Source organism: Onychomys torridus, chromosome 18 (genome assembly GCF_903995425.1).
Source record: "Onychomys torridus chromosome 18, mOncTor1.1, whole genome shotgun sequence".
NCBI classification, from domain to species: Eukaryota; Metazoa; Chordata; class Mammalia; order Rodentia; family Cricetidae; genus Onychomys; species Onychomys torridus.
In genome coordinates this window covers 35,400,458-35,513,928 of record NC_050460.1, presented here as the reverse complement: position 1 = coordinate 35,513,928, position 113,471 = coordinate 35,400,458, and the positions used below count along the sequence as shown (strand labels likewise).

Below are 113,471 nucleotides of genomic sequence, written 5' to 3'. Positions count from 1 at the left end.
GAAACAAGGAGAAATTTTAATCAGCTCCATCCTGTTCCTAAATCTAAATCTTGCTCTACTTTCCTGACGGGATGGCTGTGTCCTCTATGCTATCCACAACTTCGGAGAACTTGATGCCAATTTTTTTGATGCTGTGGATGTCGACCTTGAATTTTTTTCTGGAGCTAGGGACTTGTGATGTGACCTCCTCTCACAGTACTGAGCAGGGCAGGAAGCACACCTGTCACTCAGTCCCAAAGGAAATGGCCACCATTCTATAGGGTACTGTGTTGCTAAGCTGTGACACAGGATGAGTTCACACGAAATGCATTTGTGACTCAAAATATTTTCTGCCAACAATGGATTGCATGCACATTATCCAACCACAAGTCTAGAAACACACACCTGGTTCACGCCTTCAAAGGCTCGTTTCCCGCAAGGACCCAGGAGACCCTGTCTAGTCTGTGCTGTTAGCCTCACCTTTTATGTTTCCCCTCTGTGCTTTAGAGTTGATGAATAAATATGCAGCAAAGATTTCCTTACAGAAAAGCTTTAGATAGTTTCAATCACTCATATCTAATAAAATAAAATCACATTTATCTGATTGCACACACACACGCACACGCACACGCACACGCACACGCACACGCACACACACACACACACACACACACACACACACAGTGCAAAACAGGCATGCCATGGACAGCCCACGGCCACACAGGAGCAGCTGTCCCAGCTGATTCTGCTCAGGCTACTTGGAGACTCTCAGGGCATTGTGTGCCGAGTGCATGCAGAGATCTGGAGTAGCACACTCTCTCTGTGTCCATTCCAGGAACTCAGACCCTGAACCACAGCCACTGCTTCACTCCACTGCCTGTCCAGCTTGCTTGGCAAGGAGAGAATGCAGACTCAGCTTTCTACCAGCCTGATCCATGCAGCAGGTGCCCATCAGCACCTCTTCTGGTGGCTGGAGAGGAGGTTTGGGGCTCCATGGCTATTCTCAGAGCTGGATATGCCTCCCGATGGTTTCTCTCTTGCTAGATCCTTTTCAGTGGAAAATCCCCTCTGGATAATCCTGAGCCGATTGCACATAAACCTGTTGGACTTCTTCACTGGCATGTGATAACATATCTGGGTCCAGAACCTGGAACTGGGTTGAACTGATTTCAAGCCTCTCCACGTGACTGTGGGAAGAACTCGGAGAGCCTTTTTGACTAGATAAGGTAGCGATTCTGGCACTCGGAAGGAAGAGAACTTAATTAAAATTAATTTCAGTGTTTGATCACCCAATGCAAGGTTCACTGCTGCTTGTAGCTCAAAGACACAGGGTCCATTGACATAGCTGGGACTCAGGATAAATATTCCTCTCCGGCTTTTCTTAATCATATTCACGATGTCATCTGCATACACTGGAAACAAATTAATGAATGACTGTCAACGGATACCATTAAAACTTGAGTCATGACAACTTGGTACCTTCAAGAGATGCCTGGTGGGTTTCTTCTAATTGGGGTATTCTTGGGCAAACAGATAAGGAGAAAAGTTCTCTCTGCCCCCTTTTATTGTTGCCACTCTGGACTGTTGAAGATATGCACCACTACCCAGAGACTGCCCCTGTGTCCTGTCTCCCTAAATCACCATCTAAACCACCTGAATCAGATTGGAACATGACAGAGGGATGTGATACATCCCGGGCTACTTGTGGAAGTGTCTTAGGCAGGGAAGGTTAACAGGCCATTTGGGGCCAGGATGCTCCACGGGTGACATGCACCTGACCAACCTATTGCACCCCATGCTGAGAATCTGAGGAGCAGAATTCTAGAAGGTGGGACAGCCTTCTGTTTGAGATGAGAGAGATTATTTCCCACAAAAGAACCAGGGAAAGCCCCTTTGTCCTGGATGGCCTGCCCAGAGCCCACTATTATTTTATTGTTCTCTTGAAAATAGATATTTTTAGAAGACAGAGCATGTCTCTGGAACACACTTTTCTGTATTCTTGCCCAAGATGATCTAAGCTCACAAAACAACAACAACAAAAAAAAACAAACCCGGAAGATCCCAGAGGATGTCTATCACACAGACGGCATAAAAGGAAAAGCTTTGAGCTACAGTGGGTAACTCTTTGTGTTCTACTTGGTAGCTTGGCAGGCAAGACCTACCTCCTCCTGGGGTGACATCCCTTTCAAGCAAACACAGGGTGTATCCATATTTGTTTTCTAGCACTTCGGGGAAAAGATTCAGGGCCAAGTGTTCCTCACTCAGTGACGTGGTGGTTTCACTCTCAGGAGAGCTCCAATTTGCATAGGATATAAAGGCGTCAAACTCCTTCTTGTCTGAGGAAAAAGAACAACACATAGACTATGCCCTTTTTCTTAACTACCATGGTATATCCAGATGCTTGGAGCATACGCTAAATGGATAAGAAATAAAATTTGGGATCCTTACAAAAATGAATTAAAAATAAACCCAGCAGATGCATCCATTTTAAAATCACACCACCGAGTGGTTTTGGTTGTCCATATAAAACCCAATGATTAATTTATGAAGTGCCCCTGTGTCTTCGCTGGGGATAGATCAAACAGCTGGGTCCTCCCATGATTGAATCACGTGTGACAGGGAGGGCACCTTTCTTTACATCTGCAGTGTTTCTGGCTCATTAGTTACACATCAAAGAGGAGTCTGCTCCATTAAAGCATGATAATAACCAGAAAGCAAGTTCTGCTAAGACCAGAACCTTGTATCCATCCGAGAGATGACGGCACACTTAAAACCATGCGCCACAAGCAAGTCAATAATGGGCACATGCACAGTGGCGGTCCTGTAAGATGATAACATACGGGTAGTCCTCATGGCCCAATGCTGCTGTAGCCATCACAACATTACAGTGCGTCCCATTCCTCCCGTGTACAGTGATGCTGGTGTGGGCCACTATGTGCTAAACATACAGAACTATAGCAGTCCAACCATGCCCAGTGCAGCTGATAGCACATAACTGTATGATTGGCCTATATGTTTATTGTACTACACTTGTCATTACTGTAGAATACATGCCCACTTCTAAACAGTGTTTGCTCTAAAACACCACCTGCAGCCTCAGAGATCTGGTATTTATCAAGTCTCTTGATTGGATAATTTTTCTCTTCTGCTTAATTGAATGTCGGCTGTATTGCTCATCATCAACCTAGGAATATTAGGGATATTATCTATACATCTACATAAATAGCATATGTGTGTGTAGTAATAGACTTATATACACACACTCTCCAGAGAGCCCACAGCCTAGTGTGTGGTAGGCTATACCATCTAGATTTATACAAGTATAGTGTATTTTGTTTCTACAAAGAAAAGGAGCCCAGAGGATACATTTGCTGTTAAGTGGCACATGGCAGTACTCGTATCTGTGAGGTCAGTAGAGGTTCCCTGGTAGGCTGTCAAGGGCCACATGAGGTCATGCATAGGCTGTGTGGGAGTCTCTGGCTCTCCCCAGCTCTCCCCTTCTATTGGAGAAGCTAAATTTAAAGAAATTTAGGTCTCGTGAAGATTTCTTGTGCTTCTATGAAGCAGACAAGTTATGAGACATGTTAAAGAACTACCTAGAAAAGACAGAAAACCCCACAAGTTAACTCACAGGCTTTGGGATGGAGTGCCTGGAGTTTGTAATCCAGCCTGTTTCATAACCTCCAGCCACAGTGTTGTTACCGGTAACTAGTGTCTCAGACTGTTTGGCAGTATGAGCCCAATATGGATGCCATGAGAGGCCTTAGAGATTGCCAGTCATAAGGAAAACCAAACATCAAGACAGGGGATACAGATCCAAAGTTCCAGAAGCTGCTCTTTTACTTGATTGACCATATAGGAGGGAGGAGGTAAGTGCTGATGTGTTTAAATGTGTAACATACCATGGCTGTCTCTATTCCATCCAGTCTTGTAAAAATCCCATGTTTTTTTTATAATTCAAAAGATAAACTTATTTAGTGATGAAGTTATGGAATGTGGTGTTAGAGGACCTGCTTATGTCCTCCTAATACTATTTCTTTCTAAATTAAGTGATGGTCACAATAAACTCTTAAGCTTCCATTTTGCGGGCAAACCTCAGTCTGACCAGCAGAGAGCGCTAAATCACTGTGTTTGAAAATCCAATTTGGCAGTGCAAATTATTGTGTAGTTAAAAAATAAAATGACAAAGGACAAATTTGAATATTTCCCGACCAACTGACTCTTCTTCATAAACTCTAGACTCTTAAGGTTAAAAAAAAAAATTAGTGAAAGAAGTATGGAATCACCTGGGAAGATTGGTGAGACATTTGTTCCATTCAAATAAAAAGGCTAATTAAACAAACAAAAATTCTGAAAATACTCTTCTCTTAAGGACTTCAAAGGATGTTACCAATAATCAATCTAAAGAAAGCTGTGAGGTATGCCTTTTTTTCTTCTCCTGTTTTCTCAGATTGGTTCTGGGTGATTCTGTTTTCTGGTGTCTGGGGTTGAACTCGGACCTGACATGTTCTTTACTTCCCTTTCTGGGTGATGGTACTTCCTTCTGTAGAAGCCACCAGCCTCTCTGGGAGAGAGTGTTTTTCTCTGGCACCAGCAGGAGGCGCTTCTGCTCCAAACAGCAGAATCCTTCACTGAAACTGTAAATAAGCTAACCTGAGGTTTTCTGGGGCCAGCAAATGTTAAAGCAGTATTCTAGTCCTGTATGCCACTGATGAGTATTGTGATCATGTCTTGTGGGTAAATTGACAGAAACTTCATCATAATAATGGGACTTGTATTTTGTATGGCTTCGCATTTGTTTGGGACAAATCCCTGGCTTGGCATGTCTTATTTTCACCCAAGTGATGGGATTTCCTGAAGCCAGACTACATAGATTAAAGGCCAAGATACAGGCATTTCTAGTGCTCTGATCTGAAGGTCACACTTCATCCTCCTCTGCCTCAGGGGGCTGTAAGAATGGCAACGGTCAACGGTCAATATACCAGCAAGGAATGAACTCCAGTCCTCAAGGGACATCCGTTGCTGACCAAACTGAGTTTCTATACACTAAGGTGTCATTCTTAATGCATACCATGCCTAATCTCAGTGAGCTCACACACTGTCCCCTGCCTCCCTGCCTGCTGCTGTGACAGTCCTGCTTTATGCATGAGGAACTGTTGTCACTTGCCATATCACCTCAGGTTGGTTAGCAGCGAGAATACTTTCAAGCCCCACAAATCCCACAAAAGTCTTCTACAAGGTTCCTGGTAAGTACAATGAACTAGAGGTGTTTCTTCAGTCTTCTCTGGTGTAAAGCCAGAGCTGGAAGAAGATATCAAATCTGAGAGATAAGAAGCTAAGGCATCAGGGGGTAGGTTCCTCTGACTTCCTCACCTGCTGCTCGGGCCAGCAGGAGGCATGTGAAACCTTACCTAAGACAACTCTAAGACAAGAAAGCCGCTAGGTAGGAAGTCACGTGTATCTTGTCTCATCACTACGTCAGAGAATAGCGTGTTGGGTGATCTTACCCCTCAGCGTCTCGTCCTTGCTCTTGTAGGCTCTGCACAGCAGGACGATTTCAATCCAGTACCAGTAGAGAAAGGCAGCTGCGACCAAAATGCCCACCAGCATCATGGCTGTGCCAAGGAGGATGTATACAAACACCACTAAGGGAAACAGAACTGTGAGCAAGCACATCTGGACCAACATGCCCCATTACATAATAAAATCCCTGCTGCTACCAGCGTTTATCTTGACTCTGAGGTCATCTTAAGTCTGGATGGAACCGTGCACAGTTCACTTTAGAGAGCCAAGGGGCATGGGAAGTTCCCGGTGTGGTAACCTTCAGTACTTAGCCATTTTACTTATTTTTACACCTATGAATGTCTGCACACCTCAGTTGTACCTCTCCCATTGCCTATTATAAATTATCATCTTATATTATGATCCTCACCAAAGTCTAAACATTCCTAGACTGGGAATTCCATCAGCTCCACTCCGCACCCTCTGTGATCCATCTTATAAATAAGGGATCTACAGAGAACAGCCGCTGTTACCATATACAAAATGAGGGTCCAGCATGAACATTGTCACCCTATGGCTTGAAGATGGTTACACTTGTTTGATTGTGCTACAATCACCCACTCAGTGAGGCCTGAATGACTGATGCCAACCTCATCTCTGGACAGCTTGTTAAGGACCAATGTGTCTCTCGGTGGACATTTCTACTAGCGGTTATCATGTTCTCTGGAAGCCAGCAAAGACAAACAACCAAGAGAGCAGTGTCTGAACACCGGTCCTGCCGCAGTGGGTGTGGGTAGGGTGGCGCTGGAGGTTCTTGTAGGTACCAGTGGAGTGAATGAGAGAATTGGGTGCATGAGTGAATGAAGAAGTGAAAGGGGTAAATGAATGGTTGATGGGATGAGTGAGCTGTGTGAGTAAAGAGAGAGTTGCATAAATGGTGTTTTCATGCACAGCTTAGCAGGTAAGAAGCCAAGGTCAAAATCATTCATGGTCATGGTCAAGGCCTTAAATGAATCAGCATAGCAAAGTGCTTCCGTGTCTGGAAAGCGTTCACTGCAAACATTGCCTCTCTTCTTTGGGTAAAACGTCCCCCCCTTTCAGAAAGAACAGCCATCCATCTTTAGGAACAAAGCTCTAGGCTTACCCCCCTCCTTCTTCCTCAGCTGGATGGTCCGTGTTGTGTTCCCGACGGAGTTCTGGGCAAAGCAAATGAACTTTTTGCTAAGATCTCTTTGAGTGACTTCTCTCAGGAAGGCAGTGTGCTGGATGACTCTGTTCTTGTAATTGGATTGAATGCTAGGGAAGGAAGGAAAAAAGGTATCTGCGCTCGGTAACATCAACTGCTGTTCATCCAGCTGTTCTTGCAGACTGACGAAGAGCCAGTGGGGATTTACCAGAAGAAGACAGTGAAGAGCAGAAAGAGACGGGGCAGGCTCTTGTTCCTGATCAAGTGATGGACTCCACAAAGGATTTACACTAAGGTGTAAGTTACCTGTGACCCTCATCTGAACTTTATTCTAAGAACTCCACCTGGGAATGTAGAATACTAAGAATTTAAAAATAACCTCAGTCTGTAAAGTGTTGGCTTCCCAAGCATGAAGTTCAATCCCCAGAACCATGTCAAAAGCTAGGCATGGTAACGTGTATTTATAAAGCCAGCACTGGGAAGGCAGAAATGAGTGGATCTCTGCAGCTCCCTAGCTGGCCAGGCTACCTTAGTCAGCAAAAGTCTCTACCCACACCCACCTCCACTTCTCCCCACCCCTGCTACCACCAGCAAAAAAACAGGGTCCATGGCATGAAGCATGAGATTCACCCATTCCCTCCATACTCAGTTACACACATATGTAAACATACCTGTACACACATATGAACACATGCCTGCACACACACACACAACTAATTCCTCTTGCTGTTTGCTGGCAGGTACTTTGCTGAGCACTGACTATGGATTCTCTAATCTCTTCCTTCCATACCACACACAAACCCCAAGGAGTCAGGATATGAACATCCTAACTTGGTAGTGCCAGAGGCAAGGCTCAGAGAATGGATGAGCAGTACTGGATCACCATGGTGACACCATCCTGTGGATGTCTGGACTCCAGCCTGGCTCCCAGATCTCTGCCAATCTGCCCTGTCCAGAAAATCATGATTCTCCACATTTGTTCAGTTCCTGTTGTCTGAAACTGCATCATCCGTTTGTCACATTAAGGAACTGTGTTCAAATGAGTATTTTAGATTACCCTTCTGTGAGTCTACAGTTAGCCCACAAATGTTTCCTGCCTGTCCCACATTGTCACATGCATGTGGCTTCTACTGCATCTGTCCCTTACAGTGACCTTGCAAAGTGGAGGTATTCAGTCACAGAATGCACACATAGGTAACAAAGCCTCACAGAGGACCAGGGCACCTTGCCACTTTTCCTGGGAAACAGATTGGAACCCACAGGTGTGTGACTTGAGAGCATGTGCCTCTCATGCTTGTCTTGCACAGACTCTGAGCAGAGTCAATCTAAGATCCAGCGGCTTCTTGCTAAATGCCAGTTTCTTTAGTAAAATCTTTCCTTTATTCTTCACCTGTGGTTTTCAAAGTATACATTTGTTCAGTAAAGTGTTTTTAAAAAACTGGAGGGAATGTTCTGCAGATTTTATTTTGCATCCCATGTGGAAATGAGAGAACACATCTTCTAGAGACATGCCTAACTGGTCATGATAGGACCCCAGGTATTTCACTCTAGGACTAGAGACTTGTTTTTCTAGATGTTGGCTGGCTTGTCTCTGAAGGTCTACAACTTTCCTTTCAACTGATCAAGTTCTCTCTCACCTAAAATTCCAGGTTTTGTGTTAGTCACAAACAACAATAACAGAATTCTAATTATCATAAAATGCTGCAACCTGCTGATATTCCGAGATAGATAGCTCCCTTCTAAGACTCCACCTCAGTGTTAGCTGCTTTGCCAATTCTCTTTTGGCAAAATCTGCATTATGGTGCCATTTCCTTAACACACTGGAGGAAGGCACAGTTGACTGTTGGGGAGGGCAGGAACCACCACCTCCCATTTCTTGAATGCGCTACTGCTAGTCAAGATTTCTGAGTGAGTGTATCCATCTACTAGTTGATCTTAGTTTCTTAGTTTTTAAAACAGTAACCTTTCAAACCCCTTTATGAGCTGAGTACATGGGCTAGTGATAGAGTACCTGCTCAGCATACTGGATGTCCCAGCACACAAACACAAGAAAGGAAGAAAGGAAGAAAGGAAGAAAGGAAGAAAGAAAGGAAGAAAGGAAGGAAGGAAGGAAGGAAGGAAGGAAGAAAGAAAGAAAGAAAGAAAGAAAGAAAGAAAGAAAAAAGGAAGGAAGGGAAGGAAGGAAAGAAGGAAGAAGGGAAGAAAGAAAGAGCGAATTAGCTTTGGATGTGGTTGGTTCAGTGGGTAGAGTGCATGAAACTCTGGGCTAGATCCCCAGCACCATATAGAGAAGATGTGGTGGTACATGCCTATAATCCCAGCACTTGAGAAGTTCAAAGTTATCCTTGTCTACATAGAGAGTTTGAGGCCAGTATGAAACACCCAAGACGCTGTCTCAAAAAAATTAAATTAAATTAAAAACACTTTAACATGGTTGAGGATATTTTAAACCATTGTGCAAACATCTTTGTGTGCTTAACACAGGCAAGATGGCTCCAACATCACTGAATGATACGGTCTTAGGGGACCATTATTATATATGGTCCCATCATTGACTAACTGCTATGCACATAGCATATCTCCTCAGAAATGGAGTGCCTGCAGGTTTTAAATTAATATGCTAGATAAGAGATAAGAGATACATAGATGATAGATAGATAGATAGATAGATAGATAGACAGATAGATGATAAATTGATTGATGGATAGGTAGATGATAGAAATAGAGGATAGATACATAGATAAATACATAGATAGATAAAAATAGATAGATAGATAGATAGATAGATAGATAGATAGATAGATAGATAGATAGATAGGCAATATGTATTTTTTATTTTCACCATGACCATTAACTCTATCTGGTCTACCAATTTCTAAAGGTTTGAAAGTATCTAGTGTTAGCATTTAAGTATTACCTGGCCACCCCCTTGGGGGACCTGGCCAATAAACAGACAGTACTTTGGTCTACTCAAGGTCCTGACAACATCACCCTATGTAGCCTATTTGAGCATTAAAGTCTCCTTTAAGAGCAAACCCCTCCATCCCTTCTCTCTCTCTCTCTCTCTCTCTCTCTCTTCCCATGAGGCCACATCTGTACCTCTTCTCCCTTTCCTGTCTCTTCTTCTCTTCCTCTCTATTATTTTTCTTCTTCCTCTTCTCTCTCCCCTTCCAATAAATCCTCTATATGAGCACTGTCTACATGGTATATCTCTCTCCCACACTCTGTGGGGTCCCTTGGCTCCAAGCCACCGAGACCACCACCTGCCATTTTTAAATTATAACATCTAGTTTGGGTTGCAATGACTAAGTTCACTAGCTTTTTCTTACCTTTTCTCCTCAAATTCTTTGATTTCCTGCTCCTGAGTAGATTCTTTGACAAACCACTTTATTACTGGCTGAAAGTGTCTTTGGAAGCCAAATTGTACTTTGCAGGGTAGAGTCAAAGACTTTCCTGAAAATGCAGAGGTCAAGAAAACAGTAAGGAAACACATCAGAACATTGATGTCATGGGAAGACCAGAGGCTGTATGGCGATGTAGCCAGGTGTCAGGCAGTGGGCACCAGGAAGGTACCTGCAAGGCCTATTAATGTTTAGAACATTCAATGACTATGGAAAGGTTGGCCTACTCCAGGACCACAGTCTCGTCACAGTTTATCTTGGGCCCTTTTTACCCCCCTTAACAGGCATTCCTGGACCACCTCTGTAGCTGACTTACCAACCTTATGACTATTAGGATGTATTAGATATTTTTAAAATGTATTAGTTTGACAGACCACTGGCTTCCATCAACCAAAATGTTCAACTGTCATGTGATGGCATCTGGGACTATAGCTGAGGTCTCCTGCTGCCCACCCCCCCTGTATTTGAAAAACATCTTTTTTTCTGTTGCCATGAAATTGTTTCCACATTGAACATGAACTTGGGGTAACCCAAATCTATGTTTCCCAGGTCACAATCACTCATATCTGACTCCAGAATAAACTGTCTCTTTTCACCTTTGAGGTGAGAGGTGTGCTTTCCTTCCAACATTACTACAGCATGTCGTTTGGGGAGGAGATTATTTAGACTCTCAGCTGTCTTCTGCATACTGCACCATGGGTGAGCCATGAATGATAATGGACCACCTTCCCTCTGCATTGCCTACCACCCTGTGAGGATTAGGACTAGCCTCCTCTTCGAACTGACTTGTGAACGAATGGGTAAGAAATCCATTTGAAAGCTCCTCTTTGGATCTTTTTCCACCACCAGTACTTTAAAATTTATTGGTACTGTACAACTTGGCAGAATTTTTTGTTTGTTTGTTTGTTTTTTGGTTTTGTTTTTTTTGTTTTTCTAGACAAGGTTTCTCTGTAGCTTTGGAGCCTGTCCTGGACTAGCTCCATAGACCAGGCTGGCCTCGAACTCACCTGCCTCTGCCTCCCGAGTGCTGGGATTACAGGCGTGCACCACCACTGCCCGACCAGAATAGTTTTAATGGATTGTTTTTTCCTTCGTTCCCTGCTTGTGGTTTTTCCTTTTCACCACTATGTCTAGCCCCAGAATGCATCACTACCGCCACCTACTGACCATACAGTGTAGTAACAACTTGTTTACATTTCTTTGAAACTAAATCTTTCATTGGCATTTGAAATGGTAAATATTGCACTGAAACACCACAATTTGCTTTCAAATACAAAATTTATACCTGGCTGTGTGTAAAGTAATAAGAGGTTGACTTTGACAAAATAAAAGGCAATCAGATGAAAGTCAATTTCTCCTCTCCCCAGAAGAAGGCACCATTTTGGAATACATTTGAGCAAGAGTGGCAAGGCTATAATTTTCCTAAAGAATAGCCCAAGTGTCATATTTATAAGGGTTAATGCTAACTTTGAAAATTCATACACATAACATAAATGGAAATATATGCACATATATACATATGTATGTGCCTTTTGGTGAGAACAATATGGAACCTGTTCATCTTGTATAGTTCACTGGAATATGTTTCCTCACTCTATCACAATGGAAGATCAGCATGTGACAGTGAGGGGCAGCTCTAATGACTGGGACTCAGAAGGATAACAGAAACTTTGTACAATGACAAAACTGGTTGGAACCATGTCGAGTTTCACAGCCAATACTCTTGCTTGAAAGTCTAATCACCCGTCATGTCACACTTTGGTCTATTCCCTGGAGCACAGGGGTCATTCAGGTATGAGACTAACAGGCAGCTTACCAAGCTCTACTTCCAGAGTGTCTGTGATGGGATCCAGAATGTCTGGTTTCAGGTTGGTGTCCTTAACTGAAAGAGGAAAACAAAAATCATCCTTTGCATTAAGAAGTCTGGAGGCTTGCTTGCTGGAGGTTTGGGAGTATTAGCTCAACACCGATTTAAGTTTTTAGTGCTCTGCTCATTTGTTTGTTCATTTTACCCAGCATGCATGAGTCTGGGAATTGAGACTTCCACTAAGAAAGATGGATGGTCTTCGGGGCTGGAGCGATGGCTCTGCCAGTACAGGGCTCCCAACACAGCCAGGGATCTGCGTTTGATCCATGGAACACACAAAACAAACCAAAAATGGGCATGGTGCACATGCTTGTAATTCTAGGCTGAGAAGATAGAGCCAGACACATAGCTGGGGCTTGCTGACTGGCTAGCCTGGCCCATATGGCAAGTTACAGGGTAGAGTGAAACTCTGTGTCAACAAAAATGATGTATTATACCTGAAACATAAAAACCTAAGTTTGTACTCTGGCCTACACACACACACACACACACACACACACACACACACACACACACCCATGCATACATATGCACACACACCCAACTACCCACACCCACACTTGAGACTTGAGCCGCCATCGGTGTCAGCTATAAGAAGACTTCTTCTTGCTGCCATTTGGCTGAGTCATCAGCCAAGAAGGACATCCTGCCCAAGGAACTGAGATTCAGAACTCTCCAGCCCACATCCTTAAACTCGTGGTTTAGTTTAGAATGAAAGGGCACCTAGCCTCTGATTTTCCTTTGCCTTTCTCTTTCCTGCCGCAGAGTTTCAAAGGTGCCTCCGTTGTTCTGCTTTCTTCTGAAGCTTTTCTACCACCAGCCAAAGTGGTGGTCTCTGTGGGCAGCGTCTTGGATTCTCACTTCTCATTGGCTTCCTCGTCTACCTCATCTCTCTTTGCCATCAGCACCCACACTCCTCACCCTATCCTCCTCCTGACAGTCTTGACCTCCAAAGGCATTTTGCTAGCACACCATGAACTTCTCCCTCCCATGTATGTTTCATGAAGTTCTTACTCCATTCTTTTTCCACATGTTGGAAATACACCAGGGCTTAGTCCCAGGCCCCGTCTTCACACTCAGCCATACTCACACTCCCATCTCTAGCCCTGGTATCTCCATCATTGACCTAAGTACTCCCTTTCCACCACAACGTTATGACTGAGGTCCTTTCACATTACCATCTCCTCCTTAGACTTCCTCCTTCTCTTTGTCCTTCATGCTTATTAAACAGGGCTAACATTTACTGACTTACTCCCTCATAAAACTAGAATGTCTATTTTTCTCTTCTTTGTTTTGTGAAACGCATCCTGCTCTGTTGACTCATAAACTCCACTCCCCCCACCTCCTGAGGTATTTTTTAATACTGTCTATCAAGCTTGCTGATCCCCCCTACCTCCACCTTGCCCAATATCAGTAGAAGACAACACAATCCTGACTCTCATCTGCTATGGTATGTTTTGTATGCTGTGAATATGTGTTGCTCTGATTGGTTGATAAATAAAAAGCTGATTGGCTAGTAGCCAGGGAGGAAGTATAGACAGGGTAAAAAGACAAGGAGAATTCTGGGAACAAGAAGGCTGAGTCAGGAGATGCCAGCTGCCATTCAGGAAACAGCATATAATGGCACGCAGGTAAAGCCACAGAACACATGGCAACATATAGATTAACAGAAATGGGCTGAGTTTAAATGCAAGTGTTAGTCAGTGGTAGGCCTGAGCTAATGGCTAAGCAGTTTTAATTAATATAGGTCTCTGTGTGTTTACTTAGGTCTGAGCAGCTGTAGACTGGGTGGGACATGGGAAAATTCCAGCTATACTCATCTTTGGCTTTTCCGATTCCCAGGCCCTGAACTCTCATAGAAGTATCACCTATGTATTTCTAGACACACCCCTTTCAGTTCATGCCCTTTGTTACTTCCCTACTGGCAATTGCCTGAAGTCACAATGTCTCTCCTGCCTCCATATTTACTCTCAAAAATATTATTTCTTCATGTTAGACCTAACCTGGATACAAATCCATTCATAATGTATTATAATACTGAGTGGTCCCCTATTGTCCCTTGGATAAAACTCCAAACTCTAAACTTGTCAGAAGTGGTAATGCATGCCTATGATTTCAACATTAAGGAGGCTGAGGCAAAAGATAACAAGTTTGAGGCCAGCTCAGGCTATATGTGAATTACAGGCTAGCCTGATATACACAAGGAGACCTTATCTCAAAAAAGGAAACAAATGAACAACAGGAAAAAGTTCTGCATAATGAAGAATAAAATAAAAACTCGAAACTAGCTTAGAGTATGAAGTGGGCCCTGCTCTCAGAGTCTCACCTCCACTCCCTACCCCCACCCCACTCCCCACTCCCACCCCACCCCTGTTCTCTGATCTTCTCTCCCTCATCTGTATCCTGTTTACCCATGATTCCTGGGTGTCGATGATATTTCCGCCTCTGCCAGAATGAATAACACCACCCACCCTTCTCTGCCCAGGGGAGTGAATGCCATTGTTCACTCTTTCCCCCAGAAGTCTTGCTTGGATTTGCTTCACCAATGCTGGACCTGGTGGACCTTAGACACGCCCACTGCTCCTTCTTCTTCTACACTGGGTGGTGACCTCCTGCTTTCTGTCTCTCTGACCCAGAAAATGTCAGTACTTAGAGGTCAGAGAAAGTGTCTGGGCACTAATTCTTAATCCAAAGTTACCACGCAAGCTTGGTATCTCTTCTGTAGGAATGTGGGGAGGAACCACTAAATGAGAAGGAGAAGGCACAGTGATGGATAAGACAGGAATGACTGGCAAGGGTGCAACAAACCTTCACGTGGAAGAGGAAAGTAAATTCCATCACTGAGAATTTAGGGGCTGGTGCATGACTGAGTTAAAGAATATTTACACATCACTTCCCTTGCCAGAGAAAGTGAGGCCAGCATGGTCTGCACCTGGAACTTCTTCCCTAAGGAACACTCTCTTATGCAATAAAGCCATGGGAAGAGTAAGGACCAGGAAATAAGCAGAAGTGTCTCCATCTTAATTCACTCCAACTGGACTGCATCTTGCAACAAGAAAATCAGCAGTAAACTTCATTAATGTTTTCACTGAGAACCGAGTCAACTACTCTGTTGCTCTTTGCACAAGCCATGAATGACTAATTCTGTTATGTTTTAACCCCAGAACCCAAGGCTGAATTACTTACAACTACCATTTAGTTGTGCTGTTATTTGCAGATCTGGTAAAAATGACCCAATGGAAGAGTTGTAGAAGTCTCAATCCAAAATGGTAACAAATGAAGGATGAGGAGACATTTAACTTCCTTGTTAGTCAGGGAAGAATAAATTAGGAACAAACACTACCTGATACTAATCAAAATGTCCCATACACCACCACCCCCCATATTATTTAGGAATACTGAAGTTTTTTTTCATCCTTAATAAGGAGTACAAACTGGCAAATATTAACTTAGTATAAGAGTGTGTATTTAAGATGTAAAAGGCAATATTGTATTTATCAATGGATGCATACATGTGCGGGAAAAGCACCAAAGGATGAATTCAAGGCATCTAGATCAGTGGTTCTCAGCCTGTGGGTCTTGACCCTTTTGGGGTCAAATGACCCTTACACAGGTCACTTAAGACCATCTGAAAACACCGATATTTACATTAATATTCCTAACAGTGGCAAAATTACACTTATGAAGTATCAGTGAAATGATTTTGTCGTTGGGGGTCATCACAACATGAGGAACTGTATTAGAGGGTTACACATTAGGAAGGTTGAGAACCACTGGGCTGGTCTATAATCTACGGACGCCTCAGGAGAAGGGAATGGGACACAGTCTCAAGCCGCAGCAGCGATGTTCCTTTTCTTTTATAAAAGAACAATACTTTAAACATGTGGAAAAAACATTAACACATTTTAAACAGGCCTATGTATGTCTCTTCATGTTTCAAGCATGAAATATCTAATACATATTTAAATTATGAAATATCTAATGCACATTTAAATTTATTGCAAGAATAAACCAGAGAGAAAGGAATAGATATCCCAGCTTGTAACAGTATGAACATGACCCAGAATTGAGCCTTTTTGTGGGACTTGACCTCGGATGATGGAAGCACTGGTGTATTCCAACATGCAACCCTTTAAAGGTTGCCAGAGGGTGAATATCTCTCTTCTTCTCTAAAAGGAAATAATTACTTAACCAAAGGAAAGTGATTTTCACTGGTCAGCCAGAGTTCAGAAAAAGCCTCACTTACCAATGGTTCTCACTTGAACCACAGCTCGGACTGTCCAGGAGCTCACATTGTCCGACTGAGTGTAATCACACACATACAAGCCCTGGTGATGATCATAGATGGCACCCAACTTAATGATATTGTTCTTATACTGAGGCAGGAGCCTTCCATCCTAATTCAAAAGACAAGAATTAATCACCTTTCTGAAACCTCGGAGTTTTTTATTAATATTCATTTCACACATAAGAAAAGCTCCATAGATTTGAAGCAGGTGAAGATAGGTCAATTTGAAAACCAGGTATCCCATATGATGAGGATGCTATCTATAATCCATACTATAGTGTAAGAGTCTGAGGTCACACAAGAAGCATTTCCTAACACTGTAAAGAAAACTGCCTCAAATCAGCTCACAAAGAGCTACTGACTGAGTGTTTCCTAGAGCATAACTCAGGGGCCCAAGAGTATGCTAGACTATCCAGCGTTCTCAGGAATGATGCCAAACTTAATCATAACTAAGTTATATGCACATGTGCTTGGGAATGGCAATGTGTGTGCGTGCATGCACACGTGCATGTGTACACTTGGGGAAACTTGTAGGTGTTCAGTAAAAGCAATATGTAAATTATTTTCCTTCAGTAAATTTAGTTCAAATAGAAGAGCCAGGCATGGTGGCACACACTTTTGATCCCAGCACTCAGGAGGCAGAGGCAGATGGATCTCTGAGTTCAAGGCCAGTCTGGTCTACAGAGGGAGTTCCAGGGCAGCCAGGGCTACAAAGAGAAACCCTGTCTTCAAAAACAAAAACAAAAAGATTTACTTTGAATATAAGAATAGATTACAAATAAAATACACTACATAAATAAACTGGACTACATAATAATTACAGAGAACAAATCCAGAGAATGCTAAGAAATCGTTATTTGACTCTGAACTCAAACAAGAAGCCATCGCTCAGAATCCTTCAGTGACTGCATTTAGCCTTTCAGACGATGTCTGTGGCTGCTCAAAAAATGATCTGGTCTCATTCTCCGCTATGACCCCTTCACACACCTGCCTTTCCCTGAGTAGTCCTGCATTTGCAAGTCCTCCACTGCCTTCCCCAGAGCACAGGCTCCAGCTCCAGCCACAGCTCCAACAGGACTCAGCTTTTGGGAACAAAATCATCACTTGCTCCCAGGAGAATTGCCACTTCACATATGCAGGATCTTGGAGGCAAACAGCCATTGCTGGCACTACCATTTTACAGGAAGTATGCAGTGGGCCATATCCTGTCTACAGTTGTTGAATGCTGTCATTGCTTCTAGGCAGCTAATAAATCCTGGGTACATGGGAAGGAATAAACACGAATCCCTTCTCTCAGCAGACTCCAAGCCTCCAGGCCCTGAGTCTGCCTTTTCTATCACACTACCCACCCAGAGTGCTCAGGGAACACTTGTCAGCATTTCTCAGCTTACATAAATCAGGGTTGCTTCCTGGAGTCTCTGCAGAGTTATGAAGAATACAAGGAAGCAGTTCCAGGGAAGGGCCACTTTAGGATGACACAAAGTGTCAAGTGAAGTGGGGCTGTGGGAGATGAGGTCAAGGTGGACTCTGAACGCATTTGATTTTTGTTTCTCTAGCAAACAGCTCTGCTAGGGATGTGCGCATTGAGGAACGCAAAATGCTAGAAAGGTTTTCCAGTGGGAGAATCATGTAATAGCACATTTTGAGAAGAGTGACTAGCAGCTGGCTATGGAGCTCCTGGAGCCTGAAGCATAGACTACTTCATACCACCTTCATATCACAAGGGGTTAGGACACAGCAGGGGCTCAGTAAATGTCTGTGGAAGGATTGGTTATCACCGCCCTAACTCCTGCAGCCTACATCACAGATGGTGTTTCAGTGGTATATGACCTTCCAGTTTCCCATAAGTACCAAGAACAGATCTCTTACAGTTATAATCAAAAGAAAAGAGATAATAGAAATGATAAAATGGCGAGAATCTGTTCTCTACAGAGACTGCAGAGTTCTCTCTTAGGTATGATTCTATATGGTGATGGTTAGATCACAAACTTTCCAGATACCACTGCCTCACACATCAGCCCACCTGCAGTGACCTTCAATATTTCTCATCTCTCAGCTCTCCCCAAAGGTCCAAACATCCCTGCTGCCTCCTCGTGGGCACACCATCTCCCTCAGAAATCTTTAGGAGGGGACACCTCACTTTGCCTTTGGAGACTGATGGTTCTTTCTTCAGAAGCTTGAGTGTGATCTGTGGCATCGCCCCCTTAGTAAAGCACTCATCTAAAGAACAATTTGTCTTAGTGTGACTCTCTCTTGACCTACCTCTCCTCTTCTTCTTCACGTAACCCATCACTTGTCCTAAGGACTTGGGATTTGTGTGGATTTTGTTGCTTTCATTTTACAAATGAGAAGACAAATGCTTTAGGATTTAGTGAAAGCCAGCATGAGAATGCCTAGTAAATGAGAGAACTGAATAGCAAACATAATTTTTCTGTCTAAAAGTTTCATTTACTGAATGAGGAATTTCCCTTCCATCAGCCTTCACACAGGTAGAAGCAGGAATTTCCCCCACACACACACACACACCTCCAAACACACACATCTGCAAGTGTCTGGGCCAGTTCCTGTGGCCCAACAAAGAACTTTCCCTTAGTTGTCAAAGACCCTGAGTGGGCCACACTGGTCATTAGGAGTAGCTTCAAGACAGGATGAAGAGCCAGGGCAAGAGGCAGAGACAGACAGCTTAAATATTTATCAGATGGTGGCAAAGATCAAGAATACTCCAGCCAGAAGCTAAGAGCAAGAAAGGAAGTCCAGAGATAAAACTTCAGAGAACCTATTAAGAGCATACAGAGAACAGAATGTAGAGTGTGGGCACGCAGTAACTGCTGAGAAACTGATGGAGGGAGGTCACAGTACACCATCACTAAGACTTTAGTCAACCCACTGAGGAGGGGGGAGGGTAACCGAGTAGACCTCTTCCTCATTTTGTATATGGTGATCATGGCTTAGTGTGTGTGTTGTTAAAAGGCTTTGTGAAATAGAATTCAAAAGAAATGTCGAAAAAGAAAAAGAAGAAGCTTATGCAGAGAGATAGGAAACTCATCAGATTATTCAATTGCATGCAAGCCTGGCAGGAAAGAGAGGCAGAAGCTTCCACCCAGAGTACTGTGTTAAGCTCAGAGGTGTAATATTAGAAAACAAAAATACAGAGGAGAAACATCCATAGTGTGATCTGTGTGAAGAGTTGGGAGTCCTGGAAAGAACAAGTAAGAACCTGAAGATACTAAGACAGATGTGTAGGGGTACGTGTAAGGGAAAGAGCAAAGTCCTTCTTAGTAAGAGGGCAATCATTGAGATTTTTTTAATGTACTATCCTGAAGCTTTACTACCAGATAGCATAGCACTAGGGAGCACTCCAAAACTGTAGGTACTCTAGGAATGGTGCTCTTTAAAGCCAGGCAACACCAGAGTGCCGACCTAGGCTTCCTCCACCCATTTTCCTTGATGAACTTCAAATGGTTTCTTATTGTTAACTCATAACTATGTCTGGATTTGAGCATATCATTATCTTTGCTATGATTGAATCCATTTTTACTTTCTACAAGTTGATAAATACTGAGAATACATTTTAAGCCAGAAAATTCTAAAATATTATGATTGTTTCTTTAACTGGTCCCATATTGAAGTATTAGATTATTCCTCTTCCTCTTTGAAAATGTCCACTACCTTCATTCTATTCCCATTGCTACTTCTGTGGTTCAGAATGCATACAAAGAAAGTTCAAACATGTTAGTATGGCCCCAGTCCCCATACCTCATGAGCAACCCATTTTTTGTTTTTATTTCCAATCCTGTAGAGTTTATACCATGCAAGAACCCTGCTTCTCTCGCACTGAGCAATCTGTTAATCTTTCACTGACTAGACTTCTTGCTGTTCTAGTTCTGTTAGATAGAAAATGTTAATCATTCTTAGTAAGTACCATCATACAATCTCTTGCACTGATCACCTGACAATGCTAAACTTATTCTTCAATCATGTAGTGACATTTCTTTTAATATAAGCTAGGAAATTAGTAAACCAGAAAATTTTAATGATGGGTCTGATGTCAGCCCCTAGCCAAAGTACTGAGTAAATTATTAAACAGATGGTTAATGAGCAGTTGGACAGGAGGTAATGGTCACTATCAGCCAGCTTGTATTCACTAACTACCACCATATGAAACTAATCTCATTTTCCTGTATAATTGAAAACATAGAGTAGAGGCTCAAGGGACTACAGCAGACTAGTTCTATCTTGACTCTAGAGTGTGATTTGAAAAATACTATCATGATTTCCCTGTTAAACACAAAGATCCTTATGAGCTGAATAATAGGCCATGTGGGTGTCTTTTCAGATAATTGAACAGTAATACCCTCAAGTGATGGCAATGTGCAGCTAGAAGGGTCCCTCCAGAACCCACAGCTGAGAACTCTATAGTACAAACTTGCTCTGCATTTTTACACCTCCTTAAGAATCACACTCCCTCCATACACACACACTACACACACTTTTTCTTAAACCTTGTGGATTTTGCTTCCATATTACAGTTTAGGATTTTGTGTCTTTAAGAGATTTCAATGTGTGCCAGTGTATGTGCATCTGCATCTATATGTGTTTCTTGTGCTTTTTTCTTTGGCTCTTTTTTGTCTCCTGTGTGTTTGTTTGATTGCTGTTTTGTCTTACTTTGTTTTGCTGGTGCTAGGGATGCTGTGAATGTGTTGCTTTGATTGATTTATAAATAAAACGCTTATTGGCCAGTAGCCAGGCAGGAAGTATAGGATAGGCGGGACAAGCAGAAAGGAGAATTCTGGGAAGTGGAAGGCTGAAGGAGGAGATGGCAGCCAGCTGTCCAGGGAGCAGCATGTAAAGGCAGCAGGTAAAGCCACAGAACACATGGTGACATACAGATTAACAGAAATGGGCTGAGTTTAAGTGTAAGAGCTAGACAGTGGTAGGCCTGAGCTAATGGATGAACAGTTTAATTACTATGAACTTCTGAGTGACTATTTTATAAGCAGTTGTGGGGTCCATGGGGCTGGTCAGGACTGGAGAAAACTCCAGCTACATGATGGTTTGTTTTTGTATTTGCCAGGTTGTTTTCTAATGAGAGAGAAAAAGAAAGGGTGTGTATGTGGGTGGGTGGTGAGGTGGGGAAAACCTAGGAGGAGCTGGGTGTGGGGAAACCATAATCAGAATACATTGCATGTAAAAAAAAATTTTTTTTCTAATAAAAAATGTAATTTTAATAAAAAGAATCATATGCCCGTGTTTATGTTATCTATAAGCTTCAAAACTCTGAGAATGATGGTTAACACACTGGGCTACAAAATTATAAAACCACAATTTCAATTTCTGAACACACAGAATGACAAGCTAAAACCACTGTATTAGAATCTAACAGGAGTGAATGTACAGTTAGGAACATGAGTTACAAACTCTAATCCGAGGCACACAATTGAGAATGCTCCTCAAATAGCCTGGCTGTAGTTCTTATGAAAAAAGCTAACTTGCCACCATAGAGGGATTAACCCACACAGTAGAGAAAAGCTGAAGGAATTGCTAGCAGCATCAATATCCCATTCATAAGAAGGAATGGGTCCTTCCTCTTTCAGCATCCACACTGCCCAGCAAGTGGCCAGCTGTATTTAAAACCACCCAGGAATGTGGGGAAATGTTTGCAGTGAGAGCGACTGAATGGGCCAATAGATCCACCTTGAGAACAGCTTCCAAAACTATAATTAAAGTTATCCTTTATTGTCCTTATTTAGAAACACTTTAACCTATGAGTCTAATCAGTCTCACTCAGCCTACTCACCAGCTCTCCAGGGTAGGCAGCTCACACAGTACCTAGAGATTCCAGTCCCTGTAAGAGCTAAACCAAACGGAAATGAGAAGGGGAAGTGACAAATCTTCCATGAAACACAGGACAGAGTGAGAATCAATCCCACGCCCATGTACATCAGCACTGCAGCCAATCAACCTGGCCCTGGTAAGGGTGACTTACAACACCAATAGGGATTTTAGCTTCATGCTCTGGTCCTACTAACTGGAGGTCACAACAGTCCCAAAGCCATCCTGGTATTCAAGGCCATTTCTAAAGAAACTCTCCCAATGTCCTTCATTATAATTCTTCGTTGTGTCAAAGAATTGCTTAGCCTAAGATCATCAAAACATGCTAACTTTTTAAATTCATTTAAGGAATCAATTTTGTTAAGGACATTTTTCTTTTCATTGTATTTCCAGGAATCAGACAAAAATGAAGAGAAAATAACAGGTACTTCATTTTAATTCTGAATTTTTGATGATTAAATAATTAAGAACATGCAAGTACAGTGTGCTCAACCAGGCCCCAGTGCTCTCCTGAAACCTGCTCCAAGCAGGGAAGCAAAGTACTGGTGTGCAGAAGCCCTGCAGAGCCCTGGCAATGGAGCAGTGACCAATACAGCCCTCACCATTTTAGTTAACCTTAGCTCAGGGACATGGCCAAGTATACACTTGTCTGTGGAGCACAGCCTCTGCCTTTACTCACTTTGAGTAGCTGAGCTGCAACCCAAAGATATCACTAAACCCTGCAGCCTATCACAGAGTCCTGCTCAACACAGATTTCAAACAACAACACTTTCCAGCCAGGAAGGATAGTCCAAATGATCACAGACATCCAGAACGACTAGCTTGTCTGACTGCAGAGTCCAGCCAATTAGCTCAACAGACTATGGAATAAGTTAGCAGTTCCCTTCAATCTGAGAGGACAGGTGTTGTCTCATCCTTTCCTGAGATCCCAATTTAAGGCCAGGGTTTCTGAAGTTGTTACTCTACTAGCCCCATCCAGAATCCCATCTAGACCATATCTTGGAGATCTGTCACCAACAAAGAGCACTTATAAAGGATAGAGCAGTGTCATTTCCTGAAGTGTGCAGTCCGTAATGCAAGGGCATAAAAATTATGAAAAACCAGGGAATACAATACTATAGAGGAAGTGAATAAAATTCCAACATCAGACTTTGAAACACAGAGATCTATTTGTGTACAGGACAGGCAAAAATAACAAAACAAAACAAAAAGCTACATAGCAGCTTTAAGTTGAAAGAACTGCAAGAAAATATAGATGGGAAAAACAGAATTTGAAAGCCATTCCTAACAATATTAGAAGTTGGAAAAATAAATGAAATGATTCTTAAATGAAACTTCATAAATAAAGAATATATTCACAAGCAAAAATTCTTGAAGATGTTTAACAGTAGACTTGATCAGCAGAGGGGAGAACTGGGGATCTCAAGAGTAGAACATCTGAAATCACCCAGCAGAAGAGCAAGGAGAGAGGAGAGTTGGCGACCATGGAAAGGCCTATGGGAGTTATGGAGCCCCACGAGGAGAACTAAGCTTTGCTTAACAGAAGTTTCAGAATGATCAAAGCGCGCATCTAGAGAAGTAGCAGCTAGTACTTTCCCAAATCAAGAGAAGGACAATACTCTTCTAATCAAATTCAACCTATGGAGAAATTTCTTTAGATATATCATAAATTGCCCAAAGTGAAACATAAGGAAAACTTACTAAAAGCAGCAAGATAAATTGCCCAAAATGAAATATAAAAATTTTTTTACTAAATGCAGCAAGAGTTGATACCTATCACATTAGAGAGTATGTGACTATGGCTATCAGCAGAATTCTGAGCAGAAATCCTGCAAGTCAGGAAGGAGGGACATAATGTATTCAGAAGTCACTATGTGCAGTAGTTTGGATGAAAATGGCTCCATAGACAGGATCATATATCTGAATGCTTGGCCTTAGTTGGTGGAACTGTTTGGGAAAGATTAGGAGGAGGTCTGTCCCTGATAGGGGCTCTGTTGGGTGAGCATTCACGTGTGGGCAGGCACTTGGAAAAACTACAGCACAGTGAAACATGGAGTGCTTTTGTTGCATTTGCTGACCTGTTTACTCAACAGCTTTACAAACTTTCTCTTGTGCCCTTTCTCTTAGCACTCACACACTCGCTCCCACGAGCGCTGCATAAGTCACTTGTCACTTGGTGACGTGGTGACATGCTGTGTTTCTTCACCACCCTCCCCTTTAGAAACTCTACACCTCTGTTTCTTTTAACACTTCTTCAAGACCTGCTTGTAGGGAGCTGCCTTCCTCTTCCTTAGCAACGGCCCTTTACTCTCTATGACAATACAAATGAGTTAACCTGTTCAGAATTCACAGATGCCTGTTCACACCTTCCCACAAGAGTGGTATCCTTGCATGATGGACTTTCCCCTGATATTGATCAAAAGAGTTGCTCTATCATTCTGAATATCAAGCTGAACTCTACATAGGGTCAAAACCACTTCAGAATGTAAATCTTTTGCAGAGGCACAGACCAGCCTTTCTAGATTTCTGGGCCTCTAGCTCTCTACCTCGTGTGTCTATAAGGAACCTATGATGACAGTGCTCTTACAGTAGTTTTAGAAAATCCATTCATACCTGGTACCAGGTCATCTCTGGACTCTGTACATCACTTTGGCAGCTGAGACTGGGACAATAAATGGAGCCAGTGCTACCAAGAAATAGGTACTGCTCATTCTCTACTGGTTTCCCACAGGATGCATTTCTCTGAGGCTTAAGTTCTAAGATGGTCTTGACACAACAAGCCATATCCTGGGGACTCCTAGGAGACAGAGAAGGTTCTGTCAGCACTTGTCTAGGTAACAGAGAATTTGAGAATGTTTTCAGACTGGGATGCCTTTGGGACATACCTAATCCTGGGTCGACAGATATATGACCGACCGTTGTTCATCTGTGAGGCCAACATATGCAGCATGCCTTTGTTCTGCACATGAGAAGAGTTCCTATGGATCTCCTCTAATGGACCTCCACTCTGAGGCTGCATGTACCACTGGACATCAGATAGGTCCTGATTACCACTGCAGGGTATGTGGGCAGGGCCTTGTGTCGGTGACCATTGACTTATATGGGAGAATTGTGACTTCTGAAGCTCTGGTAAATCACAAAACAGGACAAAATCCTCTGCACCCTTCACAGAATTCGTCCACAGAAGTCTTTTGGTGGCACAAGCTGAAAATTATAGTAAACAAAACAATACAAAGAAACATGTTAGAAGGTGGAATTTTCACTAATGTTTACAAATAGACTCAGTATAACAAAAGATTCAGCTCTCTATTCTATCTTGTGAACTATGTCCATTTCACAGATGAAAATGACTTGTGTTCTGATTCCCTCCCAATGGGCTTGTGTCTTAACTCTTCAGATGTCCCCACTGGATGCCCAGTTGTGGTCACTGGGATCCCCCAACTGTATGTGGTATCTGCTGAAAGCAGTCCCGACCACAAACTCTCCTCCTACTCCTTTAAACAGTGAAAAGATGCTGTTTACTAATATGTCAGGCTGCTGATGTACCAGATTATCTGTCAGTTTAGACTTTGACCACAAGACTCACAGTGTTAATATGCAAAACAAAAACCCCTACCTGAAGGATCAAATCCTGCGGTCTGCTCTCCTGCAACAAAGCAAAGGAACACCCAGCCCAAACAGAGCATGATTCTTCTTCACTCCTGTCATGGCTTCAGTGACTTCTCATTGCCAGTGTGGAGTGTGTGAAGACTCAAAGCTCTTTCTCTGGCATCCTCTTCACTTTTGAAATAGGAAATGGAGAAATCAAAACCTGTGACCAAGCCTCAAGACACACAGGAAACTCTGAAAGGGCACATCCCACCCAAACAGGCTTTTAGAAACCCAGAGTCTACATGGGTATTTTCAGGGGCATGAAGCAGCTTCCTCCATGTGTCATCTAGTGCCTTCAAAGGATGAACTCCTCATATGCAGGATTCCCCAAGGTCCTCAAATGAGCCCTAGAGTATCTCCTAATACCATCTCTCTTCATGGAATTCTTCTTCTTTCTTTTTTATTATAATGTTCCCATCTACCCATCTACAGTGTATGTTTCTATCAGTAATTTGGAAAAATAATGATTTTTTTCCCTGAAAAGATGGCCTGGTTTATATGAAAATGACAAGTTCTCCTCAATTAGGGAAGCTGGTGATTGACTTCCTAATCTATAAAATCTGAGAGTATATATGTGGTACTAAACACTAATCAAAAACAAAAACTATTTGATAAATAAGGGTATAAACTTGTGACTTGAAGATGTCACTATTGATCCTCTCAGATATAAAAGTAGAGAGCATGTGTCTGTAAAATTGAAAATCAGACCTGAGCTGAGTTCATAATGTTTGCCTCCTCTGTAGAGAGAGTGACCTTGAGAAACTTCAAATAACTTATAAACAATGAGGGCTAGGGACTTGGGAATCACAAATTTGTTGAGGGTTCAGTTTTGAGCAGGAAATAAGATGTTTCATTATAGCGAAGTATCATCTATGCTGACCTTGAAAACGAACAAAATTTGGAGGATAGACTATATTCTAATGTCAAATCTGCCCAGCAACTGAGGTGATTATATATTTGGTGTGTCTACAAAGAGATGGGCCACAGAGTAAGAGGGTTAAAAAAATATCTCAGGATAAAAAGACAGTAGGGACCTCAGGGATGAAACAATAGGCAAGAACCTGCTGCATGTGATGTGGTGAATGAGAAAAGTCAGGGGAGCAAATATGAGCCCTTCCATTCAAACAGAAGGGCAGGTTGGGGGGTCATGGGGAAACACAGAGAGGATGATGGGACAATCGGAGAGCCAGAAATAGAGCGATAAAGAAAGGGAAGGGTAGTGTACATCAGTGTCAGTTGTTCCCCAGTTGGAGGGAAGGCAACATCAGCCTCATTCAAAGGCTAAGCTGGAAAGCCCTGGGCTGAAGACAGTACAGGCCACAGTTCTTGGAAAGACTCCAGTTGACTTGGGAGTTTTGGTGAGATGGTGGCCCCTTCTGAGGAGGGGGTCCTTTGTATAGAAGGCCCATGGCATCATGTCGTATTCCCACTAAGTACTAGGAAGCTGTAGCTAGATAGATCTTAAAAGAGAACTTACTGTTAAAGGTCGAGGTACCCAAAGAACACGATCACAAGGAAGAATCACGAGTCATGGGGCTTGGAATCGATTTGCCACCTCCTCTGGATGGAAGATACCTGTGCAAGGCAGTAGTAGAGAGAATGAGGAATGCATACAGACTTGCTGAGAAGTGTAGGGGGTTGGAGGCTAGCCTCAGGCAGCAAAAGGGATGGGAACATATGGGGGATCTCACTTTCTCTTCCTGGAAGCTGATCTTATCTCCTCAAGGTTAATTGTATAGTCTGAAAGCCCCAAGCTTGAAGTTAGTCACTGGAACCAGTTCTCTGCTACAAGGTTCATTGTTGGCAGGTCTCTGAGACTCCAGGAGCAGATATGACTTCCACAGTTTCGTCTCTTTAGCAAGACATGTAATGCTGAGTGGGTTTGAAAAGCACAGACCCCAGTATCATATACAGAAGTCCATGTTTGTTTCTCTTACCTTCACTGTACTTGGGGGTGTGGAAGAAACTGCCCAGCACATAGACTGTAGGAATGTATTGTCTCAGACTCCTGCTACCCCAAACAGAGTGGTTCCCAAATGGAAGACAACTCTGGTGGATGCTGGACATTTGAATAGTTCAAATTCAGCACTATCTTAAATGGTAGGAAACATAGGAGGCCCAAATTCATCTGAGCCTCTTTTTCCTTTCCTATAGACTCTGATTTCAGAAGTCGCTACAACACGTCATCATTTTTTTATGCCACTCATGATCCATTCTTTCTTTTATTAAACTTTTAGCAGTATTTTAACTCTATTTCTTAAGAGTTGTAATATTTCTGTCCTCCTCATAATTACCTAAACCTGTTCATACGTTATTCCTTCACTGTGGGATCAAATTCATTTTTTACCCACTTGTACTTTCCTCTCCCTTTTCATAATGTTCTAAGATCTTTTTCTTTTACTTCATGTAACTTTTTTCACCTTTCTTCTCACGCTTTCCTTGCTGTCTTGCCTTACTTCTTTCATTTGCTATTTTTACTTTTGTGTAAAATAATAATTGGCGTCATGCCATATTCTACATTAATATTGTGCCATTTTGTGTTCTATGGTTATTGCTGGTGTAGTGGTTTGTTTTCATTGATTTTAAGTGTATGGCTACACTTTTCTCTGCTTTGTGGTTTGTTTACTCCTCTTTGATTTGTCCTGGGGAGGCTTCACCTCAGGAGATCCTCAAATAAAACCAAAAAGAGAGATCTAAACAAAAAAAAATAATAATAACAAATTACAACAGTGAAACTCAATAAACATGACCATGTATTATTATACACCCGAGTAATGATAGCACCTCAATTATTAAACATAAGGCCAATGAAATGATTGACATGCTGGACAAATAATTCAAAAGTCAGTGTGTAAAAAAGTCAGTTTCTTCAAAGAGGAAACAAACACTAAAACGAAGTAATAATTTCAGGATGCAGACAAGAAAGTGAACCTTGCAAAGAGAGAAAATGGAGATAGGTAAGACGTTCAGAAAGAAAATCAAGATCTTGGGAAAAATACAGAAATGAAAAACTCAGTAAAATTCTGGTAGTAGAAATCATAGCCAGTGGATGACATGAAGCAAAATATCAGAGGTGGAGGACAAGGAAATACGGCACTCAGGCATTAGCAGAGTAGAAATATACAGTGTACAATAAGATCCAGAAAACATCCACTAAAATTGGAACAAAACAGCTGCTAATTACTGCAAAGAAAAGGGAATATAAGTCCAAGACATATTTAGAACCTCAGACAGACGGAAGAATGATGTATCCACAGCACATTGGAGTCAAAATGGCAGAGTTTAAAAAAAAGAAACAATATTAAAAGCTGCAAGAGAAAAGTTACCAACTTGCTACTAAGGTAAATATACCAGAAAAACATTGTATCTCAGTATAAACCCTGAAGGAAAGTATGTGATGGTGTATCACAAGCAGTGTAAGGGGGGTAAATGGCAATAAAAATAACTGCTCTCAGTACATTTATCTTAAAATCAGGAAAAATAAAACAAACCAAGACAAGCACAAAGGAAAGTAACTCGTGACTTCTAGACCGTCATTGTGGAAGACGCTTGGAGGAATCCTACACGATTAGAAGGAACAATGAATCTTAATGATGAAAACACAGAAAAGAATAAATTGCATGAGAAGAACAAATAGACAAAGAAGAATTAGGAATGGCTCAGTTTGTAACTCAGCAGTTAAGAGCACTGACTGCTCTTCCAGAGGACCTGGGTTCAATTCCCAGCACCCACATGACAGCTCACAACTGTCTGTAACTCCAGTTCCAGGGAATCTGGCACCCTCACACAGCCATACATGCAGGCAAAACATCAATGCTCATAAAAAATCAATCAATCAATCAATCAATCAATCAATCAATCTAAAAAATGAGAGAGAGAGGGAGGAATGGTTCAGTCATTTCCAACTCAGTAAATCAGCTAATCTCTAACACAAAAGAGGAGAAAAACAATTAAATCAACAGGAAAACAATGAACAATAGCATAAGAGTCAATAAATCCCTTTCAATAATAACCCTAAGTGAAAATGGTTTTCATTTGCTGATTAAATCACTCAAACTGGATGAATAGATTAAAAAGTGGGAGCCAATTAATTGTTGTCTCAAAAAACACACCTGTGTTAGATGTTTTTTTTTTTTTAATTGCTGTGATAAAACACCATGACCAATGCAATATACAGAAGAGTTTATTTGCGCTTATGGCCCTAGAGGGTTAGAGTCCACGGTGGCAGAGCAAAACATCATGGCAGGAACAGGAAGCTGGGGACCCACATCTTGAACTCTAAACACAAAGCAGAGAACCTGAACTGGGAAAGGCCCAAATCTTTCAACTCTCAACAACATACTTCCTCCAACAAGACCACATCTCCTAAACCTCCCCGAGCAGCACCGAAGAGTCAAATGTCTGAGTTGACATCTCACGCAAACCACCTTACCGGCAAAGACCACACACAGGATGAAGGTGAAACAATAAAAGTCAGCGTTTCAGGCCAAAGGAAGCCAAAAACAACGGGAATAGTTACATCTGATGAGGTAGGCTCCATTGCCATAATGAGAAAATATAAAGAAAGTTAATGCACGTTAGTAAAGTAATTCATCATGAAAATAGAATTATTATAGATGTGCAGAACATTGGGCTACCAAATTTCATTGTAAAAACATTACTGGACATACTGAAATAGACTCAACTACAAGAACAGAGAATGATTTGAACATCCCATTTTCATCAATATTAGATCATCCAGACAAAACATCAACAAACAAACCTTGGCATTAACCCACACCATAGATCAAAAGGTCTTAATAGACATCTATCAATTGATTATTCCATCTAAAATCTTCAGAATATACAGTATTCTCAGCAGTTATAGTAGCTACCACCATTGCTGTTGGCCACATAACAACAGAACAAACCCATTTTGAATGGTCCATTTACACGGAAAAACACTACAAGCTCTTATCTTCCAATGTCTGCTTTTAAAAGACATCCTAATACCTAAGTATCGCTTTTCATTGTACCATCACCCAAACACTTCAGGGATTCAGAAGAAATCTTACTTGTTGAGCACTGGCCAGCTTTAACCAAACAAGGCTGCAGATTCTGCTCCTGGGAGTAAAATGATTGACAGGTGGCACTGAATGTATCACTTATTTACATTTGCCATTCTGGAAATACATGTGATGTATTTCTCATTTCCCTATGGCTAACCAAAGGTCTCATTGCTCATAGCAATGGTGCCCATTTTTAATGAAAACCACATACCTGCTCAGTAGTAGAAGAGAGAGTCATATCTAGATGGAGAGGGTTTCAAGACTTCTCATTTCCATCGCTATATACCATCCTCCACAGAAGGAGGCAGGAGGCAAATGGGATGATCTGGAAATCTACAAGGTCTCTTTCCTAAAAATTTCCAGAAGAGTTTTATTAAAAAAAAAAAAAAAAAAAAAAAAAAAAACCTGTCTGTTTCTCAGAGGCAGAAGATCTACCCTGAACTCATTCAAAGATACATGTTCAACCATATTTTACAGTAATAATATACTAAGTCTTTCAAAGGACAAAGCTATTGCTGAGAGGAGAAAAGGCGAAAATGCTGAATCAATCACCAGGAAAAGACAGCTAGTCCTGCTCATACAACACAAATAAAAAAGGAGATGTGGACTAGTCAAATAGTTCCAGGAAGACTATTAGGATGATGCCTGGTCCATGGTAGCTTGTTCAGTGCTTGCCTTCGAGGGCAGACAAGTGGAGAGCGGCCATTCAAACCTGGCAAGCATCTGAGTCCTCTACTTCTAACCCTTCCGGTAAAATGCATTGTAATTAATCACTTTTTTTCAAGTGAAGATTCAAAAATACACCAAGATACAAATGTTGCTACCTAATAGCACATTTGTTATTAAAAATATTCCATAAAAAAGCAACTGTTCAGCAATTTATTTTTCAAGTCATTTTACAAATTATTTTGAGGTCAGGAAATCTAGCAAAAGAATGTTCTATTGTCTTACCTTTATTTCCTGTTCTTATAAACACACACACACACAAAAACAAGGAACTTCATGTGTTTATGTCAGTGACTGCCGGCTTGTGCATCTGAAGAAAAGTGTGAAAAACATCCATTTTCAAAGACTTCTACTATATATTTTTTTCTTAGCAAGAGAGTGAGTCGGAGAAGATGGAAGAAGTATCCAACTCATACAGTCTGGAAATAATGAGTTAGACCTGGACAGAAAAAGGAAAACCTTTGTAGTTTGTAAAGGACCTCTGGCATTGGAAAAAGCATGGTCATAATAAAGGAAAATCAAGTAAACTACCTCTGTCCAGAAGAAAAGCCCCTGAAATGAAACATTTAAAGCTGTTCTCTAGCCAGCCTTCTTGACAAGAAAAGAAAAGGCTTGTGGTTAGGTTTAGTTGAAATGGTGAGTAAGCCTGCTTCCTTTACGGGAATTTCCTGTACAGAATTTTAGCTAACATTCAATGCTGCTTCTCAATAGGGGAGTTCTCTTCTCTCTCTCTCTCTCTCTCTCTCTCTCTCTCTCTCTCTCTCTCTCTCTATCTTATAAAATTAGGATCACCATCATTGACTTTGCTTTCAAACCTAAGGCTTTCTTCTAACAAACTTAATTGTCCATCTCATCAATATTGCTTACGTAAAGCGACAATTCACTGATAAAGAAAGTGAAATAATCTTAAAATCGAAAGTCACTGGAGCTAATTTATGTACCTGTTCATTAAAGGGAAGCCTTCAAGTGCATAATTAAGAACTCCACTGTAATTAGAACAATTTGGAGCACCAAGAGACCACACTAGTCACAAGGAATTCTATCTGTAAAGCATCTTAATTAACCGCATTATCATCCTCCCTCAAGAGACTTCTATCACCATGAAGATAAAGCTGAAGCAGCTGAGCACAGCAAGGCACAAGGGTGACTTCTGTACAAGACTGGAGAAGAACATTGAATATAAACAGAGACAAAGCTCATGTCAGAGTGAGGGCTTACCTGCAGTGAAAGTGGAAGGCTCCAAGGGGAATCGGCAACTGAAAACAGGTCTAAGCAATCAGACTTGTGTCCATGTTCATCATGGACCTATCTAGGATTCCATGAGGATGGGAGATTTTCTTACACCCTATGGCAGTGTGTAACAATTTTGGCAGAAAAGACGTGAGGGCACATACGCTTTAGGCTCACAGGGTTCTGCAAAGACAGTACCAGGAATAAAAACATAGAAGAGGGTTGGAGATTTAGCTCAGTGGTAGAGTGCTTGCCTAGCAAGCACAAGGCCCGGGGTTCGATCCTCAGCTCCAGAAAAAAACAAAAACAAACAAACAAACAAAAAACCTAGAAGGGCTTAAAAGAGGAACAGAGAGGATAAAGGAAAGAGGAAAAATAGGACATTGTTCATGATGGGTGTTTAGTAAATGTTGAAGTACAATAGAGATACCCAGGGATCGGGAAGCGTCCTCATCAAATCTCAGAGGGCCTGACATAGACCTTAAAGTTGAGTCTGAAGTTATTGTCGGGAGGGTCTCCTAAAGTGAATCTGTCAATAACTGTTTCCCCGAAGTTTAACATGGCATTCATAAAATGCATTTGGAAGAGAAAAGCAGGAAATCATTGACAATAGGAGATTTGAGAATAGATGAAGGGTTAGTCACTACAGGAAATTCAAATATGTTTAACACATTGTACAATTGAAACATTGTGGTGCTATCTCATGCGTAGAAAAATGCCCATGGAACAGAAGAGATGGTGCAGAAACACCTAACTGTACATGGAAATTTAGTAAAAATAGAAAAGGGCATCACAAATTAGATGACCTTTGGCAGCTATAGTGTGGGTAACGGGGCAGCCATATGGAAAACTAAGCAATGAATCTTTTTCTCACACTACACAACAGACTGTGTTCCAAATGGACTGGGATTTAAAGTGTGAAAAAGTTCATCTATACAACTATTAGAAGCATAGTTTAATTCTCCATGATCTGGAAATATATATACATATATACAAAATACAGTAATACAAAAATAAAAGGATAAATGATAAACTCTGGAAAATAGTTGTAACTTACATTACAAAATCTTGTCATCTCTAATGTGGTAAGATCTTCCAGCAGTGGAAATAAGATAAAACATCTCCACCAAATGTTGGCAGAAGGCAAAGAACATGTTCCTTACATCGCTGTTGGAGATGGGAGATGGCACAGTCTCTGTAGGGAGAAATAAGGCAATATGGACCAAAATGTGTGTTTGCTGACACAGCAATCCTGCATCTTGGATATGACCTCAAAAAATATTCAAGCAAAATATGCGAAGAGGTGTTTGAATAACATTGTCTTTCATAATGTCACATGTAAGAGCAAAATACTGGGAACTGGTTGAATAAACAATAACATAAGAATGTGCCAGGTACTTCACATGAAGCAGTGAGAAGTAGTTTCATATATAATTATGGAGTAGTTACTAAAATAGTTTCAAGAAAATTAAGTTGGAAAACTGGTTGGTATCATTACCATTTATCTGTGAGAGATGAAAGATATAAATATCCATGCAAATTTATTTATATTAAAATATGGAAATGTAAATCAATGTCAATTTTTTGTCAATGTTTACTATCAGGTGCAGAATTAACAGGTAATGGAGAGAGGAATGAAAAGGGAATTCTGTATGGACTTTATTTTGTAGATTTGCTCTTAGAAAAATGCAAGTATTTTTTTCACGCAAAATAAAATTTTAAGAAACAATCCCTACAAATAAAACTATGAAGAATGAACCTAACACATTGAGTCAACAAAACACTATCTAAAGATAATTTCAAATGACTTGAGAACACAACACTTGACTTTATCTTTTAATGAAATATTCTAAAGTGGGAAAACACTTTTTAAAAAAATCTCAAATTGCTTTTAGTTAAAAAAAACTATTGTTGAATTATTAAGTTGAAGTATTGAAATTATTCTGAGACTATTATATCTACTCTACATTAAAGGAAATTAATAATTATATTAATATTATCAAGAACTGGAACCTTCTGCATGAAAATGATACCAACATAAAATTGTTGACTAAAACTTTCAGTCTTGAATGATCCATGTTGATTCAAGATTCAAAGACTCATTTCTTTCTCTCTCTCTCTTTCTCTCTCTCTCTCTCTCTCTCTCTCTCTCTCTCTCTCTCTCTCTCTCTCTCTCGTGTGTGTGTGTGTGTGTGTGTGTGTGTGTGTGTGTGTGTGTGTGTGTATGTGTGTGTGTGTGTGTCCTTTCTCTGTCTACTTTAGAAAAACTTGATGAACTAAGACTCACTAGTCTAGGACTGGTTTGTGGACTCTGAATATGATTTTCCTCCTGGAAAGAGATACAGCTTCAGAGAAAGCTGTCTAAGAAAAAGGCTAGAACAATTTAAGCCCAGAGCATCTTCTTGTGTCAGTAAACCACAATAACAGAAAAAGGAAGTGATCGAAACCCAGCAGCAATACCAAAGGACACAGATATCAATTTGAAAATGGCCAATGATGGACAATCTGAGTGTCAATGTGTAGCTTTGTGCCTTTCCTGGATCTCACTCGGTAGCCCAGGGTGGCCTCAAACTCACAGAGATCCGCCTGCCTCTGCCTCCCGAGTGCTGGGATTAAAGGTGTGTGCCACCACTGCCCAGCACATAAACACTCATTTCTTATGATGCATGTTGTAGTGTGCATGGTGATATCAAAATACAAAATGATAGAGCAAAAATAGCCCAGGATACAGTGGAAGACAGGCTAAGCACAGGAAGTTATTTACATTTTGAATCTGGATTTTAGATATTTGGGTATTCATTACATATTCCTCCTGCTATCCATGTTGGAACTGTTTTGTAATCAAGCTTTAATAAATAAAGGCAAAAGCTAGGTTCCTTCTGTTGCTCTTTTTTAACCTAAGTATGGGTTTCATTTTTGCCATATTTTACTTTGCTAATTCCATGATTTGAATGAATTGCAGTCACCGTGAATACAAAGAGAAACACTTTAGAAACAGTAACCAGCGTTTTCCTTTTTGGGCCACCAACCAGCTCCCAAATCATGACACAAAGACTTCTTATCAGTTATGAATCTTTGTCCCAGCAGCTCTTACAAGTTATCTGGTTTCTCTTCATCTACATTCGCCTCAGGGCTGTTCACCTTTCTTTCCGTCCATAAACCTTGCTTCACTGCTTCTTGTATCTGGCTGGACAGCAGCTGCCTGGGCGTGGCCCTTCCTCTTCCCTTGTTCGCTCCTCCTCCTCTCCTCCTCTCCTATTTATTTCCTCTGCCCACCGGCCCTGCCTATCCGTCTCCTGCCTAGCTATTGGTCACCCAGCTTTTTATTAGACCAATCAGGTTCCTTAAGCAAGGAGGTAAAAACAAACGCAGGACATCTTTAGGTAACAAATGCAACAAATACAAACAAATGTAACACATCTTTACCTCCAGAACAAAGGCAACAGAACAAATGACACACCCTTATACAGTTAAAGTAGTATTCCACAGCACAAACCAATGTAACACATCTTTGCCTAGTTAAAATAATAATATTCCACACCGAGAAACCATTTTAGAAAGTGGGTAATCTGCTTAGGTAGGTAGTTTGAAGGAGACAGCCCCTACCCAAAAATACATTTTGTGTATGTTTGTCAAAAACTCAGCTTAGGATGTCCACATGAAGGTGACTGGAGCAGCTGCCTTAACTAGCACAGAACTTTATGTGATGATATCGTGTTCCCCAATATATTCTGCAACTTAATAAACTTACCTGAGAGTCAGAGAACAGAACAGCCGCTAGATAGACATAGAGGGCAGAAAATGGTGGCACACACACCTTTAATCCTAGGATTCTGGAGGCAGAGATCCATCCAGACCTCTTTGAGTTCAAAGCCACTCTGAAAACAGCCAGCCATGGTGACACACACCTTTAATCCCAGGAAGTGATTACAGGAAGCAGAAAGGTATATAAGGCGTGAAAACCAGGAACTAGAGGCTGTTAAGCTTTTAGGCTTTTGAGCAGCAGTTCAGCTGAGATCTATTCGGATGAGGACACAGAGGCTTCCAGTCTGAGGAAACGAGATCAGCTGAGTAACTGTCGAGGTGAGGTTACCTGTGGCTGGTTCTGTTTCTCTGATCTTTCAGCAGTCACCCCAATACCTGGCTCTGGGTTTGTTTTTATTAATAAGACCTTTTAAGATTCGTGCTACAACTTCAGCTTTTCCTGGTGATGGTATTCAGGTTGGTCCACATTGAGGATTCTGCAGGCCTGCTGGCATGCCCAGCAAGAGATTAAAGATGCAGACTACCACAGGGCTGCTGCTCAGCTTTCAAACTTTGTATATCCTGAGGGTATTGGCAGGTGTTTTAGGAGTTCATCCTGGTTACTGGTCAGTGTTATTTAGATATCTACATTGAAGGAAAGGACTACCTCCCTCATCCAGTGTACAGCAGCATAGTCTTTTCCCAGTCAATCTTCAAACTAGTGTTAATAGGCTTAATCATTGTCTAAGATCCCTTTGCTTCCTCCAGCTTGGAAGCCCCCAGCATCTGGCAGTGGGTCCAAGCAAATAAGGTATGGGCCTTTATTATATGATGCTTTTCTTTCTGGGTAACACGATTAAGAATCAGTGTAACGTCATCAGGTGCAAATTGAGATCACTTTAAATGATGTACCCATGTGGCTTAAGGTGGCTGGAGGTTGAGTCATTTTTCATCACGGAACAATGGTTTAACTAGCATGTGGTGCACTTGCATGGGGGAGTGTTCACGTGTGTTCGTATGTGTGTGTGTGTGTGTGTGTGTGTGTGTGTGTGTGTGCAGAAATATATTTAAGAACAAAACAGGCGTTGGCTGAAAGCTCCCAGCCCAGGTTCTGATTGCTATCATTGTGGCATGCAGATGTAGCAGAAGAGGCCCCTGTCCTTCACACAGAACACACATATATCATTTCCCGTTAGCTCTGTGGCTTGGTCACTCTGAAGAGTCTCCCCTCCCTCCAGCCTGCCCTGCTGCGCTAGAGATCTCACACTCAAGGCAGTTTCTCCCTGAAAATATTACTTTTTTCCAGCTTTGGTCTCTTCTTCAGAGACATACTTCAGGAGACAGCAATAGTCCTCTTTATCACCCTCTGCACTCGAGCATTTAAAAGTCCAATTCAACTCGGCTTTGTTAACATTCCTGTTCTGACAACATGTCAGTGCCTGCCCCTTCTCACACTTTTTCAAAGACCTTGGCCAGTCCACCTGGCTTGTCACTGAGCATCAGTACAGAACCCCTCTGCTCTTCCCTCGTTGTATCTTAGAGATGCTCTATATACGGTCATGCTTCAGCTGACAGCGTACTTTCATCTGGCTTTGTGTTTTTGCCCCGGTCTGAATGGCTTAGAAGGCATCCTGAATACTCCCTTGCTCTTTCCCAACTCTGAGCCGTTCCTAAGCAGCCAGCTTCCTATTTGTGAAGCCTGCTTTGTGCATTTGTGGCATATGCTGCCTTCCCAGAAAAGTGCCCAAAGCCTTCAAAATATTCACCTACAGCCTCACTTTCCAACAAGCAATGCTGAAGAGTAAAACATGTCCCTTTCTGTCTTGGCCTCATGGGAGAGCCAGGCATGGTACTGTGATAATGTTCCTGGACATAACAGGTCTCAAGTTTCATGGAATATGTGGGTCATGGAACTTCAGGATTCTTTGAGTGACTGTCATTCTAAGTTAATAAATACTTCTAACAGAGCAATAGGTGAAGGAGTTTCTTGTATCCTTGAAATAGAGGGTCATTCTGATAGTTTAAAATTGATTTCCCAGATTAAGGATATCAGAAATTATAGAAGAGAAAGTTGCTCAAATACCTTAAATTAATTTTAAAATATGAGCATTTGTTAACTGACATGTGAGGGTCAACTATGTTTAAGTTCTTGAATTTAGTATTGTGTGGTCTGGGGAGGAACGGGATAGAATTCTGTCCTTACTATGCATGGAAGTTAAAAGTAAAAGTTAGACACTTATATTCCACATTATAGGTATCAAAGATTTGAATCTGAGATCTATCTATGAGAAAGAACACAGACTGCTGTAGAAGAAAAGACATAAATACCCTTAGTCAGCACTGGAACCTACGTGCTAAAATACAGACATACCATGCAAAGTCTGACTACTGATGCATTAGTGGCATAAGTGTATGGAGTGACCAACTACTTTCAGAGTATACATGAAGATCACTCCACAAGAGGGAATTCATACCTGGTACTACCAGCATGGTCTAAAGCCCATGGCTGGGGAGGGCATAGTATATGGGTGGAACCAATTATTGTCATTGCTCAATTGCTATGTTGTCAAAATTTCTTCTAAATATCTATGTTTATGCCTATAGACCTAGGCTTCTCTCAACCTCGATCAAAGAAGCTTGTTTTGTTGTTGTTGCTGTTTGTTTTTTTGGTTTTTTGTTTTAGTGAGTGACAGTCAATTCAAAGACTCATAATGGTCCTTAGAATAGGTGACTAAAAGTGTTCAGCCCTAAATAAGACACCTCCCTGCCTCCTGCCAAGGCCCAGGGGGCATATTGGAAGAGGAAGCAGAAATAACGTAAGTGGTAGATGATGGAGAGGAGAGCTGTGCAATGCTGTCTTCTGGACGTGACCTGACCATTGTACTTTGAATTCACTGCAGCTGTGGATACTTGCACATGACATGCATAAGATTGAACCAGCGAAAATTCCAGCATGGATCATGGAAGAGGTTGTGAGGATTTAGTCCTTACTGAAGAGCTGTTGGCAGTTGATAGCTGCTAGAGGAGAAAGAATTGTTCTTCTTTGGGGATGTGGTTACTAGTAAGCTTTCACATGTTCTAGTGGATGGCCCAATCCACATACATACAGGTAGCACTGACTGATCTTAGTGGGTTATTTTTAAAATGAGGACAAGAATTGCATGGGAAATGTGCTGGAGAATAGTAGGAGGTAAAGGAAGCAAATGATATTTCATTGTGTACATATATGAAACTCTCAAAGAATAAATTTTTCAAAAAGATACACACAAGATAACTAGTATTAAAAAAATGATAGCTGGCCAGGTGGTGGTGGTGATGTACACCTTTAATCCCAGCACTCCAGAGGGAGAGGCAGGCAGATTTCTCTGAGTTTGAGGCCAGCCTGGTCTACAGAGTGAGTTCCAAGACAGCCAGGGCTACACAGAGAAACCCTGTGTTGAAAGAAAAAAAAAGATAGCTGTGGGAGGTCCATGTTGAATTTCTCTTGCCTCCTTAAAACCAGTGGGAATCTATGTTGTGAATGAAGGAGTGGAGTCTTAAAATAAATGAAAATGAGTCAAGAGACATTTCACATCTAATGAATGCATCTAGCAGATTTAATGTAAAATATATTTCATATAAAATAAACTTCATATGTCAGAGCATGAGTAATAAAAAATGAAGCAAAGTAATTTTATTTATTAGAAATTCTCAAGACAACAAAATTTCTTCTGATTCTGTACTTTCACACATAGGACATAAAGCATTTGTTGAATTTATCTTTTTTTTGCCAACCAATTAGCACGTGAAGTCATGAGATACAAAAATTACTTGAGAATCCCCATTCTTTTTGGTTTTTATTTTCCTTTCTTTCAAAATCTACCATATCTATTCTAAACAGTCTCTGCTCTACACTTTTCTAGAACATTCCTGCTGTACTCTGGCATTTGCAAGCTTGCAAACAGACAGCTTTAGACTTCCCTGAATCTTCTTTGTATCTTCTCACGCAAGGTCAGCATACACACACACACACATACACATACACACACACACACATACACACACACACCCACACACTCACACTCACACAGACACACACATAGACACACACAGATACACACATACAGACACACAGACAAACAATTGCCACAGACACCCATTGTTTTGAACCATGAGAAGGCCCCAGGGTGACAGCACCCTTTAGAGAGATAGAATTGTCTTCCAGTGCCCAAAAGATGTGCATTCCAACAGAGGTGTGTGTGTGTGTGTGTGTGTGTGTGTGTGTGTGTGTGTGTGTGTTTTGTTTTGCTATGCCTCTCCTGTGCCCTTCTTTCAATTTGCTACTCAAGCCAAAGCAGCTTCCCCCCTCAGTCCTGTTTTCCCACCTTACCTCTGGCCCCCAGTTGTGCCAATGTTAAATCTCGGAGCCAAGCGTGAATGAAGGCAGTTACTGCCACCATCAAGAAGAGCCGCATTCACAGAGCGCTCGTTAGTCCCCTTGTGAAGTAGGAATACTTACCTTCAACTCTGATTTTAGAGATGAGGAAACTCAAGTATGAAAAGTTGGGTAAACGTCCAGAACTCATAAAGGAAGCAGAAAACCCAAGATTGTCACTCAAATTTGACTGAACAGGCCAGGTCACACTCTCAGCCACCATGCTGAACTGCCTCCCATTTGAAACAGCTGATAAAAACAACAAGCAATTGTTGTTTGTCTATTGCAGCTTAGTAGCTTATATGCTCCTACATATCAGTATCTACATAAAGTCAACAGAAGCCTTAGGCCGCTGAAGTTGAAAGTCCCACTGAGTTCTCTGAATTGAAATCTTTGTTTGACATGGACAATACAAAGATGTTTAGGGTTCCCCTTTCAAAGGTTTCATGAAAGGCCTAAATAAGAAGTAAGACATCTTGGATTCAACAATTCACGCTTTTGCAGACCTTCCTCTTTCTCGACTGTTGGGCACCTGGAGCTTCAACTGGGGCCTGGCTGAGGATCTCTGCATCCACTTCCATCAGTTATTGGATGAGAGTTCCAGCAGAATCCAAGATTGCAAAAAGCACAGGGACAAACAGCCAAACAAATGGAAGCACATGAATTATGAACCAAAGGCTGTGGAGCCCCCAGCTGGATCAGGCCCTCTAGATAAGTGAGACAATTGAATAGCTTGATCTGCTTGGGAGGCACCCAGTCTATGGGACCAGGATCTGTCCTTAGTGCATGAGCTGGCTGTTTGAAACCTTGGGCTTACACAGGGACACTTTGCTCAGTCTGGAAGGAGGTGAAAGGACCTGCCTGTACTGAATCCATTAGGTTTAAATGAATCCCCAGGAGTGCCTCGATCCTGGAGGACATGGGAATGGAGGGGAGGGGCTGGGGGGAGAGGGGGGGGAGGACAGGGGAACCCATGGCTGATGTATAAAATTTAAAACACATAATAATAAAGAAAAAAAGAAGAAGTAAGGCATCTTGCCTGATGTCTCACTGAACTTCTAAGAAATACCTTGCAACACTAAACTCATCCTGAAGCCAAGTCCCTAGGTTCCACCTTGTATCCCCGTTTCTGCTCTTCCACCCCCTCCTTCCACCTCCCAAGTCTGGTAGAGAACTATGTACCCTTGAGATGTAATAAAGACTGCTTCGTAGAAAATGCCTTGTTCTGGGCATGAAGCAGGTTGTGTGTCTAGCCCCACCCTTGCTGAACTTGGGGTTAAGTGTGCAGATAGCTCTAGAGCAGTGGTTCTTAACCTTCCTAAAGCTGCGACCTTTTAATACAGTTCCTCATCTTGTGGTGACCTCTAACCATAACATTATTTTCGTTGCTACTTCATAACTGTAATTTTTCCACTGCTATGAATCATAATGTGAACATTATTGAAGCTAGAGGTTTGCTAAAGGGTTGTGGACCCACAGATTGAGAACCCCTGCTCTAGGGGGAAGAACGAATAACAGAAAGATTTCTTGCGAATCCCAAGGTCTTCTGGGAGTTCAGGTTTTGTTTCATCTATGATGACCCAATGACAAATCTTCTAACTGGGAATGGGAGGGATGATCACGGAATTCAGTATTTTGCACAACAGCCCCTGTTGTGAACAGGCACACGCTCAGCCTCAAGCAGTGCCTCAGTTCCTTTTGACACCCAGCTTTGCTGAGGATCAAGGTTCTGAAAGAACTGGCAATGCTTCAGACTCTTCTCTCCATGGCTTGACGGCCTTGGCCGGCATCAAGTAAAGAAGATTCTTCCAGAACCTCGAGTTGTAAGAACGGGACTTGTCAGCTTTCCACTTCAGAACTCTATAAGGTTTCAGGAGCTTCAGCGATGGGGGCAGGAAAGTGCAGCTGCTGGTTGGAGTAAACTCGATTAAGATGATTTTAATCTTTCTCTCCACCAGCGCTTCATGGAGTCCACTCTCAAGTTCGAGCCTGGTCTCGTTAGTCAGGTAGCTTTTGCTGAGGATGATGATGAGCCTCCGGCTTTTCTCTATCAGTGAATGGATTTCATCAACAATAGCTGGAAGAGCAAGATTGGCATCAGTTCAGCCAACTACAGGGTGGGAACGGAAGAAAAACTATTACACACTCTTGTTTTACAGTGTTTACCTTTTGGCTGCATTAACAAGGTTTTCTTTAAGCCATATTTTTGTCTGTTATAGACACCTAGCAAAATAACCATCTAAATAGCAACAATTGTGAGCACCCACTTAGCACTTACTGACACTATATCATCTTTAAAGTTTGTGTATGTTGATTCGCTTCACCATTACAACCACCTCATAGAAAGTTATTGTTGTTGCCCCCATTTTGCCCCAGCACAGAGCTGTGGTGGTATTGTGTTCCCCAAAATATTGTGCACGCTAATAAACTTATCTGGGGGCAGAGAACAGAACAGCCACAATATTAAACATAGAGGATAGGCACATGCCTTTAATCCTAGCATTCCAGAGGCAGAGATCTACCTTAGTGTGTTCAAGGATACAGCCAAGCTTGGTGACTCACACATTTAATCCCAGAAAGTGAGCCTTTAATCCCAGGGAGTAATGGCAGAAAGCAGAAAGATATATAAGGCATGAAGACCAGAAACTAGAAGCTTTTAGCTGGTTAAGCTTTTAGGCTTTGAGCAACAGTTCAGCTGAGATCCATTTGGATGAGGACACAGAGGCTTCCAGTCTGAGGAAACAGGATCAGCTGAGGAATTGATGAGGTGAGGAAGCTGTGGCTTGTTCTGCTTCTCTGATCTTCCACCGTTGACCCCAGTACCTGGCTCTAGGTTTGTTTCTATTAATAAGAACTTTTTAAGATTCCTGCTACACAGAGCAGTGAAGAATTTCCCTGCATCACACAGCTAGTGAGTGACAGGCAGACCTAACCCTGATGAAAATAAAACAATAACCTAAGCTAGCCAAAAACACCCATTATTTTAGACCAGAGGCAGGTCTTCTCCCTAAAGGGGTGGGAAGTAAACACTTAGACACATTCTTCTTTCCTACCCCAACAGCTCACAGAGACAACACACAAATGGCTTTATGTGGCTGTGACTAGGTAAATATGGCTAACCATACATGCCAAAGCTTGCTCTAGACCCCAGGGAGTTCAACCAAACTTTATGACAATTTAGCATAAAAACAAAACAAACAAGCAAACAAAAACTTGTGTTCTTCTTTACTTAGGAACTTAGAAGAAATCAAAGGAAATACAAGAAAACAGTAGTAAAACTATGGACCCATGCCTTTGAAATAATAACGTGCCTTCTAGATACCAAACACATCAGTGTGGCTTGTGTCACACCTAGTAAGAAGTAGTTTACCACTACACTAATCTAACCTGTGCCCTCACTTCTCACTTAAAGACATTTTCCCTTTCCAAGCTGTGGTATGAGGGGAAAGGAAAGCTATTTCTTATTTACTGCCATATTTTCTTTCTGGTCTAACTGAATATAGACATGGCACACAATAAATATGGGATAGATGGATGAATAATAGTGACCATAATGACATTTGTGTTCTCCTTCCCTCTTCTTCTTCCTCCTTCTCCTCCTCCTCCTGGTCCCCCTGCTTCTCTTTCTTTTCTTCCTCTTCCTTTCCTCTACTTCCTCTCTTCCTCCTCCTTCTCATCAGTTAATTTTTTAATATGCGTATGTGCCATACATGTATGTGGGTACATGTACATGGAGGTCAGAGTTCGACACTGGGTGCCTTCCTCCATTGCCTTCCACTTTGTTTATTGAGGCAGGGTCTCAGAAAAGGAGATGCCCATGCCTTTCCTTGGGTGTCAGACCAACGACACAAAATGAAAAGGGTCCAAAGGAAAAAGCTGGAGTTATTTTCTCAGTGTTTCTTACCATAATAGTGAAAGATTGGATAACCAGACTGACACAATTAACTAATAACTAGCCATTGACTGCCTGGCCTCTGCTGCCTTAACAGACTTTGGCCATTTGTACATTTTTAAGGTAAAACAATCAATCATCTCATTCAAAACTCATCTCCATTAGCTGTCTGTCCAGGATTCCCTTTCTTACCTCCACCAGGCACCACATCTCTTTCAAATATGCATAACTTGTACCCAAATTGTTTCTCCAGGACCCTGGGTAATGTCTCCACAGCAAAAGTATGTTCTTCTCCATTCTCAGGATGACACTCTTTCAGGTAAGACACAAAAGCATCGTATGTTTTACCATCTAGGAGATAATAAGGTGGACTCTTAATTCATGATTAAGAAAAAAATTGTAAGTAAAAATTTGTGTCAAAGTCATATATAAAGAGAATAAAATGACTGGTTGTCAAATCTCACATGCTCATCAAGCAAACAGTTTTCTCAACATCTGTTCTAAGCATCTGCTTTGTGATTCTCACCATGGAGATGGGTGGGGGATATTGATCAGGACACTGAGGCATATAAACACAATAAGATATTACAGAGCCCAGAAGACCCTCATTCCAGGATTGGGAAGTAAGTCACACTTTGGATCATTCATTTCATTCAACTCTATCACACCACAACCTTGGGTTTTACTCTTTAAAGACCCCAAAAGTAAAGTCAAAACAAAGTAAAATAAAGCAAGAGACACAAATAAAACTGAGACCATACCCCAGAGAGGGGAAGAAATCATAAGGATACTTGAAACAAGATGCTAGCAACAATGAAAAAAGAGACCGTGGATTTAAAAGAGAGCATTGAGAAGTATATGGGAGAGTCTGAAGTCACTGAAGCTGTAGTTATGTCATAGTCTAACACACACACACATACACTAGGTTATCAAATGTCAAAAGGAAAACCTAGGATCCATTGAAAGCTTGACAATCACACACACACACACACACACACACACACACACACACACACACACACACACACAATCTCCCTAGGGTATCAAATGTCAAAAGGAAAACCTAGGATCCATTGAAAGCTTGGCAGTGATCCTCAAGTGTGCTCCCATCAAATTCTTGATAAAGGAGAAGGATTTAGATGGCTGAGAGAACAATGAAGAAGAAAACATGTTGCCTAGCTAACAAAGACAATTCCTTCTCCCCGCTGGGTAACCAAAATATGTATGTGACATCCTTTTAGCTTCATGCAATCTGTTGAAGAGATAGAGGAAAAATGAATACAACTTGAGAAGAATTGAAAGTGACACATTAACAGATGAAAGATCCTACGATGCAGACAAAGATGAATGAAATAGCCTGGCTAGTGGAAGAGGAGGGACCTCAAAGGTCATGCATGCTTTCTGAACAAGGGCAGTTTTGAGTGATGTCTTCAATAATGCAGTTGTTATAAATGGGGGAGCAGGGTGGTGGTATTGGATGGTTTATCTCTATCACATGAAAATTTAGTAGCTGGCCAAGGAGTTGGATCTGTACTGACTGAATTGAAGAGTAGACATATTTGGGTCTTTTATTAAAATAAGATGGGATGGAACAGCTCTGGGTCTATGCTTTTATATGCCATTCCAGTGGCCCAGCCCTATTTCTTCATGTTCAAGTTCTCAAAACAATGCTTTCTCTTTCTGGCAAAGGCTTGCTCAACTCACAGTATCCTGCTCCACCAATTTAAGTCAGGACCTATAGCTGATATAAAGCAACTGTTTGTGCAGAATTGCATGAATTACATGGATGAGAAAACTTTGATAAAGACTACAGAATCATCAGCTCATCAAAGGTTATCTTACTGTGTTTATACGCCTCAGTGTCCTGATCACTATCCCCCACCCCTATCCATGGTGAGAGTCTTAAAGCAGATGCTTAAAATAGATGTTTAGAAAATTTTCCTTTTCCCAGCAGGTATCAATTGCAAATAGCACCTTGGTTAGGGGTGGGACTTTGTGTCTGCTTTCCCTTCTCAGTGTTGGGATTTTTGCTGTTTTGAACCCATGCAGGTCTTATGTGCGCTGCTGCAGTCTCTGTGATCTCATATATGTAACAGTCCTATTATGTCTGGGAGGCACTAATGATTGAATAGTATTTTTGATCTCTAATTAATGAAACTATCATCATATAAATGGCTATTTTGGATAATAATAAATCAGCTGGACACACGACGTCCATCAACTGGCTGTGTTTTATACTCTTCAGCTGATGGGTTCTTTTCATCTCTGTTCCTTTAGAGGCCAACACCAAGCACACTCTGGCAACCGCAGTGCTAAAAAGTTTTATTTTCTAGACACTTCTTTATTTCTGCCCTTGCCGTGGACTGTACCTCTTTATGGACTTGATTGTAAGTAAAACTGCTTAGAGCACATTCCTGAATGTTTTTGTGTGCTGCCACACTGTTAAAAGTATGAACTGGAAAAAATTACTGGGCTCAAATTATGGCTTAGTGACTGTGAGTTCTCATTGTTCTTGGTGAAAACCTGGGTTCAAGTCCCGGCACTCAGATGGTGATTTACCACCACCTACAGCTCCAGTTTCAGGGGATCTGATGCCCTCTTCAGCTTCTGCAGGCTCTTGCACACACGTATATACCTACACTCAGGCACACTACATGCATATAAAACAGGACCAATGAGCTTAAGCCTCTCTTCAAAAAAAAAAAAATATGTGTAAATTTAGTCAAAAAAATTTGACAAGGAGAGGGAACATCAGAAGGAAAAGGGTTATTCCATGTCTACTCAAACACAAATATTAGTCTTTCTGAGCAAAGACCATGCAGAAAATACTGCATACAGACTTTCCACTTTGCTGCCTCATATCTTTTCAAAACAAGATGATGCACCCAGACTGTGAGCCAAATTTCCTGTGCCTGCTAGCTATTAATATTAAAAGTTGTAAGCATAAAAAAATGATGATGTAATTCTATTATGATCTAAAAAACACTAAATAAATAAGTTTTTAAAATCCCAGAAGAGCTGGTATGAGAATCACTTTGTATCATGAGGTTAACAAGGGAGTCCTTTGTATTTACAAACCCAAAATTAGGTACCCCCCAAAAAAATAAAGATATATTTGGCTCTCCTATATAACCACACCAAACAAAGACAAATGACAATGGGGATATTTACCTTTCACCTTATAGATACTAGGGTAACCCCACCTAAGACATAAGTAATGCCTGCAAATATGAAGGGAAAAAAGAAAGCCCAGTGACAAAATGGGCCAAGAGTGGATATGTTGAAAAAGGAGACACAAATAAATTTTAAATGAATGGAAAGGTTGCTTGTGTTTTACAACATTGTAAAATGAAATACAATTAAAACCACTCAAATCCTCATCTATCGAACTGGCAGGAATCCAAAAATGTGAGGGTGAGGCTCTGAGGAAAAGTCGATGTCACCCCTGGTAGGTGGTTTGGAATACAGCAGTGTGGATGGCAAAACGGCAACACCCACTGAAGCAGCAGCTGCACCGCCCCGCTGTGCATTACCAGAAATTCCACTGAGGAAAACTTCCCTCTGGCAATACAGCATGAGTAGGAATCCATGAATGTATGACTTCACTCATCACAGCACCCCCATAAAAGCAAAATAAGCAAGATCCCCAACACCCATCAGAAGGAGAGTAAATAAAGAGTAACACTTACACTGCTACAGAAACGAGTTACTGAGGACCACTGAGGGTGAGAGCACACACCTAGAACCCCAGCACTTGGGAGATGGAGGAGGGATGATACATAATTATAGAGAGGCCAGCTGGGACAACATGAGACTCTGTCTCAAAGACAGACAGACAGGCAGGCAGGCAGGTAGGACTTGAGCAACCCTAAGAGATGAGGGATTTCTTCAATGACATGGACAGATACACAAGAAGTCCTAAAGCAAAACTAAAAACAGTGACATAGGGTAACTAAACCAAGACCTGTTTTTTGAAGGCAGCATGAAGGAAGAATCCATGTCAATGGTCTATTGGATGTAGTAAGAGGTGGGGACATTATGGGAATCAGAGACATGGACAGGCCAGGAGAACATCTCCTGCTATATATTTACAAATTTTGAATTTTGCCACTATAAAGGTTGTTATTTTTCCCCTATAAACACTCACAACACATGCACACATAAACAAAAGCAATGCTTTAGGCTAACCTTTTAAGGACATAATTTATCTTGAAATTTGGAGATTTCTCATCACTTTAAAAAATATTGATAAACATAGCCCAGTAGACACAGTAGCAGCTAACATCTGGTGGGTCTAGCAGACTAAAATTGAGATTATTTGGCTTTCAGAGTTCTGCCAGGTACAGTATATGGCCTCCTTTTCCCAGTTAAAATAATGAACAAGGATGACAGAAAATTCAATGTAAACCAACTTTATTGAGTGTGTGGGGGATATAAAGTATGTAGCAGTGTGTGTATAAACACAACCAGATTGATAGCATGGGGTGTTTAGGAGAAGACAGTGCACAAACACGAAACACCAAAAGAAAAACGTCACAAACAAGCACAAGATTGCACAGCACCCATCATGGTGTTACCTACAGAGTAACCCCCACCCCCAGACTGGGCGCCTATCCCACAGATTGTTAGCAGTGTCGTCAAAATTAGACGAAGATTCATGTTTCCTTTATTGGGTTTAGGCGCGAACACGTAAAACAGGATGGATGCCTGGTTTCACAAAATGTTACCTGTTAATGTCTCATCTCTATCCACCAAGCGTCTATAGAATAGAACCAAGTCGACTTTATAAATGACACACAAAGTCACCCCACACACGACTGCCACAGAGATGAAAACTGCCATGATTATTGCTCTCATAAAGACATGTCCTGGGATATCAACCATTTCTGTGGTGGGTCGGGGGAGAGGAGGGAGAGAGAAATAGGAAATCATGAATCAAAGCAATGTGGCTAGCATTTCCCACTATCACATTGTCAGTTTCACCCTGCACTCTGATTTGAATATCTGTCTCCCCAAGTACGTCCATATCCCCCCTAGTCCCCACACTCTTTCTGGTAGTCTGCAGTTGGGGTCTTCCTACTCCAACTTATAAATGAATGCAAGTATACCCAGAGACATGAAGTAAAAGCATGGCCACTAAGCCTATCTGTAATCTGTGGAATTTCGATTTCTGAAGCAATAAGATGCTAGGGTAGGACACAAAGGACTCCAGCATCAATCACAGTTCATGGAATGAGCAAACAGTACATGATCTTCAGCTGGGACACACTGGACAGAGAAGTCTGGGTTTCCACTGGCTCCAATAGATCCTTGAGGCTTCTAATTCCTAATATCTTCATGTGCAAAGTGAGAATAATAAATAAACCTCCTGCTTCATTTACAGTTGCTGATGAACAAGACACTCCACAGAGTGCTTACCAGTGCCTTGTACCCAGTACTCGGGGGTTTTAGGAAAATTCTAGGCAATATGCCCTTCAAGACAAGTATATCCCCTGGATTAATTCAGTTTGTGTTCACCATAGATAAACATGAAAGACCTCAGAAGAGTATAAAGAATAAAATTATTCTTAGCAGCCCTCCAAGGAGGTGGTAATGGCCTTACAGTATCAAAACCTTCTGGGGAGGCTGGAGAACAGACTCAGTGCTTAAGGGGACTTGGTACTCTTGGAGAAGACCTGGATTTGGTTCCTAATGTCTCCATGGAGCCTCACAACCATCTGTAAGTCTTGTTCCAGGCAATCTGACTCCCTTGTCTGGCTTCTGTGGGCACCAGGCTCAGGTATGGTGAACATGCTTACCATTCATACACAAAAATAAAAAATATATCAATCGATTTTGACCCTGAAATTTTTATTTATCTGAGATTATATGGTAATCACACTTTATTTCCTCATTAGACCAACATCATTTTATTGATTCACAATTATTCATCTTTATAATGATTCCAATTATTTATAAGTTTACACAATGCTGCAGTGACTATCCATATATACATTACCTTATTACCTTTTTTCTTTCTTTTTTCCTTTTTCTCTTTCTTTTCTTTTCTTTTCTTTTTCTTTTTCTTTTTTTTTTTTTTTTTTTTTTTTTTTTTTTTTTTTTTTTTTTTTTTTTTTTGCTTCTTTTCAAGAAGGAATACTAATGATGTGAGGATTTCCACACTGAACAGTATAAACACAACTGAAGCTTTTGCCCTCTTATGTAGTATACTTTTTAAGAGATCATTTTTTTTTCCAGTAAAGCCAGCCGTTCTATTAAGGATGCAATTATGTATATTTCATTAGCTAACCCTTAGAGGTCAAGCACTGGGGTTCCTACATCTTTGAAAGTCTATGGATTCCTGATGCATCAGACATAGGGAGATCTCATTCTCCAGGTGACATGCTTCAGAGGCAGGACAGACTGGTCCCAAGGATGTCTGGTGCTGAACAGTGCCCAGGAAATACAAACATAGCATCAGATAACCAAAGCAGCGGGTTGGAGTGCCTCTGCTTCATAAACACACAGACCCCATAATTGATGCTCAGGTGACCAGAGGGACAATGTAGGCAATCCCCATGAAAAGAAAGCACATGGGTCCAGACCTACAAGCTGAGAGATTCGTCACCTTTTCTGGCTCTGTGACCTTGGACGGGTTTCTTCACCCATGAAAGCTTCTTGTGGAAACTGGGTGACATCCAAGATAGAGCTAGCAGAAGCTGTCAAGAAGAGCAATATTTCCCTTACCTTTCCTCACCAACCTGAAGCTTTTGGTGTCCGTGGCTTCTTCATTGGCCACCGTGCAATTATATAAAACACTGAGATTCTTTTCAGTAATATTACCAATTCTCAATATTTTAAAAGCATGCAGTTTGCCTTCAAAAGTCCTGTAATGTAAGAAAATAATTTATCAACAGGCTTAGTTTGTGACCGCAAATCTACTGAGGAGATTTATATGTCTAAAATATTTAAAGGAAGCATCAGCTGTGTCTTCTGCTTCCAGTATGAATTAAAATTAGCTTTCCCAGTCCCCCTAGGAGCAACAGAACTCACTCCTCCCTGCCTCTTCTGTTTCTCCCTCCTAACTACTTGGAATTCATCCCACACTGTCACCTCTTCTAACTATGGCCAGCCAGTTTTGTATTTGGAATCTTTCATTGCTATAAGTGAATTCTTGGACAGCCAGACTCTATGAGAAAAAGAGGTTTATGACACAGGCTTTGGCAGGACCCCTGAGCTACACCATATCATGGCAGCAGCATCTATGTATTTGTGGATGGGCTCTCTCTCCCATGCTATAAAGCCATCAGAATTCAATCACAGAAACTCCTGTTATGGTGGTGTGAATAAAAATGGTCCCAAATGGGCTCATAGATTTGAATAGTTGGTCACTAGGGAGTGGCACTATTTGAAAGGATTAGGAGGTGTGGCCTTGCGGAAGGAAGTGTGTCACTGGGGATGGGCTTTTAGGTTTCAAAGAGTTCATTCCAAACCTGGAGTTTCTCTCTTCCTGCTGCCTGTGGATCCAGAGGTAGAACTTTCAACTACTTTTCCAACACCATGTCTCCCTGTATGCCCCTGTACTCCCTGCCATGAAGATAATGGACTAAGCCTTTGAAACTATAAGCAAGCCCCAATCAAATGCTTTTGTTTTATATAAGAGTTTTCATGATCATAGTGTCTTTTCACATCAATAAAACACTAAGACAACTATATAACCCAGTCAAACTACATTTTGAAGGACTCACCCTCTTAATGACACAGTTGGTTTAGTCCTCCATTCTCAATACATTTGAAAGACATTGGGGGGTCACACTCCTGAAGGAGTTCAAGTTATAACAAATCACATCCAAACCGCATCAACTGTGCATTGCTCAGTGGTTAAGAGAAGGGACTGCTCTTACAGAAGTCCTGAACTTGATCATGTGTGCCATTTGTACTTTTGTGACACATTAATAAGAATAAAGCACTTGACATCATTGTCAAAATTCAAGAAACAATGGCCTCATCTGATTGCCCTTTTAGAAGTTTGGTGACTTAGACCCTGAATAAGCAGTACCTTGATAAAATGATGCTAAAAGTTTTCACTAACATTCTCATGAGTCTTCTTTTTCAAGCTTAGATCTGTATGTACAGTAAATGTCTGCATGATCTGTCACATTGGAACATGGTAATGATAATGATAAGCTAACTTAGATGTCCCATCAGCAACACAGGAGCCCAGCCTCTCTTCTGTTGTATGCACACAAGAGTTTTTACAGCATGCACCACCACATCTCTTACATGTCACATACACATACCAAGTTGTCTTGTTCACGTCTTCATGCACATTAGGATCTGAATAGTTGTTCAGGATGTTCCAATAAAACATATCATTTTTATTCAGTAAAGCAGTGCAGTTAAGTTCCACATCTTTTCCTAGGTAGAAGTAGACAATCTCAGTTTCGAATTTAGAAATGCAATAAAAGTTTCAAATACATTCAATGTATGATAATTGAATGTAAAAAATACCACCACATCCAGAAAAAAAATGGAAGAGATGTTTAATTTTAGATTTTTAAAAATTACAATTAAGGAGAATAATTATGTAGCAATGAACTAACTTCTATTTAAGTATTCACTATTAAATCAATGATTAAAATTTAGGGGGTCAGTAGATTTTTTTCAATTTTCAATTTAGTAGACAGTGTCAAACTAATGTCTCTCTTGAACTACTAAGAAAACAAAATGGGTACAGCATCCAAACCAACTACTTCAAAAAGGAAAGGGATGGAAGCCCAGGGAAAAGAATGAGAAACAGTGAAACTAAAACTGTGGTTAGGACGGATCCCTTTCATGTCAGTCAACATGAACAGTCATCATATTTATATGGAGTATCTTGGATTGAAATGAGCAACATTCTCATAAAGCACAGTCCAGTCCTGGGGGGTCTGCGGGCAGCTGCACAGCTCATAGGAATATCAGGAAGAGCTTGGCTACCATGAGGCTGCAGAGACTTGGTGACGTTTCCGATGGGCTCATGGACCACAGGAGAGCAAGCACTGCTCTACCAGGATGTCCTAAACTTCCTCCATTCACTGCTCCCTTACAGCCAACACATTTTTGTGGTGACTTGAGTGTACAAGTCTAGTATATAAATTAAGCATTATATGAAAATAAGACATGAGGAAATTTATTTTAAAGTGATTCTTTGTTATGCACACAATTTTACCATTTATTAAAGACAAAAGCATGGTAATGAGATGGTATGCTTGTTTTGTTTTTATGTAAGAAATTAAATATTGGCTAATTGATTGGTAATTTGTGATGTGAAAAATCTTCAACGTTATTTTGAAATGTTCAAATTTTTATTTTATAACCATAAAAGCTGAGACCATTTTACATAAATATGTAATACAAAATGACAGAAGTATATTTAGGGTTATTCCAGCAATTCTATCCTGATCCCAAACTAAAATTTAAAATTCCTCCAACAATTTTTTAAATAAAATTCAAGTCTGCAACTCAAACAGCCAATTTTAAAACAAAACACTCTGACACAATATAGTCCAAAGGTTCAGCAGTTTGATACAAGCTGAGAAATGGCAAGAGGGAAACACTAAAGACTTTTGTCTTCTGTAATTAAGACCAGAAACCTTTATATATACAGTAAAAAGATTGTGCCTCCTAACACATGAAAGACTTGAACCTGGGACAAGGCATTTCAGTCGTCTTCCATGCGGTCATGCACAGTGTGCACATTGTGTGTTCAGAGCTGAGGCTGCAGTAGAGATGTACAAGACAACTCTGGTGATTGCCCCTGGAAACATCTTGGCTCCTTCATGCCTTCAATTTCAATTCTTCTGCCATTGTGTGTTCAGAAACCTTTTACTTTTGCTAAATTTTTCAGGGCCTCTACATTCACTTATACAATCTCATATGTGGTCTCAACTCATGTTTTCTAGCAGCAAAGGTCTGCATCCAACATAACTGCAGTATTCTCTCCAAGCCCAGCTATTTAAACGCAAGGTACATTGGATATAGCACATCCAGCCACCCCAGCTAAATTTCTCAGCGGACTGAGATAATTATGGGTATTTGACCTGTGTGTCAGTTATTCCATCCATACCACGGAGACACTATCCCTCTACCTTGGTTGGAGACTACATCTCAAAATTCTCAAACCGCTTAGCTCAATATCTGGTTTAGCATATGCAAATTTATTTCATTCCTTTTTGCTTTTATTTTTTAAAGAAATTACCTAATTGTGCACACTGATTCTTAAGATCTGCCTAGACCAGTGGTTCTCAATCTATGGGTCATGACTCCTTCAGACCATCCTGCACATCAGATAACAGTAGAAAAATTATGAAGCAACGATGAAAGCAATTTTATGGTTCAGGGGTCACCACAACATGAGGAACTGTATTAAAGGGTCATGGCCTTAGGAAGGTTGAGAACCAATTGCCTAGACAAATCTTAAAAGTGCAGCCAATTCCATCCATGGCCAAATATTCAAACTATGGAACAAGTTTGTATCATATCTCCACAAAATTGTCCTATTTTGAAAGGTCAATAAAGAAAATTAGAAAAGACATGATAGAGACTCTAATCTACAAACCACAGACAGTCCCATTTCCATTGACTTTTGAACAGAAGGGTAATTTAACTAGTCTAAAAGTAGCAATAGTCAAACAACGGCATGCTTTTCCTCATTTTGTAATATTTTCCAATAGGTATATAATGGGCTGTATCAATCAACCCAGGGAGCAGATTTGTTCTTTGTAAATTCAATAATGGCTCCATTTACAAATTCAGTAAACACACATTGTAAAACATACCTAGTTCTACTTCAACAGTCTCAAACTTTTGTCCCAAAATAGCTGGAGTTATTTTAGTGTTCCCTAAAATCAAAGCAAAACAAACAAATGAACAAAACATTAGAATTACCTTGAGCTTATCTATGACACACATACATTATAACATGGTCATTTCATGTGATAAAAATTCCAACATAGAACCTCTAACTTACCCATGATTATTTTTTCTTCAGTTTAAGTTATTGTAAGCCAACTCTGGCCCCAAAATAGAAAAAAAAAAAAACTTAAAATAATCAACTTGTAACTTTTAAATTGAACACCATTCTAAGTTTTCCATCCCACTCCATCCAAACCAGGCCATGAATTACCGCCTTGTTCAGCACATTCATCCTTTATATACTATCAGCCCAATTATCATGATATCGTGATATTTAGGTTCAAATATCAGTTACTCTATTTCATCATAGCCACAAAGCAAGAAAATAGTGATACTGACAATTTTGTTTCAGCATATTGTTAAGTTTTATTATTAATTATTGTTGTTAATCTCTTGTTGTGTCTAATTTATAAACTAAATTTTACTTATGTGTATATGCAGAAACAGAGCACACATCAGACTTGGTTCCACTCATGGTGGCAGGTATCCACTAAGTCTTGAGTTGTATCTGTGGGCAACTGCAGTCTTTGCTATATATTTATTTGTGCCATGCTTTTATTAACGTTTTATTAACCCAGCTTCATTTTCTGTGACTTGTATCTTCACAGCGCTGTTGAATGCCCCCTCCATCTAGTATCTTTTGAAGTCGAACATTGACTTCTGCCCAGTGAAGCTGAAGTCAGAGAAACATGCTCGTCCAGGGAGACTACTGCCAGATACTGAGAGGACCAAATGTTTAGGACATAGAAGATGGGCAGCCACTGGGTCGGACCCTCCTACTCTACATCGCTTCCCTCCATCTGCCTTCCTCAATCTCTCACTGATGTATTTAACAGAATATAGTAAGACTAGGATGAGCAATGTGAGGCACCTCTCCCAGGCACCAGTCCTACCCTTGAGGATGTAGCGTCTCCAGCCATAACCATGCCCTGGATGCTTTACCTGACTCTATCTGACCCTGCTGTACACACCTGTAGGCCCAGAACCATTACTATTCATAGTGATTTCTGGTCCTAACCAAAAGTGTACAAGCTTCTCCTTAGTCCCCTTACATAAGAAGGAAAGCTTTTCCCAGAAGCTCACACACTTGTCAGGAGCATAGCATGAAATCCTTATAGTCACTGATCTCCAGAGAAGCCAGGAATGTTAAGCATACAGGATTGTCTTTCCAATGGGAAAGATGAAAAACCTGTTCTTCCATTCAGAAAGCTGAGAATTGAAGTGATTAACAGCCTGGTGATTTATGTTATCTGTTGGGCCAGGCCATATCAAGCTCTTACAACCAAGACCAGAAGTGGCTAGTAACCTAAATGGCCCTGAGAGCCAGAGGCTCCCCAGGATCTCACAACCATGACCAGAGGTGGCTAATAGCCCAAATGACTTGTATGCTATCTGTATGACAAAGACCAGACTGGACATTTTGGCCCTTAAGCTAGTACAGGTAGCATATCTATAAAACTCGCCTTCTTGGAAAAAATGGCATGTACCCTGAGTTGAGTTTCAGTGAAATTACACTTCCTTGTGTAATGGGGATTGTATTCCACCAGGAAACTTATCCCCAAACTATACTGGGCTTAAATGCTTAAATATATTGGGGGGCAGGGAACGCCTGTTATTAAGCTCTCTGAAGAAGTCTGATACAGGTTGAAGTCAATCTGCACCAGGTTTTCATTCTTATCTCTTCCTGAGGTTCACTTCCCTGTATGACACTTGCAGGGACCCGCTCATAGATTGTGTTAATGTGCACAACCTACTGCAGCTGATAACCAGAGAGCACCAAAAGCCACCATTGACCCATGAACTGAGGGAACCCAAGGCAGAAAGAAGCTAGATAATTATTTGCCCAAGGTCAAAATATCACAGAAACAATGAGGAAGAATTCTGAGATGTTCCTATTAGAGCAGAAACTATTAGAGTATGTATGTTAATGATGAAGATTCTTATCATTTCTTTAAGGAACAAAAGTTGGTGGGAGAAACTTAATGTGCTACAATAGGACCTGGGTTTGAATCTCTAAAACCCATGTAGCAAGCTGATCATGAGTGTAGATTCCTGTAACCCCAGCACTTGGGGAAGAGACAGGCAAATCTTGGAAGCTCTCTAGCCAGTTAGTCTAGCCATGTTAGTAAACTCCTTGTTTAGCTAAAGATCCTGTCTCAAAGCAATGAGCAGGGTGATAGAGAAAGACATCCAGTGTCCTGAACCACACAGCACATCATAGATATACACTCATAGGTGGCCCTTTGATCTGAAATTTTCCAGAATGGCCAGCCAAATAAACTTCTATGGTTTCTAATTTACTCAGTCCATGACACTCTGTTCTGGCAGAAGAATATAGCCAAAAGAACTTTGTAGCTGTGAATGCTTAAGGACTTGGAGAAAGGGAAATTATCTTGCACTAAGTGGGCTGTTAATGTGTTCTCAAAAGAAAGTCAGAAAGGTCAGACTCGGGGAAATGCATGCAATGATGGAATGGGTGCGGGGGTGCAGGGAGAAGAAGGAGAAGAAGAAATAATAATGAGAAGAAGGAAAGAAGGGGAAAGACTGGCAGATAGTGTGTGTTTGGTTTTGAAGATGAAGTATAATATGGGCAGCCTCTGGATATGGGCAAATGCAGAGGAATATATTCTCCTCCATACTCTCCAAAACTATACGATGCTGCTAAAACCTTGACTTCAGCCTAGGGAACTTATTTAGACACATGACCTCCAGAACTCTGAGTCACGGTGTGTTCGGGACACTAAGTCCTGGGATGGTTTGCTGTAATCACAGCACATGGGCAGCAATACAAACTTAAGGTGAAGTACTGAAGAAAGACGTCACTGGAGTAGATGTGTTGGAGCATCTGTGAGCTTGTGGATCTGGTTAAATGCGTCATCGACACTGGTTTTCTGGTTTAGGGGGATGATGGTGGAGAATGTCATAATTATGGTCATGGTCATACCACAGATCTTCGAACAACTGGAGGAACTTTCATACAGGGAGGGAACAGATAATCAGTGAAGTTTGTGACAGTAAATGAAAAGCAGTCAGTAAAAGCTAAAGAAGGCAAAATGGACTCCAGGGGGAAAAAAAACATAACTATGGTTCCACACTCAGATATTGAAATCTGTACTTAGGCATGTTGTGATTTGATAATTTCTCTGTAACTTCCCAAGAAGGGACTGATGTTGAGTTATTGTCTGTGCCATTGAAGTATATCTCCATGGGGTGTGGTTCAATTAAACTACCTCTCAGGTCACTGCTACAATAGAATTCTAGCTCTTTGTTTGGTCTCTGGGCTCAGGGCAAATCAGGCTACATGCAATACTCCCCCTCCAACTACCACTCTGTGACCTTGCCTTGCCACTGGGGCAGCTGTTCTCTCTGTGTGCTCTGCCCCTTCATGATGCTGTCCTTTCCAGATCCAGATCTGGGGAAGTCTTCACCATTTGTCTTTCTTTCAACTATACATCGCATCCTTCACCCTCTTTCATATAGTTGAAGCTTTTGTGCTTACTGTCTCTCCAGATCATTATAAAACTTCTCGAGTACACTGTATTCCTCATCGTAGTGCATTTCTTGTGTCCTTCGCCCCTGAACACTAGGTACAGCTTATTGAATATAGCCACCAATAAATATTTGTAATCACAATAAATATTTGTTAAGTGAAAAATATAAGCTTAACAAGAGTCTACAGTTTACTCCAATTCTAAACAAGAACAAGCTGACTTATGTAAGGTACACCCATGTAAATTCTCATCTGCTCCAAAGAGATTATATTTTTAGCCAGTTTGGTGGGAGCCCAAAAAATATTTTAAACCTAAGATTTGAAGTAGCATTGTATTCTGTTGGGGGATATTCGAATACACTGTGAACCTTGAGTTTGCATTTGCATTAATTAAATAAAATTAACCTTGGGTCAAGAGGCTTCATTAGCAACTAGTTGACAGAAAGTAATCATAGAGCCTCAAAGGGCATTCAGGAGAGATAGAGAGACACAGGAAGTAGTAGGATGGGATTTGGAGTGGTGTAGGTTTTTCTGGTTTGGAAAAATGGAAGGAAGGGTCTTCTGTGGATACTAGCAAGGAGAGAGGGTTAGCTAGTTGCAACTCAGCCTCTCTGAGCTCATGGGTTTTCACCCCAGCCTTTGAACTTCAAGTCTTATTCATAAGTAGAATGATAAGAGATTTAGTTAAAGATACCTTTAGAAGCAGTGACAGGGTTGGTGCCTGCAGGAGCAGAATTCTTGCCAGGTTGCCACCTGAGCAGCTAGGCCACTGCTAAAGAAGCAGGCTGGTAACTGTAGAGTTGCAATTGCTGGCTGAGATAGCAGTAGATTGAGGCACAGCCACTGTGCCGAAGTTAAAACAACAATATTCTCAACCCCAAGGAGGTACCCTTTCCATCCCCAAGTAACTTCACAATGAAAGAAAAGCTTCTGCTTTTCTTATATGCATTTATCTCTTCCAAAAACTTTCTCTTACCTTCAATAACTGTTATATTGATGGTCTTGGTGATGTTGTACTGTTTCCCATTATGGTGGACAAAAAATACACAAGAGTAATAACCCACATCTCCAAATTCAGCATCCTTCTCGATCACTGGGGGATTTATGATTTCTTTGCAGTTCTGGTTTTTTAAAGGCAAGTGAAAAATACTTTAAGTTAGTAAGGGCAGTATTCTTGTCAAAATCATTCACATTTCCAAGATCTTTAGAGATAAAGGGAAACAAAACAGAAACCAATAAGTACATGTCCCAGCTACTCACCCCCCTTCTACTGGAGCAGTGATGTGCTCTGTTATCATCATTGCCACTAACGAAGAGAGGGGCCTTACCACCACTATTATCATTTAATCTTAATCTATTGTTCACACACATACAAAGAGAGAGACAGACAAACAGAAACAGAGACAGAATACTCAAATAACAAAGTCCTGCTTAGGTGAAGGATGCCTATGAAATGCAACTCTACTGCATGACAACTTTGGGTCCAATTCTGTATTTAAGGGGTTGGACCATGGAAATGTGGACAGAATGACCCAGAGGACTGAGTAGAAGTTGCCCACTCTGGATTTTTGATGTCCTGTACCAAAGGGCATAGATGACCAAATCCATAGGCATACTTCAATCTTTCCATTTCTTTCCACATATGTCACAGTAATCAATAATAACAATAGTAAAGCCACTGTCTACAAACTAGCCTTCAGTCATCCTCTGGTAGATTCTGACAAGTGTAGACACTGTGAGAAAAGGAAAGCTGTCTGGGTAACTTTGACCATGTGACTCTGTTCCTCCACATGCCTAACAAGGAGAATCTAATGCCCACAGACTTTGCCTCATGTTGGCCACTGCTGGTGGCCTTTAAAGCTAGGCCCAAGCCATTAGCCAAATGTCTTGCATAATGCCCAGGTGTACCTCATATCAGCAAAGTGTTTCTGAATATAAGTAGAATCTTATAAACCTAGCAAATTCTTTCCAATATAGACAAAATACCAGAAGGTCTTTATTTACAGTCCCAGTCAGACATTTTCTGATTCACCTGTCCTGTATCATTCTCCTCAGAAAGGTCATGGACAGTCTACAAGCTGAGCATGCTTAGTCTTGTGGTCAGCTGTTCAGCCATAAATAGACCCAGAACATATATCTTCTAAATTTAGGTATCTGTATATTGGGGTTTCCTAAAACCCAGCAACCCAAGCCTCCCTAATTTACATGTACCGCAAAGTATTTGACAGAAAAAGAAGGCAAGTCAACCCAAGACTGAACTATATGTTTAGAAAACATTTCAGATAAGAAGTCTCCTTGACAACTCACACAAAACACTGTTACAGCAAGAGCTACCATCCCACTTCAAGAAAATCATCAATGGCTCAGCTTGCTGATGTTCCCCTGTCCAGATTTTTTATGGGGTCAGCAGCTCAGATTTGCTCTTCAACAGACACAATATAGATCATATTGCATGTGTTCATGGATGTGAATACATACACAATTTTATATGTGATATATATGAGACACAATTGTGAAGAGCTCCCCCATGGCACCTTTTCAAAGAGCTCTTACAACCCAATAAGGAAAAGGCCAATCAATGAAGCAAACAGAAAACACATAGACTATCCACAAAAGAGGTTCTACTATAATTTAGTTCATACACTTATCATTTTTAAGAGAATGACAGGAATAAATGCTGAGTTTCTGAAAGGTTTGCTGTCAGATTTTTAACTTTCTGAAAGAATTGTTTCCCATGTTGGGATAGTGTAAGGGAGAGGGGAAGCAGAGTTAGGTAATATGTATCAAAAGCCAATCAATTAACTTCTCCCTGTTCCTATAATCCTACATCTAGTGATTTTCATGATGAGTTAACCAAATAAGCACCCAAAAATTTATATAAATATCATTCATTATAATAAGCAAATAATAGTAGGACATAGGAAACTCACACATGTCCAATAACAGTGAGATCAGGTAGTTTAAATCAAATCCATACAAAATGCAATTCCCTGTTTGAAAAAAAGCTGTTCAAAGGTATGGGTGAATAACCATATCATTTCAATCAGTAAAAAAAAAAAAAGACCATCAAACAAGTCACTTTTATGGAAAGATGTTTATCTAGGTAAGGAAACGAATATAACTGGGGGATTAGGGGTGATTTTTCACTTTTTTCATTTTTTTTATTTTCTGTCTTCCAGCTTTATAAAATGAACTCATATATTCAGAAAATATGTACAATTGTGTTTGAATGGATGTGGCAAAAGAAAATGAAAAATCCTAAACTAGAATTCCTAGAAAATTTTTTTTTAATAGAAGGAAAATAAAGGAAGAGCTGTAGAGGCGAAGCTGTCATTGTGTCCTGAATGACTATTACAATACAGGGTGGTTACCATGCTACAAACATTGCACAAATCGGCGCTTTACAGTAACCTTATGGGACAGTTTCTCACACAGGTAAGCCATGGGGAGTGAGACCACTTGCTTTTGATGAGGGCAAAATGGTCCACAGTCTTCCTATCCTCCATGTGGATTGCTATCTTTCCTATGGAGTCTTAAGTGGAAGTGCTTTCAAGTTGTTACCTTATATAGTGATATGTGGTTGATCAGCTCACTGTAGTTAGGATTTTCACATGGTATGTGCAAAGCTTTCTTGACTTCCACATTTCTATTTGTCACAAGTTTTTCAGAAAAACAGCTGTGTTTATTTCTTGGGATGACAGTTAGGGTCCAATTTTGATAATCCTTTCTATGAAACAAAGGAACAGAGGGACTTTATAATTACTAGAGAAGTTTTGCAACTACTTCCAATATTCCAGTTTTACCATAATTTCTATATGAAGAGATTTATTCATTGATGTGTAAACTTTGCTCTGCCACCCCTTAGCTCAGATCAGAAACTTTACAATTGTCATGGGGTGAAAGATTACACTCCAGAGCAGTCTAAACACACACTCACCATCACAACACACACAACACATATGCATCTGACATACACACACCACACATACATACCAAACATACTATATACAGCCATCCATATGACATGGATAATAGAGCAACAAATGCTTTAAACTTTATCTTCAGTGCTGGACAATATCAGAGACTCGTGAACCAGGATAGAAGGGTAGCCTGAGTTTCAAGAAAACTGCTGACCTGATCTCCTCAATGTGTGAACATAGGCACTCCACGTTCCTTTTCTCAGGATGGTTTATTCTGTGGTCTTTCTCCTTACCATTGAATAAACTGGAGGCTGGCACAGCCCTTGCCCATCTGAGCAAAGATAACTTAAGTATCTCTTTTGCCTCTGATTTCTCATCTCAGAAATCAGCCATCTTGAAGACTGTGATAAATGGCATATTTTTAAACAACAGTGTTTTAAAAAGTAAAAACATTGGGAATTTTGTGTTCGTTTACACCATGCATAAGACATATCAATGCACATCCTAAAAACAGCAATCATGCTGTTAAAGTGTCCTGTGACCTGGGAAATGTGTACCCCTGGGCTTTCCCAGGTCCCCTTTACAACTACAACAAGCTGGGATAGAAGAGAATGAAGTAATTTGTTGCTCTCCAACTCCCAGATATTTTACAATGTTATATGCAGGGGAGACCGACCATTTCCCTCATGTTCAGATGAAAAAGGCAAGTCTTCAAAGAACCAAATAACTTGCCCATGGTCATACAGGGATGTGTGTTTGTTTGTTTGTGTGTGTGTGTGTGTGTGTGTGTGTGTGTGTGTGTGTGTGTGTGTGTGTTGTACTGGATAGGACCAAGATGCAAATGTACATTGGTTTAACCCTAAAGGGCAGGAGTGGTTGGCATAATACTACATTTTCACACTCCACACAGTCTCGCTCTTTACCTTGTGTTGAACACAGAGAAAACCATCCAGGGCTAGAGAGGGTAACCAACTGTCATATGCTGAAAAGCAGTGGCCATGGAGCATAACCGAGCTTGGCCTTGAAAGGGGCTCACATTCCCGTTGGCAGAATCCTTTTCTTAGGATTCCTCTTGGCAGACCACATTGTTTTCTACCTCTGTGATTCTCAATTCCTAACACTCAGTAAATCTTGACAGTGCCTGCGGGTTCGGGAATCCCTTAGTAATGCAGAACCAAGCAACACCCTGCACTTGCTGGCAAAGAGTGAGCGCAAAGACTGGCGTGAAGTTGACACCAGGGGAGTCAAAATCTAGGCTCCCCACCCTGATTACAGTGGCCCCTCTGGCTGAGTGCTGTGTGGGTTAAAAAAATAAAATAAAAAGAGCTTAAAGATGAATTGCTTTGTTGTAGAACACTTGCCTAACATGTCCATAATATTGGGGTACCAACAGCAGCAAGCTAAAACAAGATGAAAGAAGAAAATAAAGGAGAGGGAGAGATAAAAGAGAGGAGGGAGGGAGGGAGGGAGGGAGGGAGGGAGGGAGGGAGGGAGGGAGGGAGAGAGAGGACTGCTATTTTCTTCTCTCTGGCTCCAAGATAGGTTTTTTGTGCATCAGCCTCGGGCTCCTTCCTTCATTTCCTCACCTCTACCACAGATAATTCTCTCTTCTCTATGACCTTCCTTAGTTGATTTTCTTCCCTTTTAAAAAGTTTCCAATTTTTAAAATTCAGTGTGTAGGCAAGCATGTATGTCTGTGCATATAGACGTATCGGTGCCTGCACAGCCCGGAAGAGGGTGTTGGTACCTAGATCTGGAGTTACAGGTGGTTAGGAATCACCCAACATGGGTGCTGGAAACTGAACTCTGGTCTTCTGCAACAGTAATGCATGAGAAGAGGCACACATCTCTTTGGATGACAGTTAGGGTCCAATTTTGATAATCCCTTCTATGAAACAAAGGAACAGAGGGACTTTATAATTACTAGAGCTCCCTCTCTCCAGCCTCCAGTGCTCTCAAAAACACCGGGCCATCTCCTCCCCACTGATTTCCTTCTTAGACTGTGGCACAGACATGGGGTTCGTCTTCTCCTTGCACTGTATCTGAAGATGCTCAAGGCTTCTGCTTCCGCATCCTCAAAGCCTCTTCCTTGTCGTGCTCATCTGACTCACCACCTTCCAACATACTTCAGGGGTGGTCTCTCAACGCTTCCTGTGTCTCCATGCTGCTCTCTCATCCTTCCGTTGCTTCCTAACCCAGGCTGTGCTCTTTGCCCTCCACATCAGAAAAATGGAGAGCAAACTCCCTGTCTCCAACGACTCCCCACAATGACCATAGATGCCTCTTCCCCTCAGATGGCTCCTTCCACCTTATCCAGGATACCACTGTCTTTAACTCATGCCTATGCAACTGAAACAGGGAGGACATGAGTTGTTTTGCTTCTCCGTTCATCTTTTGAACTTGTTCGAGAAAGATCCAGTTGCAACCAATGTATTATAATTATCTCTCTTAAAATGTCATATGAACTGCACTGCCTAAATAACAACGACAGCTCTACAACCTATTTCTGAGGCTAGGAAGTTTCTGTGTCTAATAAACATCTATGACCTCATTTTGTGAAAAACCACAGGAGTGAAAAAGAGGCTTTGCTGCGAAATCTCACTTCTCTCTCTCTCTAAGGCTCACTGATAACGATCAGGACTCACCCTAGAATAAAGAGAGCTTTCTCAAAGAAATCTTCGACATCTCACAGCACAGTGGGCACCACCCAGCTAGCCCTCAGTGAGTTTTTACAGGTCAATGTCAAATCTTTATTAATAAAAGATGTTTACCTACCCATGTGTGCATGTGCCTCTATGTGCATAAATATGTATAAGCCTGCTCGCTCTTTCTCTCTTCTCTCTCTCTCTCTCTCTCTCTCTCTCTCTCTCTCTCTCTCATTGACTTTGGCTATTGGCTTGTGGTTGGGTAACAATGATACCCTTTTCCCAATAACCCTGCTTCTTTTTTCCCAGTAACCTATGAAAACTAGACTAGGGTTATTCCCTAAATCCTACCCTTTTCTCTAAAGGCTGATGAGTCCATGTGGGAGGCTGCCCATGCTACTCCTTTCTCAAGTGCCATATCATCCTGAAATCCTTGCTACAGAACTTTAAAACATGTCTGAATCCCACCTCTACTTATCATGAATTAGGATCCCCTAAAAGGATTAATCATTAATACAATCGTTCACTAAGGTCACTAAGAACATAAATACAAAGTGACTGGCTCAATTTTTCTACAATGAAATGCTTGTTTCCTGTTGGAGTAAGAGTAGGAGAGAAAAAAATGTGAGGGTTATCTGAGCTTAGAAATGTGTATTTCTAAAGCCAAGAGGCCTAGGAAATACATTGGGAAAAAAATGGTTTACTCACCCCACTTGGGAAATGTATGTTCCCTTGTCCTCTAGCTTAACTGGCCAGAATTCCAAATCATAACCATTGAAAGTAATTCTGGATGAACTTTTAGTGTTCAGCTCCTCGTATTCATGGAAAGCATTGCTTTTGAGCCATCTTATAGTGGCTGTTTCATTCTTGTGCACGGGTGAAGATGTTTCACAGAACTTCAAATAAAAAGGTTCTCCCTCCATTGCGTGAATTTGGGGGCGGCGAATGCAAATTTCTAAAGCAGATTAATCAAGGAAAGAGAGATAAAACAGGACAAATGTGATTTTTTCACCCTCCCTGGAAAAGTAAGATCACAGAGAAAGCTACAAGGAATCTCAGCATCACAGGCCTGTGCTGGCATTTGTCTGAAAGAAGACTTAGAGATAAGACACTTTCAGAAGAGGGGTGAAGATAAAACAGATGTCTCCCTAGACTGAAAGCTAGCTGTCAGAGCATAGCCAGCCCTCCTTGCTCAAGACAATGCACTGTGGCCACATCTTAAAACCATGATGCTTTACAACTTACTGTTAAGGAAAGACACAGAAAGTCATAGCGTCACCACATTGCCCCCAAATGTCACCACTGTGGAGACATGGAAAAGACAAGAAATCTATATGTACATTCTCCATCTATATCACAACAAGCCTCATGTCCCTTGTGCCCAACCAGTCTGTCTATTCAATTTTAGTAAGATTTGGGAGACATAACAGAGCTCTTTGGTAGCAAAGCCCCTACAGCATGTTTCCATGTGACTAACCAAGAACTGATTAATGTAGACCATTCCTGATACTGGATCTCTTTCTCTTTCCATCTCCCTGTTTCTCAGCTCAGCTACAGTCTTTAAAATTTTAACTTTTTTTTTCCATCTACACAGAGTGGACCTCCATTCTAAATTGGAATTGTTGAACAGTTCTCAACCCCATACCCTCATGGCTTTGAATGTCCTTAGTCTTCATTTAGAAAATTACAATCTCTGAAGTAAATGGAATATTTCCTTAAGACCATATACAAAACATCGTCTCTGTAGTTAGACTTGATTGCTCAGAGCAACATTCTGGCTTTAACACAACACTAACCACAGCAGAAGGAGGAAGTGTCTCAAATGTCAGATCTACTTCAAAGTGCATGAACGACACAGAACAGCTTCTTGCTGGTGGTTGTAACATCATCTATTTTAAATTTCAATTCCCCAATGCAGTATTTTCTTGACAGTCAAAACAAGAGCAAGTCCTTAACATTTCAGTAACTTTCCTCCCTTACAGAGTCGTGTGTAATAAAGTGTACAGCTCCTATGGTGCTTGCTCTCCTCTGTCTCTTTTGCACATCATCAAGTCTACGTTGGCCGTTCAGTGGTTTCCTACATGTAGCAGTAATGTGTTCCTTCCTCATTCTTTGGTAGTGCTCAGCCATGCTGCGGTCTAACTATTCATTGCATGAATGCTGGGGATTTGGATTATTGTAAAAGAATCTATTGGATATCTGAAGTTACTTTAGGTGTCCAAGTGTTGATTCACAAAAAACAAACAAACAAACAAACAAACAAAAAACCAAACAAACAAGCAAAACAAAACAAAAAACAAAAAAACTTCTATAAACATAGATATTTATGGTTTGGTTGATAAATGCATTAATTCCTCTTTCAGATGAACTTGATTTGAAAAACAAAATAATGGGTGGTGGGGAGTTGAAAATCTATAATTATGAGGAACCTCATGTCTTAAGATGCCTTTTCTTACGTTTAGCATTATAGGCTTGCTTTGTCAATTAATATGATGCTCCAGAAATGGTCTTTGGTTTACAAATGGACAGAGGTCCAAGTGTATGGACTGTGTTCAATTCTTCCATGGACAAAGTCAGTGGTTTATAGTGTCCAAAGTAGACAACTGTGAGAGGCCAGCACCAACAAGTCAGATGAATTCCACATATGAATATTGCTGCATATGGCTACAATTCCCATTCCTGAAAGGTGTTCTCTAAGCCCTCAGAGGAACAGGGAGCTAGAACCTGAGCTCCAGACCAGTCAGGCTGCAGAGCTGGTTTTGTGCCAAGGCTGTTTCATGGCAATTAGCATCGAGTGACTTTTATCTATGGAGCATGGAACCCTTGACACATATCTTCCTGTACTTGGCTGTTTTTCTCAGTACTCCTGGACAAATCATTTCATACTAAGAAGAGAGGGATGAGCAGTCTTCAACATCTGGGTAGCACTGCACTGGGTGGTAGGTAAGCATTCCAACAATGCTTGGGTCCGTTCACAAGCACACCTCCAGACTGGCCGTGTAGTATGTGAAAGCATTCAGAGCTAACCTCTGTTTTCTTTTCACAGTGATTCCCAAAGTAAGGTATATGGGCCCCAGTGTTCCCTTTGATGGATAACAGTCTGAAATAAATTAACTGGCTTGCTCCCTTTCTCCTCTAAGTCCTGTGCAAATGGTCCTCAACTGTGGAACTTCTCTCCAAGAACAGAACCTTCAAGCTCTTCCCCATTGAGGAGAAGAGCACCAAATGACTACAGCTAATCAATGAAAGTTGACATTTGGCCTGCTCTGATGCCTGCTGTAGCTTCTAATCCAGCCTGTCTCTTTCTTATATTTTCTAGCATTTGGTGAAGGATCTTTCTATTTACTCTCTTTTGAATTTCCTTTTAGAGATGAATGAATCCTTGCTATCCTCTCAGGAAAGAGAAAATGTATAAAATTGCCTAAAACCCAAATAAAAGACCATTGTTTCCTCTTCTATTTCAAATTAATGGAGCAATTTTCTTCTGAAGTGTTGTTGATTTGCCCCTGACTCTCTGTAGAGTGTTCTGCACACCTTTATTTGGCCCATTCCTGACACTCTTCCATTCTCTAGCCCAAGAACACCAAATATTTCCCATTCTTCTAAAGTAAAATTTGAAGTCATGAAATGTTAAATAAATTCAACATCTTCAGTAACCATATCAGCTATAAAGAAAAAAAACCTCCACAATTTCCCTCTAGCTTTCTAATGAAGTCTTTTTGCAAATGTTTATAAATCACTTACTTGAGGCACTTGTAACAGTGAGAATACAGAGTAACAAGAATAATTCTCCACGAAGCATGGTTAGGTTTCTTCTTCAACTGGTGTCCCTAGACAAAGAATAATAAAAATTTAAACTTAAGCCCTCAAACAAACCAGTTCCACCTTAAAAAGAAAGTTTAAAAACTCTCCTACACATAAACAAAAAGCAGATTAGCAATGTTTCATATCTCTTAAAATAGTCACCAATTTGCCAAACTTTAATGCCATACAATGAATAAATTTTAAGGCAACAAATTTTAGCTCTCATAAAACATAATTATTTAACATTTTTAATAGAATAGAACCCTTGACATTTAGCTTGATGCACCAAATCTTGCCCATGGAGTCAAAGAAAAGTCTAGAAAAAAAAAATTTATGATTCTGCATATTAAACAAATCCATGGCATACTGAGGAATTCAATTCCACCTATGCAGGCACATGTACACTTGTGTATGCATGCATACGTGCATGTGTGTGTGTATTCCAGAGAGAGAGAGAGAGAGAGAGAGAGAGAGAGAGAGAGAGAGAGAGAGAGAGACTCCATAACTGTTCTAAGTATGTGAGATAATCACCACATAAAGAGAAAATCCTCACTTTGACTAACAGTTTCAGAGATTTCTGGCAAGTTTCACAAGTCTAAGAACTATGTTTTCCTGCCCGTCAGTAAAGTTTGCACAATGCCTGGCACACAGTAACCACCATCATCAAAAAAGAGGTGTGTGTACCTGCAGCATGAGTCAGCATCAGCTACCCGGTGGTGGTGGTGCGTTTCCTTTAGGGAAATGGAGAAAGTAAGTGTCAGGTCCCCCTACACTGACCCTTCTTACACTGTCTGTGACCCCAGGTCACTGATCTTGCTCCTTTGAACTCTGATCCTACAGCGAAGTGGAAGAAGTCTCTTCCTTGGTAGAGTCAGTCCTCCATTAAGTCTAGACATTTCACAAATAATCGTACATCTCTTGTTTACTGAAAAGCCTACTGCCTCCATCCCACTGCCTCAAAGGAACACAGGTCACACAGAACACAGCCGGACATGAAGAGGTTGGTTTCTTTCCAGAGGCACACAAAACTGACTAGAATCCCTGTCAGTGAGCTGTGGACCTTGGGCAAATAAAATAAGTAGCTCATTGCCAAAACACCAAGGGCAAACCAGTTCCCCCCCCAGAATCTTGAGGAATCACAGTGCCTAATGCTAACAAAGACTACTGAGGGCATGACAGCCTTGGGACCTAGAGCAATACCACTTACCTCCCATCCTAACTAGCCAACCTGGGAGAAGGCTTTTATGATACAGCTACCAAAACCACCTACCAATCTGCAAGAGATGATACTGAATAGTCTAAAAACCAAAAGGATATCTGTTCATGGAAAGTACCAACCATTCAGAGTCAAATTCAAACCTCCAGTCACCTACTCCCACGCCTTTTTATCACTGTCTAATATTTCTGTCTCAAACGGGATGTGATGTGTGATTTCCTCTATACCATTTCTGCAACTAAGGCTATCACAGACTTGCAAGAGGAACTAATTTTTCTTTTTCTTTTTCAATTTTAAGCCCTCACAAGAAATAAAATCTCATAGTTATTCAGCATTCCAATAAGGGAATGATTTTTCAATGTGAGTCAAGTTAAGATCTCAGTATAAAAAAATAAAAAGTTGCTATCTACACAGTTGTGTGAGTGGAGGAGTGCATAGTACTTTAATATTCTACTGTACTTTTTTTCTGGTTTTTAGAGACAGAGTTTTTTTGTATAGTTTTGATGCCTGTCCTCGCTCTGTAGACCAGGCCAGTCTTGAATTCACAGAGATCCACCTGGCTCCACCTCCCGAATACTGGGATTAAAGGCATGTGCCACAACCACGTGGCTTCTTAAGTTACTTATGTAAATTGAAGAAAGTGGTGTTTTATTAACTATCAAATTCACTTGCAGATAAAGAGCTATTGTGAAAAGTGCTGTTATGACCTGTCACAGGTCAGCTAGCAGAGCAAAGATAAAGCAGATGTGGGAGGAAAGGAACATTACATTCCTTGCGTGTAGGAATTTTAAGGGTGGTTAGCTTTTGTGTCCCTTGTTCCTGAGGTTTTTTGTTTTGTTTTGGTTTTGCTTCCCAGTAACCTTGAAGGATCTTTCCTTCCTTCTTCAATCAGTTTCTTTTTTTTTCTAATTTGCAAAGCAATGTCTGTCCAACGTAGACTATTTCCAAAACAAAGACTGAGGGAAAAGATTCTATTCTTATCGTGCCTAACATTTTCACATTCTCCTGGTACGTTTTGTAGTACATTTACAATCATGAGATGATGTCTAATTAGTTTTGTGTCTTGCACTTCCTCTTGATAATTAAGCCCTGAAGGCTTTTCTACCTTACACTTTTTTCTCTTCTTCTGTTCTCATTGTCACTCAGACTCCCTCCTGTGTATGTCCTATCACTTCCAGAACGAACGGTATGACTCGATGACCCGTGACCGGCTTCGCTCATTAGGCAGTATAGTTCAGGTTTATGGAGCCCAGCTGCTAGCACCAGCCTGGCTGGATCTGAACCTTCACTCTTCCCTTTACCAGCTTAGCAATCATGGGCACCACAGAAGGGAATGGCAGTTCTACCTCCCAGAGCTGATAGGGTGCTCCCCAAAATGGTAACCCAAGTGGTCCTACCCAAAATGTCCAGAGAATAGTGTCATCTACATGTTGGCTATTACCATTTTTTTTTTTTTTATTTCTTGTCGTTTTATTGGTGTTGTGATACGGTGAGAAAGGGGAGGAGTCCAAGGCAAGAGTGCATGCTGCCCAACCACATTCCAGAAACCTCTCAGCAGCTTCTATTTACTCCCTCAAAGGTCAAAGCACTTTCTACCACACCCAGGAGAGCACACCTGGCCTTGATGTTTCAAATCTAACTCTGCTGTTTAAGTGGGACAGGGCCTCTTATTCATTTCAATCCGTGTTTTCTTTATTTTTATAAACAAAGCAAATAATCACATAATACTAGCTGTTTTATTTCATGCTTATGAATCTTTTCATAGCAAAATGTTTGGAATTGTATCCAATTTGTTTAACTTACTTTTCATTTCTCCTTTACTTCATGAGCATTTGGAAATTTTTATATCAATACACTCAAGCCAAGACTCGTGTGTGTGTGTGTGTGTGTGTGTGTGTGTGTGTGTGTGTATGTGTGTGTGTGTGTGTGTTTTCCATTACTTTGAAGTAGAGATCATTCTGTTTTTTTTTTTTCCCTCAGAGGTAAACAAATGCTTACTGATATTTTCTTCACTTTTATGGCTTCATTATTATTTGTACATTTGACTTATTTTAAATTTACAAGTATTAATTTTGCTTACTATGAAAACAGAACCTAAATAAATTTCCACTTCCAAAATAACTATGAATTATTTCTCTGTCTAGTCAAGTACTTCCCACCTCCTCTTGAAATTTGTTGATATCTACTTACAATGTACCGGCTCTCTCAAGAGTATCTGTGGAAAACCCAGCACAGGATGCCCAGGGGCAAATGTGTGCAATCATGCACATACCCACTTTCTCTCTGTTCTCACTTTGCTAATCTATCCCTAGTAATTGCTATAACTGGCCACTTTATGTTTGCTTGCTGGATTATATGCTGAACTGATGGATGAACCAAATTCATAAAATACAGACAGATGGGAGTCCTGAGTGATCACTCAACTCATTCCACACCTGAACTATCTTCTACATTTTAAAGTATGACACCTTCAAAAGTTTGTTTTGACAATTGATGTCCAATAAGCACAGCATGGAGCTTTTAAAAAGATAAAGAAGCCTGGGCTCCACACAGCTGTCAGGGGTCAGCCTGGGCCCCTGGATCTTCCATACTCCCTGCTGATTCCAGTGTGCAAACAGATGGAAAGCCATCAATCTAGAGGACTTATTTGTTCACTCAGAAAAGTACATTTCATAAGAGATACATTCATTTCAAAGTTAATGTAATATGAAAATATAAAATTATTACATGTGCAAGTATGTTTGTGTGTACCCATGAGTACAAAGAGTAGTTACAAACTCAATTACCCAATGATATAAAATTTTCTCTAGACTAAAGAGGTTCTCTTTCAAAAGTTATTCGACTTGGTGGCATAGAATGAAGGCCAGATGCAAGGTGACCAGTGTCTTTGTCCCCCCCCCAGGCAAGCGTGCACTTTCAGAATAACCTTTCAGGGTTTCAAAGTGGTCATGTCCTAAGTTCCTGATTCTGTCCCATCCCCTTTTGGGGCCTCACCATGAGGAAACAGACCATATTCTAGAAAAATAGCCCCTCCAAATAAATTCATGGATGTTAAGCCCCTTCAAAACCTCCCAGTGAGGAACCTGTTTTCCAGAGTAGGAAACAGCCAAGCTCATGTCAGTGAGTTTCACTGACTCACAGGTAAACACATTGCCTCAGTGTCACCCATTCATTAGCAGAACCTAGCACTGAGGGATCCCTAACACAGAATGCCCTGATGAAAGTTGCAATGCCCCATGAAGTTTTTCTTTTTCTCCAGGTTGAGAACTGGAGATAGGCTAGGCAAGCACTCCAGCACTGAGCTGGACTATCTGTGATTTTTTTTTTTTTAACACACAATCCTTTCTCTATAGTTTCAAATGCGTAAGTGTTTGTTTGACTTCATCTGCAAAGAGGCAAAACAGCAAATGTGATCTTGAACACACCCAGAAAATCACTGCCCTCACAATAGTGCTTGACCTAAAACTTATCTGCTGCTATCATCTCCACACTTTTCCCAAGTGTGGATCCAGACACACACAGACCATGTTCCCCTCCTCTTCTCCAGGACCCCTATAGTCCTTGCGAGGTGTTTGGCTTCCCCAGGAATTTGCCAGTCCAGGCCCACCCTACCTCATGACATCTCCATCCCCTCCCCCCACCAACCTCCACTTTCTGTAGAGGTTCCTGAGAGAAGACTCCCTAGCAGATGTTCTTGGTCGCGCGCGCGCGCGCGCGCAAACATGCATTCATGTACTTGCTATCTCCAAAGCCTGCATACATCAGCTCTCCCCCTCACCCCTGTCAATAATTGATGTGATAACTGTGATGTAACCTGCTGGGACTTCTCACCTCTGAAAGCCCCTTGATTAAACACAAAGATTTTGGAATCAAGAAGAAAATATAATGTGAATCTCCAATCTGTTACCTGATGGATGTCCTTCACGTAAATTCCTGAATCTCTCTACTGCCCTCATTTATTAAGCCTAGTGGTAATGTCTATTTTATTCCTTTCCTACGACGATTAAGCAACTGTAACAGAGCCTAAGAAAGGCTTTGTACACTGTCAGCAGGGGGTAAGCACTGAATAAAATCAACTGTTGCTGTATTTCAGCTCTTCACATCTCTCTGCAAAGGAACTATAAACCTGTACTCTAGTGATCCGTGTACACACCACACACACACACACACACACACACACACACACACACACACACACACACACACACGATCTTGTTTTCAGGATCCTTGCCCCCAGAGAGTGCATGGCCTCTCTCTTCCCCTTGCTCTGGGCAGCAGCAAAAGGAGTGAGGAGGGGCACCAGAGCCTGTCCTTACCTTCAGAGAGGTATCTCACGGGCAGGGCTGGGCAGTGGTCTGTCCTTCACTTATATTTGAGAAGCAGAATTCACACAGCGGGTGAGAAAGAGTGATCCCTCCCAGCCTACAACTGTGAAACCTGAAAGAGATGGGGGGGGGGGGGTTGCCGGTGTGCGGTGAGGCTGGGCTAGGAGAGCATGACTAAAGAGATCAAACAACCGGGATGGCTGAAGCGGGGAAGCCAAAGATGCGGGGGTGGGGAAGAACAGAATAGTGAAAAGAAAATGTAAGGCTGTAGGTGGGCACCGCCCGGGGTGGAAGGAGCTCCAGGCTCCGAGTTGTGAGCTGGGGACTGAAGTCTAGGGCTCTCCCAAAAGTGGGCTGCTCCGCTCAGGAGCTCTTGAGATCCAGTCTGGGATGCCCTGCGCTCCCTGCTCCCCGCCCAAGCCTGTGCTGATTTCTCCACTCGCCCCCGCTCGCTCACCTACCTATAATCTCTCCAGTTCCCGGAGCTAAAGCCCTGGAGGCGACAGACCGTGCGGTGAGAAAGCCCATGGAGCGTCCTGGTCTCCTCGGACTCTCCGCCGCCCCGGACCTCCCGAAGACGCATCGCCACCACCTCCAGCTACCCGGGACCTGTGCAGCTCCATCTACTACTCTCTACCAGTGGTTAGGGTCCATAGCTGGGCGGTGGCGGATCACGCCTTTAATCCCAGCACTCGGGAGGTAGAGGCAGGTGGATCTCTGTGAGTTCGAGGTCAGCCTGGTCTACAGAGTGAGTTCCAGGATAACCTGAGCGATTACACAGAGAAACCCTGTCTTGTAAAACAAAACAAAACAAACAAACAAAAAAGAACCACCTGTGCACACCGCACCCTTCTGGCAGAGGGCGCTAAGAACCCAAGACTCTTTCCTGCACTGAGAGACTGCTGGAGAGAAGAGAGGGAAGAGGCCCTTGGAAGAGAGTCCTTAAGACTGCCAGGCTCCCTGAGCCAACCGGGACACCAGTACCAGCTCAAAATGCCCAGCCTCCAGAATGGGTGGGAATTCACAATTGGGCCTTAATGGCACAATTTTAAATTGGTCAAAAGAAAAGTAAAACAAACGGTATTTCTAGATTTTTATAATAACCCTAGAACTCTTCAAACGCGCACAAAGAGAATGCTCAGAGTCAATGACACAATTATTTTTGCCCAATCAAAAATAATTCAGCATATAATAAATAGGAAAAGCATAATTTTGCCGGGATAAATGAAAAACACGTCTTCAACAAACTTTAACACTCCTTCTACGACACACAAATTGGACACAGAAAGGATCATTATTCCCTTCCTAATCTGATAAAGGATATTTATAAGCAGCTGCGTGGAGAAATGTTTTGTTTTCCTGTGACTAGTAGCCAGAAAATGATGTCTGCTCTCACCTGCACAAGCACTCTGAAGAAAAATTTTGCAATTATAAGGGTAGGAAAGGGTAAAATGGAAGTACTGGCTTCCACAGAAGCTATTTTTAGGTGGGTCACCCTTTAAACCTTTCAAAACAATGCAGTAAAACTACAAAATCGTCAGATACATGTTCACCTTAGAAATATCAATTATAGGTTTCTATATTAGTGATAGAACTGAAACAGAAAATCTGGTAAGGGAGCCAATTACAGTATCATGAAACAAAAGCATAAATCCTTCAAAAGACTCATGCTCTGTACTTGGGCAACTGAAGGGCATGTGAGAGCAATGAAGAAGCCACACAGATGGAGATGGATACCAAGTGCATGGACTGAAAGGCATTTCTGTCTGGTTATCTACTTTCAACTCAAGGTTCAATGCTGTGGGATAATCCTTCTGTACAATATAAAGATGTGTTGCTCTTATGGTTAGTAAAGAAGTGACTGGTCAATAGCTAGGCAGGATTTTCAGGGCAGAGAGAATGCTGGGAGGAAGAATGGACTCCTTGAAGATGAACTTGCCTTACTGAGATAAGGTACTGAGTCACATGGTAGAACATAGAATTATGGGTTAATTAAAGTTGTAAGAGATAGTTAATAACAAGCCTAAGCTATTGGCCAATCATTTATAATTAATAATAAGTCTCAGTGTGGCTATTTGGGAGCTGGCTGATGGTATAGAGCTGACTGCCTAGACACAGAGAAACTCTACCTACAGTTCAATTGGTAGAGAACATACTTTAGACTCTATGTTATGGGTTCTATATACATTAATATCCAAATCTTAGGTGGAATTTTCTAAGAAACTAAGAATATGTCTCTAAAACGTATATATGAAAAATGCAAATAGTTTAAAATGGGCAGAATAGTCTTGCAAAGGAACAAACAATAGTTTTCTTGGGTCATTTTAGGTAGGTGAGGTAGCAGGGATAATGAATCATCTATTCCCAGGGAGGAGACTGGAGAGAATTTTATTTTTAGAAGTCTTCATTAAGATAAATCATGGAATACAATCAACTCACATGGTGTACAATGAGATTTTATAATTCCAAATATGAGTATTTACTGAATTGTTTCTGAAGTTCAAATTCTTCTATTAGCAAAAGAATCTAGTGTGGTATTGCATTTCATCTGAACTAAGAAAACTTTTATTTGAGGACATTAAGGAACTTACTCACAGTCATGGAGCTGGTTATCCAAAGCAAGGATTCCTTCCTGGTCCCACATTCTACTGTGTGAACTAGTTATATACACAGCATGCCTTTCATGGGTCAGTTTTGGGCAAGTCAATAAAAGTAGATAATGCTATGTAAGAACACAACACTCTACTACAATAGGGCAAGCAGATACAGCATGAACAACCACAAGATAGATGCAGAGGTAAATTTGAATTCCAGATCATCTTCAGCTAAAACTTCAGCCTTTATAATTGAACTTTAGGGAATGTTTACTTAGCAAGCCAACTTAAGGGTACAGATTAAGAACATGGGATCCCTAGAAAGAAGGGTTTCTAGATCCTTTACACAGACTTCTGAGTATATGATTTCTCTGCAGCCAGGACTCTGAAATATATGTTGACCGTGAGTTCAAAATTGCTCTCCATTTCAAGAGTCTATATATTCTGTTTCCATTGTCATTTCAGTGTGGAATCCCATCACTTAGTGAGTAACCCAACTAAGGCAGGGCTTATCTCCACCAGCAAAACTTGAGGTGCCAATAAGACACCTGCCTTGGCTCTCGATCCACTCCTGGGTGTCTATGATCCCAAAGTATGTGTGTTCTCCCGAAGAAAACTTTCCAGAGGACCTTTGACAACAGATGGTCTGTTCTGTCCAAATTCCCTACACATGTCACAGAAATATCACAAAAAGTAAGTTGTTTCATGGTGACAAACATATTTGAGTTGTTAGGTAGAAGATGTGATCATGTGGCATGGCAGACTTATTTCTCATAGTGGCTGCTTTAGCTGGAGTCTGCAGCACAAGCTACAATGAGACATTCTGAATATCTGTGATGTTAAAGAAGCTTAGTGATGTGCCACAGATTTTCATTATGGTGAGAAATAGGAAAAATGCAAAGTCAGTATTGTACAATCCCAGCTATACAAAGCATATATATATATGCATTTTAATCATATTTTAAAATACAGACTTACTTGCCAAAATTATCTTAAGATGACAGAGTTATAATTGCTTTTTATTATATTTTCTTTCATACCTTCTGTTTTCAAATATACCTTTATTACTTTTATAGTGAGAAAATATTTCTAAAAAGAATAAAAACACACGAAAGACATTTAGAACTGAAAAAAACATGATTGTAATGGTGATTTGGACAAGGTATTCTAACAAATTTGGTGATATTGACACAACAAAACTGTGTAACTACCAAAAAAAGATAAAGAAATTCTGGTGTGTTGGGTATGTGATTTACTACTGGTGTTCCCCATCTGGGCATGAGAATGCTCTTTGAAATGAATCAGAATTTTATGTAAGAACATCAGCTTGATGCTCAGAAAGTAGATTACTGATGGGGATTAAAAAGAAGGAATAAAAAGGGAAATGAAAGAAAGGAAAAGGCACAGGGGATGATGTTGTGCCACAAACAGATGACATGGACAAAGGAAAGCACAGAGAAGGGAGGGATGGTCCCATCCACAAATAGGAAATTGAACTAGCATAGTTTGTTAGCTGGGACCTGAAGCTGCGACCCTTGACATCCCAAGTCTCCACAGCTCCACTTCACTGCCTGCTACTGGAACACACCCAACTCTGGCTGGTCAGGTCCACAACTCAGAAGTGTTTCAGGTCCAAGCATGTCTTGTCACTCTGAGGAGCTGCACTAGATGCCAACTTGGGGAGTCTGTTTGGCACTGGCATTTGGTACCTCACATGCTTCCAAAATTTGGAGCTTAGAGACTGCTTGTTGGCCACATGGTCTTCCCTCCACTTGATGGTCCCCTGCATTTTCACAAGGTGCTGGAGAGAATCTTGAAGGTCCCCAGCCTGCAGTCGGCTGGCTTTACCCAGAGGCTCCATTTCAATAAGAATCACCTTGGAGTTGTTCTGGATGAGGGCACTGTGTAGGGCAACCTCCTGTTCATAAGCAAACTCTTTGCTGTGCATCATGCGAGGGGCCAGGACAAACATCTGTCTTCTGCTGCTCTGGATACTGCTTTCCACTACAGTGGCTGCATCTACAGTCAGGAGATGGATAGAGACCTTCTATCATTCCGCTTATACATTTAATGTCTGAATCATGAACTTCTGGATATTTAAAAGTTCTTTTTGTTGTAATCTGTTAGGAGATCCTAAGCTGATGGAGTCATATTCAGAAATTAGAAATGGCATTACTGATTTTTACTACAAGAATATCTGTCTAAGGGCCTTCTGTTTAGTCAGATAAACCAATGCTAATGAAGAGTCCTCCAAGCTACCTAGAAAAGTGAAGGTCTCTTAATCTACCATTTCATGGGGGCGGGGGTAGAATTCATTCATTAGAATTTGATTCTTAGTCTATTATCATCTTAAGCTGGCTATTGGTGTGCTTTCAAGATGGTCAACATTTTAATTCATACACCGTAGGGTGAAAACTCAGTAAGCATTGATCTCTCAGCTGACCAATGCTACAAAAGAAGTCCTGGGTCACTTTACCCCACAATGTATCTCTGTCTGGAGAGCTGATTCAATTCATGCCTTTAAAAAATAATCCTAAGAAAAGCCATAGCTCCTTTCAAAGTCAACCTCTGTGCCTGTGCCAAAGCCAAGGTGATGGATGCAGTTAGCTCTGAGAAGACTTTTAAAAAAAAAGTGTCCCACCTAGCACTCACTGCAGAGGGTAAAAGTACATGAAAGTAGTGAAGCCGTGAACAACTCAAGATCTTCTTAGAGAGCTGCGGTTACTTCTAATCAGCTGGAATGAGGAAATTATGTGAAATGGTGACGGATGGATCCTTGTGTTGGTTGGAATTTTCTGGAACATGTCTAGCAAGAACCTAAGCATATTGCACTAGACAGCTACCAACTTTCTCTAAGGATAGAGTGGTGTTCTGTGGGCTTTGCTGTCCCTGGGTTGAGGAAAGATCAGGGTTCATGCATTGAAGGAAGGGAAGAGGAAACCATTCAAAGGACAGTGCTGCCATCCAACAATACAAGTTGGATCCCCAGAGAGCATCCAAACTTGGTTGATAAGGAAGTGTTAATAGAAATTAGCTGGATAAAGAGGAAAGAAGAGATGAAGATCTGGCAGCTAGGCATATCCTCATAGACGGGTGGAGTTCCTACGGATCCTTGAACAGATTTGAGACATAGAAAGGACACTAGTGACCATTGTCCACTCTTCTATCCATGCAACAGTCTGAGGCAGAGCTGGCAAAGCAGGGAGGGCCCCCTAAGAAGATCAAGAGTGCACCCTCATACCTTCAGGTCTTTTATAACAGTGTCAGCATTGATCAGATATTTGAGAAAAAAATCAGATTGCTCTGTGCACATGCTGTTAATCTATTGTACTTAAGCTCCTCTCCTTTAGTAGACACATTAATTTAAAAAGTTAGTAAATGTGAACTTCACTAGGCAATATGCTTACGATTTTCTGTCCCTATTCTCACTCCAAACTATGGTTGACCTCTGAGGAATCAAAGAAAAGTTGTCAGGGGAAATTTAGAAAACTCTTGGCCTAAACATATAGAGGGAAGGGAAAAACAATCTGTTGAAATGGCTGGTGTTGTGATAAAACAATGAAAAGTAGGTGAGATTGGCTAAGAACACTAAGAAACAGAAGCCATTGTTCTACTGCCCTGAGAAGACAAATTTGCAAACTGTTTCATCAGCTTGAGAAAACCAGCAGGACTTTCTCAGCTCTTTCAAATGTCTTCCCTATAGGCGATAGATATCAGAGTCAAAATCTTTTCCTTGATTTTCTGTTAGGTCTCCTGGAGAGAGTAGAAAGTTTCAGAGATGGCTGTGACCAACTGTGAAAGATTGTGACCTTCTCCCCACTTTATAACTCTCGAGACTCCAGACACTTCCTGCCAGAGACCCTCCAGCTAGCCCATGGGACACAGAAACATGGATGGAGACCATTATAGGAAACTACAGCTGGTCAAAAAGAAGAGCACAAGCAAGTGTGGGGTGCCAAGCCACAGTTGGAAGTCTACATCAAGACTCCTTCCCCTAAGGCTCAGGGGATATAAGGGAAGAGGGGGTGGAAAGATTGTAAGAGCCTGAAGACCAGGTCAGCTGCTGTGAGGTGTGTCTTCTAGAAATGACAGGACAGCTTCCCCATGATACCTCAACAATATGGCTGCCTGAACAAAACCTGAAAATGTACAACGTGAGTAGATATGCTAGCACAGGAGGGAAGAATCTCATGGGGCCCCAGCCATAGACACAAAAACAAAAATAAACAAACAAAAAGAAAAATGTACAGGCAACTAAGGAATCTTGAGGGTAGAAGAGCTCATTGGGATGAGCCCTCTAATTGATTATACTATACCAAGTGGTCCATTCTGCAATCATTTACATACAGGTAACATGAAAGGGAACAAGTTAGTGTGTGTGTGTGTGTGTGTGTGTGTGTGTGTGTGTGTGTGTGTAGCAATAACAAAAAACAAAAAGGCCACGATTTCAAGAAAGAGCAAGGGGGAAGTATTAGAAGGTAGGTGGAAAGGGGGGATGATGTAATGTTTCAATTTGAAAAGTGTCAGAGTTATTCTAGTGGAATGCAAAGCTGGGTCAATGGCAGCTAGCACACAGGTGAAGGCCCTAACTGATCCCACCATGTCCCATCCACACTGCTATGAACATCTCATTGTCAGGACAGGGGTGGGATGAGAAGTGTAAATGATGAGCATCTCCAAAGAACAGTCTAAAAGCTCTGGTCTTGTGCCAGCAAGGTAGCTCAGTAGGTAAAGGTCCTTGAAACCAAGTCTCAGGACCCGAGTTTGATCCCCAAGACCCACATGGTAGAAGGGGAGAACTGGCCCTTTGCAAGTTGACCTCTGGCTGTCATGCACATATGTGGCACACTCAAAATAAATGTAATTAAAAAATATCTCTAGTCTTAGCCAAGCATGGTAGTTCATGCTAAGTCATAATTGGCATGTGTTTGAAGCCAGCTTGTGAGTTCCAGGCTAGCCAGGAAAACCAGGAAAGTCCTTGTCTCAAAATAATTCATCAGTCAATGAAAGTCCTTCACCAGTCACTAGGGAGGCCAAGTCTCTTTGCAAGAATTCTTTTTGTTCATGTATTTGTTTATTACAAAGTAAATAGTCGAAGCTAAATTCCCTATTACAACTCATACATTATGAAAATGAGAATTACCTCTGCTTGTTACTATGAAATGATCTTTAAAACAGAATGCTAAGTTTAAAAACATAGCATAGGAAATGGTGCATATAGTTCACCTGATAAATTAAAATGCTAATGCAAACATATAATTCTCACTACATACGTCATATAAAGTTTTTTTATACTTAAAATTTTTAAACTGTTGTGTAATATGTCAGGTGCCATAACGACATTTTTTAACAAAGTGTGTTTTTGTGGTTCTCTCTCCTTTCCTCGTCTCTCCCACCCCTTTGTGTCCTCACATCCCTTATAGCTGTTCCAGGTTCTTCTCCTCTTTCCCATTCCATGTGTCCTTTTCCCCACCCCCATCCTTCCTCACTACGTAACATTACCCTCTCTTGGTCTCCTTTCCAGATTTTTTTTTCAGTGAATTTCAATCCCTGACCTGTGGTGGCAGCTTTACCTTGTCCAGGCAGCAGGTCTCTCCCATAAATGCATAACTTGTAGCCACATTTATTTTCAAGAACATCAGGCAGAGTGTGATGAACAAAGTACTCCATGGAGCTTGTCCCTGCTGAGCCGCCCCTGAAGACCCGCGGGTAAATGACGTAAGCATCATAGAGCTTGCCATCTGAGAATGAAACCAAGAAGTGTCACTTCGTTACTGGTTCTAAAAACTCACATCTGGCTGTTGAGAGACAGTTCTCATCAAGTTGTATGGCTGTTATTGAATATGTTTCATTCTCCCAAATACTCTTAAAATCAAGAAATACCAACAATCCATAGTTATAAAATGTGAGCAGGAAATAATAGAACTGGGCCAAAGGTTTGTTTGTCTGGTTGGTTAGTTGGATGGATGGATGGATGGATGGATGGATGGATGGATGGATGGATAAATGGTTTTTAACATCTTAGTTTGAATGATAGAAAACAGAGAGTCTGTTCACAATACTTCAAGATGGTTTATAAGCTATTAATATTTATCATCATGGATGGCGCCTCCTGTGCCTGTTGCCTGTTACATTTTCCCCACACAGCATTTCCCACTTAAGCACATGACACATGTTCAAAGGCCTCCAGTGGATACCTGAAGCCATGGATAGTACTGAGCCCTCTTTTCTGCATTGTCTCCTACACACACATAAGACTAATTTATAAACTTGTCACGGTGAGAGTTTAACAGCCATAACTAGTAACCAAGATGGAACAAAGGACTACAACACAATTGGCAGCGTCACTGGTCTAGCACTTTATGGCCCTTATCTCAAAGGGAAACAACTGTTACTCAAGCAAACAGATGGTTCATGTCCCAGGTAAGACAGAGCAGGGCACTGTGTAATTTTATCACTCATCTCAGAATATGCTCAACCTAAAACTCATATTTGTTTCTTTCAGTGTTTCCTCACCTAATCTTTTAAAAATTCAGTTGATCTTGGGTAACTGAAACCCCAGAAATCAAAATCAAGAATATATGGAAACCACAAAACTTCATCAGAAGAAGTTCATATGCTCAAGCTAATAGTGACAAGGAAGTGAAATTTCAAAAGGGGTCTGAACTTCCCACAAATCAAACAACCAGCAGCTAATTGATTGCTTCATCACAAATACCTAAAGTATTTACATTCAAATGAAGGCAAATGTTCCCGTTTCACCAGAACTCTTTTTGTATGTATAAAGTTTGTGCAACTGTGTATGCATGGAATTCATGGGAAAATTAGCATGTGCTCTGTGCTCATCCTTAACACGCTCAACCCTGAAAAGCAGGGATGATTTATTGTTGTCCTTTCATAGTTTTCTCAATACATATTTCCCCAAACATTGAAACCTGTCTGGGCCTCGGGCAGTCTGTTATCAGGGACTCACAAAGAATAGTAATTCCACCAAGGAGAATATTTAGGATGAAATGAATGTTAAGAATATTTGAGCTGAATATTGAGAGTACAAGGAGTGACAGGAGAAGCATGAAAAATGACCTGTGTGGACGCCAAGATCTTGCTGAGGAGGTTACAAAGAAAAGGGAAATCGGGTAAAGCAGCATAACATCAATAGACCAATAATAGTCACTGTGGGACTTTCTTTTGTGAAGAGAATCTTGAATTTGATACTCACCATTTTGAGTTTTGTAAGGTGTTGCTATGTCCCTCCAGAACAGAGCAATCTCAATCCAGAACACTTTTAAGACTATCACCAAGACATTGACAAGCATGAGCAATACACTACATCCCACAACTATGTAGTAGGTGCTTTGATGATCAGCTATCAAGAGATGGGGAGATGAGAAAAACTATCATTAGTATTAGTAAAATAAGATAGAATGGATGGATACATGAATATTAATATCCCTTGAAACCATAAGACATTCTCACCCGATAAACCAACATGGAGTTTTCATGAATACTTTCAAAATCAACAAATCAATTTTTTTAGCCTATACTCTGTGAAAATCTTGAGGCTTGGTAGCACAATGTAAAGGAGACACATAGACACAGGTGGACCCAAGTAAGACAGGAGATTAAAAAGGGATATTAGCTGACAGAGACATTTTGAAGTGAGCTTGCTCTGTGCTAGAGTAAGTAAAGAAGGCTCCCTGTGGAATGAGATCACTAAAGGATGGAGAGGATTCAAAAAGATCCAGGAAAGGCAAACCCCTCTAGTCTAGAGAAGATGCTGAGGCCACATGCAGAGGTGGGAGTGTGTGTTCTGAGAACCATAGCAATTCAGTCTGGGGAATTAGTGGAAGATGTGGTCAGGCCTGCGTTTGATCAGAAACTCTTGCTAAGAAATTTGTCATCATATGAAGGAGTGGAGGGTTGAAGATAGAAGTTCTTTTTACCAAGATTAATCTGATAGTAGTGGCAGGCTTATTTTTATGGGAAGAGACGACACACTGAATGAATACAATAGAGTGAATACTTGAGGGGAAGATGAATATCTGAACTCATGAAATGATGAGAAGGGAATTGGTAAGGTCAGTATTTGTTCACAGTGCTAAGGAGCATGCATCAGTAGGTGAGGGGGTTATTGCATCTAGAGGGTGGGGGATATAGAAAAGAGGGCTGCAGATCACTAAGTATGTGTAATGGAGAAGTCAGATTTCTGGGTTCTATCATGCTGGCGCCTTCCCCTGTTGACACCTTCCTTCGGCTATCTCTGAGCTTGGTCTCACATTTCTTGTTTCACAAAACACACAAGCAACATGGCTTCCAACTTCAGGAACTTTTAAGACACATATACAAGTTACCATTCATGGTACTCTTGGCAGTTTTAACTTTATGATCCTCATAGACTTATTAGAAGTGGTGCTACTTACACCTGATTAGGAAGAGAATCTCAAGTTTGACCTGGTAAGTGGTTCTTCTTCTTTTTTTTTTTTTAATCTTATTTGTAAGTCCCCATGCAGAGGCTCCAAGATCTGACATGAACTTCTTTACTAATAGCTACAAATTCCTCTACCACCCCTGCTAGTTCACCATCTGTGTGTATCCAGGACAAGAAACTCAAGACACCAAAGTCTAGTGATCCAAAAATCAGGAGAGAGCTTAAAACAGTCCAGAAGTTGCTGTATTTATTTCCTTAGACTTAAGTAAGAACTTCCCAAGGAGCTCATTTGGAAGAATTGTCCAAAAGTCCAGCTGGATAGGTGCTAAGAAAGGGTGGAAAGTCTACTTCTTATGGGGACTATTGTTGGTAAAGTATCTATGTGGATACCTGAACACATTCAACGAGAGGCAAGACTTTGATTCAAGATGCCCCTGAAAGTTGATGCTCAACATCTATCTAAGTGCTTCTGAATTTGTAGGGTACAGTAACTTTCTCATCAATGACTAGACACAAATGCTTCTTGTCAGTGTTTATAAACAGGAAAATGTCATCTGTGTTGAGTCTTGGGTCTGGGATACTTGGCAATCCCTTAGGCTCACTCTGTCCTCGCTTCCTCGCTTAGTGAGTGAAATGAACAGAGAATAAAGGTGTGGTAACAAGAAGATAAGTGATAACTTCAAGGGAAAGTAATTAGATCCAGCCTGAACACAGAAAACACTGAATGTGTGCATGTACTATTGTTATCACAGACCCTAAATTTGCACTGAACAGTGTTTAGGAGTTTGCAGAAAGAGGCTTTTTAAGCTTTTGCTATATAAATGTAAGAAATAGCAGAATTTCAGAAACCAAAGAAGTCATTATGATAATTCAACAACAATAGAGACAATTTTTATTTAATGTGACGAGTTGTCGAAACAGTATAAACATTCATTTGAATGCTAACAGGTGAATTAAAAATAAACCAGAGAGTACAAAATCATACACAAACAAAACAAATATAAAACTCCAGAAAGCACAAATATAATTCCAATACAAATGTAACTAGAAAAGATTCAGAAATCTAGACAAAAGATTACTGTTAGCAGAGGACAGCACTAAGGACATAAGGTCTTTCTGGGTGAGGGTAAGGATGTGGCTTCCCTTTCCCTGTGGAATTCATTGTTCTCACAACCACCCTGCAACACAGTGCTGTGGTTCACGGTCATCCTGAGTAGCACCATTATCGAGGCAGATGCATGATGTCTTGCTGAACACAACAGCACTAAGAGCCACCTATGAGTCTGGTCATCACAACTCTGGTCATCTACGAATCACAACTCTTTTGTTAATATAAAAATTTACAAGTCAAAGGCTAAAATCAAAACCAAAACAAGAACAATCTTGATTGGGTACAGTGACACACACATATCTTTAGTCCCAGCACTTGGGAGGCAAAGGCAGATAGAATTCTATAGTCCAAGGCCAGATTAGTCTCCATAGGAAAACCAAGTACCCCATCAGGCAGAGACACAATGTGACTATGTCAGATTGGCACCTCCACCTTATCTTTTTAATCAATGCATTCATCCAAACAGATGCTCCACATATTGCTATGAGCTTAGAGTCAATATCTCTCTTCCTCCCCCTCCCTCTTGATATTTTTTTTACATTAGTTGTACTACCATTAAGGGAGTGGTGAGTATCATGAAAGAGAGTGATAAGGGTAAAAATGTTTTCTCTCCACTCTTAAGGTATCAAACTGGTCATCTACCCATTAGGATGACTGTAGGTGTAAGCTGAAAGTCCAAGCAAAGAAATTGATAAGTGCTCTGGATGAAAAGTTTGTAACTTATTTTCTGTGACATAATTACACAAAGAGACACACAACAAGTTTATTCCTTTGAACTTAATATAAGCACCAGTGTCCCTTGTCGTCGACTGTGCAATGGATGACTGAGGAAGCCACTCACAGGTGAAAAGGAGCCTAGAGAGAAGGGGAGGAAAGGGGGAGGGAGAACATGCAAAGAAAGAGGAAAGAGGACTATGGGGAGAAAAAGGAGGAGGGAAGATACAGTGGCCCAGAGTCCTCCTGGGAGACAGAAACATCTTGGAAAGACCAGATTTAAAGAGCATCCTCAAAAGGAGAAGCCCATCTCATGAGATGAGCCAACTAGTCCCATGATTGTGATGGATTCCCCAGGACCAAACCGCAGCACACAGTCCTCTGAGAAAATGGCTGCTATTTACAGTTGATTCAGGCAATTTAGTCCAGCTAAGTGTGGGCAACATTCCTTACCTGGCTGCTTTCTTCTCAGTCTTACAGTGTGCCTTATGATGCCATGGTGACTCAGGGCCAGGCAGTCATAGTTCAGGAACAAGTCCTTGTCTGTCACATCAGTTATCCTTAACACTGAGGTTAAACAATCCATGTCATTGCTGGAACTGAGAAGGCAGTGTGTTACTGACAATGTTTTCCTGGCAAGTGCCAGCTGTGAGGATGGAGTGGGGGATTTTCAATTCCAGTATAGAAATAGCTGGGCATAGTGATAGGAGCCTCTACTCCCATCATTCAAGAAGCAAAAGGATTTCTGTGAGTTTGAAGGCTAGCCTGGTCTACACAGTAAGCTCCAGGCTAGCCAGAATGACATAGGAAAATCTTGTCTCAATAGATGGATAGATAGATAGATAGATAGATAGATAGATAGATAGATGGATGGATGGATGGATGGATGGATGGATGGATGGATGGATGGGAGTATGGGTGGATGGATAGATAGATAGATAGATAGATAGATAGATAGATAGATGGATGGATGGATGGATGGATGGATGGATGGATGGATGGATGGATGGGAGTATGGGTGGATGGATGGATAGATAGATAGATAGATAGATAGATAGATAGATAGATAGATAGATAGATGGATGGATGGATGGATGGATGGATGGATGGATGGATGGATGGATGGATGGGAGTATGGGTGGATGGATGGATAGATAGATAGATAGATAGATAGATAGATAGATAGATAGATTAAATACCTTTGATTTTGTTCTTTCTCCTCTTGAATTCTTTCTTCGCCAAAATTTCCAACATTCCTTTTATTAATCTGCCACAGGACATCAGTCAAGAACTGAGAGCCTTTACCAAAGCAAGCTGAGCAGGTGATGTTCACTGTTTTTCCTAGATGTGAAGCGGCATCAGTTTCACTCAATGTAGTAAACCTTCTGCAGTTCTGCCCACCTCCCTTCCTTATCTCCTTCCTGTGCCTCCTTTGCTCTCTACCCACCCCTGCCCCTGGCTAGTGTCTCCATTTTTCTCATAGTCCCACCACCCTCTCACCTCAGGGAACACTAAGGTTGTTCTGCCTTTACAGCCTAACATCCTCATGAAGGAGTTGCTGAGAGTTGAAATGTGAGTCGTCTCCCCCCCCCCCCCCACCCCCCCCCCCACCCCACCCCCTACCCCCACCCCCACCCCCCATCCTCCACCCCCCACACCCCACCCCCACCCCACCCCCCACTCCCCACCCCATCCCACCCCCCCCCCACCCCCCCACCCCCCTTCACTGGGCCCTTCCATGTCTTTCTCTTCCCACAGAATTCCCCTTGTCTCTCCATGAGCTGCCGTTGGAGATAAAACTGCTCTACCCCGCCCAACTATTATCCTGGATGTAAACATTCACAAAGAGTACTACTCTCCAGTATTCCATCCCAAGCCCTTCAACTCAAGATGTTCTTTCAGAAGTGAAAACATCAGAGCTGATTTTGGCAACAGTCACACATTCAGCCCTCTCTTCTTAAACTACATATTCCCATCAGGAGCTTGCCTAAAATGAGGCATATAATCAACATGAGGATCCAAAAGTCTCTGGAACAGCAAAGCTATGGAGAAAAGACTAGAGGCTACCACACTATAGATAGAAATGGTAGTAGCCAAGACTTGAGCTGAGGATACAGAGTCAAATGTTGTTCTTTGGCAAGGAAGAGGGTGGCAGGAAGGATTACAAACAGGAAGTTTTATATGATCTTACTCTCCAAAAATGAGGAATAACAGTGTGGGCATGGTAAGGAAGAATGCAGAACATATCACTCATCAGAGAGTGATATACTGAGGCCAGGAGTATGGCATTTATAGTTATAGATTACAGATGTGTGATGAGAGAGGCATGACTCATCATGGTGTTTCAGGCACCAAGTTGCTGTCATTGTATCCAGCTTCGAATGGAAACCAACAAGAGAAGAGACATAAAGACTCAGACATCTGTATTCTTATTCTTTTGCTGTAATTCATCTATGACCTTGGGGTACCTTTGAGCATCTCTAAACCTAAGTTACTCAAAAGTAAGTGAGGACATCTGCCTGTTGGGTAGAAGTGACCATAACTAGACAGCTGAAATGCGAGCCATGAACTCCAAGACTCAGTAGAAATGCAGTATTGCATTTTGCTGTGATGGGGACAGGTGTTTCCCCAGGTTCCCTTCTGTTAATTACATGACCCTTCTTCCATAGGAAACCAGACCCCAAATCATAAGAAAATATTTTCCATGTTAACAGGGAGTTGCTTAAAATTTCTTACCCATTTCCACTTCTATTGTTTTGTTGTGTGGAGGAGCAGTAATTACTGGAAACACAGAAAAGCCTTTTTCTTAAAATTAAAAACAAAAATATAATATAAGTATTATTAATACATTGATTGATCATCAATATAAAGCTAGTCTTTTTCATATTTCTATTTCATTTCAGTATGTCAACTGTTTTGAAAATAACCTTTGGCAATGTGCACACACAGATGAAACAAATAATTTAAGCAATACTTTTTTCTGATTACTATGATACTTTTTGATATCTTCTATATCATGAAGACAAATGCTGGTCTAACCCACTAACTGTGTGACTTAACAATTATGTGTAAACCATTATTTTGTAGAATAGGCATAAAAGTACAGAGAAGAGGGTGTCAATAGGCTCGTGGAAGCGACACATTCACGAACCCACAGGTCTGCTGCTCACCACCCTCCACCACTGTGTTCATCCTCAAGAGGTCTCCTTCCTATGACCACTGAGGGTGAGACAGAGGGAAACAGGAGGTCTCTTGGAGCATGGATGAATCCTTCATCCCTAGGTGCTCATTTGTTTCTGGTGCTGAAATTAAGAAACATTGCAGGAGTTGACATTAAACAATGAGAGACAAACACAACTGTGGTCTGATGATGCTTATGTTCCAGCAATGGTGTACTGAAAAGGCTCTAGACAAAATGTTTTCTTTAGTGTTGTTTAGTCCTTTTTTTTGTCCATTACCACTTGGATGGTGAGACCCCCATCTCCTCTATAAAAGAGTCTGTGCCTAAAGGACCTCAATTCTGGAAACTCCATTGGATGTGATTAGGAAATATTTCCCTCGAGTGGCTTCTATAACATTGACAATATATTTGGGAACAGTTCTTTTCTAAACAAATAACCTGCTTGGAAGATGCTGATGATATCAAAAGCACCATAAACCATGAATGAAATCCACTCAGCACCGTGTATAAAGGTCACAGTGCCAGTTACACTCAGGCCTGTTTCTGTGGCTTCTACATCCATGAACTCAACCAGCTATGCACAGACATTAGTCACTTCTTTGCTAAATGTTGTACAAACCTTTCCCTTGTCATTAGTCCCTACCAGGCAGTACACCTGTTTATGCAGCATTACACTGGTTATTACCAGCAATCTAGAGATGAGGTAGAGTCTAGGAGATGAGTAACTTCTGAGAAAATGTATGAAACTGGAGCATACAGGATTTAGTTACATCCATATTCTGGAAATCAGTCCAAAAAAAAAAAAAAAAAAAAAGTAAATTTAGAGTGGGTTACCCTTGAAAATCAATCTCCAAAGAAAAAGTAGCTATCCATGGCTTTGGTTTAATAATATTATATCTTTCCCTGGAGTTCTCTAATCCTTTGTGCAGCAGCAACCTCTTGTCATAGTAGAGTATGTGGATGGGAAACATAAAGGAGTGGAATATGGATAGTGGATAGGAAAGGCAACAGGAAGGAAGTACTCAGTTCTTCCTTCTTGTTTTTGTTTGAATCTTGAACCTGGTTGAAGCCAGGAGCTTACCTTCCACTGTGAATGATCTGGTTGCAGTCACCATGTAAGTGGTTCCATTCTCAGTGTGGGTGAATTTACATGTGTAGTCTCCTTCATCATCTTGCCTCACATTGTTAATGAACAAGTAGGATCTATGTGCCCTGTACTTTGGGCCTTGCAGAGCTCTGCAGTTCTGAAGCAACAACAAGAAAAACAGTCCATTCCTCTTCCCCTGGCCTTTTTACTTTCAACTGCACCGATTGTGCAAATTCTATATTTTCTCCCCAAATTTCAAACTTTTACCTTAAACCACTGGACAGGTGCTGTCCAGTTATAGAGTCTAATCGTTGGACAAGTTATCTTGGAATTTTTTTCTGATCCAGCTACTGTTGAGTACATCAAATAATCAGGAATATTGCAGCCTGGTGCCTGTCTATGTATGGTGACATTCATGTATCCAGTCGTATTCAACTTGGGACTATTGAAAGAAGGCAAGCATTTAGAAAGGGATATTTACTACCATGAGACAGCTTTATCCAACCCTATCCCTTGCACAATCTTGCTCGGGCAAAAAAAAAAAAAATGTTGTATACAGTTCTTCTCTGACTGAAAAATAATCATTAAAATCTCAAGCCTTCAAAGACTTCTTTTGTTACCCTTGAGATGAAGCAAAGCTCTGGAAACAGCTTCATCAGGTCCTCATGCATGACACCTAACTGAAACACTAGGATCCTAACTCAAATATATGTTGGTTTTTCTTGAGCCACATGCAGAGTTAAGCATGCTTCATGGCTTTTATCATGTTATTATTCCCATAGCAATGTTTGGGGGATCATACTGATACAACTGTATGAATTTTAGAGATGAAACCCTGATAGACAGAGAAGTCACATGGTAGCATCACACACCGAACTGGGAGCAGGGCATGGGTTGGAAACTGTAGTTTCCAAACCTAGGCATCAAACTATACCTAGGCTATTCTGATACTATGTGAGTACCAAAGATGGTGTGAAATCTAAGCATGGGGCACTTATAGTTCAGACTAAAGGATTTACCTATTTACCTAGATCATGGGTCTCTGCATTCTAACTCTTTGTCTTAGGTTCTGGCATCTACACATTTTCGCCCAACACAGATCTTCGTGATGCCAAATGTCTGGGCTTCCATTTGTTATGCTAGTTTGTTCTTACTCCCAGACAACAGTTAGTGATTTCTCATTGTTCTTGGGTCACTAGAAAATCCAGGCATTTTTCTCATTAGGATATATACACATATACATGCCCTGGCTGTAGTATATTCAATAGCTCATCTCCCATCAGGCTGCTGGTCTTCTCAGGTGTACTTTCTTGTTCAAATCACTTTATAAATTTAACCATTCCACTGAGGGGCAGGGCAGAGAGAAAGCAAGGACAGCTGGGCTGTCAATCATTAATGAAAAGGGAGCAGGCACAAGGCTGATAATGGTTTCCTGCACAATACCTTCTGATAATGCAAGCATAAATCCCAGAGTCCTCCACTCTGGCTGGTAGGAACTTCAGACGATCTCTTGAGACAAAGATCCGATTTCGTTTTTGAGTAGGAATACTTTCATTTGTAGTTAAGTAATACCATTCCACAGGATAAAGGGAGCCACTGCTTTCGGGGCATCTCACAATTAAAGCCTCATTTTCCAGACCCCAGAATGGTTTACCTATAGATAAAATATGAACATGATTGTGAATGACCATGTGAAAAGACCACAGTTCCTTTACACAACTTAATGTTTCCATTCACCATTAGATTATTAAATAGATCATCTGTTGTGATGCTTCGAGAAATAATAAGTCACCAATTAAAAGCCTTTACTAATTGTGCTACATGGTACAATAAACTAAGGAATCAATTTCAGCTTATGTCCCCCTTTGTTCCCAGAAGAAAGCACCTATATGTACCATACACATTGTCAGTCAATAAATGCCCATAATGACTCCCACAGGCAGGTACTATGTTAAATCTTGATTTATGCAACTCAAATATTACGATCCACTCACCATAGAGAATTCCTTCTGAGAGATTTACGATAAAGACTGAATGAAGAGGAAATCACTTTGGAGCACACAATTCAGCCCCAAATGACCTAAAGCAAGCAACTGAAATGCAGCAAATGCTCCCAGAATTACTTAAGTTCAAAAACATACAACTTCTCTGAGAATCAGTACTTACTGCTCTTTGTTACTGTGAAATATATGGGAACTGTCAGAATCGCCAAAGCCCAAAGCCCCATTCTCCGTGTCTCAATCGCGTCCTGGTAACTGAGTGCAGAGGTCCCTTGGACGGATCAGTGACACAGAATGGTAATGCTGTCTTCACGATGTGTTTGGTGAGTGCTGTCTGACTTAGGGTCCGGAAGAGAAGTCAGCGTAGCTACTGAAAAGAAATCATATACAGCCACAAGTAAAACATTTATCTTGCCCTGTTTTATACTTACTTAAGAGCATAAAGGAGAATCAATTAACAGATATTTGCTAAGGTCACTTATGCATACTAGTAGGTTTCAGGTATACGGTGTTGCGTTCATTCCTACTGAACTTGGAACAAGAGAAGAGCTCTCACGATGACTAGATTATTTCACAATTGTATCTTACCAGTCTCTTGAGCATTCCAAGAAAGAAGCTAAATTAAGAGGAAAGAAACAAATTTTTACATTTGAAAAAAATCAGAATCATAAGACTGAGTAGATGCTAGAGAACACAGTGTTATGCAAAACCACAAGCATGTAGCAGGCTAGAGGCAATGTGCACATGTCTGTCATTTTACTCTTCAGTACACACTGATAATTATCACCAAAGCACAAAGAAAGGAAAACATTGAACAAAAACTTCAGCCAAAAAGCCATCCAAGACTGTCCTCAAAAACTTCGAAAAACTTGTCACTGCCCCAGCTTGCTCTGGATCCACAGAGGCTTGTTAGAAGTCTAAAAACAGCAGTTAAACCCCTTGCTTTTGCTTTTGGACAAAAGAATCAATTAATGTAGCTTTTCTCTTCAGACATCAGGGGAGGGATACAGGTAGGAATAAATATGAGAATCTTCAGTAATTTCAAGAGAGCACATTTTTTTAATGGTAGATACTTTTTCTTTGACAGACTTCAGCTAGTCATCAATCCTTACCCCAAATGAAGGGTTGGAGAGAGTAAGTTCAGGTCACTGAGACTACCTCCCAGCCCTTGGAGCTCTGTTGTCTCGTTTCTGTAGACTACCCATGTGGACACGCTCCCTCTTTCATTTTAAATACACCGACATCTTGTAATTTTCTACCCCACCCACCATGAAATTTGAATTATAGCCAAAATCCATGACTTGTCCAAAAATGCTGCTGTATCACTCACTAGGAATTCTTAAACTTACCACATAAATATTTAACTATAAGGACAACGTTATAATCCATTTCAGGAGAACTGCTTCAATTACTTCTCCTTGTTTTAGCTAGCATGGTCGCTCCAGATGAGATAAACAATGCTGTTTGTTTCCTCGATGTCTCAACATTCAGTGCCAAATGACACACACATACCAGACTGTCCTTCAGATACTCCCTAACACGACCTCTGGCTGACACCAGTCAGGGGGCACAGTCAGCTTTCGTGGTGTGGGCAATTTCACAAACCACTACAGGTAGGGGAGGGCAGGGGTGGGAGGTGAGCCCTGAGATGAAGGAGGACTTCATACTTCATGGGTGCTTAGAAATGTTCTCTAAGAGCTGGGAAGTGGTGGCACATGCCTTTAATTCCAGCACTTGGGAGGCAGTGGCAGATAGAGTTCTGTAAGCTTGAGGCTAGCCTGGTCTACAAAATAAGTTCCAGGACAGCCAGGGCTCTTACATACAGAGAAACTTTGTCTTGAACAAAGGAAGAAAGAAAGAAAGAAAGAAAGAAAGAAAGAAAGAAAGAAAGAAAGAAAGAAAGAAAGAAGGAAGGAAGGAAGGAAGGAAGGAAGGAAGGAAGGAAAGAAAGAAGGAAGGAAGGAAAGAAAGAAAGAAAGAAAGGAGGGAAGAAAGGAAAAAAGGAAGGAAGGAAGGAAGGAAGGAAGGAAGGAAGGAGGGAGGGAGGGAGGGAGGGAGGGAGGGAAGGAAGGAAGGAAGGAAGGAAGGAAGGAAGGAAGGAAGGAAGGAAAAATGTTCTATAATGGAGAGAGTGCCTCGGGCTCAGCCCAAAGCATGGTCTAGCACCTCGGATTTCAGTTTATGACTCTCAGCTGGGATATAAATTACCAAGCTTCAAGAAGGTCATCACCTTTGGGGGCTTCACATAAAACAAAAATTGCTGGTTGATTTTGATTTTTACTATGCATCATTGCCTTGGCTTTACTATGAGGCTTCCTTTGAAGTCTTCACACAATGGAAAGATTAGAGGACCATCCCCAGACCAGCAGACCAATAGAAAAAGAATTTGAACCTTTATATGGAACCTCGCTTGTGCCTTATGCAGCTCTCTGTGACTCGCCTGTATCATTAACTCCATTCCCCAAGGCAGCCAATACCACACTGTCATTCTCACCACAGTACAAATGATGGTGCTGGGGCACTGAGATTATGTAAGGGGTCCAAACAACACAGTGATAAGAGAATTAAAACCCAAGCAGGCTGGCTCCAAGACTAGCCCCAAATCGAACTGAGCTGGGTGCTGATCGTGGAGGTGCTGCTAGCTATGAGTCAGTCTTCTGTGGCTCATTATGGTTGCTGGAACTGCCTGCCCCTGACCTCTCTTCTCTGCCAGAGGCTTAGTCAGCTCGTAGGCACTGGTGACACACTCTGCAAGACAAAGATCCCAAGCCTTTTGCTGGCTGGGAGACTGACCTTGAACCTCATCTGCTTTTTGCTACTCGTGAGTTTTATTATCAGGATCACACCACAAGTCTGGGAAAATCCAAGACTGTATTATTTGGTACTGAAAGGACCAAGCAGATGCCATAACAGGCTGCTCAGTCTTATCTCAGAGATCAGGCCTCAATTTCAGTTTCCTGAGACTATGAGCAAGCAGTTCCTGGAAGGGCCATGAACAAAAGGCATAGTCCTTCCAGTGGCTCCCTTTCTGCACATACTCTGACTGCTCAAGGTTCAGTCAGTTGTTTACTGTCTGGGACGCCTCACCAACTTAGAGCTGTGTGCATCAGCATCATTCAAATTTTACAGATTAAAAAAAAGCACAGACTAGACTGCTTACATAATTTAACCATGATCACTCAGATGTGGCTGGAGTTAAAACTGAAGTTGTTGTAGCAAGAAAAGGCACCTTCTTTTCTTTTTCTTCAGGTCAACGAGAGAGAGAGAGAGAGAGAGAGAGAGAGAGAGAGAGAGAGAGAGAGAGAGAGAGAGAGAGAAGAGACCTCTCTTCTTTTCACCAGGACTTGAGTTTATTAAAGTAAGGGATTTCCTTTAACCGGGCTCTTTAAGAAGTAACAAGTCATTTCAGCCTCAGTTTGGGTTCACAGACATGAAATACAGCTGTTTGTGATTATATAAACTATAGCAGCATAAGGCACATGTAAATGAGGAGGGTCTATAATCAATAAACCAAAGAGAATAGTTTAAGTAGCCAAGTTCATCAGAATTGGTCCAGCATCTGTCAGTTTTTCTGGAAAATGCCCACTTATGAAGTCTGCAAACTATCTTGCTTTCAAAGTCAACCTAGTAAAAATCTCACAGAATTTTGCACTAATTCCCTTGATTTGGGGTTACAGATTAAAACGTATCACTCTGATACTGCTGGGGGAGCAGTCAGTCCCTTCCACTTAAACTGTGGCACAGGCACGTTTTGTAATGGGATATTATGCAAAGCTTATTCATTTGACTTGACCAACAGTGCAGCTAAGTTTAAAACACAAATGTTGTAATCTCCCTGAGCTGGCGGCTACATGTACCCTGATCTTATTGTAAATCCACCGTAGGAGCTGGAAACTTTTTCTTGTCACATTAAGCATTCCATTTTTTTTTTTTCTTTTCCTAATGAAACTCAGTGGAGCTGTCAGCAGCCAGCCACAGGTCCTATATCATCTGGACTGGCTTGTTCAGCTGCCATCACAGTCAGTACACATACATTCTCTCCTGGATCCCTTGGTTCACCTTCCCCAGTGCCACTCAGTCTGTGGCGCTTCGGCCATTCTTCATTCTGCTGTAGCTGGCACTCTGCTTCTACAGTCAGAAGAACAAACTGGAGGAGCAAAGGCTTCCTATATGTAGAACCTAATGCCCTATGTCTCCCAGCCTTGTCTCCTGCCCCCGTGAAAACTGGCTTCTCCATGGCTTCTCCTCTATCAGCAATGAGCACACCATCCTTGGCTCAGGCAAAATTCCTCATGCATGATCCACCTTAGCCCACATATCTGGTGGACAGTCAACTCACGTGCATGAGTCATTCGTTTCACCTGTGAAGTCGAGCCTACCTACACTGTTCACCTACCTCCATTATCACCTTTCTCAACTGCAGCATCATCTTGTATTTGGGTTTCATTGATAGCTTTGTAAGAGTTTTCTGGTGCCTCATCAGGCTATTCGGAATGCACAGACCCCAGAGAACTCCTAAGAACCTAAGTCAAATCATGAAGGCTCTCTGGTACCCTTCTACTGTAGCAAGAGGAAAAGCCAGTATCCTACAGTGGCCATGAGTAACCATTGATAGGATGCTGCCACCTCTCTGGCCCTGTGTCTTTTGGCCCTTATTACTGTTCATTAAAGGTATAAGGCAGACCCCTCTGTCCACAATGCTCCTTCTCCCTGGACACATCATTAAAGATACTCAGGGACTAACTCTTCTCCTCCAACCTGGGTCTAAGACAGACCTCATCAACAAGGCTTGGCCTGACATCCTAATGTGATTTCTGTTGATGTGATGGAACTCTCTGACTTGGGGGAAGGAACAGGTTTATTTGGCTCACGGGTTACAGTCCGTCACTGAGGGAAGCCCCAGAAAGAGCTCAAAGAAGGAACCTGCAAGTAGAAGCATTAACAGAGTCTATAGAGGAGTGCTGCTGACTGGCTTGCTTTTCCTGGCTTGCTCGGCTGTTCTTATACAGTCCGGGCCCACCTGCCCCGGGAGAGCACTACCCAAATAACAACTGAAATATCCCACAGAGCAGTCTGATGGAGGCAATTCTGGAATGAAGTCCCTTCTTTCCAGGTGGCTCTAGTTTGTTTCAAGTCAAAAAAACCCGTAGACCTAGAGACTCCATTCCTTCCCTTCTTTCTCTTTTCTCTTCTGCCTTCCTTCATTTTCTTCGCTTCTAGTTTCCTTGTGTATTTATTTAGTCATTCATGTATGTATGTATGTATGCATGCATGCATGCATGTTTGAGGAAGCATGAATGCCATGAAACACATGTGGTAGTCACAGAACCTCACCCGGAAGTCAGTTCTTTCATTCCAACATGTGCATTCTAGGGATCAAACTCGGGTTGTCAGGCATGGCAGCAAGAGCCTTTCCCTGCTAAGCCACCTCACCAACCCTTCTGGTATTTTTAAGTCTTCAATTTTCTTTTCTTCTTCTTTTTTTTTTCTCCTGATTTTGAGGTAGATTCACATAACATGAAATGCAGTACTTAAAATGCACTGCCCCCGGGCACTGCCTTCATGGTGTTGTACAATCATCAACACTAACTCCAATGCTTTTTTGTCTCCTCCCAAGTAAACCTTGTACCTGTAACAGTCATTCCCCGTCCCTCTCCCCTCATCCCCCAAGACAAGCACTAACACTTTATGTATCTGTATGTATTTGACTAGTCTGAATATTTCCTATCAACAGAGTGATACAATAACATATCTTCATCTGTCTGTCTGGTTTCTTTCCACTTAACATGATGGTTTTGAGATTCCTCCATGATGAACATGGATTAGTAGCCATTCCTTTTAATGGATAGATAACAATCAACTGGGCATATGTGACACATTTGATCACCTATATATCCAGTTATGACATTTGGACTGTTTCTGCTTCGTGGAAACTCTGTAAGTATTGTCCCAGTGTCCTTTTGAGTACCTGGCTCACCAACTTTAAATTGTCATATCCCCTTCATATTTCCTATCTCCTGACCCACTTTAGACTTTCTCTGGGGCATTTGTCACTTTCTAAACTACCCATGTATGAGCTGTATTTGTTCATTTTCTAATTACCTTCTCCTGGAATATGAGCTCTAGAAGGCAAGGTATTTTGACATTTACATTCCTGTGGGGTGTGTGTGTGTGTGTGTGTGTGTGTGTGTGTGTGTGTGTAAAAGAGCTTGTCACACACACACACAAAAAAAAAAATATTGGTCAACCACACCAAGATAGCTAAGGAGAGAGAGTTTGGGGTCTGAGCACTCAAGACTTGCTGTGTAGATCACACCAGGAAAGTGGTACCTGATGGGATAATGTTGTTCTGTATGCTGTGAATATGTGTTGCTCTGATTGGTTGATAAATAAAGCTGTTTGGCCAATGGTGAGGTAGAATAAGGTCAGGCAGGACATTCTAACTAGAGAAAGAAGAAGGAGAAAGACAGAGCAGAGATGCCGCTAGCTGCTGCCAGGAAAAGCAAGATTAAAGAAACCGGTAAGCCACAAGCCACATGGCAAAGTATAGATTTATAGAAATGGGTTAACTTAAGATGTAAGAGCTAGCGAACATGAAGCCTGAGCCATTAGGCCGTACAGTTCATAATTAATATAAGCCTCTGTGTGTTCATTTGGGTCTGAGCATCTGGAAGACTGCAGGGTCACAGGAACTAGGTGGGACCAGGAAAACATTCAGTTATAGGTACCTCTGCCCAGCAATCTCAGCTCTCCTGGAACACTGTCTTTTCTATTCTCCCATGTTAGGTCAGGCCCGAGTCATGCTGGGAAGATCCATTGGGAAATCTTGGTAAAAGGAAGAGTCATCAGCAAGAAAGACCTCTGTGGATTGAATGGAGTTGGGGTGGCAGTCATGTGAAAAACTACCAGCAGTCTTAAGTGTTTGCATGTGTGCAGTGACTAAGACATAAATAGGAGCCTTGCAGACCTCAGGGCAGTTAAAGCCTCACATAGCCCTTACCATCTGTCACCGGGATATGAATTTGTCATACCCTAATTGAGTTCAGGTGTCCCTTCCTTTGAATAAAGGTCATTATGGCTTTGATTTTTCCCAGCATCTGAACTGATTTTTTATTTTTTATTTTTGTAGTATTGAGGGGAATTAATTTTCATAAAAAGTCTAAGTATTTAAAATGTCTAAAACACTGTCTCAAAAGAAAAGGAACACAGTTGGAGAACATGAGCAACCTGACATTGAGAGCTGAAATAACTGTAGCAGTGTGGTGTTGGAATAGTGGCCAAGGAATAGGAAAGGATCACCTAGAAATAGACTCAAGTGGAGGGTGAATTGGCATTTGATGAAAGTATACAAATAATTGTATGGGAAAAATAAATTTTTCCAACATGTGACAATGGAAAAATTGACGATGTGGAAAAATTTTATGCAGAAAATAAAATCAATAGTATTTTATAACATAAAATCTCCATAACTTAGTACAAGAAAAAATTAAACCAACACATTAAATGGTTTCACTAATCATGAAAGAAAAATGAGTCACTTGGACCTTGCCAAAGTTAGATTGTCTGTTCTTCAAAAGATATTGAAACTTAAATATGCTAACCCAAAGTTTCTGATAAATTAAAATCCATACATCTAAAGAAGGACTTGTATACCCTGTAATTCATAAAATTCTCTTTTAAGCCAATATGAAGAAAATGAAAAAGTCAATTCAAAAATGAGAAAAAGATCTAATGTGAGTTTAACAAAAGAAAAACCTCATCATTTGACAATCAACTCCCGAAAACAAGTATTCGGAGTTGTCAGTTGTTATGGACCTAATGTAAGCAAAACACTATATAATTCCATTTCAAGTCCAGCATTTAAAAAAATGACTGGCAAGACCAAGTGTTGGCAAGGCTGTAAGCAATCACAGCTCTCAGACATGACACCTGTACTGCTGATGAGATTGTAAAGTCACACAGTGACTGCAATACAATTCAGTCGTTTATGAAGAAGCATTTGCTGTAGAACCCAGGATTCCCACCCCCTTGCATTAACCTAAGAAAAAATAAAATGCACACACACAAAAAGACTTCTCTATGAATGCTCAGAGTGCCTTGATTTATACAGCAAATACCGGACACGCAGCAATGTCCACCAATATGTGCATGAGCAACCGTCTCTGTTCATGGAACACTGCTTAGCAAGAAGAAAAAACAAATCATCACTTTGTGCAACATGAATTAATCCAAGAAACATTATACTGGATCAAAGAAACTGCACCTATGCTGTGTAGCCCATGGATATGGTGCTTGAAAACTACCAAAGATTAGGTGGTGTGGGAGATGAGAGGGTCTGATTATCTATAAAGGAGGATGTGAGAAATACATGGGGCGACGTCTTAATTGATATGGGGCTCGTAGCTAGACATTTGTGGAAGCTTACCAGACTTCCAGCTGAATGTGTATATATTTTGTATATTAGATGAACTAAGATGAACAAGATAATACTGCTAACAAAAACATCTGCCACATTTCTCAGTACTTTAATTCCTAGAAAATGAAATCACATGTCCACAAATAAGCCCCATCCATAACACCAAATCTGAAAATGACTCAGAAATCTATCAACAGAATTGATAAGGAAAAAGTATAAATAGTCAGTAATAGAAGGAAGGAATTACTGGTGTAAGGATATGATGAACTGATGAATCTTAAAGACAGCATGTTCTGAAAATAGAGAATTGTTTCAGAGTAAAAAAAAGGGTGGGGGAGTTCTTTCCCAAGATATCCCAAGCAAAAGACACCAAATAGAGAACAGTACGTGCTATCTTTACGTGATTCTGAGCAATGGGGATGATAGATTACTATGGTGGAAACTAGAGGCTGCATGGACATTTCACTGGAAGACGGGGGTGGGGGACAAGGGTCTGTCTGTTTCCTGGGAAGAAGAAATATAGCCTGTGTTGGATGTGAGCTCAGTGGACAGAGGCACGGTCAAATTTCATTCAACTGAATGTTTTACTTGATTGGAGACATTCTTCTCCACATGTGACAGAAGGTCATAGTACTGAAGTCATTTCTGGGATCTGTCACAGAATGAGAAATCTCCACTGGTGATCCCAGCAGCATTTTATTATCTCTCCTCACAGTCTCAGGAGGAAACGGGTGACTCTTTTCATAAAAATTCCTTGAACGAGTTGTTCTAGGATGAATGCTCTTGATTCATGTTTTTAATTGATTGCTATTGTTGTGTATGATGTGACAGCATACAGGAGGTTATCAAAGGATAACTTTTACGGAGTCAGTTTATTTTCTCCACCTTTACCTGGGGACTGGGAATTGAATTCAGACCATCAGGTTGGGACAACAAGCACCCTCACCTTTGGAGTCACCTTGTCAGCCCTTCTTGATCTGTATTTTCCCTCTTCAAACCTTTGGGTAAGTTTCCTCTTATAACTTTTTTTCAGTTTTCTCCTTAAAATTAAGAGCAGTCAGCCAGATTTGTTGCCAGGTCCTTGTATGAAAGTAAAGATGACCTTAAAAATACTTGCCAGATCCACCATATAAGTACTGGGAAGCCAGAATGACAACTCTTCAGGGTAAAGAAGATCTAATCCATCAGATGACACCCAGAAGGCCACAGATGAGACTCCTGAAGAGCATACTGTGCCTTTACTGTGATAGAATCCTGCCTCATTTTCCAACCTGCTGCTCTTTAGGATCAGATTTAAGATGGTCATATCAATTCCTCAGGTTGAAGCCCACCAGACTGACTTATGGATTCTGTACTTGCAAGAGCCAAGATCCCATATTCATATTAGTCAATTTGGAAAGAAAAAGAGGGCACAAAGTGGGAGGTGCTAGGTATATAGATGTATATCTATTAGTTCGGCTGCTCCAGAGACTACAAACATAGCATATATCAAGGCTACTAACACAACATAACCAAACAAATCTGACTGGAGTTGTTTGGTCTTAGATTATTAACGTAACTGGTAAATCATAGACTATTTACTTTGAGCACCTGACAATAATGTAATCTTCTTCCAAGTCTTCATTTCCAAACTATACTGTTGAAAAGAATACATGCTTATTTTCTACGCATGCTGATGTTTCAATGACCCAAGTTGGCTTTGATTTCTATAAGTTACTTTGTTTGGGAGATGTAATGCTTGAGGGATCTGTGATTCTGAATAGGGCATGACTGGTTTAAGAGAGCGGCTCCTCTATTTCCACCATCCTACCTTCCTATGTTTGTGCCCCTCAGTGTTGTAGTGGCTAATAATGACTGCTAACATTAGAGCCAGCTAAGAGATGAGCTTCAAGGTACAATATGGATAGTTCCAAAATTGGGTTAATTGAGGTGAGAAGACCCATCCTAATTGAAACAAGCATTCACTTTTAGTAAATCCACATATTTAAAAGTCAAATATGTTGAAATGAACGTTATAAGATAATAGGGGATGGAAGGAGATATCAGCCATTGTAAGGGAGTCAGATCAAGCCTATAGCTTCCAGATTGTGATGTGGTCCCAAGAGAGGATCGTGGGGGAGTATTCAGAGACTGAGGAGGAGTAGTGACTCATGAGTAAGTAAGGGTTTCCATGCCTTTTGTGCAATGAAATGCACCGACTCTGCATCAAACAAGCTTTCCACTTCAACATGTTGAACCTCAGACTGCTATGGGGTTATAAAAGGGTCATTGTTTCAGACACTGCAGTGTGTCAGACAGAAAAGAGGAATACAAAACTTCACGCTGTTATAAAGTATATGCCCTAGAAGAAAGAGGTAATGAACAACTAAGTAAGCAAAAGGTACTTACAAAAGATTTAGCTCATGGTACATTTAAGGGGAAAGAGAAAGGGCTAGAGGGGTGGAATTTGGAGAAAGACGGTCTGAGAAGAGGCTACGTAGAGAAGTGTGCTTCAGAAAACATGAGAAGCATAGCCCAGACAGTAGGACCAGGCCAACCTGGAGCTCTACTGAAGAAGGATGTTCCAGACCTGAGAATCAGAGAGTTGTCAAGGTCAAATTTCTTGAGTCCCCAAGCACGTTCACACTAATTTAGTGGAGGTAAACCAAAGAAGATTTTAGGCACAGGTCTGTATTTTGATGCAGGTTCTAGAATATGCCGAATGATGAGAATTTTTTGTTGTTGTTGTTGTTGTTTTGTTTTGTTGTTTTTGGAGCCGAGGACCCAACCTAGGGCCTTGTGCTTGCTAGGTAAGTGCTCTACCACTGAGCTAAACCCCCAACCCCAAAAATGTTTTTAAAGGACACTGAGATGAAGGTTAGGAGTAAGTGTGGAGGCAGGAAATACATTTGCTTCATGGGGCAAAAGGAAATAATGTAGAACAATGCCCAACTCATCAACATTTAGGAAAGTAAGTTTGCTTTGAAAATCTGTCCTCTGACATTTAGTTAGAAAAAAAGATGAACAGAAAGTGAAAAGAGTGTCATTTTCATTTGGATTGGGTTTTTTTTAGAGATGCTGGAAGTTGAACAGGTCATCAGATGTGCTAAGCATGTGCTTGACTACTGAGCTATATCCCCACTTCCCAGAATGTGTAAGAATATGTAGCATATAAAAGAGAAAAGAGCCAGGACTGTGGTATTAGTACCTGAGAGGCTAAAGCAAGAGGATCACCTGTTCAAAGTCAGCCTGGGCTACATAGCAAGGCTCTGTCTCAAAAGGAAAGGAAAGGACACTGAGAGATGTGGATGGAAGAAGAGAGAGAGAGAAGGAGGGATGGAGGGACAGAAGGAGAGCTGGAGGAAGTAAAAAAAGGAAGGGGAAGGACAGAAGAAAGGAGGGAATGAACCAACTAACCAAACCAATGAACCAATAAAAACACAGTAGATAAACATCCAAACATTTACAAAGACCAGAATCCGTCATGTACTAGTTTTACTAGTGTGTGGTCAATAAATATTTGTTATCACTAGGGCTCTTAAAACCAGGGACACACCACTTCTGCTCATTACTCTTCCTATAGATGTGGTTGAGTTATGAGTCCACAAATATGTAGGCACCCAGGTAGGAAAACACCTTAGGACCAAACTCTTCCCCTCAACAACTTAAACAGAAATAGAGAGAAGCCAATCTCCTCTGGGAGATCCATAGCTTCAAATCAGCAGCTCCAGCACTCAGATGGCTATACAAATAGATGAACATGGCCAGAGCAGGAAAGGGAAAAAAATACCAGTGATGAATTCTGACATCACTTAGTGTTCACTGTTAGCACAACACTAAGGTCTCTTTGTCTTTAGAAACCACCCACTGAGCTTTGTGCTAGCATCAACATGCTCGCTTTCTAGAGAAGGAACACAAGAATTGACAGAGAATCAAGTTGCCTAGAATCCTTCAGCAAGTAAGTACAAGAACAGGGGTTAAACACTGAGGTGTGAAGTGGCTCAGTGACAGAGCACTTGACCAACATGCATGAGGTCCTAGGTTTACCCCATACACAGACACAGTGGGAAAAAAACAGGCATTAAATGTAGGTTGGCATATGTGTCTGTCTCAGTTACTATCCATAGATAATGGTCAAGGTGGGATCCAGATGTGCATAAAGGGACTATGGTGTGCCCATAGTCTGACTTGAAGATCTGGTAAGAGATTTGCAGATGCAGAGAGGTACACTTCCTATCTGGTTTCTTGTTTGTTTTTAGTGTCTGAAAAAATCACAATGGAAAACAGATGTCCAATGGGAAAGTTTTAGGGCCAGTTCAGACATATTTTTATGTACATACTCTTCCCAACACCTTCAGCAAAACAAGATGAGGGCCTGTCAACCAGGGTGTCGAAGCAGGCACAAGGGATTCCTCGGTGATTCCCTGACTCCCAGACAGACTGGTCCACAACATCCCACCTCCTCACCATCTCTCACTGTCTGTCTTACATCCATCCTCCTTACTCCATAGCCTCTCACACAACGCTTTCAGAGAGGAACACTTCATCACTTCATTGCTAGAATGATGTGGGTTCCAGGGTTGATTCAGTAACCTATGCACACACTAGATGTATGCTCTAAAGTTTCCTAGTCTTTCACAACTTCATCTCAGCCCTCCTCGCTTCTTTAGACCAAAATCCTATCTCAAATACTAGAGTTCAGGATCTCAATCTTAATACTCTGTAACTTGGGGTTCCCCCATTAATAATACTGTTCTTCTCACAAGCAAATGGCCTTTTCCCTTTGAGATAAATCTATTTTTTATTTTAAAAAACACCTCCAAGGCACTCACCTTTAGCCAGAGATTCTAGTCATCTTTCTTCCTCAGCTTCCCACCACCAAAACGTCTCAACTCTAAAAGGTAACTTCTCTAGTAGCTTTATGCAAATATGGTAGCCACCCTATCTTTTAAAACCTCCCAGTTTTCTTATCAGTGAAGATACAGGAACCCAGTTACTGAAAGGCAGAAACTGACTCTGGTAACTAGGAAATAGCTGTTACCATCCTTGCTGGTTCTCCTGTTTTAGAAAGATTTGACCCAATGTACTTCCACTTTTAACCTTATCTCCATGGATGTTCACGTATCATCTCAACTTTATTTTGCATTCCTTGGTGAGGACTCAGGAAAACCAGGCCAGTTCCTGCTAGGTGGTAGGTCTTTCAATGTCCTTCGAGAGCAGGTAGACACGAATTCCCTACAGCTGTGCTCTAAGAGTGACAGTACCCATTTCTGCAGCTGGTTTTACCATCGACACTTTTGTGTCAAGGTTTTGAAGACTCTGGCACATGTCAGGTATTTCGGTGTGTGCAACCAGCTCTTTGTGAGATGACTGGGCTCATGCTATACCTGGCCATCAGCACAGACTGCCAGGATGCTCAGAGGGTCATTATCATACCCAGGCCACTGGCTTGCACAAGCAGAGACAGAATCCGAAGCCCCCATACCTGGGCTCTTTCCACCTGTTCCCAGGTGGCCTCTCAAATCCTTATAGTAAAGATTTTACAGATTCACTTTAATGTTGTTCTAGAATACTGGATAGGCAGACTTTAGTTATCTAGACAACTGAATTTTTTCTGAAACAATAGTAGCTTTTAAACCATTGGGATGCATAATTAACCAAAGTCCTCCATATGGAGAAAGAATGTGAGCTTTAGGTACAACCTGGTTTTTCTTTTACTTTATTGTGTAATTCAGGGCAAAAACAAACAAAACAAACAAACAAACAAAAACCTTTTTATCTCTGAAAAAGATCTCTTATGCAAAGGGTATTGTTGCTATTAAATAACTTGTGTAAATGTAATCTACATTAGTAAATACTAGAGGTTTTCTGCCTTGCACATGTACATTCCACTTGGCACAACTACATTTAAAACAACAACAACAAAATGAAACACATGGACAAAATAAAAACCCTTCGAACTTATTTGACCAGGCCAAGCTCTTGAAAACTAAACAGATATCATGTCTGGTCAGTAACAAGTCTGGGGCAGAGCCTGGGTTTTGATCTCACTCAATTCTTTTGCCCTTGTGTGGAGAAACCAGTTACCCCATTTCAGCCAAATCAACTCTGCAGTTAAGGACACCATAAGTAAAAGATGGAAAGGCAGCAAGCAAATGATGGCAGAACCCAACTGCTTAGCCCATGTCTCCACGTGGAGTGTGACCATATGTGGCATCACCTACCATTTATTTCCCATTGCTAGATAAATGGAGAAGACACACACAAGCAATTGATCAGATACCACCCACTAACTGATATGCCCAACATTGTGCCAGACATTCGAAGATACACAAGGATGAGACACATTCTTGAACTCATAGGATGCAACATTGTACAATTGTGTGTGGAGAGGGATATTTCATAGATATGAAAATTTAGGGTTCAAACTAAGATATTTGCAACAACTGAAAGAAATCTTTTAAAAAATTTGGAATAGCTTGTGGTAAAACTATGGTTATGTTGGATAGTTTTTGTTTTGTTTTGCTTTTTCTCAACTTGACACAAGCTAGAGTCATCTGGGTAAAAGAAACCTCAAATGAGAAATGCCTCCATCATAGTGGCCTGTGGACAAGGCTTTGGGGCATCTTCTCATTTAATGATTGATATGGGAATATCTAGCCACTGTGAGTGGCATCACCCCTGGACAGGCAGTCCTGGGTTGTGTAAGAAAGCAGTCTAGGCCGGGTGGTGGTAGCACACACCTTTAATCCCAGCACTTGGGAGGCAGAGCCAGTTGGATCTCCGTGACTTCGAGGCCAGCCTGGGCTACCAAGTGAGTTCCAGGAAAGGCACAAAGCTACACAGAGAAACCCTGTCTTGAAAAAAAAAAAGAAAGAAAGAAAGAAAGTAAAAAATAAAAAAAAGAAAGCAGTCTGAGCAAATACAGAGAGGGAGCCAATAAGCAGCATTTCTCCACAGCCTCTACTTCAGCTCTTGCCTCCAGGCTCCTGACTGAGTTCTTGTCCTGACTTTCCTCAGTGATGAACTGTGACAGAGAAGTAGAAGATGAAATAAACCCTTTCCTCCCCAAGATTCTCTTTGCCATGGTGTTTACCACAGCAACAGAGAGCAAGCTAATATGATAGTCTTTCCTCGTGAGGGGAACTTTACCCCACCTGCTGATGTGGTTGACCTATGTTCTAGGTCTCTTTATATCATGTACTGCCATATGAGTAGGATAGTAGCAGTGTTCAAAAACCTGGTCCATCTCTGCTGTGGTCATTTGTCTTCAGAACAGTCTTTATTAATCCTTCACACTTACGTGTTTGGTATTGTCTAAATGAATAGTGGTATTTTAAATGCCCTCATCAAAATCCAGAGAGAACAATGTTGAGGTCCCCCAGGACTAGCAATAGTAAGTCAGATTGAAAATATATACATATGTTAGGAACCTAAGTAGTCCTGTGTGGCTTTGGTATGGCTATTTGTAAAGGCTTTGAAAAGTGTAGCTCTCAGAGACTGCTGAATCACCTTCACAGGGAGGATCTAGCCCAACTATCTTGGAAAATTTTCTCAGACCAGAAGGTCTTAGATGCTCCCCAGCCAGTCTGATATACCCTCATTTTTCTATCCAGTAAAAAGAACTGTACCTCTTAAAGCTAACTCTCCTTAATGAAAACAGAAACAATGAAAGACCTTTCTGAGGATGGTCAGATGGCTCAGTGGATAAAGGCACTTGTCCCTAAGCCTGACAACCTGAGTTTTATCCCCAGGATGGACATGGCAGAATAAAAGAACTGACTCCTCCATAAGCTGTCCTCTGGTCTCCCTAGGTATTCTGTTGTATGTGTGCATGCATAGGCATAATAAGTGTCTCAAGACCAAATATCTTCATGTCAAAGATAAGCCAGGAGTTTTGAGGGCTGAGGGAGAGAAAACGCACAAGAAAGCAAAGCAGAGATGCATCTGTAGCAAATCATCAATTAATGACACCCTCTCCAAGAACGTTCCACAGAGAATAAAACCTCGGCTCTGCTTTATGCTTACAGCGTAGTAGTAAATTTATCTGGAACTGTCACAATTCCACAATGGGAGGAAATCTCCCTGTGTTCAGGACCTGAACTGGCTTTCCTTGCCTTTGACAGAGTCCTTCCTTGCTTTAGTGAACTCTAGTTTGCTAACTGATCTTCAGAGGAAAAGACTGCTCTGTAGTAACTCCTTCCCCCATCTTTAAAGAGTTACAACTTACAATCAGGCAAGAAGTCTAGGGCTCCCCCTTCACTTACTTCCGCTCCAAAGTTCAGAAGCAATCCTGTTGAATGAGTATGAGTTAACATAGGTACTTCTTGTGAGTTTTGAAGGATAGGAGTCTTGCTCAATGGACATGCTCACTTGGGAAAAGATAATCTCAATCTGAAATTTTTGATATTTACATTCTCTATCTCAAAGAGAGACAGAGAGAGATGGGGAGATAGAGAGAGGATGGAGGTGAGGGTTGGGGAGGGGAGGGAAACATATGGACCTCTTCAAGTTTAATTGTTCCTATGAATCTTGCAAAAATCTTTCCGCATTTTAATAAGATTCCTGTCTCTATCTATTCTTAGATTAAGGAAAGAATGAGCACTTGGGAAGCTAAGCATGAGCTCTCCAGAAAAGATACCTTTAACAGGTGTGTTAGCAAGCCTCTAAGACAGTTCCAGAATTCTCCTGTTTACTCCTTCTAGCCACCTCCCCACACTGTACCAGAGAGTGTCAGTGTGACAAATATGAACTGAAATGCTTGACCATCGCAAAGCTGGGTTGCAACAATCACACAACACCATCTAGTCTTTCTCCTCTGGCACTCACTCACTCTCAGAGATGCTCCATCTTGAGATCTCAGTGGAGTGCTTGGACAGGCAGGTACAAGAGCTACAAGCTTCTCTGTGAGCATAGATGTGAATTCTCCAGGTCCACTCAAGTCTTCAGAGATGGGCCTGAGGCAGAAACACCACCTAATTCACTCTAATTCCAGACTCTCAGGAACCGTGTGAAATAGTAATGTTTGCTGTCTAATCTGATACATTTTAAAGTAGTCAACACTGTTGCAAGAGACAAGGAATGAATCCTTGTTGCCATGGAAACCCACAGCTGGTTTCCATGTGGACTGCCAAGGATGTAGAAGCCAAGGGTACCTGCTAGGATGGAATGACTTGACTCCTATTTCCTTCTTGCTTTTTTTTTTTTTTCACTCTATTACCCTGACAATGAGGTCAAAAGCTCAACTTCTACTCAGCGGGCCTTGTGACATCTGCGGCCTCAGGAAGCTGGCAGCATTGGGGTTTCTATTATCAGAGGCTTCCGTTCTCGGCGGTGGTTCCACCCCTCTTCAAAGGGCATCTGACCCATTCTGATGAGGTAAAGCATGTTCTTGTTACATCTTTGTTCTACATATTTGATAGAAACAAATTCATCATGGAAAGAACTATTGTATCATGTGTCCCCTACCACCTGCTATACCCTTCCAAGTGCTGGAATTGCAAACTTGAGCCCTCACACTTGGATACTATATTCATTTTTCTCAAAGTAGATGTGTGTGTGTGTGTGTGTGTGTGTGTGTGTGTGTGTGTGTGTGTGTGTTCTGGAATAAAGAGAGCAACTAGATAATGATAAAGGGTCAGTCTACCTAAGACTATAATAAACATACACATTTTGGTCCTAATCTCAGAGCTTTGAAATAGGAGTAGAAAACTTGAAAAGTCAAAGGAAGATACAAGAATCTTGAATCACAGCCAGACATTTTAACATTCTTCTTTCAATAGTTGATAGACTAGATAGAAAACCAGTATGAATACAGAAGGTTTAAAAACACTATCACCCAAGGTCGCATAACTGACATTGATAGAACAAAACAAAGAATTCTCCATCCAATAATTGCAAAAGATGTCATGTAACGATAATCAAATTAAGTCATAAAATCAGCAACATAAGGTATCCACAAACATAAATATTCATAAATTAAATAACATACCTTTAGCCAATAAGCAAAAAGATGTCACATGGCAATAGTCAAATCATAAAATCAGTAACATAAATGTATATACAATGGAAGTATTAACAAAACTAAATAATATAGCTTTAGCCAATATGCAACTTGGAAAATGAAGATACATTTTGAATTAAATTGAAACAAAATCTACACAGGTATCAAAAATGACAAGATACAATGAGGAGAAAGTCACAGCACTGAGTGCTGGGATTAGGAGAGAATGAGGGATGCAAATGAAGGATACTGATTACCACCTAAGAAACAAAGAAAAACATGAATGAAGAAATTTCAAAAACATCAGAAGAAAGGAAATAGTATCAGGACAGAAAAAAAAAATCAAAGAGGACACAGGAAAACAATTGATACAAATCAACGATGCCCAAAACTGGATTGTTGAGATCACAAAAGTTGATCAGTCCCCCTCTAGCCATGGTGACTGAAGAGAAAAAACAAGGAGCAAGACACAAGTGTCCCTCATCAGGAGGAAAAACACTGACAATATTCAGTCTCTTGAAAAGAGACTACCACAAACAGTAAAGAGAAAAGAAAGACACACTGATACATGCAACACAATCAGGGAATGAAAGAACCAAATGAGACAGAGAACATGCTGGTGTGACCCCTTCTATGACACTCCACAAAATCCCTCCTGACTTACAATGACAAATGTAGGTGCTCAAGAGGGAAGGAGTTCTTCACAAAAGTATGTGGAAACATCAGAGCAATTTGTCTCCACTGAGTTGATAGTTTCACAAGAATGTATATCTATGTCAAGACTGGCCAGATTGTACAACTTAAGAATGTGCAATTTATCATGTCAGTTATATCTCAATAAAGCTGCATAACCTCAAATATTT

At 41.1% G+C, this 113,471-nt stretch overlaps 3 protein-coding genes across 3 annotated transcripts; all 3 read right to left on the bottom strand.

Moving 5' to 3' along the window:
- Window positions 1-930: 930 nt before the first annotated feature.
- Window positions 931-25,741, bottom strand: LOC118569482 (interleukin 18 receptor accessory protein). Its single transcript, XM_036167270.1, has 10 exons — window positions 25,672-25,741; window positions 24,941-25,259; window positions 24,669-24,852; window positions 16,182-16,332; window positions 11,885-11,950; window positions 9,997-10,120; window positions 6,626-6,777; window positions 5,487-5,624; window positions 2,142-2,315; window positions 931-1,391 (listed from the first exon to the last, which is right to left on the bottom strand). Exons 1-10 carry the CDS (start codon window positions 25,739-25,741, stop codon window positions 931-933), a joined length of 1,839 nt encoding a protein of 612 aa, XP_036023163.1.
- A 16,797-nt stretch (window positions 25,742-42,538) lies between these two features.
- On the bottom strand, window positions 42,539-69,552 carry Il18r1 (interleukin 18 receptor 1). Its single transcript, XM_036168476.1, has 10 exons — window positions 69,495-69,552; window positions 66,459-66,705; window positions 62,747-62,912; window positions 60,162-60,306; window positions 55,560-55,622; window positions 53,040-53,157; window positions 51,487-51,626; window positions 49,488-49,646; window positions 44,953-45,111; window positions 42,539-42,945 (listed from the first exon to the last, which is right to left on the bottom strand). The coding sequence occupies exons 1-10, from the start codon at window positions 69,550-69,552 to the stop codon at window positions 42,590-42,592; spliced, it is 1,611 nt and encodes a 536-aa protein (XP_036024369.1). The 3' UTR covers window positions 42,539-42,589.
- Window positions 69,553-79,154: 9,602 nt separating this feature from the next.
- Il1rl1 (interleukin 1 receptor like 1) lies at window positions 79,155-94,518 on the bottom strand. The gene is made up of 10 exons (XM_036168485.1): window positions 94,377-94,518; window positions 93,654-93,864; window positions 92,478-92,652; window positions 92,205-92,367; window positions 90,679-90,747; window positions 89,142-89,283; window positions 88,396-88,541; window positions 84,909-85,055; window positions 83,263-83,430; window positions 79,155-79,708 (listed from the first exon to the last, which is right to left on the bottom strand). Exons 1-10 carry the CDS (start codon window positions 94,435-94,437, stop codon window positions 79,305-79,307), a joined length of 1,686 nt encoding a protein of 561 aa, XP_036024378.1. The 5' UTR covers window positions 94,438-94,518; the 3' UTR covers window positions 79,155-79,304.
- Window positions 94,519-113,471: the final 18,953 nt, after the last annotated feature.

What these genes read in the sequence shown, in the direction of transcription:
- Il1rl1 (XM_036168485.1), bottom strand. Translation starts at nt 94,437, where the DNA reads ATGGGGCTTTGGGCTTTGGCGATTCTGACAGTTCCCATATATTTCACA. An exon ending in TTTCACAGTAACAAAGAGCA is followed by an intron (nt 93,865 to 94,376) that starts GTAAGTACTGAT and finishes TTTTATCTATAG; the next exon opens with GTAAACCATTCTGGGGTCTG. An exon ending in ACCTTACAAAACTCAAAATG is followed by an intron (nt 83,431 to 84,908) that starts GTGAGTATCAAA and finishes TTTCATTCTCAG; the next exon opens with ATGGCAAGCTCTATGATGCT.
- LOC118569482 (XM_036167270.1), bottom strand. Translation starts at nt 25,741, where the DNA reads ATGCTCTGTTTGGGCTGGGTGTTCCTTTGCTTTGTTGCAGGAGAGCAG. An exon ending in CAGAGATGACCTGGTACCAG is followed by an intron (nt 16,333 to 24,668) that starts GTATGAATGGAT and finishes CTTTTGAATTAG; the next exon opens with GATGGAAGGCTCCTGCCTCA. An exon ending in GGTTCAAGTGAGAACCATTG is followed by an intron (nt 11,951 to 16,181) that starts GTAAGTGAGGCT and finishes TTCCTCTTTCAG; the next exon opens with TTAAGGACACCAACCTGAAA.
- Il18r1 (XM_036168476.1), bottom strand. Translation starts at nt 69,552, where the DNA reads ATGCTTCGTGGAGAATTATTCTTGTTACTCTGTATTCTCACTGTTACA. An exon ending in CAATATAACAGTTATTGAAG is followed by an intron (nt 55,623 to 60,161) that starts GTAAGAGAAAGT and finishes CTTTGATTTTAG; the next exon opens with GGAACACTAAAATAACTCCA. An exon ending in GACGTGAACAAGACAACTTG is followed by an intron (nt 51,627 to 53,039) that starts GTATGTGTATGT and finishes CTTACATTACAG; the next exon opens with GACTTTTGAAGGCAAACTGC.